The following is a 121,896-nucleotide window of genomic DNA, read 5'->3' as shown; positions in this document are numbered from 1 at the left end:
GAATTGTGAGATAGCCATTTTGTTCAACGTATTTTAAAGTTCTGGAAACTAGGTCTTTGAGGATGACAACCCCCCCCAACAACCCTCAGGGCAAGGGTTATAATTTATACTCTGGGACAAATAAGGTTTTCATTGAAAGCGTTGCTGTAGAAACTTAAAAAAGGGCTCATTCGATTGGACATTGAAATGGCTAGTGCCCTTTTTAATACCGTAGTCGAAAGTGATGTGAGGGCAACTAACCCCCCTCTCACGCCGACCATTTATCCAAAAACATCCAATCAAAATTCTGAGATAGCCATTTGTTCAACGTAGTTGTAAGTTCTGCTAATTAGGTCTTTGAGGATGATAGCCCCCTCAGGGCCCTCAGGGCATGCAACTAACCCTCTCTCACGCCCACCATTTTCCCAAACACATCCAATCAAAATTTTGAGATAGCTATTATTTTCAACGTAGTTGAAAGTTCTGGAAATTATGTCGTTGAGTCTGAACCCCCTCAGAGCCCTGGGGGCAAGGGTTGTAAGTTATGCCCTGGGGGCATATGATGTTTTTATAGAAAACGCTGTCGTAAAACTTCAAAAAAGAAGTCATTCAATTGAAAATTAAAAGCGCTAGCACCCTTTTTAATACTTGAAAGTAATTGGAGGACAACTAACTCCCCTCTTACGCCCACCATCCAATCAAAATTTTGAGATATTCATTTGGTTCAACGTAGTTAAAGGCTATGGAAATAATTTCTTTTAGGATGACTAGCTGTAAACCATGCAAGAAGTGAAGTTTGGTTAATGCTAATGAAATAAAACAAAATAGGATAAAAATATAATAGTTTAGAAACAAAATTTGGTTATATATTTGCACATTAGGGGGGGGGGGGAAAAGCATAGCATATATTAAATACGTAACCGAACTCAGGTACCTTTTTCCCCCCTTAATCCCAAAAACTAAAGTTTCAAGATTGTAAACGCAGTTAGAATCCACTGTTTGCAATCCAATTCTCTGTTGAAAGAATCTATTTGACTAGTTTCTTTTATCATATATCTTGCGTGGCTTACAGCCACGTACAATACAATACACGTACGATGAAGTACAATAAAATTGTTTTCAGCTTCACAACTTTGCTCAATCCCAAATTATAAGGTTTCAAACATATGCAAACACATTTATTAAATTTTGGAAATAAAACATTGATGTGGCTTAAAATTCTGCTCAAATAACTGAAATTGCATTTTCAGAGCAAAACCCAGACAAAAAGAAACTGATAACAGATAACTAAGGTAAAATTTTGTTTTGTAAAAATTTCAATAGGTAGGCTACAAACCTGTCATGTAGGCAAATTTCAAGACGCTCTAGAGGTAGAAGGAGTGAAAGTCTTTAATCCAACTTAACTTCCCATGACATTCTTTAGCATATAGACCTATACCTGATAGTTTGATTTTCCTAACCTAAACCCCTTCCAAGATAGCCAAAAGTAGCTGAAGTAGAATTTTACCCTCAAATTATTTATCTTCCATAGATTTTGCCATGAATCAATACTTTTTTTTAAAAATTGATTAAGCAGCAAAGAAGAAACATTAACAAAATTAAAAACTGAAAAATTGTATTGAAAATATAGGCTATATATTTGCACATTAGGGGGAGAGAGTGTTGGTAAAGTACATTGAGGTGGTTGTATAAATGATGGAGGTAAGTAGCCTACTGAAGGGCTTGTAATGATTTTTTCATGATTTTATGGTTTTTCTTTTTAAGTAGGCCTAACTTTTGACAGATGCATCCAGTTTCATTATTTCTATAGAACTTTGAGCCATACTAAGGATCTTTGGTAAATATTTACCAAATCATATTATTGAGTTAGGAATAAAGTGAATACACCATTTGATGCCTTATTTTATGCTGATTACAAATATAATAATCATTTCTATTGAAAATAAATTTCAGCCCCCCTACCCTAATTTACCCCCCACCCCCATATGTGCAAATATATATCCTGAATTGACATATATAGGGGGGGGGGGCTAAAATTCATTTCCAATAGAAATGATTATTATATTTGTAATCAGCATAAAAAAAGGCATCAAATGGTATGTTCATTTTGATAGCTTCTTTGTGTGGTTAAAAAATGAAATACCTTTGGGGTCCCTTTAGGGCTCAAGATACAATTTCCAACAGAAGTAATTATTGTATTATGAAAGAGTGCAAAAAACCACCAACAATGTTTTCACTTTCATCCTAGGTAAATTATAGTGCCACCTAGAAATTTCCCAATAATTTCTTATTTGCCTAAAAGGATTTTTTAGATAGCTAACTAGTTGGACAAGTTTAACAATTATTAAGCATAGCTGGATGGTATTTTTACATTCTATAGAATAGATATTTTTTTATATTATCCATTGGATATGCTCCTACAAAGTTGGAGACATCCAGTTTAGCCAGACTGATTAATGCGAAATATGAATAACAGTTGAAGCAAGCATGAGAATCTGATTAATATAAACATTATGTTTATCTTAGAATGAAAATTTCATTGATTTTCTATAGCCTAGGTGTTTATGAGACCTTTAAAGGGGCAGGGCTGAGGACAAATTGTCAAAATGCAAACAATATGATTAAAAAAGCATAATTTTAGTAATCTAAAACACCTTTCTGTTCTAGGATATCTTTTATTGTTAAGTTGGTATTCTTAACCTTTACTAAATCCCTTTCTTTTTAATAATTTAAAAGCAGAAAGTAGGAAGTATTAAGTACCATAAGCTTGGAATAAATTGAGAGGGAAGAGGAGCATTTGTTGAAATGCATAGCTTGGTGCTTTAGTGAGTTGTTGGTACCATAGTAGTAAACCACACAAACTCAATGCAGTTTTTATGCACTGAATTTTCTCTTGTATTTCTTGTTTGTCATTAAATTGATGCTGTACCTCAAAGAATAACTGTATCTTGTTTACAACTGACTTCTAATATGTGTGGCTAAACTATGTATAATTTATTAGGGGCTCTAGCCATAACTAGTAGAGGTTTGATAAAAGATCTGAACAAATGACTGAACATCAAAAGCCAATCCCCTTCCCCTTTCCTAGACATCCAAGAAAACTATTGAACTTCTCACATTTTGATGAGTTAAAAAACAATAAATCTTTGCAGAAAGATGTAAGATTAGCCTTGTTTTTTCACTAATCAATATGCTATGATCTTACATATTTTGTCATAAAAAACATTTAAAAGTGAAAACTTTGAACTAAGATCTTACATCTTTTGTTGTTTTTATGCAAACGTCTTCCTTCATTCTGCTCTGATCAGCGGTCTGAGAACAATGATGAGTTGATCATCATTGTTCTATATGGTAGAATGATGGCATCTTTCATGTATTTTGCTAACATCAGTGAGCTGTAAGACCTTAGAACAAAGATGAGTTGAAAAAACGATAATCTTTGCAGAAAGATGAAAGATCTTAGCTGTAAGATCTTAGTGCTAAAAACGGCCCTATTTTCGTTTTTTAGCTCATTTTTGTTCTAAGATCTTACAGCTCACTGATGTTAGAAAAAAGTGCCAAAAACGCTTATAATTGCCTTTGTCAATCTTATCGTCCTTAGTATTCTTAAGTCACATAGAAAATATCAAGACAGAAAGTTGAATTTTTGGCTTTCAATTAATGCTAGAAGATTTTTAAGGAAACTTCTGGTTAAGTTCTTATTGAGAGGCTTATTGGTGTCTTGGGAAGTAGTTGAGCTAGGTGAATAAGACTTTCAGGATCTGAGGTATGAAATGTATCCAGGAAGGTATTGCCAAGCTAACATCTCTTTTCAAGGACTGCATATATGATAGCCTAAGTCACTAGCCTACTTATTTAAATTTTAGCAAAATAACAATTTATACTAATTTTTGGATTTTCAATTTCCCATTTAGACTTTTTTTTTAAAACATAAACAGAATTCTAAAATAGCCTACTTGCTTAGCCTAGATTATTCCTGAAAATACTTCACTCCCCTGCTATTGTACAAATTTATTGCTCAAATTATTTATCTTCCATAGATTTTGCCATGAATCAATACTTTTTTAAAAAAATTGATTAAGCAGCAAAGAAGAAACATTAACAAAATTAAAAACTGAAAAATTGTATTGAAAATATAGGCTATATATTTGCACATTAGGGGGAGAGAGTGTTGGTAAAGTACAGTGAAGTCGTTGTATAAATGATGGAGACAAGTAGCCTGCTGTAGGGCTTGTTATTATGTAATCATGATTTTATAGTGCTTCTTTTTAAGTAGGTCTAACTTTTGACAGATACATCCAGTTTCATTATTTCTATAGAACTTTGAGCCATACTAAGGATCTTTGGTAAATATTTACCAAATCATATTATTGAGTTAGGAATAAAGTGAATACACCATTTGATGCCTTATTTTATGCTGATTACAAATATAATAATCATTTCTATTGGAAATGAATTTCAGCCCCCCCAAACCTAACCTAACCCCACCCCCATATGTGCAAATATATATCCTGAATGGACATATATAGGGGGGGGGGGCTAAAATTCATTTCCAATAGAAATGATTATTATATTTGTAATCAGCATAAAAAAGGCATCAAATGGTATGTTCACTTTATTTGAAACTCAATAATATGATTTGATAAATATTTACTGGATCTTTTTCAACAATTTAATAAAAAGATATAAATATCCTGATAAATATCAGAAGGTTATGATACAGTAGGCTATTAGGCTATCCACCTAGTTAGATGTTCATGCTATGCATAAGAGAAACAATTATCTGGCTAGTCTAATATTATCACCAAATTGCTAAGAGAAGTGACTTAACTGCCTAGATTGATTAATATCAGAGGGGGTAGGACAAAGTGTTATCCACCCAGTTAGATGTTCATGCTGGCTATTTGTCTGCCTATTTGAATATTGTCAATAGTTTCATGAAAAATTTACATATATGTTTTAGTTAGATATCAGAAGCATTAAGTTAAAGTATTAACCACCTAGTTAGAGATTCTAAGTTGGCTCTTATGCTTTATTGCATCTGGCTAGCAAGCTAAAACTAGTTCTCTGTTAAATTTTAATTATTTTCCTAGTTGAATAATTTGGCAAATTTCTAGGTGACACTATAATTTAGCTAGGATGAAAGTGAAAACATCATTTGATGCCTTTTTTATGCTCTTTCATAATTCAATAGTTGCTTCTGCTGCAAATTGCATCTTGCGCCCTTAAAGGGGCCCCAAAGGTGTTTTATATGAATAATGAAAGAGCATAAAAAAGCATCAATGATATATTCACTTTTATCCTAGCTAAATGATATGGCCCACTGCAAATATACCATGAACTTCCATAAATATATGTATATGGTATACCATATACCATGAAAACTATTGAACTTCTTGCATTTTCTGCTGGAAATAGAGATATTCATTATTAAGGAAACCTGCATAATCAGAGTGTCTTTTTTTCAATGGAGTAGTTTTCTATTTTAAAATTTGAGAAACAGCTGTCCCTAAAATGTTCTTGTAGTTTGATTAACCTATGGTAAAAATATGCTCAAAGGAACTGGGATTTGAGCAATTTGGCTTCCTTGGGAGTTTTTTGTGATGTTACCTGTTGTAAATAACATTTTTGTCAACAAAAAAGACATTAAATTTCTTTTATTATTACTCAGGTCTCCTAGTTGAACCACAGATTCTTCATAGACCTAAATGGTTGTCAGACCTCATCAAAGACCCCTTGGGTTTTTGATGGTTAACCAATACTAAGGATTGCACATCAATTGTAAGGCCCTCCATCATTTTAAATCAATTTGAAGTATGGAATTGACCTATGGGAAATTTTCTGTAAAGGGTTTTGTGCAGTTTGGTGTATTTACATATATTTTTTTTTACATATTTAGTCATTAGAGATGGAAAGGGGGTAAAAGTTTAGTGGTACACCCAAATGAATAATACAAGTAAGTATTCTAGAAAATGGGAATGCAGCTATAATTTAAAGTAGTTTAGAATGTTCAGTCAATATATCTGATATTCCATAACAAAGCAACACCATTGCTCAATTACTTTTTTTCTTCTTCTTCTTCTTCTTCAATTATAGGCTTCTGATGAATCCATTTAACCTTTTTCGTATTGTATGATTATGTCAGGGGTGTCCTGGGAAATCAAATATAGAGATTAGACTATTATTATTCAATAATAGACTTTATACATCATTGATGAAACCACCTATATTTAGGCAATTAAAGACAGCTTTGAACAATTCAGCATCATCAGTTGAAGAGTGTCTCCTTTGTGTTAGTTGGTCAATATTAGGGGTTAGCTTGAGGCGCTTGAATATAGCAGATAAAGTTAGCCATTCTTTTTTATGGTTGAGAGTTGCCACAGGGCAACCAAAAAGAACATGGTTGATGGTTTCATCATAGGTTTGACATAGGCGGCAAAGAGGGCTGATTACTGTTGGAATGGTTGTGTTTTGATAGAGATAAGTTTGGCTGCTAAGGCCAGTAGCATTTGATCGTATTCTGTGGTACATCTTTGAGTCTTTCCGGGATGTAAATGGAGAAAGGTTTGGTGGACATTGGTTTGTTAGATAAATTTTTAGGCGCCAATGGTTTACATCTCTTACTGGGATAGGTCTTCCAGAAATTATTTCATGCTGAAGGGCAGATTTAGCTATTTCATCTGCCTTGTGGTTCCCTTTTATACCCATATGACTTGGGATGTATTGGAATTTTGTGGATATACCTTGTTTAAGTAGTTGGTTCAATAGTACAAGAGTGGTGGAGGTATCATTGTCTGGGTAATCTGAATGCTCTGGTGATATTGAGGCAAGGGCTGATTTTGAGTCTGAATAAATTATAAGCGGGGTGTTTCTTGGGGGGTTTGGCATCTTTATAATGGTTTCCAATGCAATGTTGATGGCAGCTATTTCAGCTGTCATGATACTCACATCATTTTGGAGCCTTTCAGCAGCTGCTATACCTAAAAATGGGAAGTGGACTCCACAAGCAGTCCTAGAATCTGTTTTTGAGCCATCCACAAAAATTGGGAGGTGGTGGATATATCTCTGAGACTCTAATTCATGAAATAATGATTTTACATAGGCAAGGGAAAGGTCTGTTTTAATAGCTGGCGCAAACAAAAGGTTCACTTCTGGGTAGGGGTTAGCCCAGGAAGGTATCCGGGGGTAAATTTGAAATAAAGAAGATGAAGGTATGGGGTAGGTCATTTGGGTGGTTACAAATTCCCGTGCAAGGCCCCTAAAAGCTCCAGGGTTTCTTAGCCAGTCATGTAATCAATGGGAACTGTTACCTTCAATTTTTGTAAAGTAGCGGGCAAGTAGAATGTTTCTACGCATGGTAATAGAGGTGAGACCACTTTCACTGAGGAGGAAGTTGGTTTTGGTGTGATTCCTGAGGCCAAGTATAGCACGGATCATAGTATTCTGGACAGTCTCCAGACAGCATAGTAGGGTATTTGAGCATGAGCCATATACAATTAGTCCATAATCAATCTGAGATCTAATATAAGTCTTACAGAAATTTGTTAGAGTTTTTTCATGGCAACCCCAAGGCGTATTGAGTAGCCTTTGTAGGATACGCATTTTCCTGAGGCATTTTATTCTCACATTTTCAATGTGGAGCCTGAAGGTTAGTTTTTGGTCTAGAGTGAGGCCAAGATCTTTGATGTGTTGTTGCTCTTGGATGACAACACCATTTAGGGTTAGTAGGGCAGATTGGGGATTTCTCTTATTATTAAACTGTACTATAGCTAATTTTAATGGGGCGGTGGGTAGGCATGAATTGTTGGAGAAACATTCAAATGCATAAATCAACTTTTGTAACATGGATTAGGCCAGTTCAAAATTATTTGAGGTAGACCATAAGACTATATCATATGCAAACTGAATATTTGTTTGGAGTCGGTTCATATCCCATAAGTATAGTGAAAACAGGAGACAGCTGAGGACAGCACCTTGGGGAAGGCCTTTGGAGACAGACTTTTTGGAAGTGATGTAGGAATTTACTTGGAGAACAAATGAGCGTTCAGATAGGTAACTTTTAAAGAAATTCACTACAGGTATTGGAAAACCCATTTTTGATAATTTTTGCAGTAGGAGTGGATGTTGGATATTATCATATGCGTTTTGGAAGTCCAAGAAGGCTGCAACCAGGATTTGGTTGTCTTTCAGACACTCAGATATGGCATTGGTTAGGCAAACAAATGCATCAATGGAAGAATGATATTTCCTAAATGCTGTTTGGGTATGTGGGATGAGGTGGTTAGACTCAGCAAACCAATACACTCGGGAGTGAATTATCTTCTCATATAATTTTCCCAGAGCTGGGGTAATCATAATGGGTCTGAAGGAGTTGGGGTCCTCTTTGGGTTTATTTTGTTTTAATATGGGGATGATGAGTGATGTTTTCCAAGCAGATGGGACGGAGGAATTGCTCCAGGCATTGTTGAAGAGAGATAAGAGTACTTTTTTAAACTCTATTGGAAGGTGTTGGAGTAAAGATGGATGGATCTGGTCGTGGCTGCAAGATGTTTTGGGTTTGATTGAATTGATTGCTTTATTCAGCTCAATCATTGTAAAATCTTGGAGTAGATACTGGGACCCAGGCAAGTCAAAATGGGGTGTTAATCTGATCTGAGGTGGATTATGAGAGGTGTTTTTGAATTTCTTCTCATAAAAATCTGCTAAAAATTTAGCCTTTTCTTCGTTGGTTTCCAGCTGCTGACCATTTAGAGTTAGCTGGTAATGGAAGGGGTTCTGTCTGGAGAATTTGCCACACATATTGTCTAGGAACTTATGAATCTTTGACTCTTGCGTTTTGTGGGACACTGATAAGAGAAAGTTTTTGCAAGCCTCTTCTTTTGCAAGTTTGATTGTTCTCTTAAGTTTTGCCTCTGCTTGTAGCTTTGCAATATATTTTCCAGTGGATGGATTTCTCTTGAAGGATCTGATGGCATTCCTTTTATTGTGCCAAGCCTCTTGGCAAGAGGATGTCCACCATGGCTTAGGGGGTTTGTTATTTTTCAGTGTTTCAGTGTTATTTTTCAGTGTTTCAGTGTTTTATGAAGTTTCCAAAAATAATAGTTTATTTCTTCTAAAAATGCACTCTCTCCCCCCCCCCTCTTTGAAAGTCCTATATATAGCCAAAGGAATATGTACCCTAAAAAGTAACAAAAACACCAAAATAATGAAATACTTATTTTATAATATGTCTATGAATCAGATTATCATGTTTCTTTCCATTTTTATCCTCCTTTTTCCAATAATTCAAATGATAATTTGTAAATTATGCAGTGATCCAACACACTAAGGACATAACTACTCCTTTTCCGAAAACAATGATGTTGGTTGAAGAAAATTAGGTTTTTTTTGTAATGTTGTCTAAGTTAAGACCAGAAATGCTTTTTGAGAAATTGAATCCTGAGAAATGATAGTTTGTCATTATCTTCTAGGTCTGAGGACCTCCACAAGGTCTGAGGACACAGGGACCTCCACAAATCAACTCCAGAAATAGGGTTTGCAACAAGTTGGAACATCGGCACAGTGTGTTTTTTCTTCTCAAGCTGGGCATTTCGTATCAAAGGAGTTGTCGTAGAAACTTCGAAAAGGGCTCATTGAATTGGAAATTGGAGTAACTATTGCCCTTTCTAATAGTCAAAAGTGATTGGAGGGCTACTAGTCCTCCCCCCACACCCATCATTCCCCAAAACTCATCCAATCAAAATTTTTAAATAGCCATTTTGTTTGGCATAGTGGATTTCCTGATAGAAGATATGTTTTTGAGGAGGACACTCCCCCACAACCCTCAGGGCAAGGGTTTTAAGTTATGCCCTGATGGCATATAAGAACAATGTTGCAATATACCATGTATTATTTTTTTCCTTTAGAGTAGGGCACTTCATATGGAAGGCGTTGTCACTGTTCTTTGAAAATGTCAAGCCTTCCATTCACTTTTGACTATTAAAAAGGGCGCTAGGCCTTTTGATTTCCAATCGAATGAGCCCTTTTGGAAACGACAACGCTTTCTATAAACACCTATAAACACCTTACATGCCCCCAGGGCGTAAATGACAATCCTTTCCCTAAGGTCTGTTAGGGTGGTTGTCATCCTCTAAGACCGAATTTCCAGAACTTTCAACTACGCTAAACAACATGGCTATCTCAAAATTTTGATTGGATGTGTTTGGGGAAATGGTGGGCTTGAGAGGGATGCTAGGCACCTTCCAATCACTTTCAACTATTAATAAGGGCACAAGCCACTCCAATTTGCAAATTTTCCAATTTCCAACAATTTTCAAACGAATGAGCGCTTTTCGAAGTTTCTATGACAACTTCTTCAATACAAAGTGCCCTGCTCTAAAGGAAAAAATTAATAAATAATACATTGTGCCAACATCGTTCTTATATGCCCCTAGGGTATAACTTAAAACCCTTGCCCTGAGGGTTGTGGGGTAGTTTCCTCCTCTTTCGTTAGTCCCTGTTTCTTGTCTCGTTATCGAGTGTCCCCGTTCTTTACTTAGGCAGCGCGATCGTGCTGCCTATGATTTATACAACAACTTTCTATATGAACCTTATATGCCCCAGGGTATAACTTACAACCCTTGAACTGAGGGCTCTGAGAAGGTTATCATCCTAAAAGACCTAATTTCCAGAACATTCAACTACGTTAAACAAAATGGATGTCTCAAAATTTTGATTGGATGTGTTTTGTAAAATGGTGGGCATGAGAGGGGCGTTAGTCGCTATCCAATCACTCAATTTTTTTTTATGGATGTGTTTGGGGAAATGATGGGTGTGGGGGGGGGCTAGTTGCCCTCCAATGACTTTCGACTATTAAAAAGGGCACTAGCCCTTCGAATTTCCAATCGAATGTGCTTTTTTGAAGTTTTTATGACAACAACTTCTTTAAAAACTTCTTTAACGGTTGTGGGGGAGTGTCATCCTCTAAAACATATTTTCTATCTGGAAATCTGCTGAACAAAATGGCTATCTCAAAATTTGGATTGAATGTGTTTGGGGGAATGATGAGCGTGGGGGGGGGGGGCTAGTTGCCCTCCTATCACTTTCGACTATTAAAAAGGGCACTAGAAATCTCAATTTCCAATCAAATGAGCCCATTTTGTAGTTTCTACAACGACCCCTTCCATATGAAGTGCCCAGCTCTAAAGGAAAACAAAATAATAAATAGTACATCGTGCCAAAATCGTTCTTATATGCCCTCAGGGCATAACTTAAAACCCTTGCCCCGAGCGTTGTGGGTGAGTGTCCTCCTCAAAACCATATTTTCTCTCTGGAAATCAACTACGCTGAACAAAATGACTATCTCAAAATGTTGATTTGATGTGTTTGGGGAAATGATGGGTGTGGGGGGGGGGGTTAGTTGCCCGCCAATCACTTTTGACTATTAAAAAGGGCACTAACCCTTTGAATTTCCAATCGAATGAGCCTTTTTTGAAGTTTCTATGACAACGCCTATAAAAACCTTATATGCCCCCAGGGCATAACTTAAAACCCTTGCCCTGAGGGTTATGGGGGAGGGTCCTCCTCAAAAACATATTTTCTATCTGGAAATCAATTATGCTGAACAAAATCGCTATATCAAAACTTAAATTGGATGTGTTTGGGGAAATGATGGGAAGGGGGGGGGGGCTAGTTGCCCTCCAATCACTTTTGACGATTAAAAAGGGCACTAGAACTCTCAATTTCCAATAGAATGAGCCCCTTTTGATGTTTCTATGACGACCCCTTCCATATGAAGTGCCCTGCTCTAAAGGAAAAAAATGGTACATAGTACATTGCAACATTGTTCTTATATGCCCTCAGGGCATAACTTAAAACCCTTGCCCCGAGGGTTGTGGGGGCGTGTTCTCCTCAAAAACATATTTTCTATCTGGATATCAACTACGCTGACCAAAATGGCTATTTAAAAACTTTATATGCCTAAGTAAAGAACAATGTGGGCACAATGTGTTTTTTTTTTCTTCAACTGGGCACTTCGTATCAAAGGAGTTGTTGTAGAAATTTCGAAAATGGCTCATTCGATTGGAAATTGGAGTGGCTAGTGCCCTTCTTAATAGTAGAAAGTGATTGGTGGGAAACTAGCCCCCCCACACCCATCTTTTCCCCACAAATAGCAAATCAAAATTTTGAGATAGCCATTTTGTTCAGCAAAGTTGATTTCCCAATAGAAAATATGTTTTTGAGGAGGACACTCCAACACAACCCTCGGGGCAAGGGTTTTAAGTTATTCCGTTTGCATATAAGAACAATGTTGGCACAATGTACTATGTGTTATTTTTTTTTCCTTTAGAGCAGGACACTTCATATGGAAAGGGTCGTCGTAAAAACTTCAAAAGGGGCTCATTCGATTGGAAATTGAGAATTCTAGTGCCCTTGTAATAGTCGAAAGTGATTGGAAGTAACTAGCCCCTCCCCCACGCCCATCATTCCCCCAAACACATCCAATCAAAATTTTGAGATAGCCATTTTTTTCAGCGTAGTTAATTTCCAGATAGAAAAGATGTTTTTGAGCAGGACACCCCCCCTCCCCACAATCCTCTGGGCAAGGGTTTTAAGTTATGCCCTGGAGGCATATAAGGTTCTTATAGAAGGGGTCGTCGTAGAAACTTCAAAAGGGGCTCATTTGCTGGGAAATTGAGAGTTATAGTGCTCTTTGTAATAGTCGAAAGTGATTGGAGGGCAACTAGCCCCCAAAGCCCATCATTCCCCCAAACACATCCAATCGAAATTTTGAGATAGCGATTTTGTTCAGTGTAGTTTATTTCCAGATAGAAAATATGTTTTCTGGAAGGACACTCCCCAACAACCCTCATGACAAGTGTTTTGAGTTATGCCCTGGGGGTAGATAATGTTTTTAAAGAAGGCGTTGTCGTATAAACTTCAAAACAGGCCCATTCGATTGGAAATTCGAAGGGCTAGTACCCTTTTTAATAGGCGAAAGTGATATGAGGGCAAATAGCCCCCCCCCCACGCCATCATTCCTCCAAACACACCCAATCCACAGTTTGAGATAGCCATTTTGTTAAGCGTAGTTGATTTCCAGATAGAAAATATGTTTTCTAGGGGGACACTCCCCCACAGCCCTCAGGGCAAGGGTTTTAAGTTATGCCCTGAGGGCACTGAAGGTTTTTACAGAAGGTGTTGTCGTAGAAACTTCAAAACATGCCCATCCGATTGGAAATTCGAAGGGTTAGCACCCTTTTTAATAGTCGAAAGTGATTGGAGGGCAACAACAACCCCCCTCCCCCAACGCGCATCATTCCTCCAAACACATCCAATCAAAAGTTTGAGATAAACATTTTGTTCAACCTAGTTGGTTTCCAGATAGAAAAAATGTTTTTGAGGAGGACACCCCCCCCCCCCCCACAACCCTCAGGGCAAGGGTTTTAAGTTATGACCTGGGGGTATATAAGGTTCTTATAGAAGGGGTTGTCGTAGAAACTTCGAAAGGGGCTCATTCGATTGGAAATTGAAAGTTATAGTGCTCTTTTTAATAGTCGAAAGTGATTGGAGGGCAACTAGCCCCCCAAAGCCCATCATTCCCCCAAACACATCCAATCGAAATTTTGAGATAGCCATTTTGTTCAGCATAGTTGATTTCTCGATAGAAAATATGTTTTCTGGAAGGACACTCCCCCACAACCCTCAGGGCAAGGGTTTTAAGTTATGCCCTGGGGGCATGTAAGGTTTTTACAGAAGGAGTTGTCGTAGAAACTTCAAGACAGGCCCATTTGATTGGAAATTCGAAGCGCTAGTGCCCTTTTTAATAGTCGAAAGTGATTGGAGCCGCCCCCCCCCCCCACGCCATCATTCCTCCAAACACATCCAATCAAAATTTTGAGATAGCAATTTTGTTCAGCGTAGTTTATTTCCAGATAGAAATAGGTTTTGAGGAGGAAATCCCCCACAACCCTCAGGGCAAGGGTTTTAAGTTATGCCCTGGGGGCATATAAGGTTTTTATAGAAGGCGTTGTCGTAGAAACTTCAAAAAAGACTCATTCGATTGGAAATTCAAAGGGTTAGTGCCCATTTTAACAGTTGAAAGTGATTGGATTGCAACTAGCCCCCCCCCCACACCCATCATTCCCTCAAACACATCAATTCAAAATTTTGAGATAGCCATTTTGTTCAGCGTAGTACATTTCCAGATAGAATATATGTTTTTGAGCAGGACACTTCCACAACCCTCAGGGCAAGGGTTTTAAGTTATGCCCTGGCGGCATATAAGGTTTTTATAGAAGGCGTTGTCGTAGAAACTTCAAAACAGACTCATTTGATTAGAAATTCAAAGGGCTAGTACCCTTTTTAATAGTCAAAAGTGATTGGAGGGTAACTAGCCCCCCCCATGCCCATTATTTCCCCAAACACATCCAATCAAAATTTTGAGATAGCCATTTTGTTCAGCGTAGTTGATTTCCAGATAGAAAATATGTTTTTGACAACCCTCAGGGCAAGGGTTTTAAGTTATGCCCTGGGGGCATATAAGGTTTTTATAGAAAGGGTCGTCGTAGAAACTTCAAAAGGAGCTCATTCGATTGGAAATTCAAAGGGCTAGTGCCCTTTTTAATAGTCGAAAGTGATTGGAGGGCAACTAACCCTCCTCCACGCCCATCATTCCCCCAAACACATCCAAACAAAATTTTGAGATAGCCATTTTGTTCAGCGTAGTTTATTTCCAGATAGAAAATATGTTTTTGAGGAGGACACTCCCCCACAACCTTGAGGACAAGGATTTTAAGTTATGCCCTAGGGGCATATAAGGTTTTTATAGAAGGCGTTTTCGTAGAAACTTCAAAACAGGCCCATTCGATTAGAAATTTGAAGGGCTAGCACCCTTTTTAATAGTCGAAATTGACTGGAGGACAACTACCCGCCCCCCACGCCCATCATTCCCCCAAACACATCCAATCAAAATTTTGAGATAGCCATTTTGTTCAGAGTAGTTGATTTCCATATATAAAATATGTTTTCTTGGAGGACACTCCCCACAGCCCTCAGGGCAAGGGTTTTAAGGTTTTTACAGAAGGCGTAGTCGTAGAAACTTTAAAACAGGCCCATTCGATTGGAAATTGAGAGTTCTAGTGCCCTTTTTAATAGTCGAGAGTGATTGGAGGGCAACTAGCCCCCCCCCAAGCCCATCATTTCCCCAAACACATCCCATCAAAATTTTGAGATAGCCATTTTGTTCAGAGATGATTTCCACATAGAAAATATGTTTTTTAGGAGGACGCTCCCCCAAAACCCTCAGGACAATGGTTTTAAGTTATGCCCAGGGGGCATATAAGGTTTTTACAGAAGGTGTTGTCGTAGAAACTTCAAAACAGGCCCATTTGATTGAAAATTCGAAGGGCTAGGGCCCTTTTCAATAGTCTAAAGAGATAGGAGGGCAACTAGCCCCCCCCCACGCCCGTCTTTCCCCCGAACACATGCAATCAAAATTCTGAGATAGCCATTTTGTTCAACGTAGTTGATTTCCAGATGGAAAATATGTTTTTGAGGAGGACACTCGCCCACAACCCTCAGGGCAAAAGTTTTAAGCTATGCCCTGGGGCCATATAAGGTTTTTATAGAAGGCGTTGTCGTAGAAACTTGAAAAGAGACTCATTTGATTGGAAATTCAAAGGGCTAGTACCCTTTTTAATAGTCGAGAGTGATTGGATTGGAGGGCAACTAGCCTGCCCCCACGCCCATCATTTCCCCAAACACATTCAATTAAAATTTTCAGATAGCGATTTTGTTTGGCGTAGTTGATTTCCAGATAGAAAATATGTTTTTGAGGAGGACACTCCCCCACCACCCTCAAAGAAACTTCAAAAAAGACTCATTCGATTGGAAATTCAATGGGCTAGTGTCCTTTTTAATAGTCAAGTGATTGGAGGGCAACTATCCCCCCCACGCCCATCATTCCCCCAAACACATTCAATCAAAATTTTGAGATAGCGATTTTGTTTGGCTTAGTTGATTTCCAGATAGAAAATATGTTTTTGAGGACACTCCCCCACCACCCTCAGGGCAAGGCTTTTAAGTTATGCGCTGGGGGGTATATAAGGTTTTTATGGAAGGGGTTGTCGTTGAAACATCAAAAGGCGCTTATTCGAGTGGAAATTGAGAGTTCTAGTGTGCTTTTTAATAGTCGAAAGTGATTGGAGGGCAAGCAGCCTAGCCCCCCCTCCTCACGCCCATCATTCCCCCAAACACATCCCATCAAAATGTTGAGATAGCCATTTTGTTCAGCGTACTTGATTTCCAGAGAGAAAATATGTTTTTGAGGAGGACACCCCCAACCACCCTCAGGGCAAGGGTTTTAAGTTATACCCTGGGGAATATAAGGTTTTTATAGAAGGGGTCGTCGTAGAAACTTCAAAAGGGGCTCATTCGATTGAAAATTGAGAGTTCTAGTGCCCTTTTTAATAGTCGAAAGTGATTGGAGGACAACTAACCCTCCCCCACGCCCATCATTCCCCCAAACACATCCAAATAGAATTTTTAGATTGCCATTTTGTTCAGCGTAGTTGATTTCCAGATAGAAAATATGTTTTTGAGGAGGACACTCCCCCACAACCATCAGGGCAAGGATTTTAAGTTAAGCCCTGGGGGCATATCAGGTTTTTATAGAAGGTGTTTTCGTAGAAACTTCAAAACAGGCTCATTCGATTAGAAATTCGAAGGGCTAGTGTCCTTTTAATAGTCGAAAGTGATTGGAGGGCAACTAGCCCCCCAAGCCCATCATTCCCCCAAATACATCCAATCAAAATTTTGAGATAGCCATTTTGTCCAAGGTAGTTGATTTCTCGATAGAAAATATGTTTTTGAGGAGGTCACTACCCCACAACCCTCAGGGCAAGGGTTTAAAGGTATGCCCTGGGGGCATATAAGGTTTTCATAAAAGGTATTGTTGTAAAAACTTCAAAAAAAGCTCATTCGATTGGAAATTCAAAGGGCTAGTGCCCTTTTTAATGGTTGAAAGTGATTGGAGGGCAACTAGCCCCCCCCCCAAGCCGATCATTCCCCCAAACACATCCAATCAGCACAAATCAAAAACAAAAATTTTCTTGCTCTCACGAATTTATATTTGAGAGGAGCAGAGAATCAGTTCCTGGCACTTTCGATGATGCCAGCCATCGTGAAAAATTGGCTGCACTAGCCTCTTAATTTCCATCTGTGGAAACAACCCCACATCTCAGGAAAATGAAGTAAAAATCTGGGCGAACCATGAATCACTTTCTTCTGGTTCCCATCCCCTAAAATAATCGAATGAATAATACTCGCCGATGAGGGATGAAAATAATATTGAACATCTTCCCGCAGGGGATCTTCCCCAAGGGATTCCTCCCCCTCATAAAGGAACAAACCCTCTTTTGAGTTAATAAAACCATTCTCAGATTTCTTCCCCATTTTTTTCAATCCAACACACAATTCAGTATCTCCCGATCTTTCCGTAACTCGTTGTTGACAAGTCAATTCTATGTCATGGGTATTCTCCTCCCTCCTCAGTTTTTTCGTCTTATCATAATTTCGTAATTTTCCCAGTGGTTCTTGGACCTTTTTTCCCCCCTATTATTTATGTCATCAAGGCAAAGCCCATCCAACATTTTTTTTATCTTTCGCCCCTGCAGACTGAATCTCCAAATTTTTGCTCTTTTGTACACTTCTTTTTTCATCTCTACTTTTCTCAATTCTGTCATTTGCGCCAAATAATATATCACCGTTATATCTAATTTGGACTCCAGTGTCCACTATCTTTGACTGAATAATTTCATTGTAGCTCCGTTTAATATCTCTTTTCTCTCTCTTAGTTCTCTTTTGTTTTGTAGTAGCATTAAATAAATCGTCATGAAATTTGAATTGGACTTCAGTGTTCATCCTTGACTGCATTTCTTCATTGTATCTCCGTTTAATATCTTTTTTCTCTCTTTTAGTCTTCTTTATTCTTACCGCAGAAACAATTATTTCGTCATCAAATGGGAACTGTACTCCGACATTTCGTTTTTCATATTCTACAAAAATTTCTCGAATGTTCCGAGGAAAAGCGCGTACAATAAATTTTGTCTCCTTTTTCTCTGGTACAATCGGTGTTTCATTTTGGCCTATACTTGTTAGCGTCTCATATTCATTAAAAGTGTTTTCAAGTTTTCCATTTTCTGGAAATTTTTTCGAAAACTCATTCTCGCGCGTCTTTTTTTCAATATTTTGTGTTCTTTTTACTTCCGCATCCCATTTTTGTGGATTATCAGCCTTTTGAACCCGAGTATCAAGTATTTCATTTTTTCGACAGGGTGGCACAGCCTTCCCATTTGTTTTATGGGCCGGTCCACCTCCCCGCCTTGTCAACGAAGTATTACGTTTTCCCGTAAAAGTCTTTAATGTCCGGTAATTTTCTTTTTCTCGCGATTGATTCTTAGACAAATTATTATGGCTATCTGACAGCCTAGAAGTTAGTTGTGATAAAATCTCACTTTCTGGAATTCCCCAGCGGGCTTCTATTAGGCCTATCATGGTTCTTTTAAACTCTTCCTTTTTTTCTCTAGCTATTCTTCCTTCCTCCATGAAATTTAATATTCGATGTGCCATATCTATTCGAGTGCTTTTTCACGAGCCCCTGCTGAACCTCTATTTAACACTGCTCCTTCTACTCAGACTACTTTGATTCCGTCTGTCATTATTTCTTCTTAATTCATTTTCTGAATCTGTTCGTTCTTTATCCGTATTGTCTCTTTCTGTATAGGCTACTCTAGCCCTTTCGTCCTGTTTTTTATTCTTTCTAATTTCATCTTTCTCAGCTTGCATTTTTCCCTTATATTTTTGGTGCTCTCTTTTAAAGGCCTCTGTATTTGCCTTTCTTTCTGTTTTCCTACTTTTTCTATGGACTTCACTCACCCTTCTCGGTTTTGAGTTCATCTTATCTCTGTCCGATATAAATTCAAAATTCCATTTGTCATTATTTCTTCTCAATTCCTTTTCTGAATTCATCTGTTCCATATCTGTACTATCTCTATCCCGCCACTCCCCTTCATTTGGCACAGCCTCTGAGGGATGAGTTCGTCTTGTTTTTTCATATATTATTTCTTCTTTGTTTATTTCGTACCCTCTCATTTTACCGCGTATACTTCTCTCAAATTATATTATCTCTTATTCAATTAGTCAATCTTGGTAAGTTCAAAAACTGTCACGCAAAAATTATGGTACTCAATTAATATTGTGAATTATCCGCTCCGTGTAATGAGATTCAACAATTTTTCAAATAACCGGAATGTCTAGACTTCATTAGGGAATAACGACTTCTTTCACAACAATCAGTTTTACGCGAGTGAATTATATCTCCGAAAAACGAACTAACGGGTTGGACGAGAAAATAATCAGAAAAACCGCGCGAATATTCCACTAGTGAATTAGCTGGACTAAACTCAAACAGGGGAACTACCCTGTAAAACAAATCACGTATCTTCCCTGGATACTCGTATTCCAAATATAATCTCCTCGTGGGCAGATTACTCAATAGGACAGGTGCCTCCCACCTTCCTTGTCCAATATGCGCACAAATTGACAAATTCTCCTAATTTGCCGTCCTCAATGCTCTTATAACCTTCGTCACTGAAGATTATATCTAAGTCCGCCACTTCACTCAAATAATAACCCAACTTCCAACGTTTTCTTATCTGTCCTTAAACCCTGTAATACTTTTAAATACGAAGATTCCCCCACTGTAAACTCAACTCATTAATTTCACGTTATTCTTTTTTATATTTGTCTAACAAGGCTATAGCCCATTATAGACCTTCTTATTAATTAATTGCGTATTTCTGTTTTTTTATATGCCACCACAATAGGCTATTTTCTAGGCCAAATTAATCGTCTCTTCGAAAACGTGGAATTCTTTTATTATCAACGCTGTTAATAATTCCTGTTCTTGCTGCCACCACTTATTGTGGGGGGTGTACCGCTGGCACCACTTATTGGATGTTTAACGTGCGGGGGTCACCACTTTTAAAGGCAAAAATGGCGCAAAGAGTTGCTATGCCACTTACTGGAGGGGGAAGATCCCTCTTTGGCCCCAAATTAGCGGGATTTCCGCGGTTACTCCAACGGTTCCGTATATACCAACGTTATCGGATGGTCTATGGCTACATTTAAAGCCAAAGTTTACCGATAAGGTTTTCTAACTATTTATTTAGTTTCGACCTAAGCTGAAAAGTTAAAAGAGTACGTAAAAAAAAACCTTACTGTATTCACAACACGTTGTATATAAGAACTGATTTCAAAAAGACTCTTTTTCCCAGCCAGCTCTGCTAGCCGCGTGCTGCGGCAGGGGTTACGAGGGTGGTAAATGAATCTTTCCAGCCAATCCTAGGACTTACTAATTTACTGGCCGACCTCCCTAACTGCGCAAGTCTTTACCTCGTGGTCTATTAAGCACGTACGCAGTTAAGAGGACCCAAAATGGCGTCACAAAAATAAAAGGAAAATTAATATTTATTACTCGAGGAAGGAAAATAATTAAGGGGCCAAAAGAAATGAATGCGGGGGGGGGACATTTATCTGAAAAAACTGGGACCAAGGGTTCCAACAACAGGCCAATTCGATTGGAAATTGAGAGTTCTAGTGCCCTTTTTAATAGTCGAAAGTGATTGGAGGGCAACTTGGATGGGCGAGATTGGATGGGCGAGGGCAACCCCCAAAGCCCATAATTTCCCCAAACACATCCAATCAAAATTTTGAGATAGCCATTTTGTTCGGCGTAGTTGATTTCCCCATAGAAAATATGTTTTCTAAGAGGACACTCCCCCACAACCATCAGGGCAATGGTATTAAGTTATGCTAAGGGGGAATATAATGTTTTTACAGAAGGCGTTGTCGTAGAAACTTCAAAACCGGCCCATTCGATTGGAAATTCGAAGGGCTAGTACCCTTTTCAATAATCGAAAGTGATTGGAGGTCAACTAGCCCCCCCCCCACGCCATCATTCCCCCAAGCACATCCAATCAAAATTTTGAGATAGCTATTTTGTTCAGCGTAGTTGATTTGCAGATAGAAAATATGTTTTTGAGGAGGATATTCCCCCACAACCCTCAGGGCAAGGGTTTTAAGTTATGCCCTGGGGGCATCTAAGGTTTTTATAGAAGATTTACAGATAGAAAATATTTTTTTGAGGAGGACACTCCCCCACAACCCTCAGGGCAAGGGTTTTAAGTTATACCCTGGGGGCATATAAGGTTTTTTATAGAAGGCGTTGTCGTAAAAACGTCAAAACAGGTTCATTCGATTGGAAATTCGAAGGGCTAGTGCCCTTTTAATAATCGAAAGTGATTGGAGGGCAACTAGCCCCCCAAGCCCATCATTCCCCCAAACACATCCAATCAAAATTTTGAGATAGCCATTTTGTTCAGCGTAGTTGATTTCTAGATAGAAAATATGTTTTTGAGGAGAACACTACCCCACAACCCTCAGGGCAAAGATTTAAAGTTATGCCCTGGGGGCATATAAGGTTTTCATAAAAGGTATTGTTGTAGAAACTTTGTTAGAAAATTTGTTCTCGAGTGTCCCCGTTCTTTACTTAGGCAGCGCGATACTGTTGCCTATGATTTAAACAACAACTTTACATATAAACCTTATATGCCCCCTGGGCATAACTTAAAACCCTTGCACTGAGGGCTCTGAGGGGGTTATTATCCTAAAAGACATAATTTCCAGAACGTTCAACTACGTTGAACAAAATGGATATCTCAAAATTTTGATTGGATGCGTTTTGGAAAATCGTTGGCGGGAGAGGGGCGTTAGTCGCTATCCAATCACTTTCAACTATTAAAAAAGGCATTAGCCCTTTCAATTTCCAATTGAATGAGCTCTTTTGAAGTTTATACAACAACAATTTCAGTAAAAACTTTATATGCCCCATGGCATAACTTACAACCCTTGCCCTGAGGGCTGTGGGGGGAGGGATTATCATCCTTAAAGACCTAATTGCCAAAACTTTTAACTACGTTGAATAAAATGGCTATCTAAAGATTTTGATTGGATGTGTTTGGGGAAAAGGTGGCCGTGAGAGGGGGTTAGTTGCCCTCAAATTACTTTCGATTATTAAAAAAGGTACTATCCCTTTGAATTTCAAATCGAATGAGCCCTTTTTCAAGTTTCTACGACAAAGATTTCAATAAAAACCTTTCATGTCCCCAGGGAATAACTTATAATCCTTGCCCAGAGGGTTGTGGGGGAGTGTCCTCTTCAAAAATATATTTTCTATCAGGAAATCGATTACCCTGAACAAAACGGCTATCTCAAAACTTTTATTGGATGTGTTTGGGGCAATGAAGGGCGGGGGGGGGGGGAGATAGTGGCCCTCCAATCACTTTCGACTATTAAAAGGGCACTAGCCCTTTGAATTTCCAATCGAATGAGCTTTTTTTGAAGTACATGTCCCCAGGGCATAACTTAAAACCCTTGCCATGAGGGCTGTGGGGGAGTGTCCTCCTCAAAAACATATTTACTATCTGGGAATCAACTACGCTGAACAAAATGGATATCTTAAAATTTTGCTTGGATGTGTTTGGGGAAATGATGGGCGTGGGGGGATTAGTTGCCCTCTAATCACTTTCGACAATTAAAAAGGGCACTAGCCCTTTGAATTTCCCATCGAGTGAGCCTTTTTTGAAGTTTCTACGACAACGCCTTCTATAAAAACCTTATATGCCCCGGGCATAACTTAAAACCCTTGCCGCGAGGGTTGTGGGGGAGTGTCCTCCTCAAAAACATATTTTCTATGTGGAAACCAACTACGCTGAACCAAATAGCTATCTCAAAATTTTGATTGGATGTGTGTGGGGGAATGATGGGCGTGGGAGGGGGGTGTAGTTGCCCTCCAATCACTTTCGATTATTAAAAAGGGCACTAGAACTCTCAATTTCCAATCGAATGAGCCCCTTTTGAATGTTTCTACGACAACCCCTTCTATGCCCCAGGGCATAACTTAAAACCCTTGCCCTGAGGGTTGTGGGGGAGTGTCCTTCTCAAAAACATATTTTCTATCTGGAAACCAACTACGCTGAAAAAAATGACTATCACAAAATTTTAATTGGATGTGTGGACATAGGGGGGGGGCTAGTTGCCCTCCAATCACTTTCGACTATTAAAAAGGGCACTAGCCCTTTGAATTTCCAATCGAATGAGCCTTTTTGGAAGTTTCTTCGGCAATGCCTTCTATGAAAACCTTACATGCCCCCTGGGCATAACTTTAAACCCTTGCCCTGAGAGTTGTGGGGGAGTTTCCTTCTCAAAAAAATATTTTATATCCGGAAATCAACTACGCCGAACAAAATGGTTATCTAAAAATTTTGATTGGATGTATTTGGGGTAATGATGGGCTTAGGCGGCTAGTTGCCCTCCAATCACTTTCGACTATTAAAAGGGCACTAGCCCTTCGAATTTCCAATCGAACCAGCCTGTTTTGAAGTTTCTATGAAAACGCCTTCTATAAAAACCTTATATACCCCAAGGGCATAACTTAAAACCCTTGACCTGAGGGTTGTCAAAATTTTGATTGGATGTTTGTGGGGGAATGATGGATGTGGGGGGCTAGTTGTCCTCCAATCACTTTCAACTATTAAAAGGACACTAGAATTCTCAATTTCCAGTCGAATGAGCTCCGTTTGAAGTTTTTACGACGACCCCTTCCATATGAAGTGCCCTTTTCTAAAGGAAAAAAATAATACATAGTACATTATGCCAATATTGTTCTTATATGCCAACAGGGCATAACTTAAAACCCTTGCCCCAAGGGTTGTGGGGGAATTTCCTCCTCAAAAACATATTAGAAGGGGGCTAGTTGCCCTCCAATCACTTTCGACTATTAAAAAGGACACTAGCCCTTTTAATTTTCAATCGAATGAGCCGGTTTTGAAGTTTCTACGACAACACCTTCTATAAAAACCTTATATGCCCCCAGGACATAACTTAAAACCCTTGCCCTGACAGTTTTGGGGGAGTGTCCTCCTCAAAAACATATTTTCTATCTGGAAATCTACTACGCTGAACAAAATGGCTATCTCAAAATTTTGATTGTATATGTTTAGGGGAATACTGGGCATGGGGGGGGGAGGGGGCTAGTTGCCCTCCAATAACTTTCGACTATTAAAAAGGGCACTAGCACATTGAATTTCCATTCGAATGAGCACCTTTTGAAGTTTCTAAGACAACCCCTTCAATAAAAACCTTATATGCCCCCAGGGCATAACTTAAAACCCTTGTCCTGAGGGTTTTGGGGGAGTGTCCTCCTCAAAAACATATTTTCTATCTGGAAATCAACTACGCTGAGCAAAATGGCTATCTCAAAATTGTGATTAGATATGTTTGGGGGAATGGTGTCCATGGGGGTGGTAGTTGCCCTCCAATCACTTTCGACTATTAAAAAGGGGACTAGCCCTTCGAATTTCCAATCGAATGGGCCTGTTTTGAAGTTTGTACGACTGCACCTTCTATAAAAACCTTACTTGCCCCCAGGGCATAACTTAAAACCCTTGCCCTGAGGGTTGTGGGGGAGTGCCCTCCTAGAAAACATATTTTCAATATTGAAATCAACTACACTGAACAAAATGGCTATCTAAGAATTTTGATTGGATGTGTTTGGGGGAATGATGGGCTGGGGGGTGGTCTAGTTTCCCTCCAATCCCTTTTGACTATTAAAAAGGTCACTAGCTCTTTGAATTTCCAATCGAATGAGCTTTTTTTGAAGTTTCTACGACAATGCCTTTTATGAAAACCTTATATACCAACAGGGCATAACTTAAAACCCTTGCCCTGAGGGTTGTGGGGGAATGTCCTCCTCAAAAACATATTTTATATCTGGAAATCAACGACGCTGAACAAAATGGCTGTCTCAAAATTCTGTTTGGATTTGTTTGGGGGAATTATGGGCGTGGGGGGGGGCTAGTTGCCCTCCAATCACTGTCGACTATTAAAAAGGGCACTAGCCCTTGGAATTTCCAATCGAATGAGCCTGTTTTGAATTTTCTACGACAACAACTTCTATAAAAACCTTATATGTTCCTAGGGCATAACTTAAAACCCTTGCCCTGACGGTTGTGGGGGAATGTCCTCCTCAAAACATATTTTTTATCGAGAAATCAACTACGCTGAACAAAATGGCTATCTCAAAATTTTGATTGGATGTGTTTGGGGGAATGATGGGCTTTGGGGGCTAGTTGCCCTCCAATCACTTTCGACTATTAAAAGGACAAAACCTTATGGACACTCCCCCACAACCCTCTGGGCAAGGGTTTTAAGTAATGCCCTGGGGGAATATAAGAACGATGTTGGCACAATGTATTATTTATTATTTTTTCCTTTAGAGCAGGGGACTTCGTATCGAAGAAGTTGTCGTAGAAACTTCGAAAAGGGCTCATTCAATTGGAAATCGGAGTGGCTTGTGCCCTTTTTATAGTAGAAAGTAATTGGAAGGCGACTAACACCCCTCTCACGCCCACCATTTCCCCAAACACAACCAATCAAAATTTTGAGATAGCCATGTTGTTCAGCGTAGCTGAAAGTTCTGGAAATTCGGTCTTAGAGGATGACAACCACCCTAACAGAACTTAGGGTAAGGGTTGTAATTTATGCCCTGGGGGCATATAAGGTGTTTATAAAAAGCGTTGTCGGTTCCAAAAGGGCTCATTCGATTGCAAATCGAAAGGTCTAGTGTCCTTTTTTAATAGTCGAAAGTGATTGGAAGGCTTGACATTCTTATTGTAAAGATCGAAGTGGGTATTATGTATAATTTTTTGTTGTTTTTGTTTTTTAGACCAGGGCACTTTTTATAGAAGGAGTTGTCGTGGGAACTTCGAAAAGGGCTCATTCGATTGAAAATAGAAAGGGCTGATGCCCTTTGTAATAGTCGAAAGTGATTTGAGGGTAACTAATCACCCTTTTACTCCCACCCTCCCATTTCTGCTCTTAAAATTTAACCAAATCAAAATACCGTAAGTGTATCCAAGCTATCAAAGAAAGTAAACAGATTTTTTTAGCGAATGGTGTCAAGTTTTCCATTTCAGGTCAACTAGAGGACGTATGAAACTAAATTAAACACTACCATTTGTGTCAAAATTTTTAAAAGGGTGTATGTTGTTGAAAAGTACTGAAAATTTGTCTCCAGCATACAAATAGCAGGCCAATTTATGAAGTCTAAAAAAACAAAAAGATTTAAAGTATTATTTTCTTTTTCCCTGAAAAGACTATGCCAATATAAAACAAACAGAAATTAATTAAAAGATACTGTTTCCACAAAATGAGTTTTTCAGATAAATGCAAATAACCCCTTTGACCAAAAAATGAGCAAAAATAAAATCCAACTACCCGACAGGCGCGGAACCATCACTACTCAACATTAACAAACATATAGGACCGAAGCTGAACATTAATTACAATTAATGGCCGGATCAATCTCAGCATGAACTGACACTAAAATGGGTTTGATGAAAAATCTTTAGACTTTCACAAGTCCAGAACAAAATTTGCACTTTTCTGAAAAAATACAAATGAATGTGCATTGTCAGTTTAATTTACATATACTGATATTTAGTAATCAAAATGTTAAAATTATTTGATTTATTAAAGTTACAAAAGTAAAAACATTTATATTTTTTCAGTAAAGGGCTCAAGTAAAGTGTTACAGGGTGCTGGTAGACCACAATTAGGATTTAAGATGGGGGAATCTTATAATGCCAGTTACTATGTGCCTTACCAGGATGAAAATAGTTCAGATATATCTATATATCTATATATATATATATATATATATATATATATATATATATATATATATATATATATATATATATATATATATATATATATATATATATATATATATATATATATATATATATATATATATATATATATATATATATATATATATATATATATATATATATATATATATATATATATATATATATATATATATATATATATATATATATATATATAGTAATGTATATTATATACACTACTATCTATATATAATATATATAGTGGGTAATTTTGATATATTATACTATTTATTATAACCATTAACCAAAGTTGGATCAAAGGCCTGTCAGTTCTGATGTGACCTTGGCTTCACCTATTTTTGATAACCTAAATCTCTTTGTTCTTGTCAATTCCAATTGTTTTGTGCTTTCCTTTACAAGATCATATTTTTTTAATCTAATTTGATCTCTGATAAAATCAAGTTAGATACTCAATGATCATTCAAAAAGTTTTATCATGAAAAAAAATAAGAATTGAATGTTTGATTGATTATTCAATATTTTATTTTTTTATTCAGTTACCATTTCACTTTTATATAAGAAAGATTGTCTTGTACTCTAGTGCTTATTTTTAAGGTTTGTCTCCTTCAAATATTGTGTAAACTATTATCTATATGCTTCTGATTTTTATTCTGCACCAAGGATAGTTCAGCTGAGGTGTAAACCAAAATTCTGAATATTTTGAAAAACTTTCTTTTTGCTTTAGCTCACTTGCAGATGTAATTCTGGAGATTTCACTTTTATAAAACAAAGGCAATCTTAGGTCATCAGTGTTCAGTACTCAGAGCGCCAATTAGAGGAGGAATTTGTCTCCCTTTTAAATTTTGATTGAAACACTTTTAGGAAATTTCATTGGAAAATAATGCTTTTTGGCATTTTCATGGAATAAAATGAAAAATAATTTGCATTCCTAGCTTTTGGACAATTCATCCCCCTCCTCTTACTGCATTTTTGTGAATGCAGATAACTGATAGTTCATTTTTTCACAGAAACTTTGAATCTACCAAGTGAATTCTATAACTTAGCTGGGTAAAATGTAAAAACACTACTTGGCTCACAATGCATCACCTTTAATAATGGTATAATTGAAACACAAGAATGAAAGGATTCTTGGAAGGTTTCAAAAAGGAAATTGACAAGTTAAAATTAAACACTAGCCCAGAAAATACTAACTACATTTCTAAAAAAGAAATCTTGATAACACTTAGAACATTCCAACAGTTGGTCTTTAATGTAGAGTCTTGAGTCTGAAGTTGCATGAAGCTTATTTTTATGTTTTTTCTTGATAAATGCGTAGGTTGAAAACGCCCTCTCAAGATATATTGAGCTTTGGAAAGGCAACAAACGCTTCAGGACTACATCACTTTGCTTTTGGAAATCCAAAATTCTAGTGCTATCTTTAAGGAGTCCTTTATAATTGTTTGATCTTCAGACTATTTTTAACAAAATATCCAAAATTTCAGTCAGATGTTCTTATTGAGAAGGCAGTTAAAAAGAGGATTCGACATTGCTGGTTGACCTCCATTCACATTTATTCCTTAAAGATGGTACTAGAAATGTTTTTGGCAATTTGATTAGTTCTCTGTTGACCTTAGACAACCGATGCCTCAATGTGAAGTGAGTCTGGGAAAACATAATAATAATAATACATTGAAGCATTATGATTTTTACTATGGACAACGTTTGAGTATTGCCTCTGAATGGACTTTAATTTTCTAAGAATCTTAGATTTCCATTACTGTGTTTTGGGTAAACAAAGAAGTCAAGTCTATTTACCATAAGACTATTTTTATTGGAAGTGGTTAATACGAGATTAAAGTGTTAATAAATTGGCTTTTAATTTTGGAATCCATTTACCTATTCTTGTTTTCTATGTTTCTCAAAACTATTTTCTAGGCTAGGTCCTCCTTGTACTCTTTGAAGATACGGGTATCAAATTTGTTTATTATTTAGTTTCTGTAGATTTTAACTGTCCAGAGCAGCCAAGTGAAGCTCACTGTGTATTTGACTCAATTAGTGAAAGATGGACAGTTCAAACGTCTTTGGAATCACTGCTGTGAAGAAAGGTAATTGATGCTGCAGTTGATTAAGCCAATATGCTTTATATTCTGCTACTTTTTCTAGAAATGTAGGACAAGTACAATGTTCCATTTATTTTTTGCAACTTTAATTAGAACAAATTGTAAAAACTATCAATTATTCTTTTAACTGAAATCCTGTTAATCATGGCTTATTGTAGCCTCTATGTGAATTGATAAATGAATACCCTCTGATCAACGAACTAATCATCAATTTTAATGACATTTTTTCCTCCCTTTAAATTTTAAATCTATTTTTAGGAGGGGTCGAAAGAATATCCCCATTTCCTTGAAAAAATGGTTTTAAGTTAAACTTAAAAGTAATTAAGCTAATAATCAGGAGTAATAGGGTTTCCAAACATAGAGGGAATGCGTAAATTGTGTTTTTTTTTAGATTATAAACATCTAGAAACCTTTACTTTTAACCTGAAGATAATTTTACATTGCCTTTTAGGGTGTTGCATTTTGTTTACACCAGGTTAAACTTCTGATGGATCTCAAGCATATCCCATTCACTTTTAAGAAATTTGATGAAAAACTAGTTGTGATCATGGCTCATAACAGGAGCTCCCAGAGGAGTATTAAGACGGGGCTAAATTCAAGTCATTTCTGACTTCAGCATAAAACATATAAAATAGAAAATAAAAGAACATTTACTGACAAAAGTAGTTATCATACTTCTTAAAACAAGTCAATAAGATAACTTAGGAACTCGAAATCATAAGACAAACTTAACCACGCTCTTGTATTTCCTAGGGGTTTCAAAATCAACTCACCAAATCTTTCTCAAGGAAATTTTATATTTTGAGGTTTGTTTAAACTTGACATTTCTTCCCAAAAAAAGTTTCTTTTCAATGAATATTTTAAACAGATTTATTATGACATATAAAGTTAACCTGCTAATATTTTTTGACACAACAAGGACTATGAAATTCTTGGTGAGGTTATTGGTATATACTGCAGAATTAAAAGTAAAGACGGAAAAATTCTAATGAATATTTATCATTTAGATTACGTTTTAGTGTGAAGATCTTAGTAGGGTATGCTAAAAGTTTCTAATGAATACCTTTGATAGGTCGTGATGGGTTATAGTAGTTTACTATGTAAAATCTGATTATAATGTGTTATTAGGCACTGATTTATAAGTCAGTAAGCGATTACTCTTACTATTCATGGCCATTATGTGCTAGGAATTTTTCACGCTATTTGCGAAACACCTAAAAGACACCGTTCAGACAGAAATTCGATTTACGTTTTTATATCGCAATTTCATGCTGCCTAATTTTGATTTAACGGTTTTTTCAATTCTTGAATTCTTTTTCATTTTTCAAAGTTAAATCGTTTATTTAACGTATTGGAAATTGAAAATTTTCATAAAAACTTGTTTTTTGAAATTAAAAATGCAAAAGCCACAGACCTAGTCCTCCCACTCTTCCCATGAAAATTTAATTTTTGCTTTACGGCCCTCCGAAATTCACGATGCCTTCCAACTCCTTCACAAATACTCTCCTCAAAATTCACAAAAATTATTCCAATTTCTCAGAGAGAAATAATGTCAGCTTGGTTTTTAATTTCCAACAGAAGTTTTTCCATCATACATTAGGAGATGAAACCAAGACTACTAGATAATGTAACTTTTATTATACTAATTAATTTTTATTAATAATTTTAGATTTTCATTTATCTGGAACTAGTATATAATGTTATTGTTTTAGTGCATATTTAGCTCCAAACGTGACGGTGTTTTTTCCTTGTTTGGTTCCCTTCTGATATAAGTTACTTTCTGCTTTACGTATAGTTATGTACTGTAAACTGTTTAATTGTGCAAAACTTTTTTGGGGTGTTAAAAGTGTCTTTGATCATCATTAAATCATTGTTCTGAGATTTATCGAATAAATTTTCCATAATTTTTTTAGAACATGAAGATTCTCTACCAAATGAACAAAAAAGACTGTTTGAATGTACTAATCATATTCTATTTCCTATGGAGGGTAGTAATCTTGTGAATTTGTTTCAAGACGTATATGCCAAGCTCGAACCCAATTGCAACCCTCTGAAACTAGAGCCAAATGTTAACGTGGACTGTGGTGTGCTTTCAGATATGTATTCTTATGTTTGGAGGCCAAAATAGACTATAAAATTTTGAACTACCTTGGAAAATGCATTAGAAACTCAAAAGTAATTTTAGTGGATGGTCATGAAGTTAATTGTTTCGAAAATCGTGTCTAGTGGTCCTATTTTCGGAACTTTTTTATTTTTTAAGGGTCTTTGGAGTTCGGAATGGTTTGAAATAATCATGTTGTTTCCAAAGTTTATTCTTGAAAAAAAATTCAAATAAGGAAATTTTTGGTCTTGTTAAAATCCTTTTCTAACATTCTAGGAATGTGCTATACAATCTATTGTTTTTGGGAAACACATTAAACTGTATAAAGGATGCCAACAATTATAGTGATATGGGTTTTGTAACTCTGTCACACGTGGTTTTATTAATGACGAAGATAATTTCTTAAACCACATTGGCCTGACATCACAAAGAAAGAAAAACGAGCAAAAATGGGGTTTTTATAGGCCAAATGAAGATACTGAAAAAACAAAAGGAATATTTCGAAAGGACAAACGCCTTTCTTCTTCAGCGCGAAACTAAAAGATGTATCAATAAAAGCCGAAAATTAAAAGAATGAAAACCAGCGACCTAACAACCATAAACGCGAGTTATTCGCCAATATCCGCGATTTGCACAAAATCAAAAAAAAAATCATGAACTGCCATCGACGGATACTAGCGAGCAACTGACTAATGAAAGGAATCAATTCATTCACTCGAAAAAACAAAACGAACCAGCAATTAAATAAGTTGGAAAACTATGTCGTTTGATTTCAGATTTTAATTAAGGCATTTCTTGCAGACACCCTTTGAGACCTAAGGGGTTGTTCACGTGTTTGATTAGATGACTGGGAAAGTGGTTCAAGGTTTATTTCAGGGATTACTAACGTATCGGCTTCTCTTTTGAGAAAACCGAAATATGACTCGTTTATTCTTTAATCACCGGAATCTCTGTTGAAAGCTAGGCCTAAATGTTGGTATTTATAAATTTCAACAGCTTCTCTGTAGTGCTGGACAATACCTTTATCATGCGAAATAAAACTAGCTTGATTAAACAAAATAGTATGGTCTGGTTTTTCAAAAATGTGCTCTGCAAGGGCAGAGTCAAAAATTTCTGGTTTTTTCCGCTTTTTAAGTGTATTATTAATTGAACTAGAATGCTGGGTTAATCTATCTGTTAGTCGCTGATTAGTTCTTCCGATATACCAAAGACCACACGAACAAGGAATTTTGTAGACACCAGAGTTTTCACCTATCGGGATAGGGTCTTTACCTTGATAAATTTGGGACCTGATAGTTTTTCTTGGTCTATAATAAGTGTAAATGTTATTTTTCCTTAGATTTTTTGAAATGTGGTCTGAAACCCCTTTAATGTATGGGAGACCAAGATAAACTGAATTTTCCCTTTGATTTGTGTTTTCTGTGGAACTAACTGATAATCTTTTAATGCGTTTTGTAATTACAGAATTTATTAAACTAATTGGATAACCATTCCCAAATAAAATATCTCTAAGGTGGTTGAGTTCTAAATCCAAGAAACGTGTTGAACAAACTTTCAATGCTCTATCAACTAGAGAAGTGACAACTCCTCTTTTCACAGCAGGAGAATGATTGGAGGAATAACTTAAGTAACGGTCATTTTGTGTGGGTTTTATATATACACTAAACTCTAAACATGAATATTTTCGGTGCACCAGAACATCTAAGAAAGTAAGACGCCTCTCTATCTCTGATTCCTGAGTAAATTTCAGTTTTGGATCCAAGGAGTTGAGCAAGTGAAGAAAAGAACCCAGAGACTCGTCACCATGCTCCCATAAATAAAAAATGTCATCTTTAAAACAAACCCAAAATTCAGGTTTACAATAACTTTTCAAAATAGCCCTTTCTTCAAGGTTTTCCATAAAGATATCAGCCTGTATAGGAGACATGGGGGCACCTATGGAGAGCCCATATTTCTTTCTACAAGAAATACCTCTATAATGGAAGTAAAAAGAAGTTCTGTTACAAAGGGCTGTAAGCAAAAGAAGTGTCTGATTCGAAAGAGTAGAATTTTCTTATATAGATGGGTTAGAATTAAGTTTGAGGATCACAATTGGTATACATTGAATCTGCATCAAAACTGCCAATTCTTGTATTTGGTTTAACCGAAACTTGCTTTACCTTGGAAACAAAATCAGCGGAATTTTTAATATAGGATTTTTGAGCCTGAATTAGTGGGCGAAATATCACTGATAAGAATTTTCCTATTTTTGCTGTAGGAGAATTAAAAGAAGAAACACTGGGTCGAAGTGGATTACCAGGCTTATGAACTTTAGAAAGACCATAAAAGTGAGGGGACGTACATCCGCGGGTGTAAAACCTTTTGTACAGCTGATCTGTAATTTCACCTTTTTGTTTTAGATGAGAAAGCTCTTTTCGGACATCCTGTACAAATTTGACTGTGGGATCGGTAGGTAATTGTTCATATGTGTTAGAATTATTTAAAATTTCTCTGACTTTTTTGTCGTAATCATCTGAATCTAATACAAAAACAGTATTGCCTTTATCGGCTTTCGTAATAATCCTGGAATGATCTTTTTTTAATGCGTGTAAGACCAAGTGTTCATTTTTACTAAAATTTTTTAAATTTCGATTATTAATAGAAGGCGAATCCAACAAAGTTTCAACAAATTGTGCTCTAACCTCAGCAATCTCTCAAATATCCTCACGAGAGTCATGAAAAGCACCCTCTGTGTTCGCGATAATTTCACTATAAGGTATTTTCGAAGGGGTTATCGAAAATTTCAATCCTTTCGATAGAACCTGATTTTGCTCTGTTGTAAGGGGCGTGGAGCTGAGATTTATCACAGCAGGACCAGGAAACGCATTTGGGACAAAAGTCGATGGCAGTTCATGTTTTTTCTGAATTTTGTGCAAATCACTGATACTGGTGAATAACTCGATTTTTTGTTTGTTAGGTAGTTTGTTTTAATTCTTCTAATTTTTTGCTTTTATTGATACTTCGTGTCGTTTCGCGCTAAATAAGATAGGCGTTTGTCCTCTCAATATATTAGCTTTGTTTTTTTCAGTCTATTAATTTTGCCTATCAAAACTCCATATTTGATCGTTTTTCTTTCTTTATGTGATGTCAGGCCAATGTGGTTTAAGAAATTATCTTCGTCATGCTTATGGGGAGCATTCTACCAATGTTGTCACTACATTCATACCTCTTGTGAGAAAAAAAGCTAATTTGATTAATCAACAGTATTTTCTTCATAATTGTAAAATGAACCGTATTTTACCCAAGTCAATGCGACCTTCACTTCACTTGAACACACGTAACGAACGGAAATTTACAGAATGTATAGGGTTTGGTATTTTAAATCATGTTATTAGCGACTGCGAAAGCAAGCGCTAACGGTTAAATCAGGATATTTTCAGGCTTGAGCGAGAAATATTATGTACGCTTTCTTATGCTGATTTTCATCAAATTAAGGCTATTGCTAAAAATTCTTTTCAGCATGATTTTAGGATTTCTAGACAAAGACTTTCTAAGAAATTACACCGTTTAAAGTTGGAAAAACTCTCTAATAATCCACCTTTTGTCCCAAATGTGTTTCCTGGTCCTGCTGTGATAAATCTCAGCTCCACGCCCCTTACAACAGAGCAAAATCAGGTTCTATCGAAAGGATTGAAATTTTCGATAACCCCTTCGAAAATACCTCATAGTGAAATTATCGCGAACACAGAGGGTGCTTTTCATGACTCTCGTGCGGATATTGGAGAGATTGCTGAGGTTAGAGCACAATTTGTTGAAACTTTGTTGGATTCGCTATCAATTAATAATCGAAATTTAAAAAATTTTTGTAAAAATGAACACTTGGTCTTACACGCATTAAAAAAAGATCATTCCAAGATTATTACGAAAGCCGATAAAGGTAATACTGTTGTTGTATTAGATTCAGATGATTTAGACAAAAAAATCGGAGAAATTTTAAATGATTCTAACACATATGAACAATTAGCTACCGATCCCACAGATAAATTTGTACAGGAAGTCCGAAAAGAACTTTCTTATCTAAAAGGAAAAGGTGAAATTACAGATCAGTTGTACAAAAGGTTTTACCCACGCGGTTGCACGTCCCCTCGCTTTTATGGTCTTCCTAAAGTTCATAAGCCCGGTAATCCACTTCGACCCATTGTTTTTCTTTTAATTCTCATACAGCAAAAATAGGAAAATTCTTATCAGTGATATTTTGCCCACTAATTCAGGCTCAAAAATCCTATATTAAAAATTCCGCTGATTTTGTTTCCAAGGTAAAGCAAGTTTCGGTTAAATCAAATACAAGAATTGTCAGTTTTGATGCAGATTCAATGTATACAAATTGTGATCCTCAAAAGGCCGAACTGTTTTTGGAGCAAAAACTTAATTCTAACCCATCTATATCAGAAAATTCTACTCTTTCGAATCAGACACTTCTTTCGCTTACAGCCTTTTGTAACAGAACTTCTTTTTACCTCCATTATAGAGGCATTTTTATAGACAGAAATATGGGCTCTCCATGGGTGCCCCTCTTTCTCCAATACAGGCTGATATTTTCATGGAAGACCTTGAAGAAAGGGCTATTTTGCAAAGTTCTTGTAAACCTGAATTTTGGGTTCGTTTTAAAGATGACATTTTATATTTATGGGAGCATGGTGACGAGTCTCTGGGTTCTTTTCTTCACTTGCTCAACTCCTTGGATCCAAAACTGAAATTTACTCAGGAATCAGAGATAGAGAGGCGTGTTCCTTTCTTAGATGTTATGGTGCACCTAAATGATTCATGTTTCGAGTTTAGTGTATATATAAAACCCACACATAATGACCTTTACTTAAGTTATTCCTCCAATCATTCTCCTGCTGTGAAAAGAGGAGTTGTCACTTCTCTAGTTGATAGAGCATTGAAAGTCTGTTCAACACGTTTCTTGGATTTAGAACTCAACCACCTTAGAGATATTTTATTTGGGAATGGTTATCCAATTAGTTTAATAAATTCTGTAATTACAAAACGCATTAAAAGATTATCAGATAGTTCCACAGAAAACACTAATCAAAGGAAAAATTCAGTTTATCTTGGTCTCCCATACATTAAAGGGATTTCAGACCACATTTCAAAAAATCTAAGGTAAAATAACATTTACACTTATTATAGACCCAGAAAAACTATCAGGTCCCAAATTTATCAAGGTAAAGATCCTATCCCAATAGGTGAAAACTCCGGTGTCTACAGAATTCCTTGTTCGTGTGGTCTTTGGTATATCGGAAGAACTAATCAGCGACTAACAGATAGATTAACCCAGCATTCTAGTTCAATTAATAATACACTTAAAAAGCGGAAAAACCAGAAAATTTTGACTCTGCCCTTGCAGAGCACATTTTTGAAAAACCAGACCATACTATTTTGTTTAATCAAGCTAGTTTTATTTCGCATGATAAAGGTATTGTCCAGCACTACAGAGAAGCTGTTGAAATTTATAAATACTAACATTTAGGTCTAGCTTTAAACAGAGATTCCGGTGATTTAAGAATAAACGAGTCATATTTCGGTTTTCTCAAAAGAGAAGATACGTTAGTAATCCCTGAAATAAACCTTGAACCACTTTCCCGGTCATCTAATCAAACACGTGAACAACCCCTTAGGTCTCAAAGGGTGTCTGCAAGAAATGCCTTAATTAAAATCCAAAATCAAACGACATAGTTTTCCAACTTATGTAATTGCTGGTTCGTTTTGGTTTTTCGAGTGAATGAATTGATTTCTTTCATTTGTCAGTTGTTCACTAGTATCCGTCGATGGCAGTTCATGTTTTTTTTGGATTTTGTGCAAATCGCGGATATTGTCGAATAACTCGCTTTTATGGTTGTTAGGTAGTTGGTTTTAATTCTTTTAATTTTTGGCTTTTATTGATACATCGTTTCGTTTTGCGCTGAAGAAGAGAGGCGTTTGTCCTCTCGAAATATTCGCTTTGTTTTTTCAGTATCTTCATTTTGTCTATAAAAACCCCATTTTGGCTCGTTTTTTCTTTCTTTATGTTTATTAATGACACTTAAGAAACACATAATATTAATATCTAACTAGAAATAAAATCAAACAAAATCATTTATTTTATCATCGTTGACACTGGGTATTGTAAATGATCTGGTGAGAAATAGTAATCTGGAGGCTAATTAAGTTGGAGTTTGTCGTTATTAATTGGGTTTTACATATGGTTTTCTTGGCCACTATACTGTATTCTGGCTTGATAGTGTTGGCTCCCACATTCAGTAACATTACTTCTCTTCTATAGATTATGAATGTACAGAAAATATTTCTTTTTAATGTTTATTCTATTAATTCCTCATATGTGTCAGGGATTTCTGGCCGTTGCAATTCCTGTCTGAAAATATCAAGAAAACATGACCCAATTTAAACATTGTATATAGGTGAGGTTGATTAGCATAATAACGTATAGCTGTTTCTTTCTTGCTCAATCAACTTATATTCAACTTCTGATTCAATGTTTACAAATGAGTTGATTTCCTTAATTTTGATTGGGTAGTTAGATATCTTGAACAAGTGATATAAAGAGTATTGGTTGATCAACGGAATGATTATAATGGGAAAGAATTCGTCATGAATTTCTGTAAAAAGTACTCTTTGTGAAGTGCTAATACATAGATGAGATTTCCGGTTGAGTTGGTATATTTAGTCTAAAAGTGAAATATTTTTTTTATGTCGAATAAGATTGCATTTAAACTTGATGGGTCAACTAGGTCATAAAATAGTTTGTCTTTTGTTATTTCAAGTGATGCAAACCCAAGTCTGCTTACGTTTGTGGGGGCCTGAGAGGTTGACCATTCCAGACAGGATCGTAAACCTCTGGCATAGGGTTTTCACCTAGGTAATAATCAACGGGATACTCGTTATTCCAAAAGAATTTATCTTAAATTTGTTAGTGCTATAAATTTTTGCTATTAAAATAAACCGAAATAAAAGTCGCTATTTGTGCCAATCACCATAGTCACCTGAGTGGTAAGTCACCGATTAGTCGGAAATGACTAGTTTTTCTCTCTAAGCAGAGTTTTTCAAAACTTTTTAGACATTATTTAAGTAACAAACTTATTCATTATTCGCATTTTTATGTGATTTCTATTGCAACTTTCGTAGAACCTAAAGATGAATCCTCAAACGACGATAAACATGTTCTCTCTTTATTATCAATGAAACACCAAGACAATCTTTTGGCTAGTACTTCTGGCATATCTGCAGATTGCAAGCCTAATTATGGTCATCTTAAACTGGAGTCACAAAGTGGCGAGGATATAGGTATGTTTCAAATATCTTAAGCTTCTTGTGTAAATTTGAATGTTCAAAATAATAAAGTATATCACTTCCTTTGAAATTGCGGCGGGGCGTCAAAGTTCTATGTTTGCTGCTTCTGATCGAGCTGGTTACATTTGTAAAATAAACATTTAGTTAACAAACGTCGTGGACAGTTTTAGTTATCAGGATATTAAATTTTGTATCCCAAGTAAATCTTCGAACAAAACGACAAACATACCTTAATTTGCAACTGTTTTCTAACATTTGTAACTTATTAGCGCTTTTTTGTGTTTTAAACATATTAGATATATTCTTTTGTTTCTAATGCAAGGATATAGACGTGTGTACAAGTACTGTGGTATTTTTTAGACCTATTCTTTTTGGGTTTTGAGCAAGTTCATGCACAACTCAAGCTATTTTTACAATAATAAAGGAATGAGGAATTCGTAGAATGACAAGAATAATGCATCAAATTAGCTTGTTTAAATTTTTGACGGAGGCAAGATTACCTAACATAAAATTTGAATAGTTGATTAAGGTTAAAACTGTTAGAGCTGAATTTATTACCAAATATAAAAAGGCTATACGAATATATCACTTAAGTCATCAAAATTTATTTTGAGCAGTTTGTACCTTATTTTACCTTATTATAAAGTATGTTTCAAATTTGTATCGTTGCTTATCGTTGAGCAAATTCATGATTACCAAGCCGAAATTTTCGCCTATCATTGATATTGCGGTATCTGAGGACATCGTTTTATTTAAAAAACAGATTAAAGACGTATTTTTTGAATGAAGAAATGTAGTTTATTATTAGATTATTTCGTTCCAAGGGGGGGGGGGTTTGCTGTGGTATTTGTTCCGGGGAATATTGATCAATCTGGAACCTCTTTGCCACTTGTTCCAGGGGAATGAAACATAATGTTATTCTGAGAGGTGTTCAACTGTTGAATATAGATATAATATCACTTCCGCCTCTGTAACTCTGTTCTAAACAACAATTCGTTCAAGACTAATGAATAGTTCTTAGTATGAAATTAGTCACTAACACAAGAAAGGAGTCTATTATGAATCGCTGCCACATAGTGACTCTGATTAAGACTAATTCAAAGCGCTAATTCTGCTAAGGGTATATGCTCAGACTTTTTCTTGGGATATCAAGGCCTGTGTCATAATTGGACTAGATTACTATTGGATACCGCCTTATACTTTTTCCTTTGGGGTATTGCCTAACCTCTTCTGTAGGTTTTCGGCATCCTGACAACTATGCATTGCTTTTGGTTCATTAATAATTTTTTAAGCGGTGATACAAAGATTCAAGTTATCATCCGTAAATTAAAGCGTTTATTTCCTTTTCCTATACTCCGTCTTTTACATTTCTATCTAATTTTCCCTTATATATGTTACTATTCGTCTGTGTGGATGTCTACATTTTCTTCTGTACTTGCTCCTGTTCATAATCTTCATGAGAAAGCAGTAAGAGTTCTCCAGTCGACTACACACACTCCTGTTGATCTCCTTAAGATTAGAGATATTTAGGTTATATCTCTATCTTCGTTGGCATATCAATTCTTCCACGGAGATCTCCCATTTTGTTTTTCTGGACTACTTAAGTTAGTAGGTGAAGTAAATTTGTACGTTATTCGAAACTGGGAGGATGGGATGATTACGGCTACTCCCTCGGTTTGTTCAGACTTTGGTCTGGTCGTGTCAGTGGGACGTGCTTGGAACTTGGTTCCTGCTGAATTCGTCAGTTACGAACACTTGGCTCCTTTACAAAACGGATGAAAAGTTTCTTATTAAAGGTAAATATTAAATAATTTATAGTCTTTTTATTGTGTTTTTTTTTGGGGGGGGGGAGGGGATGGTGGTGTTTTTTTGTTTTTGTTTTGTTGGCGTTGGATCATCGATGATGTAGAGAATTTTTTTTATTGTCGGGTGATAGGAGGGTCGCTGTTTCGTGTGGACTGTCGGTGAGTTGACTTATTTTCCTTATAGATTTAATTAGATATTGTTTAGTATTGTTTATGCCAAGTTTTAATATTAGTCATTTATTCTGTGTTGTTTCCCAAATAACGGGCCATTGAGCCCTTTGGGATATTGTTTTTGTTATTTATGGAAATAAATGGAACTTGAACTGGAAAGGAGTCACGAATTCTTTCTTCAACTATGAAAAATATGACACTTTCTGACAACTATGTATTACTTTTGTTGCATTAATAGTATGCTAAGCGGCCACTCAAAGATTCAAGTTATCTTTGTTGGCACTGAAAGAAGTCACGGATTCTTCAATGGGCCACGACTTCCGTCAGTTCCTTAATTAAGCTAATCTTGTTAATAGAGTATTGTCTCCTTGAACAATCGTTTTTGTTTAAAATGAACAATGGAACATTTCATGATTCAACAATGCTTTAAAATTGCAGTCAACGTTCTTTCTTCATTAGTCATTTAACAAAACTTCAACGGAAGACAACTATGTATTACTTTTGTTTCATTAATAATTTGCTAAGCGCCAACTCAAAGATTCAATTTATCTTTGTCGGCACTGAAAGGAGTTCCCAAATTCTTTGATTGATCACGACTTCCGTGAATTCCTTAATTAAACTAATCGCGGTAACAGGATGTTGTTTTTTTTTTGAACAAAAGTTATTGTTCAAGATGAACATAAAGGGTATTGTTCAAGATGAACAATATAATATTTTCTGGCCTACACGTTAATTATCTCGTTTAGCTGTGAATAGCTTTGAACAGCTTATCGGAATAGCTGTGATTAAGTTTGTTTGAAATGCCATGAATATTTTCTTAGCCAGAAAAGATAGAAGGTTTTTATTTTTGTTATCTGACTACGCTACATATTACCCTTCCCATCCTTCAGTGATGTCCCCATCATTGTTCCCCTGATCGGTCCTTCTGTACTTTTGTGATCCTACTACGCTTCATTTTTTTTTTTACAAATTTGACTCACTTTTGATACAACTAATATAGGTATATATTTATACATTCCTGATTACTTTATTATACTTAATTTGCATTGCATTACTTAAGGTTCCTTCTCCGGACTAAAGTTTTTCTATTGTTACATTTTGATTATTCTCTCCCTTCACCTAATACTAAAAATATACCTTCACCTGACACTGAATATATGGCATCTGATAGTAGTACATGATTGAAAAATATGCCTACATGAATAAAATAATACTAAAATTATACCTTCACCTTATACTAAACTTATGTGATATACCAGTATTTTCTAAACTCTAAACTCGTCTAAATAAACATTACATATATAAGGTTGAACTTAGTATACATGATAATAAATTTTTACATAAACTTTTAAACATGTCTCTTATGTCTCAACACTGATGAAGATTATTTCTTAATTTGTTCGTTGATACATATAATTTCACATCTATTTTACCATTTTAAGTGTCTCTATTGCACTAACAAAATGCATTTATTCTACTAGATAATTGTATTTCTGTCTAGACAGTTGTCATTCGGAAAATTGTTAATACATTTTCTTTATCTTGAAGTATGAACTTAACGTTGTTTGTAATAGTTAACATCATACGTTGAGGAATACTGCTATTGGACAATAGTCTAATAGTCAATTAGGATATTCACTACACTTGGGTAAGGAATTTTACTTAAAGTTGGTAAAGATACCTGTATTCTTCTTTCCTCTATGGGTGACGCTGGCATTCACTTGGTTCGTGTCTTAGTGTGTTTATTTTTCATGGGTTTGGGTTATTCTTGAGTTTCCTTTTGTGCGCTTTAATTTTTGGAATTAAATCTTATTTAAAGTTTATGTTTCCCCTAAAAATTGTCTGTGTGGGATTCTGCACATCCTGATGTTTCATCATCAGGGAAGTAACACTATTTTTTTTTAATTTTGCCTAAAACTTAATATTTCTGTTTTGGCATATTACCTCTGATTTAGGACTAGAGTAATTATAGTTGTCAAGCGGTTATTCACTGAGGTTACTTTATTAATGGTTTGGGTTCTGAAGATGGTCACTTGACAATGGTCATGCAGTTGTACGACATGCCGGTCGTTTAGGTTTTCAAAATTACTTTGGGAGATTCCTGTAGTTTTACAATATGCCAGTTGGTGGGGTTCTTAAGGTAGTCATTTCAAAAATAGTCATGCAGTTTTTACGACATGCCGGTCGATGCATTTTTTCGAGAAAGTAATTTTTACAATGATTGCGCAGTCTTTCGACATGCCGGTCGATGAGGTTTTTCGAGATGGTTATTTTTACGATTGTTACGCGGTTTTACGACATGCCGGTCGTTGGGGTTTATTGATGGGGTTACATGTCAACAGGTGTGGTAACTGTGGGCTTCATCTTGACATTTTCATCTTGGGTCTTGTTTGTGGTGAGTACTCTTGGTTGGTTGACGAATGGTGATGATAGATGCTATTTGGTTGTATCCGGGCTGGATTGTACATTTGTAAAGATTAACTTCTATTAGGTCACGCCAATTCCCGGATTAGAAATTCCTATGAAGAATCAGAAATGCTTTATAATGGATAAATAACAAAACATAATAGTATATTGGATTACCTAGAAAATATACTGGTACACGACAACATTTAAGATCTTTTTTGGCACGTAAGAGATTGTATTATATGAATACACTAGTAACCTAATGGATCATTTTAATAGGTTAATACAATACTACGTATAAGCGAAAACTAATAAGCATTTAGCATGACATTATATTACATGGTTAAGTACGAGGTAGGCTACTCGGTTAAGTATGGGGTCTAGATTTACTTTAAGTTTTCGTGCCTTTTATCGCTCATGTACAGCCGTACTGTTTAAGAAACGTATTTTGAAGCGCCTCAGCCGCGCAGTTGTACATAGACAATATTTAAAGAGATGGGTACTGGATATGGCATGTGCGAGTGAGGACCTCTATATTCACTCGTGTGATAATGACCTCCCCTTTGCTTTTGCTTAAATATTTTCTAAAGATTCAGTGTTTAAATACCGTGGGATTTGGATATGTGGGCATCCAACCAGGGTGTAGGAATCCAATCGAATTGCAGCATCATGATCGTCTTTTGGGTTTTGTTCAGCTTGAAATTTCCTTTCAAGCTTTATAGGTAGCTTTGGGCGAGTTCTTGTGCTTAAATATGATTCCTATAATATCTTGGGTTAGAACAGAAAAGTTCTTTACGATATCTTGGGCTGTCGTGTAAACAGCGAAAATTGCCGTGAACATTGTTATATGCATCCTTTTGGTCCATAAAATTAACTTTTACATTAATAGACAACAAAACTATATTAACATTTTCGCGTGTTATTAAGAAATTATTCAAATTTGTAACTGAACGTCCAAATTTATCAAATGCTTACCAAAAAGAAAAAATATCTTTTTTTCAAAAACCACTATTATATTTTGACAAATTTCCAATAAATAACAAGGTTTGCTAATAATCCAGTTTAACTTTTGTTAATCAAACTCATCAAAAATTAGCAAAGTTTATTATTCCTCTAGTTTAACATGATTTCGCACGATGGGTTGATTAACATCATTCCGAACTTTGCCTCATTGAAGTGTGGTCTGATAATCTTTCACCGTGCTTAATTACACTAAAAGCGAAAGCAAGCGCCTAATACTTCCCTAGATCGAACACAAAACAAATAATCAATTGAAGGGAGTATCCAAGAATTTGGAAAGACTATGAAATATTGAATATGGTCCAAGAATATTGTAGTAGCGTGGATAAATTTTTCACCGTATACTATATGAGTTAATATGATACCTTACTCCATCAGGAAGCGAAATTGTTTCAAACATACATCATACAAACTGAAGCATATTTCACAAAAACTCCCCTTCCTCTAAGAGTTAATTTTCGCTTTGATTTAATTTAACTGTTTTTGAATCAGTCATTGCGGTTGGTGAGCATTTAAATCCTTACTTGTCATACACCGATATAAGAAATCTCCAATTTTGAACAACTCCATTTGTTGAGTTTTTTAAGTGGTCCTCTGACTTTGTGGTTACTTTTACCTCGCTTTCTTGTGGTCTACTTAGGCTCGCTAGTGATATAAGATCTAACTTATTATATTTTTTTCTTAGGAACTTCTTACTTTATAACTTTCTCTCTTTTGCGTGTGCTGCTGCTGAGATTAGTTCTGATTTCCCTGCACCGTTGAGTTCTTCTTGGTCTGATTTAAGGTCAGAATCTGTTCAACTAGTTTCCGATAATTCAAATTTAGGGTCTTTAGAATAGAACTCTTGTGATTTTGGCGTGGAACTTGCCTGTCCTTCATAGATTTCCTCTCCCCTGGAGGTAGAAGGCTTATTTCTACCTTCTTTTTGTTGAACTCTCGATTCAGGGGAGTTAAAAAATTTGTGAGAACTTTGAGAAGAGTCGAACATTTTCTTGGGATGTCCCCCATTGTTTGAATGTCATGTCTTCAGGGAGATGAGGCATTTTCTGCATCATAGTTTTTCTCCATGAAGACCATTCCTTGGGCTTTACTTTAGAAATGGTTATATTGTGGTTCTGTCCTTGATGGGTATCTTCGGGAGTTTCTAGGCAGATTTCAAGGCAGAGCCTTGTTTCTATAGGGAAGTTTATTATGTCAATGGCCTATCGCAAGCTCTTCTTGTTTGGGTGCATCGGGGGAGCGTTCTTGGCCATGTTCCTTGGAGTCTCAATGGCTCTATTCAATTCATCCTGTAATGATAAGGGTCTTTTTATTGGGGTTGTTGTTGAAATCATGTCGTTTGGAAATCTTTTTGTGGAACGAGGGGTGGAAATTCTGTCTGGGAAAAATTGGATTTTGGGGGAAAGCGTGTAATGTAATTCTTCATAGCTTTCTGAGGACGAGTCTTTCGGTTTCTTTGGTAATTGCGTTCTTGTTGGTATTTTGGATCTGCGTTTAGAACTAAGATAAATTTATTTTATTGAGAGAACAAATAAATTTTTCATCGTTGAGAACTCATTGAAATTTGTTTCGTCACTACCATTTTCGAACTAGCCCTGTTTGAAATTCAATGGTTTCAATTCGCCAAACCTTGATCGAGGTGGATTGTTTTCCATGTCTAGTGAATCGGTTGGTGTGGGTTGCGACACCCACCTTTCTGGAAAATTAGCCCTCTTTATTCGAATGACATGGGCCTTATAGGTTCTCCCAGTGTTGGGGCTTGCGAATTTATTCTTAAAATCATATTGCACTTTTTGATTGTTCTAATGGGACCGGAATGTCTATTGGAGAGTTTCTTGCCTTCGGATTTTGTTTCATTCCTTAGATCAACGCAATCTCCTATTTTGAAATCCATTTTTCCCATAACATTTGGTATATTTTTTATTTCTTGATTTATTTTGAATTTTTCTAATTCTTGCCTTACTATTTTGTAAGTTTGTCTTATTCTTCTGATGAACTTCTGTTTTTAATCTACCGTGCTATTGTAATGCTGCCTTGATTCAATAATATCTTCGGAAGGTATTTTGAAATCATGGCAAAATAATATATAAAAAGGACTTTCTTTAGTTACCTCTGAATAGGTATTATTGATTACTTTCGTTAAATATGGTAGGAATTGTTCCCAGTTATTTCTATTGTCTTTCGTTTTAGATACTCAAGATATTTGAATACATTTTATGCCAGTTCTCTATTTTTCCGTTGTCTTGTGGGTGATAAGGAGAAGTTAGAAATTTCTCTGTGTTAAGGAAACTCATTAATTCCCTAGTTACTTTCGAAGTACAGTTGCTCCCGTTATCGCTTATTACCGTATTTGGTATACCGAAACTCAAAAACAATTTTGCCAAAGCCTTGCTTATGGCGTATGTGCCGTGATTTATAAATGTTTTTGCGAAGGTAAATCCTGAAAAATGGTCTGTAACAGAGAAGACACAAGTATGACCTCTGTTTGAAACAGGCAGGCCTCCATTTATTCGATGTAAAACAAAGGAGATATTGTCGAACGGGGATTTTGCTACTGGGGTTCTTCCCATTGGGGGGTTAGGGTAAGCTTAGGGATTTTTTCTCAGGTTGCATTATTCGCATCTATTTACAAAATCCATATGTTTTGTCAAGGCCGACGGGACGAAAAAGTATTGTTTTAATTTTTGAAAAGTTTTTGGTTATTCCTAAGTGTCCGCCTGTGTTCATACGAAAAAATTCGAAATCAGGTATATCTAAGTTTTGAGGCAGCATGGGGATTATTGAAGTTTGAGTTCTATATGTTTCATGGGTTACAATCCTACAAAGAATTTTTTCGTTGAAATCGTAAAAAAAAACATCTATTTCCCTTCTGAGTACTTTTGATTCATCATGTAATTCGTTAACATGCTAAGGGACCGTGTTTAATCGTGCTTTCTTCTATTCTAATCTTAAGTTTATTTTTCTTTTGCTTATGTTTTCGTTTATGGTTCATTGCATTGATTTGTTATAGTTTGTTATAGATTGCTTCGTTATAGTTGAAATATGGGCTCCCCTCTTAGGTCAGAAGGTATAGTTACTCTTAGAAGTTTTATTTTTTGTGTCATAATTTTACTTGGAAAAATAGATATAAATGAGGGGGTTGTGTTTAGGAAATTGATTTTTAGTATTGCAGATTTCAATGGGTTTACATGCATTTTATTTTTGAGGGCTTCTGTGGCAACATCTTCAAGGATTTCAAGTTGTCTATTTTTTATATTTTTCCCGGTGACCTCTAGAAGAGTCATATCATCCACAAATTTCCATCGTAAGGGGATATCCTCTGTCAAATTATTTACCATTACCCTGAACAAGATGGGTCCAGTTATAGCACCTTGGGGTATTCCGTTATAGACTGTTAGAGGTTTAGAATAAGTATTCATTTATTTGACCACTTGAGATCGTTACTTCAAAATGATGAGATAATTTTAACCCAAAAGGGGTCGATTTGGAATTCATGAGAAAGTTGATCAACTAAAACATTATGGTCGACATAATCTAAAGCTTTTTTGTAGGCCAACTGAGATTTTATAGCCCAGGTATTTGGTATCTCTAGGTTTTTCATTATTGTGTCATACATATGTACTAGATAATGGGACGCTGACACTTTTGTGACGTTTTCAAATTATCGAATTGCAACCTTGAGCAAGTCAAATAAAAATGATTCATACAGCTTTGAAAAAATTGATGTTAGTGTTATTGGTCTAACTTTATCGAAATCGACAACGGCATCTTTTTAAGGAACTGGAGTTACGTAACCTTGTTTCCAAAGAGTCGGGAATTCGCCTGTTTTTGTAATCTTGTTGAAAATATCTACCATTGGCTCTAAGTTTTTATCGGCGAAAGCCTTTACGAGCACAATCGGAATATCTAGGGGGCAGATACTGGTTCTTTTTAGTACTTGGATTTATATGTAATGTCAGATTTTATGATTATTGGTTTATTATCTTCATTAGTTTGGGAGGAAATTCTTTCTGGATTGAAGGGTAGGAAATGTTGGGAAATCGAACCAAGATGTCGGTTTAGGTCGGTTGCGGTTTTTATAAGAGGCTCGTTTAAGTTAAAGTTTAGCTTTTTAGGTTCTTCTCCACAAATAAGTTTTATTCCCTCATACCATTTTTTGGGATTAGTAGTTTATAAGTGATTTTTTTTGTAGAAATTTGATGCAGCCTTACGAAGTTGCTTGTTTAAATTTGTCCTTGATTTGTTTGCCTCTAAAATTTTTGCTTCGTTAAGGCATTTAATTTTTTCCAGAATTAATTTTTAAGGCTATGATTGAAGAACGGTTTGTCAGTAGAATACTTTTTGGTCTTTTTTTCTGGGAATAATCCAATGTTTTTGAATGTGTGTAGATGTTGCAAGCTTTTATGGACCGAATATAGTTTGAATTTTCGGCCAACTAAATAGTGCTTAACCTTATCCAAATGGTGGATTACGGATAGTAGCTCTAATTGGGTGGCAAAGTAACTACTCGCAACCTTTGTTTAGGTTCGACTTGAGTAACATAAAAATTTCTCTCTACCGTTTATTATTTGGGATTGGATTGATCTCATTCCCTTAGATGAGGCGTCCGTTGTGACTACAAATTGTCCGTACTTGAAATTGGACAACGACAGTATCGGTTCAGAGTTGAGTGCCTTTTTAAGACAATCCAAGAAAGTTTGGGCTTCCTGGGACGAGGTGATGTTTCGGGGTTTTGCCCCAAAACATCTAGTTTATTCTATCAGGGGTTTTGCAATTTGAGCATAATTAAATATACATTTTTAGAAATAACCTTTCAGACAAAGGATTCCTCGTAATTGTTTTTATGGTTCGTTGGGGCTTCAGATTTTAAACACATTTGATTTTCTCGGGGTCTGGGGATATTTGACCTTGGGTAACTACTGCTCCCAAGAATTTAATTTTCGGTTGAAATGAGTTTACTTTCTCAGGCCGGCATTTCAAATTACCTTCGCTGAATTTTTCAAAAACTTTAGCTAAAGTGGCAAAACATTCTTTCGTGTTTTCTCCTACGCATATTACATCATCCACGAAATGAAATGATTTTGTTTAGCCCTCGTAATAATTGTAAAATGGGCCAACATAACGCAGTTGAACTTGTTGTATGTCAAAAGGGTACTCTTAAATATTCATAGGGGCCACATTCTGTCGTGGAAAATGTAGTTTTATAAACGTCACTATCTGCTGTCTCTACTTGGTGATATCCTTGCGTAAGGTCCATGGAGGTAAAAACTTTATTTATTTGAGAAGAAGTAAAGGATTTCATCTATTCTAGGTAGACGAAATTTATTACTAACCACTTGCATGTTCAAAGTCCTGTAATCCACAATGAGTTTAAGATTATTATTTTTCTTAGAAACTAAGATCACAGGGGCAGAGTAGGGGCTTACGTTAAGGCGTATAATATTATTCCTTTCCAATTCAAGGATTTTCTTAATTAACCAATTTTTGTGCTTGTAAGGTATACGATAAGGTTGTTTCGCGATAGGTAGTCCTGTAGTTTGGATAGAATTTACGTAGAATGGTATTAAACCAATATCTTCTTCAGATATAGAAAATACATCCTTAAATTTCCACAACAGTTCACACACTTTTTGTATCATTGTTGCATCATTGTTGTAATCCAGGTTAAAACATTTTCAAAAATTGAGTTTTGGTTAGGGAATTATCTTTCATTTGAAGCATTAATATTATTAAGTAAATTTATTTTTCAATATATCCATTGATTTAATTCGCGTTCGGATATGACTAGTATGTGAACGAGACATGTTCTCTTTTATAGTAATTGTGTCATTTTCGTGCGTTTTTGATACCCAAATAAAACTCTCTCCTTTTTCAGAGTATACGATCTGTTCTTTGCTTAATAGATCCTCAGAAACTCCTTCCCACGGAGACGCAAACGTATTTCAGATTTGTTGTTCAACGGTTTGATCATTTGCAAAATTCGGATTTTTTGCAATATCGTTGGGGAATTTTTGTTTTGCACATGGCAAATCTGTAATATTTCTCCTTCCTATTGTCTTCAATTGAATTTAGACAGACGCTTTGTTGCGGCAAGTCCTCTGCAAATAGCTTCGGTCGCGAATGAATCACGTTAAGATTTATCACCTTCTTCCATAATTCAGATATTTTCTGAATTTCTTTGTGTCTATATTATTGTATTTCTCCTACTTTGCTTTTATGGATTCAATCAACTTGTCGATTACTCTCTTGTAAGACGAGAAATGAGGTACAAAAGCCTTTACTCTATTCACTGTTGCGTCCTGATTCTCCGCCCGTGGGGGATAAAGATCGGTTGGATAGATTAATCTATCGTTGGTTGTATCCAATAGCACCGTACTGGATTTTGAAAAATTAACCCCGATTATTGTGTTCACGGGGGAAATTTTTGCATATTATGAAGTTAGTTGGAAAATTTATATTGTGTATTCTCACATCTAGGCGAATGGAGCCTTTTACCTCTAAATTATGCCCTGTTATACTAGTTAAATTGGAAATGGCATGATTCTGGTATCGCTTAATTGATGCCGGTAGTTTATTGAACACATTTGAGTTTATTGTATTTACCGTTGCACCGGAATCCACAAGTGCACTGAAATGAATATTCGCGACACTAAAACCATTGAATGTAGGTAATATTTTATTATGATCCCTTAAAGACGGTACTATTAATGGGTGGGACCTTTAAAAAGTTTTGCCGCCAAAGGCCTTCTCAATTCTTTTTGTTGGCTTGATCCATTTCCTTTTGGGTTAATTTGATATGTGGGTACTTGCGAAAGCGGCACTGTGGACGCTCCCCTGGCTAACTGATGACATTGAACTGCCATGATTGCTACCTTATTGTTGTGCGAGTTGGGGTTGCTTGTTCTGACGGTTCAAGTTGCTTTTTCATTTTTTACTGAGAGGAGGAAATTTTCTTTATTATTTGTTGCATCCCTATTAAATCTTGTAGGTTAAACTGTCCTTGTGCTTTAGTGATATGCGCCGCGCCGGATATTTTGGTTAGGATTACGGTAATTACTTTGTTCTAGAGAGTGGGATTTGGTATACTAGAGGGTTGGTAAGAGTTATGGGATAATCCTCTATAACTTCCTACGTCGTTGCCATTATTGTTTATACTCATGGACAAACGGTTACTATAATTAGGGGGGTTTGTGTCGTAATTGTTTTTTTAACGGCATTTTCTTGCGATATGGCCTAAGCGGTTACATGCGTAACACCATTTAGGCTGATCCGTTTACATACTTTGTCCGGTTGGTATGCACGAAGCGTACCGCTCTCTGTCTTGTTGATGCCTGAGATCTATTTTGGTTTGGTCTTGGGGATTTATCTCTCGAAATAAAATCTTAGGGACGCTTCTCTTGATGATCGGGGAGTTGGTTCCTAAACATTATTTATTGACAATTTTTTGTGTTGTAACACAATGTTGTCAACTTCCACCGCACGTTCAATTTCTTGAATGGCTTGTTTCTATGTTTCGATGTTTTTAGATATTAGCAATTGATACAGTTTTGGGTTGAGCCCTTGATTAAAGGTATGTTGGACAATTTTTTCATTTAGATCCCCAGAGCCAGTGTAAGATTGTCCTGCTTTTAGGATTAGAAATTCAGTCTGATTGTTGCTCTAAGCAGGCTCTGTTTAACCTGTCCTTCTAAAAGTTTCTTCTGAGTGTTTTAAATTCTAATTATAAATATTTCTTTCCAGAGATCTTAAAGTAACAATCACTCAATTGGTAGCGTGATAAACTGAGGCAAGTTAGTTTGAATCGGTACTCAAAATTCAGTGACAACTAAACATTATTGATAAATTTAATACAAGTGAAGAAAATATTGTAATAATAATTGTAGTCCTTCCAATTGCTCTCTTTAAGTTTGAATGATGTTTTATTGTGTGGGTGTGTTGTTCTTCTATTGTCCACATGTGATTCATGGAAAAAAGGGATTATCTTAGTTTTAGAGCTACGGAAATTCTAACTGAATAAATTGCACTTGGCTAACTAGTTAAGGCTTGAGTCTATGGTGTTTGAGTCTTTAGGTCTAAACTATCAAATTAGATAAACTTTGTTAATTTGGTTTGGAATGGAAGCAACAAAGTTACGAGTTTTATTTGATTCGTTAAGGTACTTCGAGAAGATAAATCAAAGAGGTTTGAAAGGTGGGCAAACCTGAAATACTTAAATAAATTGTTTACAACTTTCTTAGTAACTCTAAAACAAAGTATCTTACAATTATTTCTTGTAGAAGGAATTAGTGTTCTTTGGATTTCAAGAAAACCTTAAACTTTATTTGGAAAGGTTCTTGGATTGAAGCTCCCTCGACTTGAAAAGATCTTACACTCTCGACTTGTCTGATATTACCACCCTCTCCTTAGTCCATCTATATTACATCAAAGCCACCATTTGTATCTACAGCCAGGAAAGGATTAGATCGGTAACGGGCAAATAAAATATAGGGCTCTCCTCTCTTGGTTCGATCTGCCGTATAGGGTTGGAAAGATCGAAGTAGGGTTACGCAAAACTGGGGTCTAAGGAATTCCAATTTCTGGGTGTGAGATATTTTTATAAATACTAAGCTTAAGTTTAAAGACACACTAGGCTGGAAAACGGGAACGCACAAAAGCTTTTATAGCTTTTTACTCTTTGTTTTAGGGTTTCCCACCTAAACTTTAGGTTATTCCAAGTTTATTCCACAAAGTTTATGTTTCTGGGAAGAACCTCATTGAGCTCTTATCTTTAATTAATCTTAAGTTATTTTATTCTTTAATGAAATTGTTCTTTATTTAGATAGACCGAGCCTTAACAAAGTGAAATATACAGACGGGACTATAAAACCAATCACCAAAATAGAATGAAAATCTAAGAATAATATTAAGTTATTTACACGGGTACTCTCCGCCCTTTTGTTATAATTTAATCAATTTTAATTAGATCACGTATATCTTAATTAATCACAAAGGATGTCAGGGTCACCTCAAACTATCAGTAAGGCTCAAACCCTTTATAAATCAATTGGAAATGGAATTTATCTCCGTAACTAGTTTGGGGCCAAAGGGGTTCAAACGATGTAATTGTTAACTTAATTCAAATAGGATCCTTTGGGTTGGACCAACCAACAGAAATGTTTCAGAGGTTCACCACTTTATCTTAGTATTGAATTCAAAGAAAATTTAGACAGACTAGGGGTAGCTTTTTATCCTACATAAAGAGAAATACGCTTACTCAGTTCCTTGTTCCAGAAGCTAAGACTACCTTTAATTTTTGTTAAAGTCTCTGTTTCATCTGGTTAGCCTTGCTTTTCGTTATTAACTATCATTCGCTCGAGAATACTTTTTTGTTTTGCCCCTTCTTTAATATTTGACCAATCATAGCCATTCCCTTAAAATAGTAAATTCCTTTTTACTTCTGACGTTTAACTAAACATGTTATGGCGTAATTCTACCTTTTTGTACATAATAATATTGGTTTGCAAGTCTTATGATTTTGGACGGTCAATGAATCTAAACTTAAAATAAAGGTAGTTGCTTTGATTTTTTTGGCCACATAAATTATTGTGACAGAAAGGAAAGTTAATTTGCGAGGCCCAGTGGGATGTGCTCTATTAACTAAGAATGATTTTTTTGTTACCTTAGATTATACAATTTAGGGTTTTTGTTATTTACAGAAATTCGATAAAATAATTCTTTCTCACACCAGAACCAAATTTGGCCTCTGTTGATACACTTATCTTGTGTAAGTATTCTCTTACATTTTGGGTTTGGTCAAAAGATGCATTTCCATACTTTGGCTTATTCGTTGAGCTTATGTAAATATGAGTTTGTCTAAAAAGTGTCGTCACAATGCGATATATATACTTTTGTTTGTAGTGATTGTGTTCGTTTCAAGCTTGATTTGCATATTCAATTTAAGTTTCACTCGTTTTAAGATTCCTTATTAATTTATATTAAAATCTATTTTACGTTCGTTTGCATTGATTGTTTATTTAATTTCTGTTTGTTTTAAGTTTCATTTATAATTCAATAGCAAAATATTCTTTTTCGTTTTAAGTTTTATTTTCATATCCAATCTAAACATTACTCGCTTTAGGATCTATTTATTCATTTATATTATTACTTGTTGTACGTTTTTTGCTATGATTTTTTTTTGAATTTCTGTTCGTTTTGGGTTTCATTTATGCTTTAATAGTAATTTCTGGTCGTTTTGAGTTTGAATTTTAACATGTATTTTTATCTGCTGAGATTAAGTTTAAAATTACCTTTATTTTTCTTTGAAAAGCATATTTTTCGGAAAGTTCTTTTAATTAATTTGCAAAAAAAGATGGTTTTGTTCTTTATTTAGGAAAAAAGGAAATAAAGGACTTGTTGAATCACAAGAATAATACCTCAAATTGGCTCACTTAAGGTTAGTGACTAACTATTGTTAAAAGTGTTAAAAGCTGAATTTAGTGTCCGATAAAAAGTAATTTGTTTTGAGTGAACTTAATATTATTTTTGTTTTCCCCTTGCAGATAATCCAAGAACCCACACTGTAAAAAAACCTTTCGAATGTGATTTGTGCAGGAAATGTTTTTCTACAAATTCCAATTTAATTCGTCATCAAAGAGCTCATAATGGAGAAAAATCTTTTAAATGTGATATGTGTGAGAAAACATTCTCTCAAAAATCGAGCCTATCTGATCATCGAAGAAGTCATACTGGAGAAAAACCTTTTAAATGTGACATTTGTGGGAAAACATTCACCCAAGTATCCCACCTTTATCGTCATCAAAACATTCATACTGCAAAACCTTTCAAATGTGACGTATGCAATAAAACTTTCGGTTGCAAATCGACCCTATCTGAACATGAAAGAATTCATACTGAAGAACTGAAGACACTGAAGAAATTTTTTGGCTTAGCATATGAAAAATTAGACAAGAAATTGCACATTTGAAGTGGCTTTTCCTTTAAAATCTACCATTTGAACATACGGCATTGGCAGTTTAATCAGATACAATGTCCAAGACTGGACGAGGACAAACTATTTTCTGTTAGCTATCTTCATTTCGGCTTTTTCTGCTAAACTTTTATTCAGGTGTCAGATGTTGTTTTTCCAGGGTGTCTCAAAAAAATGTACTCATACTTAGACTAACGAGAAATCCTTTATTTATTAACAAACAGTGAAATGGAATAGGTTCGAATATAGAAGACAAATGCGATTAAGAAATTATGTTCGCAAATGTTCGAATTGATGACCAGTATTGTCCAGCCAACGCTGATAACGCACACCAAGGGATTCACAAACATCACGAAACAGGTCATTAGGAATATCGCGACATTGTCTTTCAATTCCCATTTTCAAAGCTTCAATTGTTCTTGGCTTGGTGCGATAAACTTTGTCTTTGAGATATCCCCACAAAAAACGTCCAAGGGCGTGAGGTCCGGGGAACGTGCACGATATTCAATGGCACCTCTTCCGCCAATCCATGTGTCTGGAAAAGCTGCATCGAGGTGAGCTCGTACATCGCGATGGTAGTGGGGAGGTACACCATTTTGCTGAAAGTAAATTTCGCCGTCATCACCAAACATCTCAGAATTTGTGGACCAATAAACTCCTGAAGAAAGTTAAGGTAGCTCTCACCAGTGACGGTTCTGTTCATAAAAAATGGCCCTATGATTCCCAGTGCATATATACCACACCACACTGTGACTCCTGGCAAGTTGACATGGTGTTCAAGTGTTGCTTGAGGATTTACAGGAGCCCAGTACGTGCAATTATGGCGATTAATGGTGCCATTTAATTTAAAATTTGCCTCATCGCTCCAAACAATTTTGTGTGGAAACCCTGCATCTTCTGCACATTTTGCTAGGTACCATTCACAGAATTCAACTCGCCGGTCAGGATCGTCTTCATTTAGGGCATGAATTGGTATTGGAATGTAGTATTTCCAGTGCAGATGCTTCATGATACGATGGACGCTATCTTTTGAGATGTTTGTTTCCCAAGTAGTTTGTCTAAGTGATTTCTGTGGTGATTGTAAAAGCGTTTCCTGCACCTTCTGTTCTTTTCCTGGGCTTGTGGATGTCCGCGGTCGTCCAGAACGGTTCTTGTTGACGTTCTGAACGGTTCCCTCTGCTTCAAATTTCTCTTTGATGTGAGCAATAGTCCGGCGCGTTGGTGGCGATCTTGAGGATTCCGTTCTGAATTGTCTTTGCACTTCAATGGTGTTGTCGGTCTACCAATAACATTTCAGGACAAACTTCCTCTCTTTAAAGCTAAGTTGATTTCCTGCCATTCTGGGGTTCACACCTCACACCTACAACACAAATAAGACAGCATATTAGTAACGATTAATGAACATGATTCCTTAATCATATTTGTCTTCTATATTCGAAGCTATTCCATTTTGCTTTATATTCATAAATAAAGGATTTCTCGTTATTCTAAGCGTGAGTACATTTTTTTGAGACACCCTGTCCTTACATTTTTGTTTCAATCAGTTGTCTTTGTCAAACTTATTTTATGTATTTTCAATGTTGCTTTTATGTTTTGTTTTATATGACTGCCTGCTTTTTAATGTTAAATTTACTAAAGGACATAAAGTTCAGTCTCATTTAATGTACAGAAACGAATTATTTTTACAAACATAAGTGAATCTGTTTAACACACATAGTGATGTTTTTTTGCTGGTCGTCTGAAACATATTTTGATTTGGTAAGAAAATTAGCAATTTTGGTTTTTTAGTTTGAACCCAGCAGCGCACTACACCAATCTCTTTCGGAAAGGTTTGTAATATTTTAAAGTGAGATTTGATAAGCTATCCCAATACTTTGTGTTAAATCATGGAGAAATCTTATTTATGCATTCCTAGAATATATTTTTGTGCTTATTTTCAACTTCAGTTGTATTTATGACACAGACTTTTATTTCATATGCATAAAATCCTTTATGAGATAGTATTATTCTCACCTGATTTTCCAGAGAGCCTGCTTAACAGATGCCAGTAAATGTTAATTTGTTATGCTTAACTGAAGTATAGCTTATATTGTGTCTTGCTCTTGACTGTAGTAAGCATAACACATATGGCATTCGAAGATCTTCATGGTGTTTAGCCTAAAACATAATTGCCCAATATCCAATAAATGTAGAATTTGGAAATACAAATCTTGTTTCTGCTGTTTCTAAATATTTTAAATATCTATGGCTTCAATTTCAGGTTGATAATCCCAGGGGCTTTTTCGTAAAAATAACAAATCTTCTTATTACAGAACTACTTTAAGGTTTTTTATGTTTTGGATTTCATTGCAAATCTGTCATTAAGATCCCACCCCTTTTTGGGAGTGCAACTTATTATTATACGTTTAAACCAATACAATTATTTGCTAATTGCTTTTGATGTGTAACCTTGAAATTAATAAATTGTATACTTGTTTGGTGCATTAATTGCAAAAATACTGTCTAAATAGAATTTAGTTTTTTAGGTCGTTCTTTACCTATGGTTTGTGATCCAAAAATATTTGATCGAAAAGATATAAAACATCGTTAACTTTAATCGTTTAATTCTTATTAAGTCCGTGCACCTTCACAGCGAACGTGTCTTCTGCTTTTTTCGGTTTTGTTAAGGTTTTATAAATTTCAGGACAAAACTATGAAGTCCTAGGACCAGAAAGATCTTAATGCACAAAAAACTCGTTTTATGGTGAAGGGTCTTTTTTTATGTATAGGCTCATTGAAAGTGGAACTGAAATTTTTCAAAAGAAAGGGTTTTCCCGCTGAATCTATACATTTGAAGATCGGTGCTTAAGCTAAAGGAAATAACAGTTTGTTATGAGGAAAAAGGGTATTAGAGAGCCAAAAACTAAGATTTAAAATTTTGATAATTTGTTTCAGAGTTTTGAGTCCCTGGCCAATTGGAAACCTAGCTTAGAAACAAAACCAGGAATAATCCCTAGAAATGGCAATAAGCCTATTTTATGGTGTAGTCTGAAACTTAACTCTAAGTCCTTTTATTAAGGTGACTCAAATTAGTGACCCAGAGTAAATAGAATATTCATTCCCCCCAATTTTGACCAAATAATTTCTTTTTTACGCCTTAAAACTTATTTGTCAGATGAGGTAAAGGAGCCCTCTGCCACCAAATAGTAAATTGGGGGAACGGGCCCCTGAAAACTGGGATTATAAGTTTTTTTTAGAGAAAAACTAGAGAAGCCTTTTCTGGAAAAGAGAACCATAATCGTTGAAAAAGTTATTTGCCTTAAAACCGAACCAAAAGGAGAGTCAATAAACTTCTCTTCTGAACAGACTAAGTCTTAAAGTCGTAATTCCTTGAGGAAAGTTGACCCTAATGCTTATGCGAATATATATTTGAGGCACTAACAGAGCACTGAAGCAGAGCAATTTTTTATAGGCTTTAAAAAATCAAGTATTGTTGCCTTGGCCGAGAAGATCTCATTTTTTCTATGTAACGGTAAGATGTTTTGAGGGGGTGACAAATAGGCTAAAAAACCTTTATTGTTTAACCAGTCTTCAGTTTAAAACCGTAATTTCTTTGGCCAAGGAGAATATAATGTAAAAACGGTGCGACATATTACACTACATATTACCCTTCCCATCATTCAGTGATGTCCCCATCATTGTTCCCCTGATTGGTCCTTTTTGTATTTTTTGTTATCTTACTACGCTTCGTTTTTTTTACAAATTTGACTGACTTTTGATACAACTAATATATGTATATAATTATACATTCCTGATTGCTTTGTTATACTTAATTTGCATTGCATTACTTAAGGTTCCTTCTCCGAACTAAAGTTTTTCTATTGTTACATTTTGATTATTCTCTCCTTTCACTTAATACAAAAAATATACCTTCACCTGACACTGAATATATGGCATATGATAGTTCTACATGATTGAAAAATATGCTCAATTGATTAAAATAATACTAAAATGATACATTTACCTAAAACTAAACTTATTTGATATGCCAGTATTTTCTAAACTCTAAACTCGTCTAAATAAACATAAAATATATAAGGTTGCACTTAGTATACATTATAATAAATTTTAACATAAACCTTTAAACATATCTCTTATGTCTCAACACTGAGATTATTTCTTAATTTGTTCGTTGATACATGTAATTTCACATCTATTTCACCATTCTAAGCGTCTCTATAGCATTAACAAATGTATTTATTTTACTGGATAATTGTATTTCTGTCTTGATAATAGTCATTCGGAAAATTGTTAATACATTTTTTTTTTATCTTGAAGCATTAACTTAATGGTGGTTCTAATAGTTCAAATCGTACGCTGAGGCATACTGCTATTGGACAATAGTCTAATAGTCAATTAGGATATTCACTACACTTGGGTAAGGTATTTCACTTAAAGTTGGCAAAGACACCTGTATTCTTCTTTCCTCTATGGGTGACGTTGGCTTTCACTTGGTTCGTGTCTGAGTGTGTTTATTTTTCATAAGTTTGGGTTCTTCTTGAGTTTCCTTTGGCGCACTTTATTTTTTGGAATTAAATCTTATTTAAAGTTTATGTTTCCCCTAAAAATTGTGTGTGTGGGATTCTGCACATCCTTGGCAATGGATAAGTTTTTGGTTTCATAATCACGAAAGTAACACTATTTTTTTTTAATTTTGCCCAAAACTTAATATTTCTGTTTTGGCAAATTGCCTCTTATTTAGGACTAGAGTAATTATAGTTTTCAAGTGGTTATTCACTGAGGTTACTTTATTAATAGTTTGGGTTCTGAAGATGGTCACTTGACAATGGTCATGCATTTGTACGACATGCCGGTAGTTAGGGTTTTCAAAATTACTTTGGGAGATTTCTGTAGTTTTACGATATGCCAGCTGGTGGGGTTCTTAAGGTAGTCATTTCAAAAATAGTCATGCAGTTTTACGACATGCCGATCGTTCGGGTTTATCGAAGATAGTGGCTATGCAGTTTTACGATATTCCTGTCGATGGGGTTTTTCGAGATGGTTATTTTTACAATTGCTACGCGGTTTTAGGACATGCCGGTCGCTGGGATTTATCGATGGGGTTACCTGTCAACAGGTTGTGGTAACTGTGGGCTTCATCTTAGGTCTTGTTTGTGGTGAGTACTCTTGGGTGGTGGACGAATGGTGATGATAGATGCTGCTTGGTTGTATATGGGCTTGATTGTACATTTGTGAAGGTTAACTTTTATTAGGTCACGCCAATTCCTGGAATAGAAATTCTTAGGAAGAATCAGAAATACTTTATAACGGATCAATAACAAAACATTATATTGGATTACCTAGTATATATACTGGTACACGACAACATGTAAGATCTTGTTTGGCACGTAAGAGATTGTATTATATGAATACACTAGTAACCTACTGGCTAATTTTAATAGGTTAATACGATACTACGAATAAGCGAAAATTAATAAGCACTTAGCATGGCATTAGATTACATGGTTAAGTACGAGGTAGGCTACTTGGTTAAATATGAGGTCTAGATTTACTTTAAGCTTTCGTGCCTTTTGTCACTCATTTATAGCCGCGCTGTTTAAGAAACGCATTTTGCAGCGCCATAGCCGCGCAGTTGTACATAGATAATATTTAAAGAGATGGGTACTGGATATGGCGTTTGCGAGTGTGAACTTCTATATTCACTCGTGTGATAATGTCCTCCCCTTTACTTTGGCTTAAATATTTTCTGAAGATTCAGTGTTTAAATGCCGTGCGGTTTGGATATGTCGGGATCCAACCAGGGCGTGGGAACCCAACCGATTCCCACGCCCTAATTTTTCTCTTTGTTGGTAATTTTGAAAAAATTCCATTTATCGAGTTTTATAACTGTTTATAACTTCCCGACTTTGTGGTTACTTTTTCCTCGCATTCTTGTGGCTTACTTAGGCTACATAGTGATATAATATCAAACTTATTATATTGTTTTCTTAGGAGCATCTTACTTTATAACTTTATCTCTTTTGCGTGTGCTGCTGCTGAGGCTAATTGTGATTTTTCTGCATCTTTGAGTTCCTTTTCGTCTGATTTAAGTTCAGAATCTGGTCAACTAGTTTCCGATAATTCATATTTAGGGTCTTTAGAATAGAACTCTTCTGATTTTGGCGTGGTACTTGCTTGGCCTTCATCGATTTTCTCTCCCCTGGAGGTAGAAGGCTTATTTTTTCCTTCTTTTTGTTGAACTGTAGATTCAGGGGAGTTAAGAAACTTGTGAGAACTTTGAGAAGATTCGAACGTTTTCTTGGGATGTCCCCCATTGTTTGAATACCATGTCTTCAGGGGGATGAGGCATCTTCTCAATCATAGTTTCTCTCCATGAAGACCATTCCTTGGGCTTTACTTTAGAAACGGTTATATTGTGATACTGTCCTTGATGGGCATCTTCGGGATTTTCAAGGCAGATTTCAAGGCAGAGCCTTGTTTCTACAGGGAAGTTTATTATGTCAATGGCCTATCGCAAGCACTTCTTGTTAGGGTCCATAGGGGGAGTCTTCTTGGCCATGTTCCTTGGAGTCTCAATGGCTTTATTCAATTCATCCTGTAATGATAAGGGTCTTTTTATTGGGGTTGTTGTTGAAATCATGTCGTCTATAAAATCTTTTTGTGGGACGTGGGGTGGAAGTTCTGTCGGGGAAAAATTGTATTTTTGGGGAAAGCGTGTAATCCAATTCTTCATAGCTTTCTGCGGACGAATCTTTCGGTCTATTTGATAATTGCATTCTGGTTGGTATTTTGGATCTGCGTTTGGGGACAAATAAATTTGTCATCGTTGGGAACTCATTGAAATTTTCTTCGACTCTACCATTTTCAAACTAGCCCTGTTTGAAATTGAATGGTTTCAATTCTCCTAACATTGACCGAGGTGGATTTTTTTTGTGTCTGATGTATCGGTTGTCGTGGGTTGCGACACCCACCTTTCTGGAAACTTAGCCATCTTTATTCGACTGACATGGGCCTTATAGGATCTCCCAGTTGCGATTTTAAACGTAAAATCATATTGCACTTTTTGATTATTTTATAGGGACCGGAATATCTATTGGAGAGTTTCTTGCCTTCGGATTTTGTTTCATTCCTTAGATCAACGCAATCGTCTATTTTGAAATTTATTTCTTTTCTAACATTTGGTATATTTTTTATTTCTTGATTTATTTTGAATTTTTCTAATTCTTGCCTTACTATTTTGTAAGTTTATTCATTCTATTGATGTATTTCTGTTTTCAATCTATCGTGTTATTGTAATGCTGCCTTGATTCAATAATATCTTTGTAAGGTATTTTGAAATCATGGCAAAATAATAAATAAAAAGGACTTTCTTTAGTTACCTCTGAATAGGTATTATCGATTACTTTCGTTAAATATGGTAGGAATTGTTCCCAGTTATTTCTATTGTCCTTCGTTTTAGATACTCAAAATATTTGAATACATTTCATGCCAGTGCTCTATTTTTCCGTTTTCTTGTGGCTGATAAGGATAAGTTAGAAATTTCTCTGTGCTAATGAAACTCATTAATGCTTTAGTTACTTTCGAAGTAAAGTTGCTTCCGTTATCACTTATTACTGTATTTAGCATCCCAAAATTCAAAAACAATTTTGCCAAAGCCTTGCTTATGGCGTATGTGCCGTGATTTATAATTGTTTTTGCGAAGTTAAATCATGAAAAATGGTCTGTAACAGAGAGGACACAAGTATGACCCCTGTTTGAAACAGGCAGGCCTCCATTTGTTCGATGTAAAACAAAGGAGATATTGTCAAATGGGGATCCTGCTACTGGGGTTCTTCCCATTGGGGGTTTAGGATAAGCTTTGGGATATTTTCTTGGGTTGCATGATTCGCATCCGTTTATAAAATCCATAAGTTTGGTCAGAGCCGACGGAATGAAAAAATATTGTTTTAATTTTTGAAAAGTTTTGGTTATTCCTAAGTGTCCGCCTGTGTTCATACGAAAAAATTCGAAATCAGGTATATCTAAGTTTTGAGGCAGCATGGGGATTATTGAAGTTTGAGGTCTAAATGTTTCGTGGGTTATAATCCTACAAGGAATTTCTTCGTCGAAATCGTAATAAAAACTATCTATTTCCCTTCTGAGTACTTTTGATTCATCAGGTAATTCGTTATCATGCTAAGGGACCGTGCTTAATCGTGCTTTCTTCTATTCTAATCTTAAGTATATTTTTCTTGTATTTATGTTTTCGTTTATGGTTGATTGCATTGATTTGTTATAGTTTGTTAAAGATTGCTTGGTTATAGTTGAAATATGGGCTCCCCTTTTAAGGTCAGAAGGTAACCTAGAAGTTTCATTTTTTGTGTCATAATTTTACTTGGAAGAATAGATATAAATGAGGGGTTGTGTTTCGAAAATTGATTGTTAGTATTGCAGATTTCAATGGGTTTACATGCATTTTATTTTTGAGGGCTTCTGTTGCAACATCTTCAAGGATTTCAAGTGGACTACTTTTTACATTGTTACCGCTGACCTCTAGAAGTCACGTCATCCACAAATTTCCATCGTAAAGGGATATCTTACTGCCAAATTATTTACCACTACGCTGAACAAGATGGGTCCAGTTATAGCACCTTGGGGTATTCCGTTATAGACTGTTAGAGGTTTAGAATAAGTATTCATTTATTTGACCACTTGAGATTGTTGGCTTCAAAATTATAACAGTTTGAACCAAAATGGGGTCGATTTGGGATTCATGAGAAATTTTATCAACTAAAACATTATGGTCGACATAATCCAAAGTTTTTTGTTGGTCAACTGAGCTTTTATTAGTCCATGAATTTGGTATCTCTAGGTTTTTCATTATTGTGTCATACATCTGTACTAGACAATGATAAACAAAAAATCGCGAAGAAAGGAAGAAAACGAGGACAATTGACAGCCAGTGAAAAAATTGAAAAATTATGCAAATATTTCCGTCAAGACCTCCGCTTGACCGTCCTCAGTGCAGAATAAAACTGATAAAAATATAAAAACAAAACCTTAAAATAAAAACACCAAACTAAAATTGGACGACCCTTTCCTAGTAACGGTGAAAGGGTAACTGAATAAAAAACACAAGTCTAAATGGCATTTCAGAATTTAATTTCGCGTAAAGCACTTTTAAAGGCTGATCGCTTTCCAGTTTGATTGTTATCGGAGACTCTATTCGATTGCACAATATAACTTTGTGGATGTATGTAAAAACGATCAGAATTAATAATTTTGTCATAAATGGGACTTAGAAAAATTTCTCCAGTGTCTCTATTGAGAGCTACCTTTTGGTGAATGTGCTTTTTTATTTCAACTGCCTCCCTGAAAACTTGCGTGAGACCTTTAACGGGGGCAACGATAGAGGCCTCGTCAAACAAAATGAAATGTTGTGGAGTCTCGTACACATGTTGCGCCAAGGCGGAATCAAAAACCTCAGGCCTTTGGCGTAACCTCATTGCCTTGTCGATTGAGGACTTGTGCTCAGATAACCTCTCCCCCAATTGCTGTTGGGTTCTACCAACATAAAAACAGCCACAAGAACAAGGAATTCTATGATTTGATTTGTCTAAAAAACATGCCAACCTTATTAATCAACAAGAATTTTTACAGCGTTGTAGAGTAAAGAGAATTCTTCCGAATTCTCTTTGTTTCCGCCTAAACCAAGGTACACAATCCGAAAGGCAATTTAGGGATTGGGTTGGTTTTCAGTCTTTGGTTCACATTTTAAAAGACCAAAAAAAACGACATTTTTTCCTAAGAAATACAATTTCAAAAACTCGACATTTTCTACAGCGAAACCTTTCACCGACAGATTTTCAGCAGATATCTAGAATAGCTCAGAACACTTTCTGCCACGACTTTTGTATGGCTAAGGCTCGTTTATCAGAAAAGTTTGAAAAATTAGAGGACGAAAAATTTCAGAATTCCAGATGTTTTCTTCCGAGATTTTGTCCTGGTCCGGCCATTGAGAACCTATCTTCTAAAATTCTTACTCCGGAAGAAACCCATGTTTTGTCCAAGGGACCTAAATTTTGCCTACCTCAAACACAAGTGAATTTCGCAGAGATAGTCTCCAATGTGGAGGCGGGTATATTTGGTTCATGTGGTGCTGTGGAAAATCCAGATTTACTTTGAGGAGAGGTGGTTAAGAATATTCTTGATTTCATTCCATATTCCTCAAGGTAAAAAAATCAGGAAACACAAACTCAAAAATTTAAAAAAAGACCCACACATCATTATCACCAGGGCTGATAAAGGAAATAATATTGTTATCCTTGATAAAACTTCATATAATACAAAAGTTACAGATATTTTATCCGACACCCATACTTACAAGCCCACAGATTTAGACCCCACCAATAAGTTCACCCGTTTAGTACACAAGGAACTAGAAATTTTGCAAACTGAAAGACTTATTACTCCAAAAATGCATAAATTATTTTACCCTAAAGGTTGTTCAGCTCCTAAATTTTACAGGCTCCCAAAAATCCAAAAAGATGGAGTCCCGCTACGCCCCATTGTGGCTTCTTATAGCTCCCTTACTGCCAAATTGGGGAAATGGTTGTCAAAACTTTTTGGCCCCCTTATGCAAACGCAAACTTCATACATAAGAAACTCAGTTCACCTTGTTGAAAAATTAAAAGACATTGAAATAAAAAAGATACAATTTTGGCCAGTTTCGATGCAATTTCTATGTATACGTCTTGCGACATTAAAAAATGTGAACTAGCTCTTCAAAGGAAATTAGAAGATAATATTGATCAAATAGACTACAAAACACTGAATATAGAAACTATTATGCGTCTCATCCGTCTTTGCAATAGTTCCTCCTCATATTTCCGATATAATAATCAATTTTTCACCCAAATTAGGGGTTTACCCGAGGGTACAAGTCGCTCACCATTTTCGGCAACTTCTTATATTGAATTCATAGAAATCTCTGCTCTGGAAAATTTTCTGATGAAACACCGTTTCTGGGGTAGGTTTGTGGATGATGTTATTTCTCTGTGGGAGCATAGAGGAGAGTCATTTAACTCCTTCCTAACTCATCTAAACATTTTGGACTCTGACCTTCAGTTCACTTTAGAACTAGAACATAACCACAAACTTCCTTTCCTAGATGTTTTAATTTTCAAAAAGTCTCCTGGCCTTGAATTTTCTATTTATAGAAAGCCTACGCATAACGATAGGTATTTGCATTTTTCCTCCAACCACTCTCCCTGCATAAAAAGAGGAGTCGTTATTTCTTTGGTTTTCTGAGTAATAAGAATATGCTCAGAGCCACACAAAGACTCAGAATTGAAATATATTAATGACAATTTATTTTGCAATGGCTACCCAATAAAATTACTTGAGACCATTTTAGACAGAAGACGAAAAAAAGGTAGAGGGGAGTGCATCAGGTCCACAAGCCCCAACAGATACCGTCCCATTGGTGGATGATAAGAAACTTTTCACTGTTCTACCCTACATTCCAAAATTGAGCGACAAATTGAAAAGAATCCTTAAAAAACATAAACTTAGCGTCGCCTTTAAAAATTCAAATATTACACATAACTTTTTTAACAACGTCAAAGATAAAACCAGACACATTATGGGTAGTGGAGGTTATAGAATTACTTGTTCTTGTGGCTGTTTTTATGTTGGTAGAACCCAACAGCAATTGAGGGAGAGGTTATCTGAGCACAAGTCCTAAATCGACAAGGCAATGAGGTTACGCCAAAGGCCTGAGGTTTTTGATTCCGCCTTGGCGCAACATGTGTACGAGAATCCATACCATTTCATTTTGTTTGACGAGGCCTCTGTCGTTGCCCCCGTTAAAGGTCTCACGCAAGTTTTCAGGGAGGCAGTTGAAATAAAGAAGCACATTCACCAAAAGGTAGCTCTCAATAGAGACACTGGAGAAATTTTTCTAAGTCCCATTTATGACAAAATTATTAATTCTGATCGTTTTTACATACATCCACAAAGTTATAGTGTGCATTCGAATAGAGTCTCCGATAACAATCAAACTGGAAAGCGATCAGCCTTTAAAAGTGCTTTACGCAAAATGAAATTCTGAAATGCCATTTAGACTTGTGTTTTTTATTCAGTTACCCTTTCACCGTTACTAGGAAAGGGTCGTCCAATTTTAGTGTGGTGTTTTTATTTTAAGGTTTGGTTTTTATATTTTTATTAGTTTTATTCTACACTGAGGACGGTCAAGCGGAGGTCTTGACCGAAATATTTGCATAATTTTTCCATTTTTTCACTGGCTGTTAATTGTCCTCGTTTTCTTCCTTTCTTCGCGATTTTTTGTTTATCATGATGAGCCAGTGTGGTCTCAGAAATTATTTACGACTAGCTTACGGGGAGCTTTTGACCAAGTCTGTTCTTAATTATTTTGATTTGTCTAAAAAATACGCCAACCTTATTAATCAAAAAAAAATTTTACAGTGTTGTAGAGTATAGAGAATTCTTCCGAATTCTCTTCGTTTCCGCCTAAACCTAGGTACACAATCCGAAAGGCAATTTAGGGATAGGGTTGGTTTTCAGTCTTTGGTTCACATTTTAAAACACCAAAAAAAAAACGACGTTTTTTCCTAAGTAATACAATTTCAAAAACTCGACATTTTCTACAGTGAAACCTTTCACCGACGGATTTTCAGCAGATATCTAGAATAGCTCAGAATACTTTCCGCCACGACTTACATCGTTTTTAAATTTGGTAGTGGTGTTTATAGAATTCCTTGTTCTTGTGGCTGTTATTATGTTGGTAGAACCCAACAGCAATTGGGGGAGAGGTTATCTGAGCACAAGTCCTGAATCGACAAGGCAATGAGGTTACGCCAAAGGCTTGAGGTTTTTGATTCCGCCTTGGCGCAACATGTGTACGAGAATCCACACCATTTCATTTTGTTTGACAAGGCCTCTATCGTTGCCCCCGTTAAAGGTCTCACGCAAGTTTTCAGGGAGGCAGTTGAAATAAAAAAGCACATTCACCAAAAGTTAGCTCTCAATAGAGACACTGGAGAATTTTTTCTAAGTCCCATTTATGACAAAATTATTAATTCTGATCGTTTTTACATACATCCACAAAGTTATATTGTGCAATCGAATAGAGTCTCCGATAACAGTCAAACTGGAAAGTGATCAGCCTTTAACAGTGCTTTACGCAAAATGAAATTCTGAAATGCCATTTAGACTTGTGTTTTTTATTCAGTTACCCTTTCACTGTTACTAGGAAAGGGTCGTCCAGTTTTAGTTTGGTGTTTTTATTTTAAGGTTTTTTTTTTATGTTTTATTAGTTTTATTCTGCACTGAGGACGATCAAGCGGAGGCCTTGACCGAAATATTTGCATAATTTTTAAATTTTTTCACTGGCTGTTAATTGTCCTCGTTTTCTTCCTTTCTTCGCGATTTTTGTTTATCATGATTAGCCACTGTGGTCTCAGAAATTATTTACATACTAGACAATGGGACGTTGATAGTTTTGGGACGTTTCCAAATTATCGAATTTCAACCTTGAACCTGTCAGATAAAATTGATTTGCTTTGAAAAAAGTGGTGTTAATGTTATTGGTCTAACTTTGTCAAAATCGACAACGACACCTATTTAAGGAACAGGAGTTACGTAACCTTGTTTTCAAAGAGTCATTAATTCGCCTGTTTTTTTAATCTTGTTTAAAATATCTATCATTTGCTCGAAGTTTTTATCGGCGAAAGCTTTTACGAGCACAATCGGAATATCTAGGGGGCAGATACTGGTTCTTTTTAATATTAGGATTTTATTTGTAATTTCGGATTTTATAATTATTGGTAAATTATCTTAAGTGGTTTGGGAGGAAATTCTTTCCGGATTCAAGGGTAGGAAACGTTGGGAAATCGAACCAAGATGTCGGATTAGGTCGGTCGTGGTTTTTATAGGAGGCTCGTTCAAGTTAAAGTTTTGCTTTTTAGGTTCTTTTCCACAAATCAGTTTTATTTCCTCATACTATTTTTTTGTATTAGTAGTGTATAAGTGATTTTTTTGTTTTTGTAGAAATTTTTTGCAGCCTTAGGAAGTTGCTTCTTTAAATTTTTCCTTGATTTCTTTCCCTCTAGAATTTGTGCTTCTTTAAGGCATTTAATTTTTTTCAGAATTATTTTTTAAGGCTATGATTGAAGAACGGTTTGTCAGAAGAATACTTTTTGTCTTTTTTCCGGGAATGATCCAATGTTGTTAAATGTGTGTAGATGTTGCAAGCTTTTATTGACTGAATATCGTTTGAATTTTCGGCCAACTAAATAGTGCTTAAATTTATTCAAATGGTGGATTACGGATAGTAATTATAATTGGGTGGCAAAGTAACTACTCCCACCCTTTGTTTAGGTTTGACTTAAGTAACATAAAATTTTCTCTCTACCGTTTATTATTTGGGAATTGATTGACCTTATTCCCTTAGATGATGCGTCTCTTGTGACTACAAATTGTCCGTTCTCCAAATCAGGCAACGAAAGTATCGGTTCAGAGGTGAGTGCCTTCTTATGACTATCCAAGGAGGTTTGGGCTTCCTGGGACGAGGTGATGTTTTGGGGTTTTGCCCCAAAACATGTAATTTACTCTATCAGGGGTTTTGCAATTTGAGCATAATTAAATATACATTTTTAGAAATAACCTGTCAGACAAAGGATTCCTCGTAATTGTTTTTATGGTCCGTGGGGGCTTAAGATTTTCAACACATTTTATTTTCTCGGGGTCTGTGGATATTTGACCTTGGGTCATTACTGCTCCCAAGAATTTAATTTTTGGTTGAAATAGGTTTACTTTCTCAGGCCGGCATTTCAAATTGCCTTCGCTGAATTTTTCAAAAATATTGGCTAAAATGCCAAAACGTTCTTCCGTGTTTTCTCTTACGCGTATTACATCATCCACGAAATGAAAAGATTTTGTTTAGCCCTCGTAATAATTGTAAACAGGGCCAACATAACGCAATTGAAATTGTTGTATGTCCAAAGGTTACTCTTAAATATTCATAAGAGCCGCATTCCGTCGTGAAAAATTTAGTTTTATGAACATCACTATCTGCTATCTTTACTTCGTGATATCCTTGCGGTAAGATCCATGGAGGTAAAAATTTTATTCTTATTTTAGAAGAAATAAAGGATTTCAACTTTTCTAGGTAGACGAAATTTAACACTAACCACTTGTTTGTTCAAAGCCCTATAATCCACAACGACTTTAAGATCATTATTTTTCTTAGGAACTAAGATCACAGGGGCAGAGTAGGGGCTGATGTTAGGGCGTATAATATTATTCCATTCCAATTCAAGGATTTTTTTAATTAACCACTTTTTGTGCTTGTAAGGTATACGATAAGGTTGTTTCGCGATAGGTAGTCCTGTAGTGTGGATAGAATGTTCGTAGAATGTTATTAAACCAATATCTTCTTCAGAGATAGAAAATACATCCTTCAATTTCCACAACATTTCACACACTTTTTGTATCATTGTTGCATCATTGTTGTAATTCAGGTTAAAATTTTTCCAAAAATTTAGTTCTGGTTAGGGGATATCTTTCATTTGGAGCATTAATAATATTAACTAAATTTATTTTTGAATATTTCCAATGATTTAATTCGCGTTTGGATATCTTTTGTATATCAACGAGACATGTTCCCTTTTATAGTAATTGTGTCATTTTCGTGTGTTTTTGCTACCCAAATAAAACCCTCTCCTTTTTAATAGTATACGATCTGTTTTTCGCATAATAGAAGCTCAGAAATTCCTTCCAACGAAGACGCAAATGTAGTTCAGATTATTCGTTCAACGGTTTGATCATTTGCAAAATTTGGATTCTTTGCATTATCGTTGGAGATTTTTTGTTTTGCGCGCGGCAAATCCTTAACATTTCTCCTCCCTTTTGTCTTCAGTTGAATTTAGACAGACGCTTTGTTGCGGTAAGTCCTCTGCAAATAGCTTCGGTCGCAAGTGAATGGCGTTAAGATTTATCACCTCCATCCATAATTCAAATATTTTCTAAATTTCTTTATGTCTATATTGTTGCATTTCCCCTATTTTGGATTTTATGGATTCAATCAACTTGTCGTTTAATCTCCTGCAAGACGAGGAATGAGGTATAAAAGTATGTACTCTATTCACTGTTGCGTCCTGATTCTCCGCCCTATGGGGAATAAAGATCGGTTGGATAGATGAATCTATCGTTGGCTGTAACCAATGGCACCTTATTGGATTTTACAAAAATTGACCCCGATTATTGTCTCACGGGGGAAATTTTTTGCTTATTATGAAGTTAGTTGGAAAATGTCTATTATGTATTCTCACATCTAGGCGAATGGAGCCTTTTACCTCTAAATTATGCCCCTTGATTCATTGTTAAATTGGGAATGGAATGATTCTGGTATCGTTTAATAGATGCCGTTAGTTTATTGAACACATTTCAGTTTATTATATTTACCGTTGCACCGGAATCCATAAGTGCATTAAAATAAATATTCGCGACACTAAAACAATTGAATATAGGTAACATTTTATTAGGATCATTTAAAGATGGTACCATTATTGGCTGGGACCTATAAAAAGTTTTGCCGCCAAAAGCCCTCTCAATTCTTTTTCTTGGCTTGATCCATTTCCTTTTGGGTTAATTTGATCGATGGGTACTTGCGAAAGGGGCACTGTGGACACTCCCATGGTTAGCTGATTGACATTGAACTGCCATGATTGTTACATTATTGATGTGCGAGGTGGAGTTTCTTGTTCTGACGGTTCGCGTTGCTTGTTTGTTCTAGAGAGCGGGGTTTGGTATACAAGAGGTTTGGTAGGAGTTATGGGGTAATCCTCTAACTTCTCATGTCGTTGCCATTATTGTTTATACTCCTGGACAAACTGTTGCTATAATTTGGGGGGGTTTGTGTCGTATTTTTTTTGTAAACGGCATTTTCTTTCGATATGGCGGAGCCGGTTACATGCGTAACACCTTATAGGCATATTTGTTTTCATAATTTATCCGATCGGTATGCACGAAGTGCACCGTTCTCTGTCTTGCTGATGCATGAGATCTATTTTGGTTTGGTCTTAGGGATTTATCTCTCGAAAAAAAAAATCTTGGGGACGCTTCTCTTGATGATCGTGGGGTTGGTTCCTAAAAATTATTTATTGAACATCTTTTGTGTTGTAACACAATGTTATCAATTTCCACCGCACGTTCTATTTCATGAATGGCTTGTTCCCGTGTTTCGATTTTTTTTTTTTGCTATTAGCAATTGATACAGATTCGGGTTGAGCCCTTGCTTAAAGGTTTGTAGGATAGTTTTTTCATATAGAACCCCAGAGCCAGTGTAAGATTGCCCTACTTTTAGGACTAGTAATTTAGTCTGATTGTTTCTCTAAGCAGGCTCTGGGTAACATGTCCTTCTAAACGTTTCTTCTGAATGTTTTAAATTCTAATTATAAATCTTTCTTTCCAGAGATCTCAATGTAACAATCAGTCAATTGGTAGCGTGATAAACTGAGGCGATTTAGTTCGAATTGGTACTCAAAATTCAGTGATAACTAAACATTATTGACAAATTTAATACAAGAAAAGAAAATGCTGTAATTATAATTAAAGTCCTTCCAATAGCTCTCTTCAAATTTGAATGATCTTTTATTGCGTGGGTGTGTTGTACTTCTATTTTCCACATCAGATTCACGGAAAAAAGGGATTATCTTAGTTTTAGAGCTACAGAAAATTCTAACAGAATAAATTGCACTTAGCTAACTAGTTAAGGCTTGAGTCTATTGTTCTAGAGTCTTTAGGTCTAAACTATCCAATTAGGTAAACTCTGTTAATTTGGTTTGGAATGGAAGCAACAAAGTTACGAGTTCTATTTGATTCGTTAAGGTACTTCGAGAAGATAAATCAAAGAGGTTTGAAAGGTGGACAAACTCGAAATAGTTAAATAATTGTTTACAACTTTCTCAGTAACTCCAAAACAACGTATCTTACAATTATTTCTTGTAGAAGGAATTAGTGTTCTTTGGATCTCAAGAAAATCTTAAACTTTATTAGGAAAGGTTCTTGGATTGAAACTCCGTCGACTTGAAATGATCTTACACTCTCTGAGTGTCTGATATTATCCCCCTCTCCTTAGTCTATCTGTATTACATCAAGGCCACCATTTGTATTTACAGCTGGAAAAGAACAAGATCAGTAACGGGGGAATAAAATATAGGGTTTTCCGCTCTTGGTTCGATCTGCCGTATAACGTTGGAAGGATCGAAGTAGGGGTTACGCAAAACTGGGGTCTAGAGAATTCCAATTTCTGGGTGTGAGATATTTTATAAATACTAAGCTTAAGTTCCAAGAGACACTAGGTTGGAAAAAAGAGGAGGCACAAAAGCGTTTATAGCTTTTTTTATTCCTTGTTTTAGGGTTTCCCACCTAAACCTTAGGCTATTCAAAGCTTATTCCACAAAGTTTATGTTTCTGGGAAAAACCTCATTGTGTTCCTATCTTTAATTAATCTTAAATTATTTTATTCTTTAATAATATTGTTCTTTATTTAGACAGACGGAGCCTTAACTGAGTGAAATATACAGACGGGACTATAAAACCAATCACCAAAATAGAATGAAAATTCTAACAAGAATCTTAAGTTATTTACGCAGGTACTCTCCGCCCTTTTTTTGTAATCTAATCAATTTTCACATTTCACAGAAGATGTCAGGGTTACCTCAAACTATCAGTAAGGCTCAAACCCTTTATAAAACAATTGGCAACTCTCCAATGGGATTTATCTCCATAACTAGTTTGGGGCCAAAGGGGTTCAAACGATTTAATTGTTAACTTAATTCAAATAGGATCCTTTGGGTTGGACCAAGCAACAGAAATGTTGCAGAGGTTTACCACTTGATCTAAGTATTGAATGCAAAGAAAATTTAGACAGACTAGTGGTAGCATTTTATCTTACATAAAGAGAAATACACTTACTCAGTTCCTTATCCCAGAAGCTCAGACTACCCTTAATTTTTGTTAAAGTCTCTGTTTTATCTGGTTAGTCTTGCTTTTCAATTTTAACTGTCATTCGCTAGGGAATACCTTTTTGTGTCGCCCCTTCTTTAATATTTTATCAATCATAGCCATTCTCTTAAAATAGTAAATTAGTTTTTTCTTTAGACGTTTCACTAAACATGCTATGGCGTAATTCTACCTTTTTGTACATAATAATATTGGTTTACAAGTGATGTTTTTTTGGATGGTGAATGAATCTAAACTTGAAATAAAGGTAGTTGCTTCGATTTTACGGTGACATAAATTATTGTGACAGAAAGGAAAGTTAATTTATGAGGCCCAGTGGGGTGTACTCTATTAACTAAGAATCATTTCTTTGTTACCTGAGATTATACAATTTAGGGGTTTTGTTAATTACAGAAATTAGATAAATAAAGCTTTCTCACACCAGAACCAAATTTGGCCTTGTTGATACTCTTATCTTGTGTAAGTATTCTCTTACATTTTGGGTTTGGTCAAAAGATATATTTTCATACTTTGGCTTATTCGTTGAGCTTGTTTGAATAAATATTTCTTGGTATACCTTTAGTAATTGTTCTATTAGCTTATGGGTAGGTTATTGTCTGAACCTACCGAGCTCTTGATTGTTTCAGGAATGTCAACGTCTTAAGGGTCTTAAGACTTCAGTCTTAAGAGTAGCATGCCTACCAGTGTTTCTAGTTCCGTTTTAATTGTTTCTAAAAATTGGGCTATTTGTATATGAAATTGGACAATGTCATTTTCACCATCGTACTATGGGAGAGATTTTGCAATTTGAACTGATGTAGCAATTACTTTCTGCGGTTGTAGTTGTTCTTTTTGATCCACAGACATTTTGTTCATTTTTAAAAAATAAGTTTTACTGGGTATGTAACCTAAACATAGAAAAAATTTCTATACGCCAATTTCGTTAGAGGTTGCCTACTTGGGATGACTACTTATCTCCTTTTACGCGAGATATTCTAAGTGGATTACCCTATTTGGAATTAGCTTAAGGGCGCTACATTAAAAAATGTAACACTTAATATACTGAAAGCTTTGTCTTGTTATTAGTTTTTGCTTGCTTTATCAAGTGTATATTAAAGCTTTCGGTATAAATTATATGATAGTTTTTCTCAGTAAAATTTGTTTTACATACTTTTATAAACAATTTTGAATGACTAGTCCTCGTGCTTTCCTCCGTGTTTAAACTTTGCCGCGCCACCTCATCCGAGGGGATTTCAGATAATGAACTTATAATTTGTCACAGGTCGTGCCACTTTATAGTTTACTCTTGGGAGGGTTAACTTTCAATTGTTGTTCCGGGGAACATCTATCATAATTATCGGGAGTCGCGATGTTATCTTATTCTTTAAATATCATCTTTCGACTCTGCCGTTTAAGAAGCATTACCACAATGCCGTAGCCGCAAAGTCCAAAGGCGTCAATTACTAGGCTATTTTAAAGTCTGTACGTCAGGTCGAGATCAGATACCTTATGGGAGTGAATTGGAGACACGAGACTAATCTGAGACATACTAGCATATACAACTCGAATAAGAATACAATAGATTTATTAAGTCCTTACATAGGTAAAAGAGGAATGCACTTAGATTTGAACAAGATCGCTATTCAAGGATGGACAGTCAAAATTAATACGCAACAAGTCTATTGAATATGGATATAATATCACTTAGGCCTCTGTAACTGTGTGCTAAACAACAACTCGTACAAGCCTAATTACCAGTTCATAGTCTGAATTTAGTCACTAACACAAAACAGGAGTCTATTATGAATGGCAGCTATATCAAGACTCTGATTAAGACTAATTCAAAACGCTAATTCTGCTAAGATATATGCTCAGATTTTTCCTAAGGCTTGTGTTATAATTGAACTAGATTACTCTTGGATACCGCCTTACATTTCTTCTCTTGGGGTATTGCCTAACCTCTGCTGTAGTTATTTGGCTTCCTGACAACTATGTATTACTTTAGTTTCATTAACAGTTTGTTAAGTGATACACAGATTCAAGTGATCTTTGTCAGAATTGAAAGGAGTCACGCATTCTTTCTTCAACTATAAAAAAATATGACGCTTTCTGACAACTATGTATTACTTTTGTTTTATTAATTGTTTGCACTCAAAGATTCAAGTTATCTTTGTTGGCACTGAAAGGAGTCACAGATTTTTAAATTAGACACGACTTCTGAGAGTTCCTTAATCAAGCTAAATCGTGTTAATAGAGTATTATCTCCTTGAACAATGGTTTTTGTTTAAAATGAACAATGGAAGGTTTCGTGATTCAAATATTCTACAAAATTGCATTCAATGTTCTTTCTTCATTACTCATTTAATAAAATTCCAATGGAAGACAACTAGGTATTACTTTTGTTTCATTAATAATTTGCTAAGCGCCAACTCAAAGATTCAAGTTATCTTTGTCGGCACTGAAAGGAGTTCACGAGTTCTTTGATTGATCACGGGCTCCACGAAATCCTTAATTAAACCAATCGTGTTAAAAGGGTATTGTTTTTTTGAACAAAAGGTATTGTTAAAGATGAACAATAGAAGATTTCATGACTTATAGGTTAATTGTCTCGTATAGCTGGGATGAGCTTGGAACAGCTTATCTGAATAGCTGTGATTAAGTTTGTTTGAAATGCCATGAATATTATCTTTGCCAGGAAAGAAAGGGGTTTTTTAGTATTTTTTTTATTTGACTATGCCACATGTTACCCTTCCGATCGTTCAATGATGTTCCCATCGCTCATTGATCATCTTTAAAAGGGTATATTTGTTTTTTTCTAATGAACGAATTATTTGTTGAGAGTCAAGGTATTGCAGCTAATTTTTTTTCAAGTGCATTGTTTTGAAGGTTCGAAAGGCTTGAAAAATGTATCTGTAGGGATGACTTGATTTGTGCAGCCACTGGGAGCAACCTAGCACATCATGTATTTAGCTCGTCTAAAACGGAGGATTCAAATATACATTTTAATAGAAAGGTTTCTATCTTGTTGACATTATAGTCATACAAGATAATTAATGTACATAATTTTATGTCCTCGGGGCAGTACCTTTGCTACCCTCAACTTTCCCGCTCTGCTAATTCAGCATGTAAGTGAATACGGTAGAGATTACGGGCAAACTGGATTGCCCAGTTGGGTCAGGGAGAATGGTCGAATTTAGTTTATTCTGTAAGTACGCTTTCCATCTAGATCATATTCCATCTGTTGATTTTATGTGGTTGCCATGCTCGTCATGGAGGGAGCAAGCCACGAGGTTATTCCTTTTAGCCAGTTGTATTAATCCATATATTTGCCATTATAGAACAAATAATCGGTTGGGAGTCAAAGGATTGCAGACGTCTTTTATCAGATGCAATGTTGTCTTCCCGTGATGGTTGATATAAGCGACGTTTATTAATTTCTAGTTTGCAAATAAATTAGTCACTCAGTCAGTACTGAATTAATGCAGTTCTTGGACATCACACTGTAACGACACTTTTTAGACAAACTTATATTTACGTAAACACTTGTACAACCTCGAGCTTAAGAATTTTAATCTTAAACAAGCTTAATTACAAGCTTAAGGTTTTAAAATTACGCATTTATAAGATGCAACGCTCTAGGGTTGCCTATAGTAAAAGCCATACGGCTCCCATGTTTAATCATAATAAATTAAAAAAAAAAACTTTCCGAAAATAAGTTTTTCAAAGAAAAGTAAAGGCCATTTTAAGCTTAAGCTCAGCAGATACGAATACCTGTCAAAATTCAAACTCAAAACGACCAGAAATTACTATAAAGAATAAATGAAACCCAAAAACGAACAGGAATTAAATAAACAACCATAGCAAAAAAACATACAATAACTAATAATATAAATCAATAAATAGATCTTAAAGCGAGTAATGTTTTGATTGAATATGCACAAATCAAGCTTAAAACGAAAAAGAATATTCTGCTATTGAAGTATAAATGAAACTTAAAACGAACAGACATTAAATAACAATCAATGCAAAAAAACATACAATAGGTTTTAATGTAAATGAATAAATAAATCTTAAAACTAGGCGCTTTACTGACAACCAATTTCATTATAATTTGTTTTGTATTTACTATTGAAAATAAACATTAAAATTATAGTAAAATTTTGAACTGATGAGGTTTCAGCATTTAATATCATTTAAGTTTGGGTATCGCCTCCTTCTCTCACTGTAAAAGTCTAAAACTTACAGCGTTTTTGGCGCTTTACTGAAAACTATATACGTCTTGAACAGTCTTGGAAAGTATAAACAACATCAAATTGAATATTTGAAGTATAATGATATTAATTGTAGAAAGATCCATCAGTTCAAAAATGTATTTCACAGTAATTTTATTTTTATTTTCAATGCTGTAAGAACTGGAAAAGAATATATTTTTAATATAATTCGTTTTTAGTGAGGCACCAATGACGCAGTAGGCTTTTGGTTTCTATTTACAATTAAGGAAGGGGGCACTATCCAAACTTGTTTGTAGTGAAACTTATTCGTCTTGAACAACTTTTCAGTTAACTTTTCGTTTTCAGTTAATCGCCAATGACGCAGTAGGCTTTTGGTTTTTATTTACAATTAAGGAAGGGGGCAGTATCCAAACTCTTGTTTGTAGTGAACTATATTCATCTTGAAGAACTTTAGAAAGAACTAATAAATTAAACTGAATATTTGATGTATAATGATTTTAATTGCTGAGACTTCATCTGTTCTTAAAACGAATCTTGAAACGAGTGAAACTTAAATTGAAGATGCAAATCAAGTTTGAAGAGAACAAAAATCAATGCAAACAAGAGTTTGGGTATTGCCTCCTTCTCTCACTGTAAAAGTCTAAGACCTACTGCGTCATTGGTACTTTACAGAAAACCAATTTTATTGCAAATATTTTCTTTTTCACTTACTATTGAAAATAATTATTAAAATTGTAGTAAAATTTTGAACTGATGAGGTTTCAGCAATTAATATCATTATACATCAAATATTCAGTTTAATTTATTAGTTCTTTCTTAAGTTGCTCAAGACTAATATAGTTTCACTATAAACAAGAGTTTGGATAGTGCCCCCTTCCTTAATTGTAAATAGAAACCAAAGGCCTACTGTGTCATTGGTGCCTAACTGAATTAAATAAAAAAAAAAGTTTTTAAACTGAAAGTAAGAAGCGATATTAAAACTTAAAACGAACAGAAATTATTCCGTATATGAAAGGGGCTGTCCCCTCCTCAACGCCTCGCTATTTACGATAAATTTTTTTATTTTTTTAAAAATTAAAGTTGTGATAAAGATTAAAACTTTAGCGTAAAGAGCGAGGCGTTGAGGAGGGGACAGCCCCTTTCACATACGGAATAATTTCTGTTCGTTTTAAGTTTAAATGTCGCTCCTTACTTTCAGTTTAATAAACTTGTTTTTTTTTTATTTAATTTCTGATCGTTTTTTAGTTAAAGCAACTTTTATTTTGGCTCACTGTCATTGAATAAGTAAACAAACTTTGCATAAAAATTTTACTTTTCTTTTGCTAAATGACTGTCTCTAAATTTGGTTCTGACGTAATTTACAAATTAACTTACGTAACGAACTTCTATATTCGTATATTTTTCTTCTGGCAAAAAATACAAAGTTGCAGATTTTAGCAGATATGAGCTTGAAACCTATGTTATAGGGTTTTCTTATACACTGAATCTGACGGTGTGATTTTCATTAAAATTCTTTCACTTGTAGGGGAGGTTTCCCCCCTCTTTAAAAAATCAGGTAAATTTTCGCAGGCTCGTAGCATTTGATGATTAATACTAAACTTAATAAAATTTATATATTTAGAATCAACATTATAAGTCCATTCTTTTGATACATTTATTGACATCAAAATTCCGTTTTTAAAAGTTTCAATTACTATTGAGCCGTATTGCTTGTTTTTTTTTATTACGTTATGTTATTACGTATATGAGGGGGTTCTCCCCTTATTCAATACCACGCTCTTTACGCTAAAAGTTAAAAAAAAAATTATTCACAAATCCCTGAATCACAAAGACCGTTTAATTAGGATAGATAGCTCTTTTGAAAGCACTAAAAAAACTGTGGCGTAAAGAGCGAGGAATTGACTTGGGGGAGAACCCCCTTATATACGTAATAATTTCTGTTCGTTTTAAGTTCTATTGTTGCTTCTTTCTTTCAGTTGAAAAAACTTGTTTTTTTAATTTAATTTCTGATCATTTTTAAATAATTCATGGAAATCCGGCGCCCCCTTCATAGTAATGTCCCTTACCCCAAAGAAACATCCTCCACCGAAAGATTCTCCCGAGTAATCCCCACCTCCAGCCCCCACCCCCGCCAGAAAAAATTCTTTCTGAAAATATCTGTATACTTCCCAGTAACCAATACAATATGTAAGCAATGGGCGAAGTTCATAACTTGCAGCCCTTCCCCTGGGAACTGTGGGGGATTAAGTCATCCTAAAAGACATATCTATTAGATTTTTGACTATGCTGAACAAAATGGCTGTCTCAAAATTTAATTGGGTGACTTTGAGAAAAAATGAGCGTGGGAGGGGGCCTAGTTGCCCTCCATTTTTTGGTCACTTAAAAAGGGCACTAGAACTTCTAATTTCCGTTCCAATGAGCCCTCTTACGATATTTTAGGACCACTGGGTCAATACGATTACCCCTGGGGAAAAAAAACAAATAAACACGCACTCGTGATCTTTCTTCAGGCAAAAAATGCAAAATTCCACATTTTTGTAGATAGGAGCTTGAAACCTCTACAGTAGGGTTCTCTGATACGCTGAATATCATGGTTTGAATTTCATTAAGGTTCTATAATTTTTAGGGGGTCTTTCCCCCTTTTTTCGAAAATCAACCAAATTTTCTCAGGTGCGTAACTTTTGATGGGTACGATTAAACTTGATGAAACTTATATATTTGAAATCAGAATTAAAATATTATTCTTTTGATGTATCTATTGGTACCAAAATTCTGTTTCTTAGAGTTTCGGTTACCATTGAGCCGAGTCGCTCCTTAGAGTTCGTTACCACGAACTGTTTGAAAAGAATTATATTACAAATATTTTCTTTTCTATTTCTTACAGCGTTGAAAATAAAAATAAAATTACAGTGAAATGAATTCTTGAACTAATGGCTCTTTCAACAATTAATATCATTATACATCAAATATTCTATTTGATGTTGTTTATACTTTCCAAGACTGGTCAAGGCGTATAAAGTTTTCAGTAAAGTGCCAGTAACGCAGTAAGTTTTAGGCTTTTACAGTGAGAGAAGGAAGCGATACCCAAACTCTTGTTTGTATTAACTTTTGTTCGTTTTAAGCTTGATTTGCATATTCAATTTAAGTTTCACTCGTTTCAAGATTTATTTATTCATTTACATTAATATCTATTGTATGTTTGTTTGCATTGTATATTTAATTTCTTTTCGTTTTAAGCTTCATTTATGCTTCAATAGCAAAATATTCTTTTTCGTTTTAAGCTTATGTTTCATATTCAATCTAAACATAACTCGCTTTAAGATCTATTTATTCATTTATATTATTACTATTTTTATGTTTCTGCTATGATTTTTATTTAATTTCTGGTCGTTTTGAGTTTGAATTTTAAGAGGTGGTTTAATAGTTGAGCTTAAGTTAAAAATTGCCTTTATTTTTCTTTGAAAAACTTATTTTTCGGAAAGTTTTTTTTAATTAATTTGAAAAAAAATTGTTTAGCTCTTTATTTAGCAAAAAAAAATAAAGGATTTGTTGAATCACAAGAATAATGCCTCAAATTGGCTCAATTAAGGTTAGTGACTAATTAAGGTTAAAAGTGGTAAAAGCTGAATTTAGTGTCCAATAAAAAGTAATTTGTTTTGAGTGAACTTTATATTAATTATGTTTTCCCCCTTTCAGATAATCCAAGAACCCACACTGTAAAAAAACCTTTCAAATGTGATGTGTGCCGGAAATTTTTTTCTACAAATTCCAATTTAATTCGTCATCAAAGAGCTCATAATGGAGAAAAATCTTTTAAATGTGACATGTGTGAGAAAACATTCTCTCAAAAATCGAGCCTATCTGATCATCGAAGAACTCATACTGGAGAAAAACCTTTTAATTGTGACATTTGTGGGAAAACATTCACCCAAGTATCCCACCTTTATCGTCATCAAATAAGTCATACTGGAGAGAAACCTTTCAAATGCGACATATGCGATAAAACTTTTGGTCAAAAATCGGCCCTATCTAATCATGAAAGAATTCATACTGGAGAAAAACCTTTTGAATGTGAAATATGCAAGAAATGTTTTACTTATAATTCTAGTTTATATTGTCATGAAAGAATACATACTGGAGAGAAACCTTTCAAATGTAATACATGCAAGAAATGTTTTACTTTCACTTCTAGTTTAGCTCGTCATCAAAGAACTCATATCGGAGAAAAACCTTTCAAGTGTTATTAATGTAAGAATTCTTTTAATTCAAGTTCCATATTGTCCCGTCATAACAGAAATTCATACTGGAATATGAGAAAATATTCGCTAAAAAATCTGACCTATCTCGGCATCGTTTAACTCACACTTAAGAATTTTAGTAAGATTAGTGCTATTTATCTTGAAATTTTTTTGGTTTAGCATATGAAAAATAAGGCAAGAAATTACACATTTGAAGTGTCTTTTCCTTTAAAATCTCCCATTTGAACATACGGCATTTGGAGTTTAATCTAATGCAATGTCCAAGACTGGACGAGGTCTACAAACTATTTTCTGTTATCTATCTTCATTTCAACTTTTTCTGCTTTACTTTTATTCAGGTCTCAGATGTTGTTTTTCCTTACAGTCTTGTTTCAATAAGTTGCCTTTGTGAAACTTATTTTATTTATTTTCAGTGTTGCTTTTATGTTTTTTTTTATATGACTGCCTGCTTTTTAATGTTAAGTTTGTGATGGAAAAATATTTGATCGAAAAGATATAAAACATCGTTAAATTTAGTTGTTTAATTCTTATTGAGTCCGTGCATCTTCACAGCGAACCTGTCTTCTGTTTTTAACGGTTTTGGTAAGGTTTTATAAATTTTAAGACAAAACTATGAAGTCCTAGGGCCAGGGAGATCTTAATGCACAAAAATACTCTTTTTATGGTGCAGGGTCTTTTTTTGTATAGGCTCATTAAAAGTGGAACTGAAAAGCTTCAACTATGGAACAAAACTATGGGCCAGGTAGATCTTAATGCACAAAAATACTCGTTTTTTGGTGCAGGGTCTTTTTTTGGTATAGGCTCATTAAAAGTGGAACTGAAAAGCTTCAACTATGGAACAAAACTATGGGCCAGGTAGATCTTAATGCACAAAAATACTCGTTTTTTGGTGCAGGGTCTTTTTTTTGTATAGGCTCATTAAAAGTGGAACTGAAGAGCTTCAACTATGGAACAAAACTATGGGCCAGGGAGATCTTAATGCACAAAAATACTCGTTTTATGGTGCAGGGTCTTTTTTTTGTATAGGCTCATTAAAAGTGGAACTGAAGAGCTTCAACTATGGAACAAAACTATGGGCCAGGGAGATCTTAATGCACAAAAATACTCGTTTTATGGTGCAGGGTGTTTTTTTTTTGTATAGGCTCATTAAAAGTGGAACTGAAGAGCATCAACTATGGAACAAAACTATGGGCCAGGGAGATCTTAATGCACAAACATACTCGTTTTATGGTGCAGGGTCTTTTTTTGGTATAGGCTCATTAAAAGTGGAACTGAAAAGCTTCAACTATGGAACAAAACTATGGGCCAGGGAGATCTTAATGCACAAAAATACTCGTTTTATGGTGCAGGTTCTTTTTTTGTATAGGCTCATTAAAAGTGGAACTGAAAAGCTTCAAAAGAAAGTTTTCCCGGCGAATCTAAAACATTTGAAGATAGGCGCTTAAGCTAAGGGAAATAACAGTTTGTTATGAGGAAAAAGGGTATTAGAGAGCCAAGAAATATGGTTGAATTTTTTGATAATTTGTTTGAGACTTACACCTTTGAGTCCCTGGCCAATTGGAAACCTAGTATAAAAAAAAATAATTTCAGGAATAATCCCTAGAAATGGCAATAAGCCTATTTTATGGTGTAGTCTCAAATTTGACTCAGTCTCTTTATTAAGGTGACTAAAATTAGTGACCAAGAGTAAATAGAACATTCGTTCCCCTCAATTATGGCCAAATCATTTATTTGTACGCCTTAAAACTTATTTGTCATACGAGGTAAACTAGCCCTCGTACACCAAATAGTAAATTGGGGGAATGGGCCCCTGAAAACTGGGATTATAAGTTTTTTTTAGAAAAACCCAAAAATCAAGAGAACCCTAATCGTCGAAAAATTATTTGCCTTAAAACCGGACCAATAGGAGAGTTAATAAACTTCTCTTCTGAACAGACTAAGTCTTGAAGTCGTAATTCCCCGAGGAAAGTTGACCCTAATGCTTATGACAATTTATTTTCTGAGGCACTAACGGAGCGCTGAAGCCGAGCAATTTTTTATTGGCTTTAAAATATCAAGTATTGTTGCCTTGGCTGAGATATTACATATTTTCTATGGAACGGTAAGATATTTTGAGGGGGTGACAAATCGTAATTCCTTTGGCCAAGGAGAATATAATGTAAAAACGGTGCGATGCGAATCAAACCTGTTAAACTCAAACCAGTTAATTCAGCCCTCAGTCGATTCCATCCCTGTTTATTTCAACCCCCTTGAACTAAACGTCCTTGCAATTCAACTCCCGTGCAATTAGTCAAAACAAACCTTTAGTCAAATCTGACTTGCTGTTGAACAAAGCTTTAGATTCTTAATCAGTGACTAATTTACTTGGGAACTTGGGAACTAATCAACTCATGTTTAAATCGATCGGGGACGTCTTCTTCACCATCAAAAATACGGGATGCCCATGGTAATACAATTGAAAGGGAACTAGAAATGGCAAATTACATAAATTTTCATTTCGTGTCAATCGGGCTGTCAATAGCTAATAAGCTCCAACATAATATGTCCCATGGACAATGTAATTATCCTAAGTACCTAGGAAGTCCTTCTGAGAATTCTATGTTTTTAACTCCGGTAACACAAGAAGAGCTTGCTAGGGTTGTTAAGCTTTTAAATAATGAAAAGTTCCCGGCGATTTATGAATCATCGACCAATATTCTTAAAGCCATTTTACTTAGCATTAATAAAGTTATATGTCATTTAACAAATCTGTCATTTAGATCGGGAACTTTTCCATATTCTTTTAAAAAAGCGAAGGTGTTACCGCTATATAAAAGTGGAGACCGGACTAATTGCTCAAATTATAGACCCATTTCTATTCTTTCGGGTTTTTCTAAAGTAATGGAGCGATGTTTTTATAATCGAATGTATAATTTTCTCTGTTCAAAAGATTATTTTTCAAAAACTCAATATGGATTTAGAAAAGAGAATAGTACGCAGGATGCTATATTAAACTATGGTGCAATTTATTCACGAGTGTCTGGACAAAAAATGGATCCCGGCGAGTATATTTTTGGACCTTGAGAAGACCTTCGATTCGTTAAGCCATGAAATATTGTTGTATAAATTAAACCACGGTGGGATACGAGGACCAGCGCACGATTTTATCGCATCTTACCTAAGTCGTCGCTCCCAAGTGACTATGATCAACGACACAGTTTCGGATCCATGTCTGTTGTCATATATTGGTGTCCCGCAAGATTCAATCCTGGGACCACTGCTTTTTATAATATATATAAATGACCTTCCATCAGCGACAGAAAACCTTGGTCTGAATGTTCTTTTCGCTGATGATACCGGATCATCACTTACTAGATATTCGGAAGAGGATCTCAATGAGAAGCTGCAAATCGCATTTTCACAACTTCTTGTATGGCTAAAAGCTAATCGTTTGTCACTAAATGCATCAAAAACCAAATTTATCATTTATAGTGGAATTGGGCAGAATGTACAAGGAATTCCAACAATATTTGATCATGCTACAAATATTCAAATTCAAAGGGTAACTTCGTTCCGGTATCTGGGTATTATTATTGATGAAAATCTGTCATATACAGAACATTGTAATAGATTACGGGTTAAAGTTGCTCTGGGGGTTGGTATAATGCGAAGGTTTCAGCATTTTTTTTCATATGAAATCCTACGTTTAATTTATTTTGCGTTGGTTCATTCCAATCTTACGTATTGTCCTCTGATATATTTGGCAACATTCAGATGTCATGTGAAACCGATACAAATTCTTCAAAACCGGGCTCTTCTAATTTTAAAGAATTATTTACCATCACCGTCTTCGTATCCTAATAAGAGTAAAACTGAAACTCTATATCTTGTAACTAATATATTGCCTGTTTCACAGATATTCACCCTCAATTCTTTTTTATTTAAGGTAAAATATGACCGGTCGGAACTACCTACGTACTTTCGTTCAAATAATTTTTTCCCTGTGCAGCATGCCCATTCTTATGAAACCCAACATAAATGGAACATTCAGCACCTAAAATGAAGCACAGAGAGATCACGGTTCTCGCCATTATTTTCAATCACGGGTTCAGGGTGTATTTATCTACCATTAATTGATTGCAGCAAATCTCTTCCAAATATAAAAAAGCAACTTCATTCTATCCTTATAAATAATTTTAAGAATTAATAATATATTGAAAATCCGGGTACATTTGATAATTTTGTTTTGTTGGGTGTTTTGCCCTGTGAGTTGCCAGTCATCGGTCACCCTTATTCGCCCGTTGTTTTTTTTTTGTTTTTTTTATTGGTATTTTCGGTGGATCTTTGCCCGGTGTCGGTGGGTTTGTGGGGTGGGTGCCCGTCTATTGATGAGTCATGGAATAACTCTTATTTATTTTTTTTTTGTCAAATAGGTTTATTCCGATTAATGTACCGAGTTTTTGTCATTCGATCTTGTGTCTCCGGTGTTTACCCTGTATTTATGTCTATTTTGTACAGATATTTTAAAATTAAACCTTGAAGTGCAAATGTAGCATAATTTCAAGCTGCGGTGAACTTAGTGTTGACTCCCGACTCTAAGTCTTAATTACTAAAAAAAAAGTTTTATTATAAGAAAAAAATCTTACATGCAGGAAGCAGTCAGAGCCACAAAACTGGCTCTGTTTCAGTGATTTGCTCAAACTTACAAGGTCTTGAACAGGCAAAATGGGATGTTGATGACGCAACAATTTTGAAGACAATTGGTGCATTGGTTGTTTCTTTTTATTTGAAGACTTTTTACTGCATTTAGATGAAAGTCCTCTTTCTAAGTTGTCTCAATATTATAGCACAAAACGGTGGCTGATCGGACAATTTGGCTGAATCTTCAAATCTAGTTCAAAATTTAAATTAAAATTCAACGGTTTAGTCTAATGATGAAAACGTTTTAAACTAGTTTTGCAGTTAAATTATAAGCTTTACCAATTAAAAAGTGAATGCAAGTTCGTTCGAAAGGACATTTTCCAAAAATGAATTCAAATTAAGATCAGAAACTAAAATTTAATTTTATCTACTAAATTCACAACCTCTGATATATTTCAATACATGATTTGCCGCTTGTCTTTAAAAAAATTAATTTTTAAAAAAGTTTTTTTTTAAGTTGAAACTTCAAACGAACAAGAATTTTTGCTTCTAAGCATAGGCAAAACCTAATTTTGACAAACTGTCCCAAATAAACTGGCTCGTGATATTTTTCTGTGTTTTTTGATTTCTGAAAAACTAGCTCTTTACTGATTCCTTTACTAAAAAGACGCAACAAACACAGTATTAGAAGTTAAAAATATCCTTAAGTGGTAAAGACTCAGGTAAGGTCTCCAAAGCATGAGACAAAGATTTACTTCCAAATCTGACTAATAATCTACCATCCTCTCTGCTGTAGACGGACCAGCCGATGTCCCCAATGATGATCCAAGAAAGGAATCAAATCCTTGGTCCTCACTAGAGCACCACTACAAAGCCGTTTCTGGAATTTGGTGAGACACCAACAACTATGTACACATTATACTATGTACACAATAAAGTAATTTCAAAATTAGATCCTCTTGATAAAAAGTAACACAGACAGATCCTATTGGGACGCAAAGTAAGAAGAATAAACATTTTTTGGTACAGATCCTTTTAACAGGTAGCCTGGGTATATTAGTAAACAAGAATAGTTGTTAGCTGTTCAAATATATGTGTACTGGATTAAAGATACTCCTTGACGACTAGGGTCTTTGCATCAGTTCCAGTGCGTTGCTGCAGCTGAGGTTCCACTTTTAGTCTCATATTTATAAGCTGAGGGCAAAACGTATGTAGTATCCCAAGATATGAGTTTCTGTTCGCGGGCTGTTGAATTTCAGACATTTGTGATACCAAAAAACATTTTCAAAATTTAAGATTTTGAAGTTGTCATGAAAACAGATTCTTAATATGCAGTCAGAACTGAAAACACTACCTTTGAAAATGATTATATAGATGGTGCCAAATACGAACGCGCATTTGAAGTTAAAAATGACATGCCTAAGATGTGACTACAATTGATTATAGTTAATTACATTATGGGGCTAGTATATAGGCAAGTTACTGTGCTTGATTTTAGAATGGAAGTTCTAGAAAAACAAATCTAGGGGTTAGACTACTCTTTCCTGGAGGAAACAGCACAATTCTGGAAATTACTTGCACACATTCTAAGTAGCCGTTTACTTGTATCATTCCTAAATGTATATCAGTTTACCTTATCTCCCCTCCCTTGTGTTCAGGGGCGTTGTTTGGGGGAGGGTAGTCGCCCCCCAATAATAAGGAGACAAAATTATGGTAAATTCGCAGTGGGCCTTATAATTTAGCTAAGATGAAAGTAAAAAAGTCATTTGATGCCTTTTTTAATAATTGCTTCTGGGTCTAATTGCATCTTGATCCCTTAAAGGGGCCCCAAAGGCATTTTATATGAATAATGAAAGAGCATAAAAAAGCATCAAATGATGTTTTCACTTTCATCCCAGCTAAATTATATTACCCACTGCAAGTTTACCCACCCCATCCCCCTAATGTGCAAATATATCCTCTGAATCGTCAACCAGAAAGTTTCAAATTGTGAAATTCAGCACTATTTTTGTTAACAGCATTTGAAAAACTTGAAATGGTAGGAAAACGGTTTATATTTGAGTTGCCTAATAAATGAGGTTTGAATTTTTATAAATAAGTATTTTTGGAATATATTACTCTTGAACAACCTATTTATAAACTAGTGAAACGTATTTAACCACTTTTTAATAACTTAACTAGTGTTGATAACTTCTTTGTGTGGTTACAAAAATGAAATACCTTTGGTGCCCCTTTAAGGGCTCAAGATGCAATCAGCCCTAGAGGCGATTATTGATTTATGAAAGAGCATGAAAAAGGCATCAAATGACGTTTTCACTTTCATATTTGCTAAAATATAAGGCCCACTGCAAATTTACCTAATCCAGGGCCAAAAACATACTCTGGGAGGATATTTCGAAGCTTCCATGTTAACCCTCTTCTGATTTGTATGTCTTAGAAATTTGCCTTCTTGACAAGTAATTTTGACAACACAACATTTTACCTTAATTTCAAATTATCAGTTTTTTTAACTTCTCTATGACTTCAACTCTGAAATAGAGCCTCTGTGAATTCCTCTGGCGTGGGGGAAAGCAAAGCCGTCTGTTTTTTCCTGTTAAACCATTCCAGCCTTAGAGCCCAGATAGTAATTTTAATTTTTTTTTTTTTTTTTTTTTTTTTTTTTTTTTTTTGCCGTTTGTGACATTTTTGAAGTTAATTTTATCTGGCATAAAAAAATTAAACATATGTGATTTATTGGTAAAAATCCATTTTTTCCATGCAAATCCATGGCACAGGTCAAAAACTCCATGTAAAAATGGATAAATCCATAGTGGTGGCAACCCTGTGCCAGTCCCATAATGGAATCAACTGCAATCAATTGTAATCAGATCTGTTGATAACGTCAGGTGTAGAAAAGGTTCCAAAGCTGCCAGTAGCAGAATTCCCAAAGCTGCCAACACTATCAGAACTGCTTGTGTATTGACGGCTTTTCTTTGAGCAAAAAGTATTTAATATGTCAAAATGGTATTTTCAGAAAAAAATCTGCCAACAAATTTCACTAGACCATGAAAACTGCCAAGTAGCATGACTACCATGCTACCCCACTTTTGCACGGCAGGTTAAAGCTCTTATAAAAGAAATTGCTTTCTTATGAAAGGAATCTCTTGCCTGTGATAGTAAATACTCATCAATTGCCTTATGAATAATGTTAATAATGGGCTAAAAAACAATCCCTACTTCGTAATATGCAAAAACATTATAGTCAATGGTTTCTTTATGCCTCCATTTACAGGCACATTTCTTCTCTTATTTTGAAATAGGCAAAAGTGAATCCATATTTGGCAATAACAAACACCATCTATACTAACATATCCAAGAGGCATGGAATTTCATGATTTTATGAAATCTGATGGAATTTTAAGAATGTGTTCCCTTGGTAACTTGAAAATCTGACAGCATTTGACAATGGTTTTTGGTATCAACAATATCTTAAATTCAACAATAAGCAAAAAGAAACTAATGTCCTGTGATAGTGCAGCTGTTTTGACCTTAGCTTATTTATATGAGACTCAAAGTTCTTAGCTGCAGCAACACAATGGAGGGCTGATGCAAGGGCCCTAGTCAAGGAGCATCGTTAATCCAGTACAAACACACATGAACAACTAACTATAATACTTGTCTCCTAATTTACAGAGGCTACAAACAAAATAAACAGTATCAGATACTATTAGTAAGAATGATGCACTTTTTGCTTATAACTTGATTATAACTTTTTTGATTAATCCTGAGTTAAGCCCTTTTACCAATCCGTATACAGATAAGGTGTTTTGATATAGTTCAACACTCCTCATCATTCTCTGAAAGTCTCTCCTGGATGCCCTTGATCCTTTCGGAAAGTTAAGTTCAAACATGAATATCTTTCTCAATTACATGTAATTTATGTAAACAAAGAACGAATTGCCTAAATGACGGCCCTTGCATTGTGGACTGTGGGGAGGTTGACATACCGAAAGACATAATTATTTGATCTTTAGCAATGCTGACCAAAATAGCTCTTAAAATGTTGATCGAATGTGTTTTTGGGAATTCAGGGCTTGGGGAGAGACTGGTTGCCCATCATTCGCTTTTGACTCTTAAAAAGGGCACTAAAACTTCCAATCAAATGAGTCCCATCCAAAGTTTATGCAAGCAACCTTTCTATAAAACACTCATATGGCTCGGGACACAGCTTGTTACTCATCCCCCTCTAGGGGGGGGGGGTCCACCCTAGAGGAAATCTTGTATGCTCTACGGATTATCGTGAACAAAGTGAATATCTGAAAATTTTGATCAGATGCGTTTGGGGAGGAGGGGCTGTGGGAGGGTGCGCTAGTTACCATTCGTCACTTTTGACTCTTAAAACGGAACTAGAACTTTACATTTCCCATCAAATCAGATTCCTCTAAAGTTTAAACGGCCACCCTTCTGCAAGAACCTTATATGCCCCGGGGCACAACTTACAACCCTTTTGCTCAGAGTTGGGGATTGCTTCAACCCTGAAGGCATTCTTATGTGGTCTTTGAACTAGTTGAACAAATAATTATCTCAAATTTTCTAGTAGATTCATGTGTGGAAAATGAGACATAAGTAGGTGGACAGCTAGTTGCCCGTTGATCACTTTGATTCTTAAAAGGGAACTAGAACTTCTGACTGCCAATCTATTTAGCCCCCTCCAAATACAACACGACCATCCTTTTCATAAAAACCTTATATGGCCCCAGAACATAACTTACAACCCTTTTCCTGTGAGGGGAGGGGGGGTGTCATCCTCAAATACAAAATTGCTGGACCTTTCAACTATGTTGAACAAAATAGTTATCTCAAAATTTTGATTGGATGTGTTTGGTGGAACATAATATAGTAAGGGAGGAAAGGGGGGTGGGGCTAGTTGCCCTCCATCTCTTTTGACTCTGAATGGGGATCAAGAACTTAGAATTTCCAATCAAATAAGCCTCCTCTAAAGTCCACACAATAACCCCTTCCATAAAGCCCTTATATGCCCCCCGGCCTAATTTACAAGCCTTGCTCCCAGACTTTGAGGGTTTTTTTCAACCCCGAAAGTAATCTTATGTGAGCTTTGGACTGTATTTTTCTTGCGTACGAAGATCTCAAAATTTCTATCAGATGCATTTGGAGGAAACAGGCCATGAGAAAGGCGGGGTCTATTTGCCCTCTGATCACTTTGACTCTTAAAAGGGCACTAAAACTTCAGATTTATAATCCAAAGAGCCCCTTCCAAAGCTTATACGACCACTCTTTCCATAAAAACCTTTTATGCTCACTGGGCAAAACTTACAACCCTTGGGCTCTGGGGGGTTATTTCCACCCTAAAGAAATTGTTATATAATTTTTGGACTAAAGGAACAAAATGGCTCTCTCATAGTTTCAATTGAATACATTATTATTTCTATTGAACCCTTGTCCTGAGGGCTAGTCGGGGGGGGGGGGTCATCCTTAATTATATAATTATTAGAACTTTCAACTACGCTGAACAAAATGGCTTTCTCCAAATTTTTATTGGATGTGTTTGGGGAAATGTTGTGCATGGGAAGAGGCTGGTTGCCCTCCAATCAATTTCGACTATTAAAAAGGGCACTACAACTTTCAATTTCGAAATCGAATGAGCCCCTTTCGAAGTTTTTACGACAACTGCTTCAATACAAAGTACGCTGGCATGGGAAGAGGCTGGTTGCCCTCCGATCAATTTCGACTGTTAAAAAGGGCACTACAACTTTCAATTTCGAAATCGAATGAGCCCCTTTCGAAGTTTTTACGACAACTGCTTCAATACAAAGTACGCTGAAACAAACCAAAAAGAAAAAATTATACATTATGCCCACATTGCTCTATACTTCAGTTCAATTCAATTTATTCGAATAAAAACATTACACAAACATCAATAATAATAAAGATCCTAGAAGAGAACTTGTTAAGGACAAAAAAAAGTGACGCTGAAAAAAAGATAGAAGAATAAAACATGGGTAATTAAAGCAAGCTTTGTTAAAAGTTGAAAGATTAAATTATATTATCTAGTTTTTTTACATTGTTGTACAGCGTGCAGAAACTTATGGCTAGCTCAACACTGGAGGGTATTTTGTCCCATTTAATAATAGATTTGAAAATGGGAGACTGCTGGACAGCACTAGAATCACATTTAGGGATTATAAAGGCTCTATTGGATGAACGGAGACAGTGGGCGTCCGAATTATTAATATTACAATAGATTAGTAGTTGAGGAGGAAGATTATTGTGGAAAGCAATGTAAGCAAGCGATAAGTTTATTTTTTGTATGATTTGATCTGGTGGAGCTATACCAAAATCTGAGTACAAATCACGGGTTGGATATAGACGTGGAAGCCGAAAAAGAACTTTAATGGCACGGTTTTGTGCAAATTTGAGTTTTCAAACAGTTCGTGGTAACAAACCCGGCTCAATAGTAACCGAAACTCTAAAAAACGGAATTTTGATACTAATAGATGCATCAGAAGAATCAGATTTTTATGCTGATTTCAAATATATAAGTTTCGTCAAGTTTAGTCTTGCCCATCAAAAGTTACGTGCCTGAGAAAATTCGCCTCGTTTTCGAAAAAAGGGGGAAACAACCCCTAAAAGTCATAGAACTCTAATGAAAATCACACCATCAGATTTAGCGTATCAGAGAACCCTACTATAGAGGTTTCAAGCTCCTATCTGCAAAAATATGAAATTTTGTATTTTTTACCAGAAGAAAGAAGCAACATTAAAACTTAAAACGAACAGAAATTATTACGTATATGAGGAGGTTTGCCCCCTAGTCAATACCTTGCTCTTTACGCTATAGTTTTTTTTAGTACTTTCAAAAGAGCTATCAATTCTAATTAACCGGCCCTTGTGATTCGAACAAAATTAGAACTTTAGCGTAAAGAGAGGGGTATTGAATAGGGGGCGAACTCCCTAATATACGTAATAAAAACATACGAATATAGAAATTCGTTACGTAAGTTACGTCAGAACAAAATTTCGAGAAAGTCAATTAGTCAAAAAAGGAAAATTAATATGCGAACATCGTTTTAATTATTCATGTACGTTGAGCCAAAATCAAATCTGCATTAATTCAAAAACGTTCAGAAATTAACTAAAAAAACAAGTTTTTATAACTGAAAGTAAGGAGCGACATTAAAACTTAAAACGAACAGAAATTATTCCGCATATGAAAGGGGCTGTCCCCTCCTCAACGCCTCGCTCTTTACGCTAAAGTTTGACTCCTTTCATATACGGAATAATTTCTATTCGTTTCAAGTTTTAATGTCGCTCTTTACTTTCAGTTAAAAAAAACTTGTTTTTTTTATAATTTAGTGTAGGATTAATGTGTATTTCCCCAAACTGATCCGCAATAAGAGAAGTGAGAAAAAATAAAGGAATAATAAAAGGTAACTAGGATGTCAGGAGGTAGAAAATAATTCACGCGGTTAATCGTAGCTATTTGACTCAAAATTAGTGTTGTGATGTAAGAAATATGATTAGAGAATGACAAGCATGAGTCAATAAATACACCAAGAAACTTGGCAACCCCCACTGGCGGGAGGATGTCGGAGGAGTACTTGAGACCAAGAGCAGGTTGGATTACGTGTTTGTTGTAGGGGGTTCTCAATAATACTACTTGACTTTATTTGCTATTAATAGTCATGTTATTCCGATCAGAAATTCACTTTTGTTTTCGTTCTAATTTCTGTTTACGGGTTTACTTCCGAACAGAAGTCCATTTTTCTATTTCTGATCTCTGTTTACGGGTTTATTTCCGAACAGAAATCTATTTTTGTTTTACTTTTCTGACTCTGTTTACGTGTTTATTTCCGAACAGAAATCCATTTTTTTGGTTTTAGTTTTCTGATTCCTGTTTTCGGGTTCACTTCCGAACAGAAATCCCTTTTCTTGTTTACGGGTTTATTTCCGAACAGAAATCTTTTTTTTCTGTTTACGGGTTTATTTCCGAACAGAAATCCATTTTTTTTCTGATTCCTGTTTTCGGATTCACTTCCGAACAGAAAACCCTTTTCTTCTTTACGGGTTTACTTCTGAACAAAAATCCAATTTTCTTTTACTTTTCTGGTTTCTGGTTACGGGTTCAGTTCCGAACAGAAATTCACTTTTGTTTTCGTTCTAATTTCTGTTTACGGGTTTACTTCCGAACAGAAGTCCATTTCTCAATTTCTGATCTCTGTTTACGGGTTTATTTCCGAACAAAAATATATTTTTTTTTTAATTTTCTGATTTCTGTTTACGGGTTCAGCTCTGAACAGAAATTCACTTTTGTTTCGTTCTAATTTCTGTTTGCGGGTTTACTTCCGAACAGAAATTCACTTCTGTTTCGCTATAATTTCTGTTGACGGGTTTACTTCCGAGCAGAAATCCATTTTTTTTCTGATCTCTGTTTACGGGTACATTTTTTTATTTCTGATTCTGTTTACGGGTTCAGTTCCGAACAGAAATTCACTTCTGTTTCGCTATAATTTCTGTTGACGGGTTTACTTCCAAGCAGAAATCCATTTTTTTCTAATCTCTGTTTACGGGTTTATTCCGAACAGAAATCCACCTTTTTTTCTCTCTTCTCTCTCTCTTCTTGTTCTTTTTGTTTGCTCCTTTCTTGTCTTACGGGTTCGAGTTCTAATTCAGGCTCCTTTGCGATTAGATATCCATAAGTTAAGCCCAACTAATTTTACCTTTTGCACTGGCGGGCGACAAGGAGACGAAAAAACCATCTAGGGAAGCAGGAGCTCCAAGGACTTATTTCGTTCCTTACCACACAAGGTCAAGAACCGAGCATAATTCTGAAGGGGAAGATCTAGATTCAGTATCAAAGGTGGACCAGACTATCTTGAAGTCATCGCTAGAAGCCTTCCAGCATTCAGTGGTTCAGTCGACAAAAGCCTTGGTGGAAAACCAGCAGAAAGCATTAGGAGAAGCTTTAATGGTAGAGCGGAAGCTGAACGAAGAAAACCAGCTGTCTTTAGTACATCACCTGAAGAAGGAGATGCAACAAGACTGAGAGCTTGTAGAAACTAGCATTCGGACTTTCACTGAGTCTGGACCCATGACCTTCAATATGGCCCCACTGAGAAAAGGTGACGACGTGGAGGCCTACTTGGAAGATTTTATAAGAACTGCGACTACCTGCAATTTACCTCAAGCCGCGTGGGTGGCCAGGCTTCTAGCAAACATATCCAGGAAGGCTCTGCAGGCTTATACAGCCCCGCCAACTGCCAAAGCTAGCGACTTCGACGAGATCACAACAGCAATTCTCAAGAAGTTCCATGTCAATAGCGAGGCTTTTCTCCGACGATTTCGACATGCTAGCAAGCGCTTAGGAGAATCTTATACAGAATACGGGGACTACCTGACTACCACAGCCAAAAAATGGCTCTGTTTTGAGAATATGAAGGAACAAAGAACGGCAGAACCCAACCTGGCCAGTCATTTAGATCAGGTCCTAGAAAAAATTGTAGTGGAGCAGTTCATTACAACTGCTAACACAGACCTTTGGGCTTTCTTAGGTCAGAGTGGTGTAAAAACCTTGGGAGAATGCATCAGAAAGGCCGAGGACTGGAACAAGTCTCTACGACCGTTGAAGAAGGAGGTAACTCGAACAAAGGGACCTCTCACAAAACTTCAGGGAATTCCTGGTCTGGAAGACAAACCACACAAACCCTGACCAAAACGTTGCTATTACCATCCTCACTCAACGTCACATACCACAGAGGAATGCAGGGGAGGCAAACGCCAAACCCAAGAGCCAAAAGGGGAAAGGATGTATGCATCTAACCTGGTGGAGGAGCTATCAACTCCCATGCCTGGATACGTTGTCAAGGCTCGCTGCAATGGGCAAATGCTACCTTTGGTGGTTAACTCAGGATGTGAATTTACCATGTTAAACCCAGAACGGGTGAAGGGATTTTACCCCCTCCCTGTGAAAACTTTGAAGTATATTACAACGGAAAGGCAGAAAAATAGAATGTGTCGTTGGACTTCTGACGATACAGCTTATGGATCGGACAGGAAGAATTCTTGAAGAACGGATTGAAGCAGGGATCTGCCCCACATTACCCCAAAAAATTTTACTGGGAAGAAACTTTCCGAGATTCGAAGAGAACGTGCTTACAATTAATGTCCAGGATCTATCCAAAGCGGAAACAAAAGAAACCTTGGTGGCGACACGATCTCAAGGTAGGCACAGATCATCGAGGAATCATAGTGGTCCGAGCTCAGAACCAGAGTTCCATAAAGCGCCAATTTAGGCTCTGCATGATTCTAACCCCTGCGACATGTCATCAGTGACAAAACCGCAAGATGTTTCAAGCTCAGGACAAACGATTTCTCAGACAGAGGTCACTACCCTGCCTCATTTGTCTGCCACAGATCAGTCTGACCCCAACAACAAGGGACTGATTTCAGACACAACAACCCAAGCTGGGAATCTGAGTTCTGATCTGGAACTAGACAGTAACATAGCAACCTGCAGGGAACGCCAGAAAAACAAATCTGGAGCACTGTCTCAGCTCCAAGAAAAGGACCCAACATTGAATTTTGTGAGGGAGAAAGCATTGCGAGAAATTGATGGCTCTCTTCCTCAGCAGTTTTTAACCCAAGACGAAATTTATTACCGACTTTGGACTGATCATCTTTGTAGAACAAACAAGCAGCTTATTGTTCCCAGTGAGTATAGATCACAGATTATCAAGATAGGTCATGACAACGTGATGAGTGGTCATTTAGGCAGGGCGAGGACCACTGACCGCATCCTACGTCGTTTTTGGTGGCCCAGAATTTACAAGGACATCGGTAGTTACAACAAGACATGCACAGCTTGTCAAATGACCACCATACGCCAACCAAAGGAGAAAGTTCCCCTTAGGCTTCTTCCCACCATAATTAAGCCATTCTCGAAAATTGCCCTGGATATAGTTGGTCACCTACCTAAAAGCTCCGCAGGTCATCGGTGGCTTCTAGTTGTTACTGACTACGGATCTAGATATCCTGAAGCTATACCACTGCGGTCAACAAAATCACTCGTTATTGCAGATGAAGTTGCCAGGTTCGTCTCGCGTTATGGAATTCCCGACGATATCTTGACAGATCAAGGAACTCATTTCTTGTCTTCTGTCTTAAAAAAGTTGTACCAGGTACTGAATATAAAACCAATAAGGACAAGTCCATACCACCCAGAGACGGATGCACAAAGTGAAAGGTTCAACAGGACTCTAATATCCAAGCCTCGCAAATACGTAGGGACATCAACTAACGACTGGCACAAAATTATACCCTTCTTACTATTCGCATATCGAGAAACAACGCATCCATGTCTGGGGTATAGCCAATTCGAGGTACTTTACGGGCGGAATCCTCGTGGAGTACTGGTTCTAATACAAGAAGAGTGGGAAGATAAGACGGGGGAAGACCCAATAATTATTGCAGAATATATTCGACAGATGCGCGTGCGATTAATGGAAATATGCGATTTTGCCACAGAAACAAAAGCATCTGAGGCAGCAAAAATGAAGCGGTACAGCTACGAAGCCAAGGACCTTGTCCATCGGTGACCAAGTTCTAATTTTATTACCGGAAGGAAGTAATAAACTTAATGTCCGTTGGCAAGGACCATTCAAGGTGCTACGTATTATTTCGACGGGCGATTATGAAATAGAGCTTGGAGGCTCAAGAAAAAAGAAAGGCATCTATCACATCAACCTCCTAAGGAAGTTTTAGGAAAGAGATGAGAAAGATAGCAATGAAGTTTTCGTCGCAACAGTCGATGAAGAAGAAGAAAACACAGTTGCCATTCAAACCTATGAAAAAGAGGAATATGAAGTAATGCCGGATATAAACCCTGCCTTGCCACACGAGATGAGGGAAGAAATACTAAATAACATCATGGCCCAGAAAGAAGTTCTGTCAACGAGCCTCGGGACCACAAATGTAAGACACGAAATACACACTGGAACCCATCATCCCATTCGAGTTCTACCATATCGTGTGCCACAGTCTCAGAGGGAAATGCTGAAACAAATGAAAAAAAATGTTACAAGACGGCGTTATCGAACCTTCCAATAGCGAATGGTCGTTCCCTATAGTTCTCGTGAAAAAAAAAGATGGCGAACGGAGGTGTTGCATTGACTTTAGGCAAGTAAATGCTATAACTATATTCGACGCCTATCCCATGCCACGCATTGATCAAATATTATAAACTTCCGGACTGCCCGGTTATACTCGATAATAGACTGCCGAAAAGGATACTGGCAAGTCAAGATGGCAAGTATTTTGGTCGAGAAAACAACATTGTCGACTCCATTTGGTTATTACCAGTTCCGTGTAATGCCATTTGGCCTGAAAGGCGCACCCGCGACTTTCCAGCGGATGATCGATGAAGTATTGAGAGAAAACTCACATGCTCGGGCATACTTTGATGACATAATAGTTTTCAGCGACACTTTGGCAGAGCACCTGAGACACCTGAGTGACGTATTAAAACGTCTGAACGAGGTGAACCTAAAAATCAATACCAGGAAGAGTAGGTTTCATTATACCAAAGTAGAATATTTGGGACACGCTGTTGGGGAGGGTACGATCAGCCCAGTACTGAATAAAGTACAAGCAATCAAAGCATTCCAGCGCCCCGCCACCAAGAAAGCGCTGAGAACTCTCCTTGGAATGATCAATTATTATTTACGGTTCACCAAGGGGTATACCGGACTCACAAGAGAACTCAGTGCACTAACCAGGAAACAAAAACCTAACATTTTACCATATGAGCCTTAACATCAAGTCTTGTTCGAAGAACTGAAATGCAGACTTACATCATACCCAGTTTTGTATCTTCCTGACTTTTCCAAGACTTTCTTCTTGCAAACAGACGCCTCTGACATAGCAATTGGAGCCACGCTGTCCCAATCCTTAGTGATGGAGAGCATCCAATTTGCTATCTGTCGAGAAAACTGCTGGACAGAGAGACTCGATATGTAAAGATCGAGAAAGAGAGTCTTGCAGTGGGTTGGGCCCTCTCACAAGTCCACTACCACCTATATGGGCAATATTTTTAGGTAGTAACGGACCAAAATCCCCTGGCATGGCTAAACTCTGTGAGAGGCAGTAACCATCGCCTTGAAAGATGGGCTCTGTCTGTTTAAGAATATAGTTTCACAATCCGCGCAAGACCAGGGAAATTAAATGCTAAAGCGGACATCTTCTAATGCCGGGGGAACCCAACACCAAAAACCATGGGGGAGCCTGTCATCGCCCATACGGACCATATGACCCCAATATCGCCATTTACTACTTAGGATTTTTCAACTATTAGCGGTTGTTCCTTCCTTTCACGTATGACAGCGTTCGTAATTCTTTCGAACCAGTGGATCCTCAGGATGTGCCGAAGTCAGTTATTTTCGAAACATTTTATTCGTTTCTCAAGCTGTTTCGTCAGTACCCATGTCTTGCATCCATAATTTAGTACCGAAAGGACATTGCTATTTAGGAGTCGGAGTTTGAGCTTTAGAGAGTACGCAACCTTTTTCCAGACTGTTATTTATTTGGTATAAGCATTGCCTGCACAAATAATTCAGGCTCGAGACTTCGGTTGGATTTGATGAGTCTTCCAAGATACTTAAAATCTGTAACCTCATCTAGCTCATCTGAACCAACATTCAGTGGCCGGGCCGGGGTTGTATTTACGTTGTTACGCATAATCTTCGTCTTTTGAGTACTAGTTGGCAATCCAACTCGCCCAACTTTGTTCCAGAGCTCGGTGATGTTCTGTTGCAAGTCTTCTCTTAGATGAGAGAGGAGTGCAATGTCATCAGCAAAATCACCGTCAAAGACAGTACACCTCTCAATCAACTGTATTCCTCCAACGAAATAACAGGACCAAAGTAAATGGTCAATGAGAATCGTGAAGAGCACAGGAGAGAGGATACAACCTTGTCGTACACCAGAATTGATCTAGAACCATTCCGTCAGGTCTTCATCGTCGGTTCATACGGCGGCTAGCTGGTCATTGTTTAAAGCAACAATAATAGCATTGTATAAAGCAACAATAATATCACGATGAGGGAAGCATGATACTCTAACATTTAGGCCATGGCCAGCGCAAAAGTCTATTAATCGCACTCCATTATCATTTATCACACCAAGACACGTGCTTGCCAATCACTTCAGGGGCATAGCTGCGGTCATTACCAACTTTAGCATTGAAATCAACCACACAAAACGAGAATATCATGTTAAGATACTGAGTTGACTAGGTCATTTAATTCAGAAAAAAACGCATCATTCACAGAATCATCAGCCTGATTCATCGAGGCATAAGCAGATATATTTGTCATTTTCGACGGAGAACTAACACAACGAGCTTTTAGCATCCTCTTGTTTTTGGCATAAATTCGAGCATCGATTTCTTAGCTGCTTTAGTCACAGCTAAGGAAACTCCAGCGTCACGCCTCCTCTCCTTACCAGAGAAGAAGACTTTATATCCATCACCATGGATATAAAGATTGCTTCGTTGTCAGAAAATGTGTCCGGGGGCGGTCCATGGTCGTCATCTGGGAAGTCAAATTAGATCCACGGCAACTCTTTGTCGATTCGAAAATCATCGTTTTTTTACGGGGAAAGGTGATTGGCCTGTCGCCCGTCCTCTCCTGGCTTGGGACAGGCTGCTCGTCAATACCCCGGAAGGCATGGATCCTTACAGGTGAAATTAAGAAGCTACGCAATTAAGGTGCAAGAACTAATATATCAAATTTGATTATTAAAGGTTTGGTTCTGTTGATAAGGCGTTCTTTATCAAGGGAACTTTGAATTAGAGTGGCTTACGTTCGACTCCTGCTTGTTTTTTTTTCAATCATGTTTTCTCCCTTTTGTATCTTCATTTTCAGATAATTTAACTGTTTTTGTAAATATGATGCACTCATTTTCTAACACATGTCCCAGGAAGTTTTTCAGTCAAGCATTTTGATTCAAATCGGAATAGAGGTCATCCGGTTCATGGTTTGCAATGACATTTTGAGTAGATCACTAAATCCAGACCTCAAACGAGTGGCGTAATTTTTTCAAAATCTTGTGTATGTGTGGAGGAGGTCATCATTGGAGCCAATTTTCCCAAACCAAGTGAAAATGAAAGAGAAAACTGAAAAACGAGCCGTATAGTAATAAAAAAGTTAAAGATGTACTAAAGAAAAATTACATGTTTCAGGGATGCTTGAATTATGCATGCTTATCTTAGTTTTGACAATAAATTTTGGCGAAACTAAATTTCAGATGAGGGGGGGGGGTAAACTGGGGTGTGGAGGAAAACTGAGGTCTGGGAGGGGAATTTGCCCCGTCTGCCCTATAGAAAATTACACCACTGACCCCAACCCTCTACCACTTAGTGGTTGGAGAGTTTAGGCATGTGGTTCTGGAACCACTCAAAATTAAAAGAAGGATTACTTACTGTTTTACTTACTTATTCAAATCATTTACCAATCAACTGTATTGTAATCAACTGTATATCAACTGTATCAATCAACTGTATTCCTCCAACGAAATAACAGGACCAAAGTAAATGGTCAATGAGAATCGTGAAGAGCACAGGAGAGAGGATACAACCTTGTCGTACACCAGAATTGATCTAGAACCATTCCGTCAGGTCTTCATCGTCGGTTCATACGGCGGCTAGCTGGTCATTGTTTAAAGCAACAATAATAGCATTGTATAAAGCAACAATAATATCACGATGAGGGAAGCATGATACTCTAACATTTAGGCCATGGCCAGCGCAAAAGTCTATTAATCGCACTCCATTGTCATTTATCACACCAAGACACGTGCTTGCCAATCACTTCAGGGGCATAGCTGCGCTCATTACTAACTTTAGCATTGAAATCACCACACAAAACGAGAATATCATGTTAAGATACTGAGTTGACTAGGTCATTTAATTCAGAAAAAAACGCATCATTCACAGAATCATCAGCCTGATTCATCGAGGCATAAGCAGATATATTTGTCATTTTCGACGGAGAACTAACACAACGAGCTCTTAGCATCCTCTCGTTTTTGGCATAAATTCGAGCATCAATTTCTTAGCTGCTTTAGTCGCAGCTAAGGAAACTCCAGCATCACACCTCCTCTCCTTACCAGAGAAGAAGACTTTATATCCATCACCATGTATGAGACCAGAGCATGTTAGTCTAACTTCTGATAGAGCTGCTATCTCGACATTATAGGACTGAAGGATTTTAATTACACCCTCAATGCGGCCAGGCTGGGTATCTGGGTTGATCGTCCTGACGTTCCAAAACGCAAGGCGAAAAGATTGCTTCGTTGTCAGAAAATGTGTCCGGGGGCGGTCCATGGTCGTCATCTGGGAAGTCAAATCAGATCCACGGCAACTCTTTGTCGATTCGAAAATCATCGTTTTTTTACGGGGAAAGGTGATTGGCCTGTCGCCCGTCCTCTCCTGGCTTGGGACAGGCTGCTCGTCAATACCCCGGAATGCATGGATCCTTACAGGTGAAATTAAGAAGCTACGCAATTAAGGTGCAAGAAATAATATATCAAATTGGATTATTAAAGGTTTGGTTCTGTTGATAAGGCGTTCTTTATCAAGGAACTTTGAATTAGAGTGGCTTACGTTCGACTCCTGCTTGTTTTTTTTTTCAATCATGTTTTCTCCCTTTTTTATGTTCATTTTCAGATAATTTAACTGTATTTGTAAATATGATGCACTCATTTTCTAACACATGTCCCAAGAAGTTTTTCAGTCAAGCATTTTGATTCAAAACAGAATAGAGATCATCCGGTTCATGGTTTGCAACGACATTCTGAGTAGATCACTAAATCCAGACCTCAAACGAGTGGCGTAATTTTTTCAAAATCTTGTGTGTGTGGGGGGGAGGTCATCATTGGAGGCAATTTTCCCAAAGCAAGTGAAAATGAAAGAGAAAACTGAAAAACGAGCCGTATAGTAATAAAAAAAGGTAAAGATGTACTAAAGAAAAATGACCTGTTTCAGGGATGCTTGAATTGTGCATTCTTATCTTAGTTTTGACAATATTTTTGGCGAAACTAAATTTCAGCTGAGGGGGGGGGGGTAAACTGGGGTGTGGAGGAAAACTGAGGTCTGGGAGGGGAATTTGCCCCGTCTGCCCTATAGAAAATTACACCATTGACCCCAACCCTCTACCACTTAGTGGTTGGAGAGTTTAGGCATGTGGTTCTGGAACCACTCAAAGTTGTATATTAAAAGAAGGATTACTCACTGTTTTACTTACTTATTCAAATCATTTACTTGACAATTCCTCCATAATGTTCTCTCTATATGTAAGATTGTACATCCAAAGAGGAAGAAAGACAAATGAAAACAGTTCTCTAAGAGAATTCAGGTCATTCTTCCCAAAATTTTTGAAATGAAAACGAACTTGGTTTATAATACCGTATATCGTACCTACACAAGAAATGATCTTTTTTTGAAATTTCCATTCATTTCTGAGTAAAGAGTGGCTTTTTATTTAGGGATAGGTCAAATGGCTCCCTAAGCCCAAAGGCACATTTTTGTTGAGCTAGCAAAATTTTCTGTAAGTCTGTCGATACATGAACCTGTTAGCTCATTTAACCTTTTGCGTCGTAGCTACTCGTTTGGAGCTACTTTCTTAAGTGCTACTAATATAATTTTTTTAAACAAAGAATTAAAGATCTATTTCTTCTTTTTTATTTTTTTTTTACAAAGAGAAAGGACATTATGTTTTGATTTTTTTTTTCCACTCTAGAATTACTTTTTTCCTTCAATTCTCGTACGGTTTCCTAGTTTTGCTCCTTAATAAGGGTGGAGGTGTCTTATCTCCCTCAGATTGGAGGTGATTAGAAATTATATATAAAAAAAAAGTTTGCAGCTGAGACTAAGGACCAAAATTAAAACTTAAAACGAGCAGAAATTATTCCGTATTAATAAAAGAGGTCATAGCAGTGTTGTTTCTAAATTAAATTTTAATCAACTAAACGAGCATAGATTAATTTAAAAAAAAGAATTTTTCTGAGGGAAGTAAAGTGCCAAGTTTAAACTTAAAACGAACAAAAATTATTACTTCACAGCCTATCTAACATATATCACTATTAAAATATTCTGTTTGTATCTAATCTGTTTATAACATTACAGAAAACTAGTGCTTTACTGAAAACACAAAACAATATAGGAGTTTTGGTACGGTAAAAGTTAACCTTTTAAGGACACTTTTAACAGTATTTGAGTAAAGCATTTTTAGATTGTTGCTTTAGTTATTTTTTCGTTTAATTTGGCATCACTTCTGCACAATGAGCTCAGTTCAATGATTGACTGTCGTTTGGATCTGAAAAGGAAATTTCATGATTATTTTATTGAGAAATTCGGAGTGTCACCACAGACTCGCTTTAGAATATATATCATAGCTTAAAATTCTCCGTATTATAGAGAGAAATAACTGGAATTCCAGAGTTCATATTACGGTTGATATGTTCTTCATTTCGAGCAATACTAGATGAGAACAAGATGTAACATGATAAATCAATCCATTATTTTATATTCTGTGTAATGACCTTTAAACTTATTATGTTTCTGCCTACGTTTTTAAGATAATTTTAATTGTATACTGAAAGTTGGTGATACCACAGATCCTGTAGGACAATTAGTAGAGGAAAGATACGGAAAAAAAATGGTCAAACCTCGGGGAAATTGCAAAAATTTTTTTTTTTTTTACACCAAAATGTCGAGAAAAATTAGATTAATGATATAAAAAATCCCCCCAGATCCCCCCTGCACAAGTATCCCAAATTCGCCCTTGAAGGGGGGAAATCGATTTTTGTGGTTATTCATATTTTGGAGTTTAAATATTTGTTTCCTATCAAGTCCAACATGCTGAATCCAAATCTGAATTCAGATTTTAATTTTTCAGTACCCTAATGCCCATTTCCACCCATAAAGGGAAGTGGGTGGGGGGGGGGTAAAACTTGAAATTAAGAGGCTGCTGGATTATTTGGTCTTTTCCTATGAAATCAATGGTGGCGAATTCAAAAATGAAGTTAAAAACTTGATTTTACGTGGTCAATTACCTCATCATCTTTCCTAAAACGCCTGTGAAAGTTGACCAACATGAACTATTTATTTTAATCATTTGTCGGTTGATTCACCATTTCCTATCAAGCTAGGAATGCCACCTTAGAATACGAGTCTCGAACAGTTTAATTTCAAACCACTATTCAAGACTCCCCTGCCCCCCCCCGTTTGTGGTTTCCGTTCCTTAGTGTTATTCTTTATAATCAGTGGAGCCATCTACCATAATACTTGCTATAATACTGGCGTGTTCAAGGCTATATACAAGGTCTGTTCCGTTTTTTTTTACTTCCACCAAAAAAGACAAAAGAATAAACTGGGATCCGCGAGCGTTGAATATAAGTATTTAGTGAGATAGTGTTTAGGATTATGCTTCTGATTTTTGAAAAGAGTGGATAATCATTTCTGCTTTTCAACTTCATTTGTGCAATGCCATCTACTGTTTATCATTCAAGCTGAGTTTCTTCTAGGTGGCGATGGGTTGAATTCTGATTTGATTGTGCCTGGATTGACTTAACAAACAGTAAATCAAACGTTTTTGGAAGAGTCGAAAGAGAAAGCACATTTTTTTCAGAATGTAGGAGACAACGTCGATTATGATATTGCTACTATCGACGGCCTGAATACCTTTCATGGAATGGGTATTATTGAAGTGTCCACACCTGAGTTTCCGGCAATGGAGCTTTCAGTGCCAAGAAAAGAAGTAAGTGGAGATAAGATGAAGTCAATCGGCACCGTGCCATTCTACACTTACCAAAAACCCGCCAAGTTGCAACCAAGGACTTTTGTTTGCTTGACAAAAAATGGTGACACTCATGACAATAATTAGGAGGTTGAAATGATCTGGCGCATCTCTTGCTTTTTCAAAAGTTCATGCATGAGCTGGTCGGCCTTTATGTGGTCAATACAGTAAAAGCTACCTCATCCGGAAAAATCGAATATTCGTTTTTTGCCAATGATTAACCACAACCCAAGCGATATCTCCTGTGTTTATTCTGAACTTATACATGCGAATGAGCGCTCTAGTCGAGCAAGAAAAACTATAGTCATTACTTTTGACCAACCGCTTTACTGGAGGGCAAAGTGTATCATTGATGCAGAGCCTGCCACAAGTGCTTTAAAAAGTACTAGTGTTGACCCGGGTGGATTTCACACACGTATGAGTTTCCTAGGAGCCATTGGCTTCCTTATAGCTGACTCGGGACTTTGAAAATCCTATGTCAAGTATACGCACCTAACACTGGGCGTAGCATGTTACACGGCAAAGCTGTCTCTCGTGCAGTGCGAGGCTATGGTCTGTTGGAGGTAGCTCTTTATGCGAACCTTTTATCATCAGAACTGGGTAACAGAACGTTTGATGGCAATGACATGCTACCAGAGCCCCTTGAAAAGGCAAAACAGGCGTACGAGTTGCTCCTTGAAGGAGATGCCGTCGATGAAGCGCAGGTGTCGCAAGCAGCAGAGCCTATCTATGAATTAGTTCAAAGTGCAAAAGAACTATTGTCCGAGTCCAGAGCTGCCCGTCTTTTGTTTCAGTATCTGGACCTACTCGGAATCCTGAGAAAGAACCTGAAAGGTGAACGAAGTGGCAACCTTGAGCTGTATCTACAGTCATTGTTAGACATGCCTTCTTACTTTGCTGCTTCCAGCCACAATCTTTACATGAAGCCTACTTGGCTGTTCGTGCAGTCGATGTTTCAGTCGAGGAAATACAACCCAGAGCAGTTATGAACGTTCCTGGAGTACCTGTTCATCCGAAGAACTACTGGGCAGCACTTTCTCCTGATTTGGTGATCGAACAGACGTTAATGAGAAGTATGAAAACGAGTGGTGGTCTGACGAGAGGTGGAGGCATGACTGAATTACAGCGTTCAATTTGGACATCTGCTATGCCTACTTTGGTTCTAGTTAACGAACGCATGCAGAAACTGACTGGCCTCGCGGAGTTGACTATTGAAAATCACGCAGTAGCGATATCTTCCAGGAGAGCTAGAGACATGGCAGACATCGAAAAGATAGTTTGATACATAGAGCTCCTAGAACGTTTCAGGCAGGAATCACAGCTGTTGAACGTGGTTACTGGTGTCCACGCTTCATCATCTGTAAACACAGACGATGCCAAATCTGTGGGAGAAACGATTCTGAAGGATATGGAAGCGAACGACATTGACAAATATGTTTTCGGGAGAAAAAAGAAAGCTGTAACTATGGCTGAGAAGTCATCTGTGGTGATAGATAGCGAGAGGGTAATGGTCGACCCTGCTCTAATCTTTCAACGTCTAGCTGCAGTGGCTAGTACCAGTGGTTCTGACTTGAATGAGGTTCTGTCGTTCGAGCTCTGTACTTTTCCACCATCGCTCTTTAGTTCGTCCGAGGTGGTGAGGACAGCCGACAAAGCCTCTCTAACAAATACACTGATGAAAATTGAGGGACTTGAGGGTCCAAAGACATTGCCATACTCCCAGAGAGTTTTGGACGGTGACCGGCTAGTCCATAAGATCCGGTGGAATGCCGGATCCAAATATTCTGAGTTGGCAGAATCTTACGTAGATTATGTCACAAGACATTTCGGCCGGGCAGCGGTAGTTTTTGACTCTTACACTGATACACCGACGACAAAAAATTGCACACAGCTGAAGACAAACCAAACGTTTGTCGTGTGCAACGATTGAACTCTCTCCTAACATAAAGATCGTCAAAAGTAAGGAGGAATTTCTGAGAAATCCCAAAAGTAAACAACGCTTTATTGACCTACTTACTAAGAGGCTGGAGAAATCAGGATGCAAAGTTCTACATGCTCAGGATAATGCTGATGTCTTAGTTGTACAAACTGCAGTCAATTGTGCTGAAACTTCATCGACCACTTTGATTGGGAATGATACCGACCTATTAGTCCTCCTGCTGTACCATGCCAAGCTTGATGCATGTAATATCTTTATGTAGACAGACACGGCAGAAAACCTACTCGTCTGCCACGCAATGTCTGGCTGGGATATAACATCTAGACTTTACGGCGTAGGGAAACCAGCAATGGTTTCCTTGTCACTTAAAGATGGGATTTTTAAGGATGCTAGCAAAATCTTCATGACACCAGGATCCAACCATCAGAAGATTGCCGAAGCTGGAGAGAAAGCTTTGCTCCGCATATACAAAGGGAAAAGCAATGAGAGGACCCTGAAGGATTTCCGGGTGCGAGCATTTACAATGCGGGTTGCAAGTGCAAATGGTTTTGTTCAGGCAGAGCGGCTTCTGCCGACTTGGGCTGCCGCAAAGTATCACTTTAACAGGTGCTATTTTCAAATAATGAAGTGGTAAGAAACGTCAAATTCGCTAAAGCCCTATGAGCGGGGTTGGCACCTCTCTTCGTCACGGAATATGTATCTTCCTATTGTTGGCAGATGCTTCACCTGTACCGAAAAACCTACTGACGATGGTGCGGTGCCAGAGCACTAGCGGGTGTTAGTCGCTCAGATGCAGCTGCCGTCAGAACGGTTTGCCCTGCAACTTTGCCTGCGGGGAGTGTAAAGGAGCGCTATGCACTAGCGCTGCAGCAAGACAGGATGAGGACGATAACGAAGACGAGCAGGAAGAAGAATTAGCTTTAGGTTGTGCTTTAAAATCAAAATATTCTTGTGATAAATTTACCTGAGTTCTAAACGTTTTTTTTATATAACTGATTGATCTGAAGCTCTGATCTCGATTAAAGAAGTGGTTTTTCAAGATATTATACTTAACAACCCCTCATATTACAGACCCCTTAGAGGTGGAAATGAGGTAAATAGTAAAAAGAACTGCTTTTTGACCTCATTTAGGCTCAGTAGACTGAGCCTTGCAACCAGCAGCTTCAAGGGCCTATCATCAATTTGGATGATAGTAACTCTCTCATAATCCCCATTGCTGTTTATGCAAGGGAAATATGGTCAATTAAAGCTAATGACGAAAGGCGAATCTCCGTATTTGCAACAAAACGTCTCCAACGTATAACAGGGACCACCTACACCAAGTGAGCAGCTGATGAACGTCCCCATAAGCTCCTCCACTACTCACAAACTATTATGAACAAAGTTAGATACGAGAAATTCCGCTGGTTTGGTTATACCTAATGACTGGCGTCAAATCAACTCCCCAAAATCACTTCTGAAGGATGAGTAGATGGTACACGACCTCGTGGCCGACCTCGCAAAAGATGGTATGACAACTTCAATGGAAAGAACCTCACCCAGTTCCTGTGTCTTGCACCAGATAGAACCAAATACCGTCGCCATATTCAACGACTAGTGAGAAGAGAAGAAGCCCCAATACAGCCACAAGGCCCGGATGGCATATAAGTCAAGTAAGTCAAATTCATATGCTTAAATCTGTTTGCCGTAACGAACAAATTACATTACACTTTCTCAAAATCTTAGAAAAGAGTTTTAAAAAACCAACAAGCTCGTTACATGAGCTGTTTCATTTTTATTTATTTTCCAAGATCTAGTTTTGGCACAATATTTTTACATCCAAACCATTTCAGCCTCCAAAGCCCCTTATACAAAATTAATTTAAAAAAACAAAGTTTTTCCGAGGGCAGTAAAGAGCGAAGTTGAAACTAAACCGAACAAAAATTAATACTTCACAGCCGATCTAACATATATCAATAAAACTAATGCAAATAAATCAACTGGAGATATTTCCCTATGTTTGTAATATTACAGAAAACTAGCGCTTTACTAAAAACACAAAAGCCAAGTATAAAAACAAGAATATTGATTTAGGAGTTAAAAGTAAAAACGTAGCCTCACAACAGCAAACTAATTTATAACGTTTTTCATATAGTGGAGGAAAAATACGGTTTGACCTCGGGGAAATTGCAATAGAATTTTTTTTAACACCAAAATGATCAGAAAAATCAGCTTGATCACACAAAATAAAATCCCCCAAATCCCCCTTGCATAACTACCCAAAATCTCCCTTGAAGGGGTAAAATGAGGGGGGAAATCGGAATTTCTATTTGGACGTATTTTTGGGTTTAAGGGGTCGTTTTGTATCAAATCAAGCATGAAGAATCCGAATCTGACGACAGAAATCAAGTGTTCCGTACCCCAGTATCAATTTTCACCTTCACGGACCGGGGGGGGGGGGGGGTAAATTAAGCAGATCATTATTTGTCGGATTCCTGCGGCTAAAGGATCATGTTATATCAAATAAAGTACCGTAAAGAAAAAGTATTTGGCCCAAGAAGCTTGGCTTGTTGTGGGCCTTACAACATAATAAAGCACTAAAACAACCATAAATATTACTCTAAATTAAACAATATATATGAAATAAAGATTAAAGAGAATAAACACTACCATATAGTAAAAAAAAAAAAAAAAAAAAAAAAAAAAAAAAAAAAAAAAAAACATATAAGGGAAAAACACAAAAAGGAGAAACACTAGGAAAAGAGAAAACAGTGAAAAAAAACCAAGGAGAGAGAAATTACTAAACTGGAAAGACACGACGAATAACTGCCTTTGCAGACAGAAATAACGGGACATCTGGTGGGATTGAATTCCATAATTGAATTGATTTATAAACAGCAGACCTCTGGGCTGCTGTAGATGAACGTTTGGGCAAAATAAGTCTACGAGAAGAACTAGGTAAAAAATTAGACTACCTACCTGAGCCTGTCCGTGAAAAAAATTTTTGCAGAGGCGGTGGAAGTGTACCTAGAAAAGCAAAATGCGCTAAATAAAGATTACTTTTACCCACAATACGATCCAGTGGAGCTATTCGAGTATCTTTATAAAGATCAGAGGAAGGATAAAGCCGAGGGAGAAGAAAAGTAGCCTTCACTCCCCTATTTTGGGCTCTTTGAAGTGAGCAGAGAAGAGATTTATTAGTATTACCCCAGACAGAGCAGCAATAAGAAAGGTAAGGAAAAATAAAAGCATAATAAAGAGAAATCATAACATCTGGGGGAAGAAATGAGTTAACCCGGTGCAACATTGAAGACTGGCGGAAGATGAGGGAACGGGTGTGAGTTATATGAGGCTTAAAAGAGAGAAAACAGTCAAGATACACACCAATAAATTTCACCACAGCAGCTTGCGTTATAACATCATTCCCATAAGTCAGGGTGGGTGGCTTCTTTGCGTCTTTCATACGATAAGGGGTTCTGAATGGTACAATGGCACTTTTTTGGCTGATGAGAGTCGTAGCTTTTGGCCAGCACCAATTTTTTACTTTATCCAGGAGATCTCGAGCTAGAAAGTGGCAGAAGACAGGTCTACTGCAGCAATGAAAAAGTTACTGTCACCAGCAAAAAGAATAGGGTGCACAAGGGGATGAAGACCATCAACGAGATCATTAATGTAAATTAAAAACAAAAGTGGTCCAAGCACAGAGCCCTGTGGGACACCCTTCAATATAGGCAAAGAAGTGGAAGAATTACCATTAACTGAAACATACTGAGACCTTCCCGACAGATAAGACCTTAACCATTCTAGTGGGACTCCATCTACTCCAAATGAAGATAGTTTAGACAAAAGAACAGAGTGGTCAACCATATCAAAGGCCTTTGAAAAGTTTAGAAATAAACCCAAAACACACACGCTCTTGTCCAAATTAAGACACACAAACTCTGTTGCATCAGAAAGTGCATACAAGGTGGAGAAAGTGGGACGAAAACCATACTGATGGTTAGTTATGAGAGGATTTCCTGCAGTCATATTAGTACTAAATACAAATGAAGAGGGATTACGATACACTACTCTTTCAACAACCTTAGAGATGACAGGAAGAAGAGAAATGGGTCTATAGTCTGAAATTAGAAATGAATCACCTTTTTTATGTAAAGGTAAAAAATTAGCGACTTTAAATAAACGAGGGAAAACACATGACAAAAGCTAGCGGCTAGTCATGTGTGAAATGGGCTTAGAAAAAAAATAACAAATTTTTTTAAGAAAATTATAACTCAGACCTAAACAATCAAATAAACTGCTACATGGAAGCTTGGAAGTAATACTATAAATTTCAATATCACTGCATGGGGAAAGGAAAAATGACTTTTCTGCTATGAGAAAACTACTTACTCTACTCTTAGGTTGAATGGGAACTGAAGGAAGAGTGGTGAAATACGAATTGAAGGCGTTTGCTGAAGAATTTTTATCCACAATAGATCCATCAGCATTCCTGTAATGACATGGGGGGGGGGAACTGTTTGAGTTTCTTGCAAAGAAATAGCTTCATTAACTACATTCCAAACCTTTCGCAAGTTCCCCTTACACTCATGAATTCGACGCGAAAAATAGAGCTTTTTGGCTGCGCGTACTGAAGTCGTAAGTACATTTTTATAATGTTTATACTTCAAAAGATCATTCCGTGTTTTACTTTTACATGCAACCTTGAACAGAGACGCCTTCATATGTGTAGCATTGATCAGACCTTTGGACATCCATGGGCATTTGGGTATAGAATTCCTTGGTCTCTTCCTAAGAGGAAAATGCTTATCCAACAGAGCTCCCATACGACACACAAATAAACTTGTTGCACAATCAACATCATTAGCTTCAAGAACACTATACCAATCATTACTCCGAAGAATAATCCTCCTGAGACCTGACCATAGAAAAACTTTCCTGATTATGTTCATTTCTTTGTAGTTGACTTAAAAAAAATCATTTTGACCATTGATCAACTAAAAAAAAAAGTTAACCCCCCCACCCACCCACTGGGGGGTGTCCCCACGTGTGGACATTGGGTCCCCATAGAGCTCAGAGTATAGTAAAAATATGTTTCGTCTATTAAAATAGATATGTCAAAACGTTGAAAACAAAACATTACTCTTCATGAAATATCTTGAAGCAGTTGTTGTCTTGTGTCAAGCAGAGAATGATTTTAAACTACAAGCACATCCGTCTTGACCTTTTGCAGCATCCAGGCCTTCTGCACTAAGATGCATTTGACAAGTCAAAAAATTCTGGTAGATGAAGTGCAGCTCTGGCATGTGGGGGAGGGATTGGCCTCTTTTTCACGCTCAAAACACGGTGTTGAGTTTCACCCAATGGCTCTTCGTTGCTATTTTTTTGACCTCGTGACTCTGAGCTTCCAGAATTGAGCAAAAACTCAGCCACGTTGAAACAAAGATCAATGAGCTGTTTGAGGTCACCGGAAACTTCTGGTCCACAGCCCTTCAGCTCATGAAATGCATTGGCTAGTGCAGCATCCACAAAATGATGAAACAGACGCACAGTCAATTTTTTAGTACGCATCTCAAACCGGTAATAGCTAAGCATGCGGTCTACAAGGTTGACCCCAACCAAGTAGGTGTTGTAGTCGGAGACTATTTGTGGACATTTGACCTGCGCGTAAGACTCCTGGCCCTTGTCATACCATTTGACCTCTGTCTCCTCTTCTATGCCTTTGCAGTTTGAAGACAGGAGATCCACTTTGTTATCATACCACTGGGTCACGGCTACTTTTTTATCTGAGCGCACAGATATGACAGAGGTTCCTCTGCCCTTTCTTTTCATTTCTTTTTCGGTAAAAAGCGTTGGGCCGTTGGCACCCAAACGGTTCTTCATGATAGTTCCGGTCGCATTTATTTTTCTTTCAGCCAGCATGTCGAGGAGCTTAACAGACGAGAAGAATTGGTCAAAATAGAGGTATATACCTTCTAGTAGGGTCTCAGACAAGCGCAGTACGATCCCAGCTGACAAGCCATGTGCTACCAGCTGTTCTTCCAGGGTGGTGGCTCCCTGGTAGATTTGGAAGTCAAGTATCAGCCCTGAGGAGCTGGCAAGGACAAAATTCTTTAATCCAACCGGATTGGGCTTGTTAGGTACATATTGCTTGAGAGTCGACATACCCTGGAAGGGTATCATCTGTTGGTCAATTGAACAGTTCCTGTCACGTGGCAACTGGAGACAGATATTCCTGAAGTTGTCAAGGATCGGCTGCACCTTCCAAAGCCTATTTTTGTTTTTTTTTCGTCTGAGATTTCCGAATCAACAACGAACTTCAGGTTCGATCGGATTGTGAAGAATCTGTCTCGAGTCATCTTTTGCGATATGGCATTCACCCTAAACTTCCTAGATCAGTGCATGCAGATCCGAGGAAACTTGAGGGTCCCCATCAGGATGACAATGCCAGCGAAAATTTGCAGCTCGGCTGGAGTTACATTTAAGGTTTTGTGGTGGACCAGCTGATAGCTTTAGTTCATGCAAAAAGTTGTATGTTCGAAGAAGCTCTCTGGGTAATATTGCAAAAAGAATTGTTCTGTACTCCAATCGTCGTGGTCCTGGAAATGAGCGGGGCCCACGTCCGGGCCATGATGATTATCGAACCGCCGAGACTTCCTCCAGGACTTCGTCAGCCTTCAAGCGTTTGGCACGGGTTGCTAAGGGTACGTCATCATCAGATTCTTTATTTTCAACATCTGGAAGAACAGCATAACTGCTTGATGACGGAATGGCTGCAACAGCTGGTTCACCATCACAGTCTGAAGACGACAAGGAGTGGTTTTTTATCCATTCCTCATCATCATCTAAATCAGAGAGGTCCAGGTCACTCTCATCAAGCATTCCAAGGGCGTCATCAAGGGAAACTAAAATAAAGGAACAGGTTCAGTAAGCTTGAAACTAATAGCTAGATAGATAGATAGATAGATAGATAGATAGATAGATAGAGATTGGCAAAAGAACTATCACAAACCCTAGTGGACCAAATTTGCATTTCTTAGTAAAAAAAAATACAATAACAAAATAATACAATAACAACACATAGTTACCACTTTAACTAAAACACGACAGTTAACAGTCAGAAAACACAAAATACAAAACTCATAAATATAGGTCATAACTATAAAATATTTTTAAGGTCATAAAATAAAAAGATAAAAAGGGTAACAAATAAAATAACCAAATATTCAACAATGAAAAAATAATATATACAAAATAGTTTAATTTTTAGCAGACTTACGGGTTGTTATTTTGGTTGATTTTATTTGCAAAAAAGGGAATTGAAGTTTTTTATAAAGTAAGGAAGAAAAGGGTATGGGAGACAGAATGGGGGTGGGTAGGGACACTTTACGGGGGTGGCGATTTCTTATGGGTGAGTGGCGGCTAGGTTGTTGCGAATTTAGTAAATCAAACAATCATTGGCCTCTGCTAACCCCATTAGAATCGAGATTTGAACTACGAAAAATCAACCCTAGCTTTTTACTCGATTGGAACCGCCCGGCCACAGACGTGGACATAGAGGTTTTCGAAGTTCCGAAAGATGACACTTGTCAAACTAACTGCTTTCAAAACTATCTAAGTACTGTCTACAATCTAGAAAGTACACCTGATTTTTCTCAGAACTTGTTCTCATCAGTTTCTTTTTTTTTCTTACCTTTGCTTTTTTTCATCTCCTTATTTTAGCCTTTTCTAGTTTGTAAAAATACCACTAAAATTCGCAGAAACTTTCTGAAAAAAATCGTAGATGGCTTTCCAGGTCCAAAAAGCACGTTGAAATAACGAAATCTTTGCTAGATGGCGAGGCCTTTGCACAAAAAATATTTTATGGGGGTGTCCACAGACGTGGACACCAGGTCCCAGGAGGATAATTAAATTATAAATTTCTTTATCGGTAAAAGTTATAAAAGAAAATTCACCTTGCTCATCCACAGCAATCTCAGTTTTAGGCACAAAAAGTGATAGATAAATAGGGAAGTGATCAGACAGATCAGTGAAAACAAGACCAGAAGTAAACTTCAATTTTGGAGAATAAGAAGTGAAAATATTATCTATCAAAGTGGCAGAATTTCTTGTAGGATGAACACGAGAAGGAAAAAAAGTGAAGGAAGTAACCCAGAAGAAGAAAGCACATCAAAGAGATGGTCACATTCATCACTTGATCCAACATTTAACATATTACAATTAAAATATCCCAAAACATAAACACGTTTTTAGAGAAGGTCTCTATACCAGAAAGCTGATCAAGCAAATCGCAGAACAGATGTGTTGGAAAAGGAGGGGGAAATCCCATCTTTCAGTGACAAGGAAACCATTAATGGTTTCCCTACGCCGTGAAGTCTAGATGTTGTATCCCAGCCAGACATTGCGTGGCAGACGAGTAGGTTTTCTGCCGTGTCTGTCTACATAAAGATATTACATGCATCAAGCTTGGCATGGTACAGCAGAAGGACTAATAGATCAGTATTATTTCCAATGAAAGTGGTCGATGAAGTTGCAGCGCAACTGACTGCAGTTTGAACAACTAAGACATCGGCATCATCCTGAGCATGTAGAACTTTGCATCCTGATTTCTCCAGCCTCTTAGTAAGTAGGTCAATAAAGCGTTGTTTACTTTTGGGATTTCTCAGAAATTCCTCCTTACTTTTGACGATCTTCATGTTAGGAGAGAATTCAATCGTTGCACACGACAAACCTTTGGTTTGTCTTCAGCTGTGTGCAATTTTTCGTCGTCGGTGTATCAGTGTAAGAGTCAAAAACTACCGCTGCCCTGCCGAAATGTCTTGTGACATAATCTACGTAAGATTCTGCCACCTCAGAATATGTGGATCCGGCAGTCCACCGGATCTTATGGACTAGCCGGTCACCGTCCAAAACTCTCTGGGAGTATGGCAATGTCTTTGGACCCTCAAGTCCCTCAATTTTCATCAGTGTATTTGTTAGAGATGCTTTGTCGCCTGTCCTCATCACCTCGGACGAACTAAAGAACAATGGTGGAAAAGTACAGAGCTCAAAGGACAGAACCTCATTCAAGTCAGAACCACTGGTACTAGCCCCTGCATCTAGACGTTGAAAGATTAGAGCAGGGTCGACCATTACTCTCTCGCTATCTATCACCACAAATGACTTCTCAGCCATAGTTACAGCTTTCTCCTTTTTCCCGAAAACATATTTGTCAACGTCTTTCGCTTCCATATCCTTCAGAATCGTTTCTCCCACAGATATGGCATCGTCTGCGTTTACAGATGATGAAGCGTGGACACCAGTAACCACGTTCAATAGCTGTGATTCCTGCCTGAAACGTTCTAGGAGCTCTATGTATCAAACTATCTTTTCGATGTCTGCCATGTCTCTAGCTCTCCTGGAAGATATCGCTACTGCGTGATTTTCAATAGTCAACTCTGCGAGGCCAGTCAGGTTCTGCATGCGTTCGTTAACTAGAACCAAAGTAGGCATAGCAGATGTCCGCTGCAGTTCAGTCATGCCTCTACCTCTCGTCAGACCGCCACTCGTTTTCATACTTCTCATTAACGTCTGTTCGATCACCAAATCAGGAGAAAGTGCTGTCCAGTAGTTCTTCGGATGAACAGGTACTCCTGTAACGTTCATAACTGCTCTGGGTTTTCTTTCTTCAACTGAAACATCGACTGCACGAACAGCCAAGTAGACTTCATGTAAAGATTGTGGCCGGAAGCAGCAAAGTAAGGAAGAATTTCCAACAACGACTGTAGATAAAGCTCAAGGTTGCCACTTCGTTCAGCTCTCAGGTTCTTTCTCAGGATTCCGAGTAGGTCCAGATACTGAAACAAAAGACGGGCAGCTCTGGACTCGGACAATAGTTCTTTTGCACTTTGAACTAATTCATAGATAGGCTCTGCTGCTTGCGACACCTGCGCTTCGTCGACGGCATCTCCTTCAAGGAGCAACTCTTACGCCTGCTTTGCCTTTTCAAGGGGCTCTGGTAGCATCTCATTTCCATCAAACGCTCTGTTACGCAGTTCTGATAATAAAAGATTCACATAAAGAGCTACCTCCAACAGACCATAACCTCGCACTGCACGAGAGACAGCTTTGCCGTGTAACATACTACGCCCAGTGTTAGGTGCGTATACTTGACATAGGATTTTCAAAGTCCCGAGTCAGCTATAAGGAAGCCAATGGCTCCTAGGAAACTCATGCGTGTGTGAAATCCACCCAGGATAACAATAGCATTTCTTAAAGCACTTGTGGCAGGCTCTGCATCGACGATACACTTCTCCTTCCAGTAAAGCGGTTGGTCAAAGGTAATAACTAGATTTTTTCCAGCTTGATTAGCGCGCTCGTTAGCATGCATAAGTGTAGAATAAACACAAGAGATATCGCTTGGGTCGTGGTTAATCATTGGCAAAAAACGAATATTCAATTTTTCCGGATGAGGTAGCTTTTACTGTATTGACCACATAAAGGCCGACCAGCTCATGTATGAAGTTTTGAAAAAGCCAGAGATGCGCCAAAGCGTTTCAACCTCCCAATCATTGTCATAAGTGTCACCATTTTTTATCAAGCAAACAAAAGTCCTTGGTTGCGACTTTGCGGTTTTTGGTAAGTGTAGAATGGCACGGTGACGATTGACTTCATCTCATCTCCACTTACTTCTTTTCTTGGCCCTGATAGCTCCTTTGCCGGAAACTCAGGTGTGGACACTTCAATAAGACTCATTCTATGAAAGGTATTCAGGCCGTCGATAGTATCAATATCATAATCGATGTTGTCTCCTACATTCTGAAAAAAATGTGCTTTCTCTTTCGACTCTTCCAAAAACGTTTGATTTACTGTTTGTTCAGTCAATCCAGGCACAATCAAATCAGATTTCAATCCATCGCCACCTAGAATAACACACTCAGCTTGAATGATAAACAGTAGATGGCATTACATAAATGAAGTTGAAAAGCAGAAATGATTATCCGCTCTTTTCAAAAATCAGAAGCACAATCCTAAACACTATCTCACTAAATACTTATACTCAACGCTCGCGGATCCCAGTTTATTCTTTTGTCTTTTTTTTGCGGGAGTAAAAAAAATGGCACAAACCTTGTATATAGCCTTGAACACGCCAGTCTTATAGCAAGTACTATGGTAGGTGACTCCACTGATTATAAAGAATGACACTAAGGAATGGAAACCGCAAACTGGGGGGGGGGCGGGCAGTCTGGAATACTGGTTTGAAATTAAACTGTTCGAGACTCGGAGTCTAAGTTGGCATTCCTAGCTTGATTGGAAATGGTGAATCAACCGACAAGTGACTAAAATAACTAGTTCATGTTGGTCAACTTTCACAGGCGTTTTAGGAAAGATGATGAGGTAATTGACCACGTAAAATCAAGTTTTTAACTTCATTTTCGAATTCGCCACCATTGATTTCATAGGAAAAACCAAATAATCCAGCAGCCTCTTAATTTCAAGTTTTACCTCCCCCCCCCCACCCACTGCCCTTTATGGGTGGAAATGGGCATTAGGGTACTGAAAAATTAAAATCTGAATTCATATTTGGATTCAGCATGCTTGATTTGATAGGAAACAACTATTTAAACTCCAAAATATTTATAACCACACAAATCGATTTCCCCCCTTCAAGGGCGAATTTTTATATCATTAAGCTAATTTTTCTGAACATTTTGGTGTAAAAAAAAAATTGTTGCAATTTCCCCGAGGTTTGACCCTTTTTTTCCGTATCTTTCCTCTACTAATTGTCCAACAGGATCTGTGGTATCACCAACTTTCAGTATACAATTAAAATTATCTTAAAAACTTAGGCAGAAAGATAATAAGTTTAGAGTCATTACACAGAATATAAAGTAATGGATTGATTTATCAGGTAACATCTTGTTACCTGATAAATCAATCAGAAAAGGAAAAATGAAATTTCCTTTTCAGATCCAAACCGACAGTCAATCATTGAACTGAGCTCATTGTGCAGAAGTGATGCCAAATTGAACGAAAAAAATAAATAAAGTAACTATCTACAAATGCTTTACTTAAATAGTGTTAAAAGTGTCCTTAAAAGGTTTACTTTGACCGTACCAAAACTCCTATATTGTTTTGTGTTTTCAGTAAAGCACTAGTTTTCTGTAATGTTATAAAGAGATTAGATACAAAAAGAATATGTTAATATTGATATATGTTAGATAGGCTGTGAAGTAATAATTTTTGTTCGTTTTAAGTTTCAACTTGGCTCTTTATTTCCCTCAGAAAAATTCTTTTTTTTTTAATTAATCTATGCTCGTTTATTTGATTAAAATTTAATTTAGAAACAACACTGCTATGACCTCTTTCATTAATACGGAACAATTTCTGCACGTTTTAAGTTTTAATTTTGGTCCTTAGTCTCAGCTGCAAACTTTTTTTTATATATAATTTCTAATCACCTCCAATCTAAGGGAGATAAGACACCTCAACCCTTATTAAGGAGCTGAACTAAGAAGCCGTACAAGAATTGAAGGAAAAAAATAAGTTTAGAGTGGAAAAAAAAATCAAAACATAATGTCCTTTCTCTTTGTAAAAAAAAAATAAAAAAGAAGAAATAGATCTTTAATTCTTTGTTTAAAAAAATTATATTAGTAGCACTTAAGAAAGTAGCTCCAAACGAGTAGCTACGACGCAAAAGGTTAAATGAGCTAACAGGTTCATGTATCGACAGACTTACAGAAAATTTTGCTAGCTCAACAAAAATGTGCCTTTGGGCTTAGGGAGCCATTTGACCTATCCCTAAATAAAAAGCCACTCTTTACTCAGAAATGAATGGAAATTTCAAAAAAGATCATTTTTTGTGTAGGTACGATATACGGTATTATAAACCAAGTTCGTTTTCATTTCAAAATTTTGGGAAGAATGACCTGAATTCTCTTAGAGAACTGTTTTCATTTGTCTTTCTTCCTCTTTGGATGTATAATCTTACATATAGAGAGAACATTATGGAGGAATTGTCAAGTAAATGATTTGAATAAGTAAGTAAAACAGTAAGTAATCCTTCTTTTAATTTTGAGTGGTTCCAGAACCACATGCCTAAACTCTCCAACCACTAAGTGGTAGAGGGTTGGGGTCAGTGGTGTAATTTTCTATAGGGCAGACGGGGCAAATTCCCCTCCCAGACCTCAGTTTTCCTCCACACCCCAGTTTACCCCCCCCCCCCTCATCTGAAATTTAGTTTCGCCAAAATTTATTGTCAAAACTAAGATAAGCATGCATAATTCAAGCATCCCTGAAACAGGTCATTTTTATTTAGTACATCTTTACCTTTTTTATTACTAT

The 121,896-nt window shown here is 36.6% G+C and overlaps 2 protein-coding genes across 6 annotated transcripts; one reads left to right on the top strand and one right to left on the bottom strand.

Annotated features, from left to right (window-relative positions):
- The first annotated feature begins 1,050 nt into the window (after positions 1-1,050).
- On the top strand, positions 1,051-82,688 carry LOC148942348 (uncharacterized). 5 transcript variants are annotated; one of them, XM_089103646.1, is made up of 6 exons: positions 1,051-1,071; positions 28,776-28,879; positions 30,808-30,978; positions 38,160-38,318; positions 69,145-69,212; positions 81,626-81,791. In XM_089103646.1, the coding sequence occupies exons 2-6, from the start codon at positions 28,837-28,839 to the stop codon at positions 81,647-81,649; spliced, it is 465 nt and encodes a 154-aa protein (XP_088959772.1). In that variant the 5' UTR covers positions 1,051-1,071; positions 28,776-28,836; the 3' UTR covers positions 81,650-81,791. The 5 variants fall into 5 exon arrangements, with proteins under 5 accessions (XP_088959772.1, XP_088959771.1, XP_088959769.1 ...); XM_089103645.1 differs by lacking the exon at positions 81,626-81,791 and adding an exon at positions 72,166-72,417; XM_089103643.1 differs by lacking the exon at positions 69,145-69,212 and having other exon boundaries at positions 81,626-82,688.
- A 17,686-nt stretch (positions 82,689-100,374) lies between these two features.
- On the bottom strand, positions 100,375-102,839 carry LOC148942347 (uncharacterized). Its single transcript, XM_089103301.1, has 2 exons — positions 102,747-102,839; positions 100,375-100,791 (listed from the first exon to the last, which is right to left on the bottom strand). The coding sequence occupies exons 1-2, from the start codon at positions 102,837-102,839 to the stop codon at positions 100,375-100,377; spliced, it is 510 nt and encodes a 169-aa protein (XP_088959427.1).
- Positions 102,840-121,896: the final 19,057 nt, after the last annotated feature.

The sequence above is a fragment of the Artemia sp. Qi Xiang Cuo genome, chromosome 17, assembly GCF_049724085.1.
Source record: "Artemia sp. Qi Xiang Cuo chromosome 17, ASM4972408v1, whole genome shotgun sequence".
Taxonomy (NCBI): domain Eukaryota; kingdom Metazoa; phylum Arthropoda; class Branchiopoda; order Anostraca; family Artemiidae; genus Artemia; species Artemia sp. Qi Xiang Cuo.
Note: the sequence above shows the minus strand (reverse complement) of the source record. Positions and strands in the feature narration are given on the sequence as shown.

Excerpts from the sequence above, each read along its gene's own strand:
- LOC148942348 (XM_089103643.1), top strand. The coding sequence starts at position 28,837 with ATGGACAGTTCAAACGTCTTTGGAATCACTGCTGTGAAGAAAG. Across the intron at positions 28,880-30,807 it reads AATCACTGCTGTGAAGAAAG|AACATGAAGATTCTCTACCA; the intron begins GTAATTGATGCT and ends TAATTTTTTTAG. Across the intron at positions 30,979-38,159 it reads AAATGTTAACGTGGACTGTG|AACCTAAAGATGAATCCTCA; the intron begins GTGTGCTTTCAG and ends CAACTTTCGTAG.
- LOC148942347 (XM_089103301.1), bottom strand. The coding sequence starts at position 102,839 with ATGACAAATATATCTGCTTATGCCTCGATGAATCAGGCTGATGATTCT. Across the intron at positions 100,792-102,746 it reads TAAATGACCTAGTCAACTCA|ATCAATTCTGGTGTACGACA; the intron begins GTATCTTAACAT and ends GAATGGTTCTAG.